The sequence below is a fragment of the Cyprinus carpio genome, chromosome B9 (assembly GCF_018340385.1).
Source record: "Cyprinus carpio isolate SPL01 chromosome B9, ASM1834038v1, whole genome shotgun sequence".
Taxonomy (NCBI): Eukaryota; Metazoa; Chordata; class Actinopteri; order Cypriniformes; family Cyprinidae; genus Cyprinus; species Cyprinus carpio.
The window spans coordinates 20002514-20146692 of record NC_056605.1 but is presented as its reverse complement, the minus strand read 5'-3'; the positions used below and the strand labels follow the sequence as shown (position 1 = coordinate 20146692).

The following is a 144179-nucleotide window of genomic DNA, read 5'->3' as shown; positions in this document are numbered from 1 at the left end:
AGGGAAGCATGGAGTGTGTCTCTCTGCAAGGCTGGGGGATTCCTGCACGCTGTCATATCTGTGTCACCCAGAATCCCCACTGCGTCTCTCTCACACACTCTTGCTCTGACCGACCTGTTCTGACTAAACAGATGACATGTTTAATACCATCTCACTCCTAGAGGTTTGCACACTAATTACAGTTATAAAAACCCTTGGAAAATGCACAGACTACGCTGTATTTTCAGATAGGATGTAATAAAACCAATTAAAATAATGCAGTGCAATTAATTATAAAAAAACAAGTGTGTACATAGTCCAAAAAATGGCAAAAACTGATCCTGTGTGTATGAATAATTGTAAAATAAATTGCTATGGACTGTAGGCTAATGATGTTCAATGATATGGAAATAAAAAAAATAAATAAAAAAAAAAATATATATATATATATATATATATTAAATTGCTACTTTGGAAGACTTGATTCTGACTAGTCATTCATGACATTTTGAGGTGTCATTCCTTTTATTCCATGGTAATATCGTTGAAGTGTTCGTCTTGTTGCAGAACAATTGTTTTGTTCACTGTAATGGATTTAAAATAAAAGATGTTAAAAGGCTTTCTTCTCAAATAGCATTTTACGTCCTTTTTATTTATGTGGTGAAAAGCTACACAATTACTGATACAAATGTACACTATGCCTTAAATATCCATCTTGTTTGATCTTTGTCTAGGCTAGGAACTGTTTTTCTTTGGCAAAGCTTTCTGTTTCCACATTGTGGTCCTGATCACCATGTCGGGGTTTATTCTGTGGCTGCATTTACATTATCACTTACTTATCAACTTCTTACATTGACTTTTTGTGAAGTCTAATCAAAGATTTACTTGCCTGGCACAATAATGTAATAACTTTGAATTATCTTAATTCTGAGGATGTTCTCGGCTATTTGATTACAATTTGATAAATTAATTGCATATGTAATTAATTTGATTAAAATGTAATTGATGCAATAGATATTTCTTTATAATGTTGTTCTTTAAAAAGTAATTTTATGTGAATCATCATTAGGGGCTTGATGCCTCTGCTGCAAACTGCTGCATTTGCTGGTCCTCTTACAGCAATGACACTGAAGTGCTGACCAATCACAGAGTAGCATCATGATAATTGTGCTGAGAGAGGAGAAGTCAGGGTCGTAGCTATATATCAACCTGTTTCATCATCCTCTGTATTGAATTACACCCATGTTTCTTTGTTTAAGAATGAGGAAAGATTGAGTTTACTTGAATTGATTACAGGCTACTAAACAGCAGGTGCATTAAAACCATTTCCAATTTCATATCATGAAAAATCTATTTTTGTTCTTGATCTTTTATTTTTAAAGAGTTTGTTGTAATATAAAAACACACTGTAACTTTCTGACCTCAAAAGGTATTCCCCTGTCCAAAAAGACCACAAAAATTAAGCAATCAGAAATGACCATGTCAATGATTCTGATTTACTGCTTAGCAACTTCATTCGAAGGAAGTGGTATAGTAACTTGTAAACATTGGTACTTGTTTTACATGTGCAGTACATTTACACAGAAGATTTAAAGTAAAAGGCTTTTTTGATTAGAGATGACCTCAGGAAATATTAAATAATGTGATAAAAACAAAAATCATATGCCTTGTTCCCTTTAAAGCATGAGCATTGATTATTTCCCAAAAATGTAAAGAATAAAAATTCTAAATGTGACATGCTACACCTCTGCTAAACAAGATGCGACATGCTACGCCTCTACCAAACATGATGTAACTACATGTAATGTCAATGTTGCTGAGGAGGAAAACCAAGGTTTTCCAACAACAGTTAAAAACCGTACTGCCACAAAATGTTAATATTTAAAAAATGTACAGCTGAGACTTTTTTTTTATCCTAATACAATCCAAATGTTGGTATTAGTGGAAAATACCTTGTGTGATAAAAAGGTTTTATTTTATGGTTACTTTATGATTAAATGACTCTAAATATGAACAATCATATTAACAATCTCAATATTCTGTTTACATGAGACCAATCACAATAATAGTAAAGCATTAATCACATTATAACGGTGAAAGTCAATGTCGACTAATGGGTGTTTAAAAATTTTTAGTTTCCTCAAAGTGTAAACAGTGGAAAAATAAAAGGTTCTAAAAAAGGTTTCAATATCAGTAACGTTCATGATGTCTGCATCGCATCAGAACACATCAAAAAAATCATCAGACTGAATATTACTGAAAAGCCATCTGCTTTAAAATATCACAACATGCTCACATTTCAAGCAAATGTTCGCTTTAGTGTAATTAACATTTTGAGTTATTACAAAAAAGTTTAAATGAAACCTACAAGGCTGCATTGACCACTTCTCCCTTGCCTTTTTTTATCCCTTATTTCTGGTCTTTCTTTCACTCAGCAAGTCAGAGCTATTCAGGAGAAGAAACGACCAAAATCTCAAAATTAACAGCATATTGAAAGATTTATTGACTAGTATATCTCAGCTGCTCATGAACAGTTTGGAAGAAAATGAAACCACAGGGTTTGAAATTCACAAGAATATGTCAAGGAACAATGACATGTACTTGTCAAATTGCAATGACAGACTAGAATAAGGCAAACTGTGATCATTGCCATGGTTACAGGGCAAAGTGGGTGTAAGAGATATGCTTTGTGCACTATTGTAGTTTTTGAGAGCAACAACTGTGAAGGTTTTTAAAATGGTAATTGAATGGATCATTAAAATGAGGACAATTTTTTTTTACACATTTGAAACACATTTTACCTTCCTTCTTAGTGATGCTAATGTGGAGCCTAAATCTGTTTTGATCTTGCCAAGCCTTGGTAATTGAATTGATGATTATTATGAAAATTGTTAAATTGTTATTGATTGATTTATTTATTTAGATATAGAGATGAATATGTATAGGTTAAGTTTGTTTTGGTTCCAAACCCAGCAGCCAGAGTTAAAAAATCTGACTATGTGTTCTGTATTGACTTCCACATTAAGTTCAAAGTAATCTAGCTCCTCAGTACTCTCAATCTCAGGATTTTAAATTAATTACAGAAAGCTTTAAATGGAAATCTCTGTCGCTCCACATAGACTGTTACTGCAGGAAACCCATTGTGAGGTTCACTAGATCCTCATGAGAGGTGCTAGATCCAGCTCCATATCCCATCTCATCTCATCTGTGCTGTGAAGCCATCCCTACTGCCAGCTACAGTCTATAAGAGACACAAAAGAACCCTTCACCGACCACTGACATGAATTTACTTCTGCCATCGAAGTTTGTTTTCACTTTGGTTGACAATAAAACCTATGCTCCTGTTTCCTTGAGAGCAAATAAATCCAGAAATGTGTAAACAAGTCAAAACAGTTAAATATTTTACCAGTTTAAGACAGAATATTTTTTTAAACAATCAATAAAACTCTGAAAAAAGGGTTTTGAAAGGGTATTGCTTATCATTTTATATTCTTAGTTTGAAAGTGGTACCTTACAGTATTTCAACTAGCTTTAAATTTTTCCAGCAGCATAACACTAGTTTTGCTGTTTTCAAAACAGTGTTTTTAGAATAGAAAAGCTACTTTATTTATAAAGTAGCAGTGCAATGTGTCAAAAATTACAGTTTTTTTTTTACACAGCCAAAAACTCTACAGTATAAATCAATAATTATTTTATTTCTTATTATGTCCTCGTTCTCCCTCTCTCATATTTAGTGCTAGAATGCCTGAGTCTGCTGACTGAGTTCATTCAGACAGTTTGAGTAAATTAACCAGTTCAAACCACAATTCAGTATTGTTTTCCCTTCACATAATTTTCTTTGGAGCACTGTAGGCCTTTTTGAAACTATCTATTGTGCTGATTGCCAATTCATTTTTTTTTACTTGCATATATAAAAGAATTGACTTGTATTAATCATATTTAATTGTATTGGTGCATCTACACTACCATTCAAAATTTTGGGGTTGGCAAGATGTTTTTAATGATTTTGAAAGATGACTCATGTCTGTTTATGCTGCATTTATTTGATAAAAATAAGAAAAAATCAGAAAATAATAATCTGTGAAATATTATTACAATTTAAAACAACTATTTTCTATTTTATTATATATTTATTATTTTTCTATTTTATAAATTGCAATTTATTCCTTAATGGAAAGCTGAATTTTCAACATGCATTACTCCAGTCTTCCGGTGTCACATGATCCTTCAGAAATCATTCTAATATGCTGATTTGGTGCGCAGGAAAGATTTATTATTATCACAGTTGAAAGCAGTTGTGCTGGCTAATGTTTTGGCAGAAACAGCAATACATTTTTCAAGAAGTTTTATGGAAAGGTTAAAAAATACTGTACACAAACTTTTAAAATGTAGACAACATTTGTAATATACTAAAAATAATTAATAAAACAGATATATACTGATCTGATTGTTAAAATAAATATCACAATTACAGAGTAGAGGAATAGGGCCCAGTTTAATAGCCTCAATATTGTTAGCTTCTTTGGATAGCTTTTTCAAAGCGTCTCTTTGCTGTAGTGTAACTACATTCAATTACTCCAATTCAAGTAACCTGAAAATAGCTTCCACAAAAGCCGAATATCATAAACCAGATGTACATGATCTCTCTGCATCATGTCTTTCTGTACACTTTCCTAGAGCAAGTTGGACATTCCTCTGGCAGAACAAGAGAGACTGAGAAAAGGAGAGGAAGAGAGGGCTGGGGAGAGGTCAGGCTTACCAACCCTGCAGGCATGGCGCTGGTCCAAACCCTACACTGCTTAAGTGTGAACCCGGGGGAGGCTGCTGGGGGTGCAGAAACCCACATTTCCAGCCATCCCTTTACGTGCCAAAGCTATCTCACAAATATGATTACATATTTCCTCTTCCAACCACCATTATGATTACATTAGATCTTAAATGGGCCAAATGCACACTACACTTGAAACATACTGAAATACACAGGCGCACACACATTCAGGGCACTTTAGCGTCCCCTGCTGTGCCCCTCCCCTTCAAAGCTAGAGGGGATTCACATGAACAAAAATGCTGATCCTTCACAAAAGCACTGGACAGAGGGAAAGGTCATCCACAACAGGCCGGGAAAATGCATGCCATCCTGGCTTTTCCTCTAATACCTTAAAACCCCCTCACATTCCGGCCTAACCTACCTTTCCTCTAATGTACAGATTCTTCTGTGTGAGATTGCTGGTTTTCTGGACATCAACCAATAGAAGCGCAGAATGCGTGTTATCAGTGCCCTTCAGGCGATGCCACTTTGAGGAGTGTGTGACCAAGCGCTTGGGATGACGAGCTAAGCCGTTAACCACACCTTTGACCACTGCCGCTCCCCGCGTGTCAACGGAACAGGCGAGATCGCTGATAATGTTTTCACAGGGAAAATCTAAACACAAAATACAACAAAAGACCACGTTCAGAGAGTATTCATACATGTCACAGCTTTTGGCCTATCACTGCCCTCAAGGATATCTGGTACAAACAACACACAGACTAATATATATATATATATATATATATATATATATATATATATATATATATATATAAATATATATATATATACCAGTCTAGTTTGCAGAGTATTGCTTGGCCTTAATCTTATTGTCTTATTGCATATTTTTCACAATCCATGAAGTATGTATCTGAAGCCAAATTAAACTTTCATTCAAAATATAAATGGTGTGGTTATAACAATAAAGTGATATCTCAATACAGTCATTATGCTAAGACCCTAATGAGGATCATCATGAGGACCATGCTAAGATGAACGGATAGATAGCAAATCTACATTAACAATGATGCTGTAAAGAAATGCAAAGTCTATGGCATAAACATAAATAAATATAAATAACATTACAAATTGACATAAGCTGCATGCAAATTCAAACAAATACAAAGATGAAAAAATCAATAAAAAAGTCAAGTTAGTGATGATATCATGTGTTACTTTGATGTAGCCTAGACCACACTGAATGACTACAGAATATACGATTACATGCTCCAAGTGTAGGTCTAGAAAACATTATAATACCATGGAGGTTTTAAACATTTAGAATTTGTTGTGTTTACCTGCAGTAGTGGCTCAGACGCAGCACGTGCACCTGTGGTGTACTTAAAGGGTTAGTTCACCCAAAAATCAAAATTATGTCATTAATGACTCGCCTTCATGTCGTTCCTAACCCGTAAGACCTCCGTTCATCTTCGGAACACAGTTTAAGATATTTTAGATTTAGTCCGAGAGCTTTCTGTCCCTCCATTGAAAATGTCTGTATGGTATACTGTTCATGTCCAGAAAGGTAATAAAAACATCATCAAAGTAGTCCATGTGACATCAGTGGGTCAGTTAGAATTTGTTGAAGCTTCAAAAATACATTTTGGTCCAAAAATAACAAAAATTATGACTTTATTCAGCATTGTCTTCTCTTTCGGGTCTGTTGTGAATCCGCGTTCATGGCACTGCGATTAGGACATCCGCGAAATATATATTATATATATTAAAAAATATAGCAATACCAGAATACAAACAATGTAGAATAGCTTGAATACAGCATGCATCTCCCTCAGACTGCAAATGAAACTCGGGCGCACCAGATAACATGTCAGCAGCGGTGTACGTCAGGCGTCACTGTAGTGCTGTGAACACGGATTCACAACAGACCCGGAAGAGAAGACAATGCTGAATAAAGTCATAATTTTTTTTTTTTTTTTTTGGACCAAAATGTATTTTCCATGCTTCAATAAATTCTAACTGACCCTCTGATGTCACATGGACCTACTTTGATGATGTTTTTATTACCTTTCTGGACATGGACAGTATACCGTACATACGTTTTCAATGGAGGAACAGAAAGCTCTCGGACTAAATCTAAAATATCTTGATGAACGGAGGTCTTACGGGTTTGGAATGACATGAGGTTGAGTCATTAATGACATAATTTAGATTTTTGGGTGAACTAACCCTTTAAGACCCCCATATGCCAAACAACACAGGTTTGTTTTCCATTGTTACATTAAATATTCCGTTTTCTCAAGCTCTCTTTCGTTTTTTGTGTCCTAAAGTGCTGCATTTTTGTTTTATGTGATGAGCACACGCTTAAAAAAATTCAGCACATAAATGTGTTGTGAACGAATTCAGACTGTAGCCTACTGCTAACCATTTGATTGATTATTTAAAAATAGAACCGACTCAAAAGAATGAATCATTTAGGAATCGACATTGCTTCGAATTCTAAACAGCCGACGTAAAATGAGACACACGACCAGTGTTGCCAAGTGTGCGTTTTTCCCACAGAAATAGACTACTAACACTGTTGCTGCGGGTTGTTTTTCATTTATTTATTTAGTAATTAGCCATGTACAAACAATGTGGCAATATCAGTACATTTTACAATAGAATATACAGTAGAATATACATATAACGTGCATGAAGAAACACAAATTTATATGCTAGGGTTTTTCCTGTAAATCATATTCTTCTATGAAGGACAAAAGATGTATTGCATTTTTCTTTTTCATCATTTTGAGGGCTTTTCAGAACTCATATTAAAATGCACAAAATGTTGGTTTCACTTTCAAGTAGCCTACTGTATATAAAATTTCCCAGCAGAAGTATCCAAGGAAGTCATTTGTTATTGTTCATTGCGAACCATTTATATCTTTATGCTAACACGGTTGACCAATTCCTTGAAAAGAACCGACTACAGTGACTATGTTTACATATGGACATCAGTAATCTTATTATTTACCCTATTCTGAATAAGTCAATATTATGATTAAGGTGTTAACATGAGTTGCTTTTAGAATATTCCTTGTACATAGATCGATTAATGGTACGTCATTACGTCACCAAGCGCCACCATCCAAAGTCCACTCCAGAATTTCACATATAGTTCCTGTTCCTTATGATGCCATATACAGTTTGGGTGTTTAATTTTTAATTTACTGAAAGCTTCAATTGCAGTTTATTGCTGTGCTTATAGAGTGCTGTGTTGATGGAGGAATGTTTTTTTGTTTACATTCTCTTTTGTTTTCGGTCAGTGGGTTGTGTAGTGCGTTGTGTTGTAGGCAAAATGCGGCAAAAAGTCATACACAACGAAATAATGTGATAAGCTGTGTACATGTGTGTCTATACTGCACTTCCATAATGCGACTAGGAATACTCCACGTCTTAATTCGATTTCTGTTTACGTCAAATATGACTTTAGCCAGATTAAGGTAATTAACAATCTCTGTTTACATGGTAGATTCTTAATAATAAGAGTACTGTCTTAAGCCCGAGACACACTGCACGATTTTCGGCTGTCCCAGACAAAAGATTGTCATCGTGAAACAATCGTGGCGATTTCTGTGATCGTGGCTCCTAATCGGTGGTCATATGTCGTATAGTGGGAGAGGTTCAAAGACAGCTGTTGTAACAGTCTTGCGACCAAAGATAGCCTACGATAATTTTCTGGCAGTGTCAGAAATTCAGCATGTTCATTGCACAGTGTGTTTGCAGTTACGACCCACGTTTACTGACCAACCAGTAAAAATGCGACATGAAATCAACACGACATGGCGCTAAAACATAAAACTGGTTACCTCAAGCTCTTATTCCTTCCTTTTTCGCTGTTTCCACTACTACTGTGTAGTAGAAGAGTAGGCAAGCTTTGGGACATACTATCACATCACACAATTGCGTCTATAACGGACCGCTCTGTCGCACCTGTTAAGGCCGGGACACACCAAGCCGACTTCAAAGAACTAGCGGCGACGAATGCCGACGGTGTTGTCGCCTCGCGTCGGCACTGTCAGACTCAGACCAAAAAGCTGCGCTGGAACACACCGCACAGACTACAGCCGGTATTTGTAGTTGTAGTTCTGGACCAAATCCTTCACCAAAGCGCAATAGATTGTGTGAAATTTTAGCCATTAGAGTGTGCATGGATCCGCACTTCAGAAATCAACCTGAAATAGTAGACCATCCGGGGACTTTTGGCATACTCTTTTCAACATACTATGCTTTGGGACACACTTATTCTAATCTCACATACTATTTAGGATGGATAGCGTGAACATTGAGACGCAGGGTCTATGTTCTTTTTGTTTACCACTAGCGCATGCTAATGACGTTTTATTCTTCCATAGAAACGTGCGTGTAGTCAATAGGTGTCATCATCGTACAGTCTACATGCATGTCATACCCAAGTATATTAGATCCATGTCGCACAGTCTGATCAGCGATGATCTTATAGGATTGCTAAAATCGTGCAGTGTGTAGAAGGCTTTAATCGTGTTAAAATCAAATTATTCTTGTCCATGTAAACATAGTCAATTCATCTGTGAATAACACAGTTTATATTTTAAACAGGAAATACTGGGCCACACGTGTTCAGTGCGGTATTGTCAGAGGAAATGTTTCTCAGGTCCATATAACTTTATTTCCAGAGTCGTTTTTAAAGTTTATGGGGTTCAGGTGTACAGTTTGTTCCACACATACTGAAACTGGATTGGTAAAATGCTTCTGTTACACTAGCCGGACTAGCTGATGTATTGTTTGGTCTTGATGGTGAATAATATTACATTTAAATGTTTTCATTTAAGGATATTTCTATTCACTTTTGAATAATAACTTAGTTTTTTTGTTTTACACACATACGGATATAAAATACAGAGGCATGCAATTTTATCCCACCCTCTAACAGATCCAGCCCAAAGAAAAGACTTTACAAACGTGTGTTAATAATCTCTGCAGAAACAACATTTCACATCATGTGTGAAAGCCACATCATCCCAGGCTGGGGCTTTGGAAAAATAAATCAATAAAAAACAAAATAAAGAAGGAAAAGAGGGTAGAGAATGAGAAAGTGAGAAAGAGAGAGGTGTAGAAGAAAGAGAGAAAATGGACGGACCGCTGTTCTACAAATATTTGGAGATGTGGTGCTGTTTTCATTGCTGACATCAACATAAATTTGTGCAACGGAGCCCAAGATGCTCAGCAGGTGTCACTTTCTGTGAAAGGAGTAGAAAGAGAAGTAGAAGGTGGTAGGAAAGGTTTTGAGGGTGGGAATGGAATGAGAGAGGTGGAAGACAATGACCTTTGCCCTTCTGAACTGTGCTTTCTCTCCCTCAGAGAAGTGTAGGTCTTCAGCGCTCAACCCTCGGCCTTTACCATCTCACACCGCAGTGCTTTCCTTCTGTAACCATCTCATCTGCCAAACCTAGAAACTCCACTTCACTCCACAATTGATCTCACACCGCAGTGCTTTCCTTCTGTAACCATCTCATCTGCCAAACCTAGAAACTCCACTTCACTCCACAATTATGGCAACACATTCAAATCACCAAAAAAATAAAAAAGAGAACATTTAAAGAGAACATTTCTTTACCTGGTGAACAGACGTGGCACATATTAGTTAGTGAGAAACGTTGAGCAGTAGTCAGTTTTAATAGAGTATATATTGTATATGTGTGTGTGTGTGTGTGTGTGTGTGTGTGTGTGTGTGTGTGTGTGTGTGTGTGTGTGTGTGTGTGTGTGTGTGTGTGTGTGTAAGACGTGGCACATTTTAATTTGTGAAAAACACATTAATGTAGCCTACTGAGATACAGTAATCAGTTATAATATGCTGCTGTACTGTGTGTGGGTGTGTGTGTGTATGTATGTGTGTGTATATATATTTATATATATATATATATATATATATATATATATAGATATTATATATATATATACTGTATAGATAGACCTTATACTGTAGATCACAAATCATTCTAATATGCAATTTTGCTGACCAAGAGACATTTCTTATTATTAATCCATGATACATTATTTTCAGGATTCTTTGATGAATGAAAAGTTAAAAAGAACAGCATTTCTATTTGAAACACAAACTCTTTTGTCATATTATAAATATATTATTTAATGCATCCTTGCTGAATAAAAATATTAATTTCTTTAAATAAATAAAATATTTTTTCTCAAATCATGCTGTTTATTGGTAATATAACAATCGAAAATTTATGAAACACTTTTTGTACGGAAAAAAATGTGGCACAGGGGTGACTTTTGATATTTCGTAACGTTTTTTAATGTAACACCATGATAAAACCGGCAGCATGTATGGCAGTCTGGTTAGGTTTGTTTCCCATCATAAACTAAGACCAGATACAGAATATCTCCCACCATTCGGAGTATTGACCAGACCTGTTGATTCATTGTTTCTAACATTGCTTCCACACACATTATTTATTCAGCCATCTTGTCCAAGTCCCTGGACACTTCTTGGGTCAGGACTTCCTGGGCAGCAGTAGCTGAGTCAGCGGCCAATCAGACAGCCCCACTGGGGCTCGCCGTGTCCAGAGGTATGCTTCCTGTTTTTGTCAGCGTTTGTCAGGAGCCACCTGGCCAGTGCCGACCAAAGAGGGTAAGTTTGCTCGGGGGTCCGTCCCTGAAGGGAGTTCAAGGGGTCAGGGAGCGGGAAAAAGTGACCCAGAATGACACAGCGTAGCCACGATGCCACACATGAAGCGTGACCTGTTTAGCTACAGCATAGCGAAGGCAGCGAGGCTTAATCCAGTTAGTTCCAACAATCCCCAGGTCACCTATACAATGACAATTGATGTACTCAATTGAGGCCAACTGGATCTTTAGTAAACCATGCACATGTTCAAAATAGCCCTGCAACAGTCAAAATGGAAACAAATCTGGCCTCCATTCACAGCTGCATCAGTCAATCACTCACAAAGCCACGATTTCACCACATAAAAGATCATTGTGCAAAAGTGCAGGAGCAATGGTGCAGTAAATAACAGCAATTAGCACAGGTTGCAGCAGTGGTTAATAACCGTTCTGGCTCTGGGTCATGCCTGCCCCTCTGTGCAAGCGCAGAATGGAGGTTCGGGTTCCTGCTGCCCACAGCAGTCTGGACCTTTCCACTTCACCTCCTCCTAAAAGATGCCCCACAATGGCCTTCGGCTCTAATGAGTTGGCTTTTTGCTTGGACTCTAGCATGGCGAACAGGTGCGACTGGGACTGGAGGTGTAGGGAGAATGGGAAGAGGTCTCTGTTTGTCCCTCCAGTGTCTGCCAGATAAACAGACCGACCAGCAGAGCAACCTTAAATTCTTTCAGGGAATAGGTGAAAGACTCTGCAGCTGGAGGGCTTGAATGGACCCTGCCACACTCCACCAAACTCTCTAATGAGCAAAAGCTTGGCACAGGCTATTCGAAAGGACAAAACAAAAAGCCACTGTGGAGCTAAAATGAGAAAGAAAGGAAGAAAGACATACCACACGGGTCATTATTGGGACATTCTGAAGGACGAAGACATTGGGATGGATAGTTCAGGATGTATGGGTGCCAACACGGCTTGGCGTAATTAAAAAGCTTTTCTGGGAGAAAAGACTGTTCCTGCTCACTCAACCACTGAGAAGCATCATGTGAGTCTGAACCAAGTCAAGAGACAATGGACATTAGTCAATAGATAGGGTGCTTATTTTTGATGAACACTAATGCAATTTAAATGAGTGTGTGTTGGAGTAGCAGACATGAAAGGGTGCTCATTGTGTCTCTTTAGTAGTAGTGGGTGGCGGAGGCTTTAAAATAATGCAATTAAACACTGACCTCTTGGATGCGCTAACACACCCATCTGGGTAGGCCTTGTCAATCAAGTGTGACAAGAGAGCATTCATAGCTTCCTTCTGACTTTTAAATGGAATTTCATTTAAAGAAAACCACCAAAGTATCCATAGTACTCAGGCACTACATTCCATGTCTTCTCCCACATGACAAATAAATAAATGAAAACTTAAATAATATATTTATACTACCTCTCAAAAGTTTAGGACTGATGTTCTAATGCCACTTATGCTCACCAATGCTGTATTTCTTTGATAAAAAATTCAACAAAAACAGTAATATTGTGAAATGTTATTGCATTTTAAAATAAATGTTTCTGTTTTATATTTTAAAATGTAACTTATTCTTGTGATGGCAAAGCTGAATTTTCAGCAGCCATTACTCCAGTCTTCACACAAGGTCCTCCACATGATCTTTTAGAAATCATATATGCTGATTTGGTGCTTAAATAATCTTGATTCTTATTATCAAAGTTAAAAAAAAAAAAAAAGTCTTTACTGTCACTCTAATTGAATGCATCCTTGTTGAATACAAGTATTCATTTCTTAAAAAAATAATCTTGATGACCACCAACATGTCAATGTTAGTGTATATTTCATATATTTTTAAACATAATACAGATTTAAACATATATTAGTTTGTTTTTTTATTTCTCTCTATTGTCAAAAACATTGTAAAATACATTTTGAAATATATTATCTTGCTCCTTGAAATACATTTTGAAATATATTTCGACCTTTGAATTTAATGATTTAAACTAAAACAAAAAATATTTTCATCTAGCAAAATAAATTTCCTAGCTGCACGGTTTCAGTTCTACATGTATCAAAATACAGGAAATAAACTTTCTTTTTAAATTGATTTATTTTGTTTAACTCACAAAACCAGTGTTTTATTAAACATCAGTTGGAAAAAAAGTCTTCCAAAAAATATATATTTTTATATTTTTATCCATTGTTGCGGCCAGGTGCAGGTGGAACTGATGGAATATTTCTTTCCACAAAGACCTCCAGAGCATAAAGACTATTAAGACTAAACACTGCATTAGCATTATGCTAACATAGCCCAGGATTAAGGAACATGAAAGGCAGCAAAGCCTGGGTAAGATGGTCTTCAGCAGTTGGCAGCTGGAGAAATTGATGTGAGAAGCACATGCATGCAAGTCTACTTGAGTCACTCCAGCAGGAAGAAGAACAGCTCTGGGCCACACAGAAAGAGAACGTCCCTCTTCTTAAAACACTGTATTGCAACACCAACAGACATAACCACTGCCTTGGAAGAAACTCCAAAAAAGAAATACCTCCAAAAAGTGCTAATAGTCCTTCCTCTGATAAATCAAAACAAAGAATCACATTCCAGTGATTAGCTACCATTCAGCGTTTATCACCTGTGAAGTATTTCTTAATTTTTGGATGCTCTCAATACTTTCTTCACTCCTCTTTAAATCAATCCTCTGCAGGAGATTCCTGCTCAGCTTTTGTAGAGAAAGAACTGAAAACTACCACTTATTTCTGCATACATTTATTTTTATTCAATTGTGTTTGTTTTCATACTGAAATATTTTTTTTTTATTTCAGTGATGCGAAAGTGTCTTCTCACATTTATTTTTCCCAAAAAAAAAAAAAAAAGACGAGTGTGTTTTCTGACACAACTGCATGGCCTGCATGGCTGCACTATTGAGACAAGTGCACGGCATATGAATGCGGATCACCCACTGACATGCCTACAGCACCAAACATTCCTGCACTTCCATGCCCATCTAAACAAAATAAATCAATCACATTAAAAACCCACACAGAAAAAGCCATGTCAACACTAGGCCTGATATAGGATGGATTGTAATTTTTAAGTAGATTTTCATGTTACATCCTTGGCCATTACAATAGAACACAAATACAGTGGTGAGCTTTGATCACAGCGTGGTGAAAAATTTATGAAGAACAAGATGGCTGAGGGAGACCAGATCAAGGTATCAGTAGGCAGGACAGAAGGTTCTTGGATGAATGCAAAAACGTGCCGTCACACTCGTCTGCTGCCCAACAAACCTTCAAATCACAACCTGTAGAAATAAGACATTTGAAACAATAAATACCTTAACACAATTTTTAGACATTAGAAACCTGGCTCACTTCACATCTAAATCAACTCCATGTGGAGATCATCTGAAATGAAGAGGAAGAGTAGTTAGGTTATTGCATTTCAGAAAATTCATACATTCAGGTTTCATTTGATGTAAACTCGTGTTTCTGGATTAAGGTCATCATTTACATATAGAATTCCAAATGTATCCAAAAATAAAATAAGGAATATAAGTAACATTTGATATTTTAAAACCTTTATCAGAAAAATATTTTCTAAAAATTTTTTTAGACATAAATATACAGTAACATTTAAAAAAAAAATTAAAGTAAGATTTTTTAAATATTGTATATATGTATATATTTATATTGTGCATTAAAATTAAGAACGCATCAGAGTGATTTGATTTTTATTTTATTTATGATGTTATATATATGTGTGTGTGTATATATATATATATATATATATATATATATATATATATATATATATATATATATATATATATATATATATATATATATAATTGTTTATTTTATATATGCATTATTTATTTATTATTATTTGCTTATCTATTTTGCATTCCTTGGAAATAAAAATTTAAATCAGGAATGAAAGTGTTATACACTTACGATAAAGTTTGTGATTTGGGTTGGACTAAAACAAACAAGAAAAAAAGAAATTGGAGGTTATTGGAGATTTTGAGTTGATGAGCAGCCCTCATGCATTCAGTTCCACTTGGTTCCACACAGATAAGACAGGGATTTTAACACACTCAAGCGTGGGCTAATTAAAACCCCACACTCTGTGTTGCCAGAACAGGAATCAATATGCTTATTTAATTAATCTATACATCACACAAGTGCACACAAGATCAGCCCCAAACCAGCTCACGAAAAGGCTGGCTCAAGAAAAAAAAAAAAAAAAAAAAAACAGAAACAGAAAAAAGACATATTTGGCTCTCCTTTTGTGCTTGACGATAACATTGAATGTTTGAACGCACTAAAAGTTTGCTCCTCGAGGGCTTCCAAAGTCAATTACATACAGAAACACACTGTATGCTGCGCATGCAATAGTCACAAACATGGGCCCTTTTCACTAATTGAATCGAGTTCAATGGCATTAACAAAAGAATTTCATTATCTAGACTTCTCCAAATGCTCTGCCCTCTGGAACTCTTTCACACTTTCAGGGTGCTCCGAAAACTCGGCTTCATAAAGCAGGTCCCAGGCCTGTGAGAAGTGCTAATTTGTAAACGTGTCTGTGAAAGAGAACAGAAGGTTATTAATAATTCCCTTGACCTTGTTCAAATCAGATATCACAATGAAGGGTAATGTTCAATAATTGATTTACTCAGGCTCAGTTGTCTCTTTAAGAATGATGATTTTTAAATGTGCTGACACTTTTTCTCTAGCCGAACGAAACTGTATTATTATGAGATACTGGCAAAGACTGGTTGAGATTTAAAACTGAATGTGGGCTTACTTTTCTCGAGGCCTGGATTTTATATTCAAAAGTGCCATTTCTGGCAAATTGCGTTGAAATCCCTGGAGGGGTCTTGAGGGGGTGTTCTAAATTTTGTGTCATTTAAAATTCAAAATGTTTCAGTTATATATAAAACATAGAGAACATCACAAGCTGATGTGCTTATGAACTTTAGACAAAACTGCAGCAATGATTTAGACTGGATCTCTTCATCTGCCATAGAGGGTTCCTTGGCAAAGGACGAGATTCTCATGTTTTGTCCTTAAAATAAAATGTAAAAAAAATGTCCAGATACAACTGTCCTGATATAATGAAGAAAAAGGCCAATTAAAGGATAGAAATTCTTGAAAAGAAAAGCTTACTTATTAAAAATAATAATAATAATAAAAATAAGTTATATTAAAATATTAAAATGGTAATATACAGTAAGATCAGATGTAGAATGTCATGCGGAGTGACTCTCCAAAATTTTTTGAATTTTATTAAAAATACTTTTTATATTAATAAAGAAAATATACTAAGATGATATTTTTGATTTTTATTAGATATATATTTTTTTTTAATTATGTATATATATATATATATATATATATATATATATAATATAAATATAATATATATATAATAATATTTGTTATAATAAATAATGATTAAGATTACACATACATTTGTTTGTGAAAAGATGTTTTTGCACGTCAAGATTGTGGTCTATTGTTTTTATTTATATATGTGTATATTTATAATAGAGTACATTTCTAAATGTTTCCAAAAAAAAATTTCATTCTGTTAAAAGATTTTTCCTCGTATGTCATTGACCCTCCTACATCGGTTTTGACCTCAAACGAGGATCTCGACTGCATCTTTTCTCTCTCCTCAGCTGTGACTATACAGTTCACTCCCCTTTCACTTTATCAATTCAATCTTTCTCTGTTATCTAACCCTCGTTTCTTTTATTTCTCCTTTTGTTTTTGGCCTCAAAATCCAATTAGGCTTCATCTGAAACACCAGTGTGGGAACTTTATCCATTCATGAGGGGAGATAACTAAACTAATTAAGCCTAGGTTCCTCTCTGAAGCTCGCTTGAATGTGCAAATTAAAAATGCAGACACAGCCTAGATTGGATTAGATAGGCCATGTAAATAGGGGGAGGACTTTATCTTTAAATGCCACTAAATTGTTTTCTGCTCCCACTCTCGGCACCCGTTTTTTTACACCTCCCGCTCACAGACACTTTTAATGACGCCACAGTGCAGGGAGGGAGGGGAGAGAGGGCAGAAACAGTGAGAGATCTGGAAAGCGGGGCCATCTGGGCACACTGGCTGGGTGTTAGTAGTGCCAAACAGGAGTGAATGAAGGTTGGGGTGATTTTCAGCAACATGTGAAGAAACGCTGGCTGTTTGCTCTAATGGCCTCCTCTCCAGCAGAGTAAACACAAACACTAAGCCTGCTGAGTCTTGTTTACTCCAGTTAGCTGCCCTCTCTGGCCCACAGGACCACCCTGTGCTCCCTAACACACCCACATGCTGCAGCCAGGCCCAAATAAGCTCCCTCTTGGGGCTCACGACGCAGACAATCAATGGACGGGGGTCTGGACAGAATGTCCGAGCCATTGTACCATCATGCTTCAGATCCAGCATTGTGTTTATCAGTCAGTGTGGTAACTTGGTCCATTATAATACATGACACAATGTGTATTTGAATATTTGAAAGATGAAACACGTCCGGCATCACCTCCGTTTTTCAGAGCAAAGCCCACACTGCCAAGGACAACTGTAGTCTGATTAATATGTATACACTGCTGTTTAAAACTTTGTGGTTGGTAAGATTCACCAAGGCTGCATTTTTTTTCTTTAAACATACAGCAAAAAACTGCAACAGTCAAATATTATTACAATTTAAAATAACTGGTTTTTATTTTAATATATTTAAAATATAATTTATTCCGGTATCTTTAGTAGCTATTGCTCCTGTCTTCAGTGTCTTCAGAAATCATTACAATATGCAGGTTTGCTGCTCAAGAAATATTCCTTATTAATATCAATTTTGAAAACAGTTGTGCTGCTTAATATTTTTGTGGAAGCCATGATCATTTTTTTTTTTTATTATTCTTTGAAAAAAAATTAAAGCATTTATTTAAAAAAGTTTTTTCCCTCTACATTATAAATGTCTTTACCATCCGTTTATATCAATTTAATGCATACTTGCTGAATAAAATTATATATATATTATATATATATAAATATATATATATATATATTTTTAATTTTTTTTTACTTGAACCCAAACTTTTAAAATGCAGGATGATTTATTATTATTATTTTTTTTAAGAAATACTGAGTATGAAAAGACACACATTGTACAAACTGAGTCACAGTGTGAAAATATGAATGTGAGTTCAATAAATTTTAACATCTTTAGAACTACATATAGGCTATAGTCTTGTTTTTCTGTTTGCTAGAGAATTCTGGGAAAATTCTAATTAATGGCTTCGGAAATGTTCCTTTCACACATTATCACAACACATTCTGAAAGCACAGCCTACCAGCAGAGAGCAACTTAATTTGAAGCTTTGATCAAGTAAAATTAAGAGTATGACAACTGACCATGTTTAAAATTACGTGGGGTACATACCACAGTGTCTAAAAAAGTTCATTTAAAGCTCTCAAGCATGATCAGATGAACACAAAAGTAACATGAAGACTCTGTAGGCTGTCAAACACGGGAATAGTGCGTTTCAGAGGCGGATGATTGAGTTCACCGGGACTTGATGACAAGGTGATTACAGTTATTATGTTGGCACGCTGAAACATTTCTAACAGGAGATTGAATTAAGCAAGCATCAGTACAAGTTAATTTAACCCACAAACGTAGAGCTACACAGCTGAAGCGCAGCACCTGCATCCATAGGAAAAGGCCTCCCAGATGGGTTTCCGTCTTGCCACTAGCCTAACAGGCCTCCTTGATAGACCTCATGTCAGCCACTGCCAAACGGGTACCATCCTGACTGCTTCACTGCAGAGAGAGAGAGAGAGAAATGGGGATAAAAGGAGAGGAAATGTGAAGGGTGATGTGTGCCATTGGAAGAGGTGAGGGAAGAGGAAGTTGTAGCGTGAGACAGGCAGCAGGGGGAGCAGCTCTTCTATTGATTTGAGGCAAAGATAGAAGAGGCTTCAAACCTGCTGTGGGGCGGCCGGGCGAGACCAGCCAACATACCCAACTACGGCTTCACTTCAGCGGGCTCTGAAGGGGCCGTCTACCCAAGTCTCCCCACTGCTCTTATGTGGAAATCATCGGCTTTGTTGCTATGCAGGGAACAGATGACAGCGGTGTAAATAAACTTCATCCTGTATCGCCGTCTTCTAAAATGACTAAGCAAACAGATTGCAGTTTTAGTTGCGAATGGACACTGAGACTGTGAACAGTAATCATTCGAGGACAATTATTCAATATATTAGCAACTCAAAAGCTGTAATGATAAAAAATGAGGTTCATGAAAGTGAAATTAAAACTTACATTCCAGTATCAGACACCTCAGAAACCTTAAAGTCGGCAATAAGTCTTGGAAACCAGGTCAAGCAAGATATAGATGTGGCCATCTGACTGCAGTTAATACCTGACTCATGCGCTTCCCAGAAATAATAAAACATTGGAAAGATTTATCAGTTTTTTTTTTTTGTACAAAATAAAAGTATCTGTCATTTTAAATTGTGACATAAAAAAGCACCTGAATGGAAGGGGGAAATTGGCAGAAAAGGTCATTTCCTTTCATTAACTCGTCTGCTCTGGTAAGCGCTTGTTAAATTTAGGGTTCACCAGATCACACTGAGGTGTGTGTGTGTGTTGTGGCCAAAAACATCTGCTAATGAGAGATTCCTGATGGAAAATTGGCTGGCGGACAGAACTAGGCGCAGCTAAAATCTCAAAATTTCTCGGTGGGAAATTTTCTCTTGGCATGTTTCATTCGGTCACTATGGATTTTTAATATATTTGCATGCTTGTGTGTGTGTGTGTGTGTGTGTGTGTGTGTGTGTGTGTGTGTGTGTGTGTGTGTGTGTTTGTTCTGCATCTAGGCCTTTCTTTTGTCCCCAAAAGCTATGCAAAGACATTCAAGTGAGGCCACTCAAGTCAGGAAGTGTTAAACTTGCCAAATGCAGACAATTAAGTGCTCTCGAGACAAAATGGAGAACTGAGAACTCGCAGAGCTGCTATTGAAGGAGCTTTAATACTCTTTACTTTAAAAACACACGCATGCGGCAGGGTCCTTCACCTCCTCATCTTTGTGTTAGCCTCTAACCCCAATATTTTAACAACAGGAACGCAAGAATTAAATTGGGTGAAACAATTTTTCCACAGCCTCAAACCATCTTAAATCACAGCCCCCGGAAGAGGCTTTACTCTTGGAGCAGCATCATTAGGGCTTTAAATGTTTTCAAAACATCCCTCATTAGCAACGGCCCTTCCAACCACACGCACACATTTCCATCCACAAACAACGAGTTCCTGGATCGCATTCCAAGGGAGGTAAGAATTTGCCACAGTGGCAACGCATCAAAAAAGGCCTAATCTGTTATTCCCAGAGCTGACAGCTAACTGACAACACCTAGTCTTTATAAACACACACATCAGTCCTGATGCCCTCATGACAGTACGACAGACGTGAGATGAGTCATTTGAGGTGGCTGAAAGAATAGACGTGTGTCTGCTGCTCACCTTGACCAGCCCACGCGTATGGGGGCACGACACTGACCTTGGCATCTTGGCGATTAATTTGCCCCTGATCTTGTCTCCCATGGTTTGAGTAGCATGTGTGTCAGGTCCGATGAAGGTGACACCTTCTGCTGCCTGCCGAGATAATAAAGGCTTTACCTTTACAGCTCAGGCATATCAGGTAGAAGCAGAGCACGCTCACTCTTGTGTAAATAAGCGTGTTTGAGAGACAGACTGTGTAGGTGGCAAAAAAGCAGCTATATATGCTCATTCCTACCCATTTTCTTCAGAGTAGCTCATCGTCATGTGATTTGCTGGAAACAGTGCGGTGGGTATTGTGGCAGATCTCTGGGTCCGTCTAGCTCAGAGCACAGCTCAGGTTAGACCGCGGTAACAAAGGGAATGTTTAATTACAGCCTGACATCTCGAAGAGATCCAGAGATTAGCGGGAAAGCAAGAGCGGAACAAGACGCAGGTCTGGTGGAAACACGATCTGTACACTGCAGATGAAATTGTAGGGAATATAATATCTGTCTGCTGATTTCTGCTTGGTTGATCCTGCACTTGGACATTCCCACTACGTTTCAGAAGTCATGCTGACTGAGAGAAAGTTATACTGTAGATATAAAGACAACCATTAAAATAATACCAAATCACAAATTGAAATACAAGGAATAGCAGGTTTATTTTCGTTGTCGAGTGAAGTGATTTCAGAACATATATTATTACACATTCTCTTGAAAAGATTACTCACAGTAGGAAATTAATACAATAAGTGTTTATATTTAAATTCATGGGAATCTCAGCTATATATTTATTTCTCAAATGAATAAATCACATTATATTATTTTAAAATATTATCAATATCTAACCATTATTAATATTATTATTTAAAAATATTAATTTATATAAATATTAATTTAATATTTTAATTAATTAATATGTGACCCTGGACCACAAAACCAGTCTATAGCCAACAATACATTGATCAGTAAATCACAAAACAAATAAATCATTGATCAATAATCAAAACACAATACAATAAATCGCATAATACTATTTAAAAATATTATCAATATTTAAGCATTATTATTATTTAAAAATATAAATTAATTTAATATTTCATTTAATAATTTATTAATATATAACGTGATATTTATATATTTGATATAATATATGAACATATATAAAGTAATATTTTTAAACAATAAATAAAAAAAATTATGAAGAAAATAATAACAAATAAATAATAAGGTAGAGATAAAAAAACAGATAATTATTTAGTGTGCTTCTCTGAAAGTCTCCCAGGTTAACACTGCAGATATAAGCCAACTGTGATCTCTGTTGTGACATCTTACAAATTAAGCACAATTAAAAGTTCAAGCTCTCCCAAATGTCACTCACTTTCCCTTCACAGGTCTCTATTTACCAAAAACAAACCGAGGGCTAGAGGGGATGACAGGAGATGTTCTTCCACTGAAAACAGGTGTTTCACCACCAATTGCCGTGAACAACCTCATTGCAGCACACTCTGACATTTGTGTGTGTGTGTGTGTGTGTGTGTGTGTGTGTGTGTGTGTGTGTGTGTGTGTGTGTGTGTGTGTGTGTGTGTGTGTGTGTGTGTGTTTTTGTGTGTGTGTAAACTTGTGTGTGTGTTACTGTTATCATGCCATTGAGGCCCTGCAGAGGAGGATATGTGCCCCCTCCCAACACACAACCTTTACTTTACCTCATTTTCCCCTCCATCACCATTTACTACAGACTCTTAACATAATAAAGGGAACCTGGAGAACTAATCCTCAGAAATCTGCTTTCCTCTCTCGCCTGTTCCTTCAGGCAATACAGCACAAGAAAACACTTCATTTGAATTCTTAAACTGTACAAACTGTGAATGAGCTCCTTTTAACTGCAAATGTCATTACATCTCCATTTCCAGGGGAGAGCAGTAGGGGAAAAGAGGCTCTCTCACATTTATGACAAACCCTTTTAAACAGGGCACAATGGGGCAAGGGGCCTGATGAACCCCCACCCCCCACCCCCCCAAAAGGCAGGGGCCATAATATCAAATGCATTTACCTGGCACTTATGTTTTGAATGGGGGTCTTTGCTCTTATTCCACAAAACAAATACACACACACTTGACAGGCGGTGACCCTTGAGAGCACAATTGTATCACTGTTCCTTAAAGGATTTAAAGGGATAGTTCACCTAAATATAAAAATTCTGACATAATTTACTCACAATCATGTCTCTTTCTGAAAATGTATGACTTACTTTCTTCTATGGAACATAAAAAAGATATATTGGTTTTTTTTTTCTTCCAAATGATTAAATATATTCATTTGTGTTTCACAGAAGAACTACAGTAAGTCCTACAGGTTTGGAATGACAGGAGAGTGATTAAATGATCACAGAGTTTTCATTTTGGGATGAACTATCCCATTAACGTATGAATTGTGTCATGTTTAAAATAAATAACAATAGTGGAAACTCTCTGAAATGTACATGTCATTTTGTTTCACTGCTGAAAGTCTTTATTCTTAAGAAATGGCCCTTCTTAAGACTGGCGTATTGTCAAAATGACTTGCGAGGTGTCCGTCCGCATTCACAAACAGCAGTGAGAAACATTAAACATGACATGAGAGAAATCTTGACAATCCTAAAAGCCGCAAAACACAAGCACAACATCTTGCGGGAAACCAGCCAAACCAAACATGGCATATGGCAGCCATTAAAGTGATCCGGCATCAGAGCCGACTTCAGCCATTAAAAAAGCCACACACAGTATTTCTGCTTGATCATGTCACTTTAGCAGATCTAATTGGCTGCATTCTGTCCATGTTTCACAGCAACAGTAAACCACACTACCCAGCCGTTCCCTTTCATCTCAGCAGAATTACATTAGCGCAGCTGTGTTCGACAGAGGCCGCAACACATCACGACAGCTACAACACTCGGAATGATTAGAAAAGCAATAAATCCCAGCTTTCACGAGCCGTGCATTAGCATGTTATGATATTTAAAATCACAGCCTCATCACTGTCAGCGGTCAGAAAGCATTTGAATATAAAGGTGAGGATTCTGAAAAGGATGAAATGTGAAATTTGAGGCTCAGATTTTCAGACAGCCCATTTTCTGAGCTACGTTGTGAATTAGCAGGTGCTAGCAGGCAGCCAGAAGCAGAGATGACTAGCGCTTCATTGATATTCCCTGAGTGTGCGTCCATTCACGACTTCACTCTGTTCACCCTGGTAGCGTTCGGATCAAAGGAAACTTTCCTCGAAGCACATCTGATCAAACTCAGCCGTTCTTCACTCAAATACATGGCCACATTTGTATTCCCACAGTGCATTCTGCTCAAAGTTGCTATTTACAGTACTACAAGAAGCAGTCCACTGCTACATGTGGACTGAAGTAAACCAACACAATTGTATGACTTAAAATCACAAGAATTGTTTGTATTTTGACCCGTTTTTAGATCTAAATTGCCATATAGCCAGTCATTAAGTATCCGCAGCATAATCCCACTTTGGTTATACCTCTTTTTCCTGTTCACAGAACCATCTACATTGACTTGTGACGAAACTACTGACGTGGGGTGGGGGGGACAAGCCCTCTGAATAGTGCAAACACACACACACACACACACACACATATTTGACTACCACTGAGTCGGGCACAAAAAAAGGAGAAAAAATGGCAAAGATTAACTTATTGAGGTCTCCATTGCCATAGCAACACAGAATAGTTTTGATGCGTCTCCCTTCACAGTCAATGAGGTTTGAACGTATCACGGAGCAGATAGCTTTTCTGTGGCTTGTTACTAAGGGGGCTATTTAATGCAGATACTGCTGTGCGTCTGAGCACAGATGGCTGAATACTCGAGCATGGCCACTTTGAAGAGAGCTCCCGTCCACATTTTCAGGGGGCCGCTTTGCAACATTGATCTGAAAGGGGGGAACGGTTGTTAATAATGAATAAATCAACAATGGGGAGAATAGCCCAGGCAGAAGCAGTTAAAATGGAATAGTGTATGACTCTGGAGTGATGCAGCGGATTAAAACATGATAGTTGTCATCGCTCGCCGTACGATCAGGCCGTCGTGATATGACACACCAGAATCAAGTAAATATGGGTTTGGGAGAGATTCTAATCAAGCGGACGTCATCTTAATTGAGCTGTCAGTCAAACTGAATACTGCTGTTCTGTTTTCGTCTTGGCATATTATTGTATTACTCATGGATGTGTGCTTGTACTGGACAGCGTAACAGCTTCGTTTAGTCACTCTGGCATGGAAGAACACGCTGCTGGTTTGGGCCATTCAAAATCCTCGCTGTCACAAAATCATAGTTGAATTTTTTATTTCCTTTTTTTGCAGTTTATTTTTGAATATTTTATGAGGAGAGAGAAATACAGGAAAAATCTCCCTCACATTTTTGAGTAAACAACGTGCTAATTAACATGCCAATTTTCTCAGCAGGAATATGAAAAGTTGTGCAAAATACACTCCATTTGCAAAAACACTTCCGTCCTCACAAAAATTTAATTACGCTGTAGGACACGAGCCATTCAGTGCCCACCGGCCACACCGAGACGAAACAGACACACTCCAAGCATATATACTAAACACAGCAAACACCTGCCCTTGCAGAAAATCCCCACACCTGTGAATGTTGCTGTGTGAACATCCATGTTTGACACGTTTGCCGCAGTTGTTCATACACGCACCTGAAGATAACGTTGACCCTGTGGCAGTGCCGCCACCCCTTTCCCGTCGCCCAGGCCTATCCCCTCGACGCTGAAGGACGTGGCAGACAGGTGAGTGTAAACAATTCATCACTGCTGTGACACCTCCACATCTGCCAGGCACAACAGGGCCAGGGAAGCTGTCAGTCACCTCCGCCAGCCTAACTCCCCTCAGCCTCGCTGGAGCAGGACCACTATTACAAGCAGATGTTTCCTTTTATGAAAGCCGCATGCAAGACTTTCGGACACCTTGGAGACCTGCGAGATAATACCAAATATCATTGCATAGATTTACACAATTAAAACATCCACAAAAAATAATAAAGGAATTATAATGCATAACATGTTTTGTTTGAATATATTGTTTCTGATAGCAAATAAATTATCTTGAGTTAGTGTGGTGTCATTTATGTGTATGTTTATTGAAAAGAAAAAAGCCTGGTAGCTTTAAATCATGTATATTAAAAGGGACCAGAAAAAAAAGCACTACTACTACTACTAATGATAATGATAAAAATAATAATGATAATAATACATTTGTCAAAAAATATATAATAATAATTATTATTATTATCAATGTTATTGTAAAACTGACTTTTTTTTTTTTAATTTGTCATTGTTAAACTTGTTAAAAATAATCATAATAATGCAATTAATATTATGACATTTTGTAAGTACAGTATTTCAAATAATTTTTATAGCATTAATAAAATAAATCAACACACACACACACACACACACACACACACACACACACACACACACACACACACACACACACACATATATATATATATATATATATATATATATATAAAATTGTATTTATTTTATTAATGTTATTGTGTATTTTTGGCTGAACTATACCTACACAATGATATTCTATAATATTCTAAAATATTAAACAATAAGTGGAACTCATCAAGTAACATTCAGTTTGTCTAGAACTTCAGTAGATCAGTGGGCGGTTGTACCTCTGAAAGACATCCACCTCTGCTTGATATGAAAAGCTCTCAATTACAAGTGTCACTTAGTGATGGCCACCATTGTCTAAATAAACATACAGGCCTGGAGGGAAAAACACCTACAGTGCTAGAACTGTGACAGGGTGGTTTTTTCATACAAATGGGGCTGACTAAAAGGTGATGAGTGTCAGACCCACAAGTGGCCCATTGTCACAAAGAACAAGGACAATATGAAGCCGAGTTGTTCTGTGCCCTCTCCAGCAGGGGCTAGGATCATGTGTGACCACAGCCATCCATCACCCAAGCTTTAACAATACCGCAGGACTTTGTCTCCCCATGTACATGTACTGACCCCAAACCCCTTAAATACACACTGATATATAATAAGCAAACTAATACAATTACAGGACATTACAGATACACACCATCCAGCTGAAACATATGCCAACTTCATTAATTCAGCATATTTTACTGTGGCTTTTTATCAATTTTGATGTAAATCAACCCCACATGGTGGCACAACTCAAAGTAGATCACCTACTTAAGTGCTATACCTCAGATTAACAAAACCATCAGCATCAAGGTCTTACAGGTTGAGAAGCAGGCTCAAGAGCAAATACTCACAGGGGACTCAATAACAATGCTGGGGTCCTGGTGGGCCACAAAGCCCATCGAGGCCTTTTGTTTCTAGAGGGGGCCTTGCATGACAATCGCAGACTGGCAGGCAGCGCAGGGGGTCAGAGGAACCTGGGACAAGGCCGTATTGTTCCTCTCCCTGTGCACAAGGTGCACCTCCTTCATACCGACAGGAAACAGAGACCCGACTAAGAATAATCTGGGCAGGCCAGAGGGTTTTCAAACCAAATTACAACTGAAAAAAGGCTCTCATTTAACAGTAGAGCTTACCTGTTGTGGTTTGGGGTGGAGAGTGGAGGAAGGAGAGAATGAGGCAGGGAGTAAGGGAGAAAGAAACAAAAAGATAGAGAAAGCCACTGTGTGAATTAACCCGCCATTTTCCTACTCTTTAAAAGGTAATAATTATGGAAGCAGCTGGAAACTTTTGGGGCTAGAATTAAAAGCTAAAAGCATAGCTCCCATTTGATTTCTGCTTGTTCTGCCGTGAACGGCCATTGGCTGGCCAGCGGAGGGGTTTTAGTGGTTGCAGGGGGACTGCTCTTCTGTTAGGTTTTTTTTTTTTTTCCATGCCTCAATTTTTTCCTTATCTAACACATACAAATTGAAGCAAAAGGAAAGACATGTAAATGTTGTGACATATGGAGAGGACTGCGAGTAAACAGAGGTAGGTGAAAATTGGGCAGGGTGGGGTAAAATCCCCTCAGGTAACAGGGGCAAAGATACCCCTCCGCTTTTTTGGGAGATTCACCCCCTTTTCAACAAGCTCGACAAAATAGCGATTGCGCATACAAAAAGGTAGCCCACGCAGTTGGCATAGATGGTGACTGTCTGATTATTAACATAAAAGCCAGAGATAACAAGGTAACAACCATGGCCAGAATACACAAAAGAGCCTCTATTACCTGGATGTTTACAGTTATTTACAGCTACAGAGAGTCCTTTCCTCCTGCTTTTCTCTGGACAATAGATGAAAATGGCCTTTTTAACATGTCAAGAGCAGCGGTGAGGATTTCCACTACTAAACTGCTAAGGGCTTGACCTGAGTCCAGGTTTTCTTTAGACTGCTGGGAGGTTGGATGGCACACTTGGTTAAGACGTGGGAAGCCAGACCAAATTAACCTACAAGTCGGGCCATCGGCCAAACACTGCAGCTGCAGAAGTACAGGTGTCTCCATCAGGGTTGTGCACCATTCGGAATTAAATTCAGAATGCCTTGAATTTGGTAGCAAATAGGATGAAGAATTGCAATTTTAACTAGAAAAGCTTCCACACATCAAAGTTTAGGTTGTTCAGACAGAGACAGCAATGAAAATTTTGCACAATCCTAGATAAGATTTGTTTCACAGCAAACTTACACTTGACAGAACAATCTAAAGTATGCAGTAACCAAGAAAGACAAAAGCAAGCATTCTAATACGAACACAATAAAGAGTACTTACATAAACATAATTAATGGATCAGACTCAATAACATGGTATTTTGGGGCAGACAATATCTGGCAGTCGTTTTGTAACTGCCAGACCTTTGGGGAAATTTCTTTCATATGAATAATTTGTTTAAGCCAGAGGCTTTCCATATTGAAATACTTTCCATTGTACTCACAGTTTGACAAATCCACTTTCAAAAGCTGTGCTTGCCTCATTTCATAGGTTTGCCACAATGCTAATCTCAAACTTGTGGAACTGGGCAAAAGCAGAGCCAAGTAAGGTTATTGGCTTGGCGTTAAGACCCTGATTATTCCAACATTTATGCTGTTTTATGCTCCACAAATGTTATTTGATCCAAAGGAACTGTTTCTTCAGGGAGCTAATATCTCTCCAGAACGGAGATATAACTTAGATAGTGCAAATGCCTTCATGGGCTACTAAGATTGCTATTTCTAAATTAAGAGCAGAATCCTATCTGTTAAATCTTCATCTGCGGAGGGTAGCATATAGTAAAGAGTAGTAACAGACCCACCTGTTAATAATTTTCCACAAAATAATTATCCTTTTTTTTAATGTTCTGAATCAGAGCTGGTGATGCCAGTCGTTAAAGAATCACTCTTTTGAGTTGAATTGCGAATAGCATTTAATGCATTATCTGAATAGGTTCACGATTCAGTCTGTATTTTTGAAATTGCTCGCTGACGCACTGAAAGCTTTAGTTTCTATACAATGTGATCATTTTGGAGACACAGAAGACAAAGTGAACTGGATTTTTACTTACAACTCATGAAATAAACGTACAGAGCGACGAAGAAGGCTCAACACCTGCACGTTAACGCCCCTGTAGGCTACTGCAGGTAAATACATTTTCCTACCAAGTACGTTAACTTTGTTTATGTTTGTTTATTTATTTTTTATGGTTTTGGCTACCTATGAATTCTACAGCATATCTTTCGAGGATTTGGTGTGGATACATTAGCTGATTAATGAAAAAGACCTGTGGCAGCACTGTCATAGGTTAAAATCCAGGTCAATCAGATATTGCATCAGGAGTTGTCTCTCACATTCTGTTGCTCCCAAATATACTTACATTTTCATCTCACCACAAATGTAAAGTTTTGGTTGGAATACTCATTGTTATTTTAATCTAACAGCTCAGTTCAGTTCAATGTCATTTAGCAAGTGTTTTTATCCAAAGCTAATGATCTCTACATGTAGATGCCAGACATAACCAGAATCTTCCATGAAGTTTTCCAAATGTTGTGGTCAAAAAATTATTATTATTATGATTATTATCCTTCTTAGTACAGTGGATGGTTGATACATGAGTAGGTGGTCCTTCACTCTGATTACGAATATTTTGGACCCCATTTACAACTGTAGTAAGCACTGACAACTTGAGATTGGATCACTCAAGATGGATGTTAATACTAGATGTAAATTGGCATAAACCTCTAGTTTGTTGTTCCCAACCTGTTTGAAAGCAAGCTTTGGGCAGTTTTACCACCATGTAGTACTTGTATTTTTGTATGTTTAACAAACATTTGACCTTGTATTTGATTAGGACAATTGCCATTACAATCAAGCTGTTGACTTTGTTAACATAAGAACTGAGTGGACATTCTCATTTTGCAAGTGCATTTATTTATTTATTTTTGGACTGTACTTGTCTCTCTCTTTCCAGAATAATCCTCAAAAAAGCTTCCTAGATTGAATATGCAGTTTATTGGGTATAGCCACAGCTAAACGTTAAACAGAATGACTCATGGGAAAGAATAAAAATACGTCTGCTATTCTAGAGAGGGATGGCACATCTGCAGGTCATCGGAAGAAAGAAGCACCGGTGAGCTCTGAGATAAAAGATAAAGATGACAGAGCTCTTTAGTGCCCTGTTAAAAAAGAAAAGAGAACAAGACGCCACTCATCCTCACCAGGCCAGCTTCATTTGCTTAATGGCACACAGCTTGAGTAGGGCCAGCTCCCCTAATAATGATCTAACAGTGCAACAAGGCGAGAACTAAGATATGGAAATATTGAAATTCATATAGGCAGGCTGAAAGCATCTCAGCATTGATCTAGCCTCAGCATGGGTAAAAAGCAGCGCTCCTTTAATCAGGGCAGGCCAGGAGCCTTTGGCTACACAGAGGTCCCTCTCAAGATAAGCCTGTCCTACAGCACAGCTAGCTGAGATGAGGGGGAGAGAGAGTGAAGCCTGGGGGCCTGAGCAGAGAGGAGAACCAGGACTGAATCTCAAATCAACTCATTATTCCCTACCTGCTGCACCTTTGTCGTGCATGGAGAGTGCTTCTTAATTCAAGCACCACTGCAGGACCAGGGTTACTGTTTTTTTTTTGTTTGTTTTTTTTTCTAACAAGAGACCAAATTTGATGTTCTTTGTGTTCTGGGTCAGTGGCGTGACACTAATATTCTTTTTGTCTTACCTATTCATTAATTCAAAATGCATTTTCGTAATGGCTTAAATACACCTCTTCTGCGATGATCATTGTAAAATTTTCTTAAATAAAAATCATTTTGAATATAAAGTTCAAATGTCAGGGTGATACAACTATCCTGCTATCATAATATAGAAAAAAAAAGCTTCATTAAAGGAGTTCTGGATATAAGATGTCATGTGGTCCAACTCCCCAATGAGGGAAGAAATTTAAACATATATTATTAATTGATGATATACAATTTGTTATTTACATTACATTTCGCTAATTTTTTACATAATATTTTTAAATGATGAAATGTTCCTTTTAAAATGATGCTGTTTTTAAGTAGTCGTTAAATTGATTTTTTTCTTGCACCGAAAAAAAAAAAAAAAAAAAAAAATGAAACCTAAATGAATATAAAGAATTGGGCTACATTTCTATGAACTTGACACACATTTTAAACTATATTTCCTCCATTTTATATGGCTCTTGTTTGTCACTGACCTCTGTGCCCTTGCAAATCTTTGTTAGTTTGCACTAGGCCTAATTGTTCTTTCTTTTCTCCATATGACCCATCCTGTTTCTTTTTACCCTCTGCATGTGTGCAAATGAAGTTTTCACCCTGGCAATCGCACCTTTAATTAAATCAAAACAAAAGGTGCTAAGGCTGTTGATCGTCAAGACTGAGGAGGAAAGAGGGGAGAAGAGGGTTACAGAATGCAGTGAATATCAATGTGTGATGAATGACTGGTCTCCCCCAGCTGTCATCCAAATGAACGTGAATATTCAACTCTTTCCCCTCCACTTAGCTTCCATTTAGCTCTGATGATATTTCATTAGCTTGTCCCATGGTGCTGCGAAACAATAACTGATCCGCGGAAAGCTGTTTCGCCTTCATGTTTATTCTAAAACAATACTTACTTCATTATGCCATGCATTTCCATTTCTTTCTCATTTTTGGCATACATCCCCACAACCAGCACGGATCAAAGTGTGTGTCATTTTGGTGAGTGTTTTAATTTGTATCGAACTGATTAGCCGACCAGGCCTGCTCCACTGGGACAGAGGGTTTTGCGTTCCTACATTGCAACATTGAATTGTAATATGTGTGGTGTTCTGGTATCCAAAGTTTCACTACGCATGGAAAACGTAGTTTCATCAGATATTAACTTTTGCACCAGTGTTTGCACACAAAAGTAAACATTTTTTTGTTTTTTTTTACGAGTCAGTGAAAAAGATTTGAACTTGTGAGTTAGCGATTTAAATCAGTGTCATATATCTATATCTATATCTGTATATTTTGTCTAGATCTATGAGTTATATAGACATCTATCATTCACAGATGCGATGTCTGCTTGAAAGAGCAGCAAACCATCTTCTTTCTCTCACCAATGCCTTCACCTGCTCTTAGACTATCCGCTCCACCACACCAATGTCAACACATCCTCTTCATGTCAAGACAGATTGGTGTGTTAGCCCGATGCTAAGCCCTGCATTTCAATCATTGCTTTCCCATTCGTGCGCCACGTATTGATTTGGATGAAAACAACTTGCTAATCCAAATAAACAACATGTCAGTGAGCCATTCAAGCTAACAGAAATATTAGCACAGCATGATCCCTTGGCTGGGCAAGCCCAGGGTCTACCAGAGCTCCTGACCTGGCAGGGGGTTGCAGTGGAGGGTGGGGGCAGTTGTGTGTGAGTGTGGGTGAGGGGGATGCTTTTGCATGAACATCAAACCAGCAGCAGCGGTACATTCCACTTCATTTATGCACTACGATTCAGTGACTGTCAAATTTGCACATACATTTCTCGGAAATTCAATTCAAATCAAGCTGTGAATTCAATTCACAGCCACCTGAAATAAAAGGATAGTTCACCCAAAAATGAAAATTCTGTCATCATCATACTCACCTTCCCAATATCATTCCAGACTTTTGTTCCTCTGTGGAAAAGAAAAAAAAAAGAAAAAAAAGATATTCTGAGGAATGTCTCATTGGTTTTTGCCATTACAATAAGAGTTAATAAGGTAAAAAAAAAAATTGGACTATTCACTTTTATTGTATGGGCACAGAATATTTCTTTGTTTTCCACAATAGAACTCAGTCAAGTCATACAGGTTTAAAACAACATGAGGGTAAGTAAATGATGAAAGAATGTTAATTTCTTAAATAAATTCATCCTTTACTACACTCCTACACTGAAGTAAAGCTGAGCTTTAAGACTCTTAAGACAACATTTATCAACTGTGATAGACCTACTCACTGCTAGATTTACCTCACAGATGAATTCAAGTGGTGTTAATTTTAAGTCTAGAAATTGAGGGCCTCCCAGAGCTGCCCTAGTGACCCCTGGGCTGGTTTCACTCACTGCTGCAGGGGAGCATGTCAGCTTGGGGGCCATCCCGATCGCCCCAGCATGCCACGGGGCAGGCAAGGCTCTGCACAGCATGGGCAAGAGAGCGTCCGTGCCGGTTTTAAGGTCATGCTAATTGCCACACTCCTCCGTCATGCCGTCACTTAGCGGCAGAGACTGCATTCAGAGCATGATGCAGGTGTTGGGTGCCCTTTAAACCTTTAATTAAATATTACTGTAAAAGGTTAATGCAGAGAGCCAGGTATTACAGCCTGCAATGAGCGTGCAACCATAAAACTCTATTTATGTGAAGGATTGACCTGATGGTTATTTTATCAAAGGAAACGGTGAGACGAGTCAGGATATTTCTGCTATTGTGTGATATTCAACAGCATTATTTAAAATGTCAGTTTTAATCTATTACGCAAAACCCTGTTTGAATAAACTATCGGCTGCACAATTAGTTAAAACATTCCCAGCGCAAACGTGTCAACTGGAGAATCTGAATGATTTAGACTAAATATTTTTGTCACTATATAAAGAACAATTGTCACCTTTTGATAATCTAATCAGGATTTTGAGCGACCCTTGATAATGAGACCCATCTGCCGGAGGCTTATAATGATGCAAGCAAGGGAAAAAAAGTATACAAATGCAATGCAACTTCTTTCATTTTAGGCTGAAAAGAGACTACCAATTTAGTACATAATTAAAACATGACAAAAAGTAATGTCAAGCAATTTAGATTTACCAAACCTTCAAAAGGAGCATAAATTGCAGACTAAGCATAGAGAGAAGAGACAAAAATGTAGTATGTGAGTAAGGAATGATTTGGAAATGTGGCCAACAATTCTTACATTTTTAGATTCCATCCAGCCACAAATCAATAGACTTGATGTTGCTCACTGTGGAAATATTTGGATATATTAGGAAAATATGTCTCCGCCCGAATTCTCAGCTGTGATATGAGACTTTATAAATATTTGCAGAGGGAATTTTTCAGTGTCTGTTATAGGAGAACACAGCTGTGATGGAAGAGCATGTATGATTGGTATGACATTAGGTTTCAACACACAATTAACATAAATGACCCTAATTAACAACCTTTTTCAGAGACATGGTAATGTGCCCCCCCAAAAAAATAATAATAATAATTTCTGGCTTACCTGAGTCCTTTTGTCAAATCAGCTGATAAACCTCAGTACTTTCAGTAAAACATGTTTCTAATAAATTCAAGGTATAGGTCATTATTTAGTCATCCTTAGTTGTTGTTTCAAACTTGTATGACTTTAATTTTTCTGGGGGACATAAAAAAAAATATTTAAAAAAAGTCAATTGAGTCAAATGTTGTTTGTGAGTTTTATAATATGAAACACTCTTCAAAATATTTTAATTTGTCAGTGGCATGAAGGTAAGCAAATAATTACAGAATTTTCGTTTTTTGGATGAATTAAACGGCGGCTTTTCAAATTCACAATGTTAGGATTAAGATTTAAATTATGTTAATTATCTTATTAAGCAATTAAATTAAATTCATAAGAAGTATTAACATGCTCAGATTTTCTAAAACGCTTTTATTCTCTCTCTTTGGTAAGGTATATCATCAGCATCTTAGCACAGTGTATTCAGTATGCATCAAGCATCTGGAAGCGTCAGCCATTTTCATATGGTATTTTCATATTATATTTCAGCAAGGCAGAATAATCTCACTTAACATAAGAACGGTCCTTCTCTCTGGTGCACTGCATTGCCCCCTGCTGTGGTTTTGTTGTTTCTAGTTTTGTTAAATAATTAATTCTTCCCCACAATTCCTTCCATAATCTATAGCTCACCATAACCAGGAGAAATTGTGCCAGAGTCTTATCTGTGACAATAAAAATATAGACGTTGTGTAGTAGTATAAAGTGTTGAATAGCACAAAGTATAAAAATGTTAGCACCTTCATCTTAATTTTTGAGTTCTCCTTTGTGGCTCCTGGTTTTTCGGGGTTCTTTTGTGGCCCAGCAGATCAGGGCATGAGGAGCCCAGTAATTTAATTCTCTTACTATCCACCTCCCAGCCCAACCTCCAGACCACAGCTTCTCTCAATCTCTTGTTTTCTTTTCAAGCCTGTATTTGCCTTCTTCCTCGTTCTCTTTCTCTATCTCTCTCTGGGCTGAGGCTGGGCTGAGCTGCCTCCCTGTGGTGAGGGTTGAATCCAGGGGCCACCTGCAGCAGCCGCCACTAGCGCAGCCAGACGCCGTCGGCCCCCTTTGATATCTGTGTGGCAGCCACCCCAGCCACATTTACGCCCGCGCACCAGCCGCAGAAACCACCAGCTAATGTAGGATATCAAACAACAGTCGCCTTCTCTTTCTCGCCCGCTTTTTTGTCTCTCTCTCTCTCTCTCTTCAGCCTTCATTCTCTCTTTCTCCCTCTCTTTTTCCGGGGGTTTGAATTTGGAGTATGTTTAAGCCGCCACACCAGCCAGGCTCAGGCCCTTTCAGAGGCACAGCTTGGGCTCCCCGTCTGGCCCATGGCCTCTGTGGCCGCCTCTATATTACACTGGCTTTTGTTAGCGGCGGCCCAGCCAAACAGGACCAGCCATAGGCCGCCATTTTCACCACCACCTGAGAGGAGATGAGAAACGAGGGAAACGCACACTCGCACACAATGAAATGAGCCGCATTTTTCAAGTGAGCTCCTCAGGGAAGCCAAAGCGAAGATGAAAAGAGAGTAAGGAGGGACGAAAAATAAAACAGAAAAAACTACTTTTATAAATACAAGTCTGACCAATTGCCAACAATTGTACAAAAAATTAAAAAGAAATGAAAATGCATTCTACCTATTGCAACATGTAACCCATATGTGACTGTATGAGGCTTTTATTTTCGCTGTACATATATATTAACTATAAGTGACTGAATTGAGAAGCTTGGAAATATGGTTTGGTCACGTCTGACAACGTTTATATTTTTCAGAGCGAGGAAGCTACATTCATGCAGGGATTCTAGCAGGCACCCCAGGAAGACTGCGATAATTAAATGAATTGACTAAAAGGATGCAATGAATATCCCTGCACAGCATCAGGTTAAAGTCGACAAAATTGAAGTCCAATCTAAAGAGTTTCAAATCAATTTACTTGAACAGTAGAACGTACATCAACTGACACTCTGGTTAATTTCTGTTTGCGATGTATATGTACGCATGGTTATCTAACCATTAGCAGCAATGCATTCTCTATAAAGGCCGCCTGATGCTGATTAAAAAAATAGTTTTTATGTTCTTAAATAAATACAAAAAGCAACAATAACAGCACAGCGTTTAGTTTAAGGTGCTATTCATTCCACCGACAACAGAATAAAAACACTATCAGGGTCCTCGACAATACACAAACGTGTGGGTACGCTCCTCGGCCTATTACACATGAACAAAAACATCCACATGCTAAAAAATAAACAATGAACAAGTGCTGTGTGTACAAACACCTACTTACAAAGACTCTTACACACCAGAACAAATGCACACACACACACACACACCTGAGGAACATGTGGTGCTAAACTTAAGCTAATTAAGTGACAGACAATTGCACTCAGGGGAGACATTCCTAGGAATCACTATCAACAACTGGATCAACATGGCAGAGAAGAGAAGGTGTTTATTAGCCAGTTGTTCATACTTTGCTTCGCACTAAAGTGTTAAAATGGTCTTTTTTGGAGAGGTGTCATCGCAAACTGTCATGAGGAATATTTGTCAGCTTATTAGATTCAAGAATGGTTTAAGTGGAATAATAATTATATTAAAGGTACAGTTTACCCAAACAATACAAATTCTGTTATTCCAAACCTTTATGGCTTTCTTTCTTTTTTTTTTTTTTTTTTTTTTCAGAGGTATACAAAAGAAGATACTTTAAAGAATTTTGGTAACAAAACAGTTTTGGTTACTATTGCATGCTTTCGTTGTATGGTTAAAAAACACTGAGACATTTAACAAAATATCTTCTTTCATGTTTCACAGTAGAAAAATATTCATAAAGGGTTGGAACTTCGAGTAAATGAAGACTGGATTAAAATTTTGGGGTGAAAAAACTCTTTCAACTCTTGCAAATCTAGAAATAGATGAAAATGCATTTTGTATTTGCAAACAGTTTGATTTGAATGTTTTTGGATATGTATAACTACAGTATTAACAAAATTTGGATTTGTGCCCTTTTTAAATAGGTTTATATTATAAATATACATTTTATGATTTATCTCCTGTCTGATTGTAAGAGTATATTTTTCTACAAAAAGATGCAGTTACTATTGACATTAGTCAGTCTGTTACCTAGTGAATTTTAGGTTATAGATTGAACAATCATGCCAAACATGTTTATTTTTTAAATGTTGTAACTGAAAAAAAGGATGCTAGATATTAAACGAAGGGTATCTGATGCATGAAAGTAGAATATAATTCTGTCAAAGAGGGAAAAGTAAATATACACTGACGCCATCAAACATTATCACCAGAGATTTAAGGAGACATCCAGATATCAAATGCCTGTCAAATCTGTTAAGATCTGCAAACGTCTGATAAAAGCACACTATTCTGTTGCTAAAAAGTCTATCGAAAACAATAAATGTTAATTCTGCCGCTATCTCCCGGATAGATCCCAGATAGATGCAGATCCATTGTGCTACACAGGAGGAGTTTGGAACGCTCTGTGGTTATAGCTCTAATGGCTAGTCGTTAGTAATGCTCAATGATTATCATTAGGAAAACTGGTGGCTGAGTGTGGAAAAGCATATTACAATACACACCAGGCTGGGTGAAATACAGAATAAGGCACGAATGTCTCACAAAGGAACTTTATGTTTTATAGACGTAATGATAAAGTCTTTGATGGATATATATGGAAGGTGTTTTACATTTTCTGTGGCCCACAATGGGTTGTTAGAGAGCGAACAATGAAGAGTCCTCTCTGAGTGCTGTGTTCCAGTCACTTCACCTTGAACAAGAATGTGAATGTTCTGTCTATTGTTGTAGACTGTCTTCAAATGCTGTGAAAACCCTAAACTATCCCACTAAAAGGCCATTACTAAGACATGACCATGGCAAAATGGATGCAATTGTAAGATAATGTGTAAAGGTTGTAGATTATAGCACAGGAAGTGTTTAAGCCTGGCATTCTACATATATAACAGTCGTGTTTTGGTAATAGAAGTTATCAGTGTCATTGTAGAATGTTTCAAATCCCCATTCGAAGTACAATGAGATGATTTATCTGCTATGTTTTTGATTCGATTCTTTCACGGGTTCCCAAAACTGAGATGCACGTGTGGCTTTTCATGTCAATGCTTAACAAAATAGTGCTAGCATAACTAAACAAAGTAGGTTTAAACTAGAAAGAGCATGCAGCAGTTTAGAGCATGTCAATTTTTCCTAGGGTCTGGAAAGGTTAAACTCAAGTGGCTGGTAACAACTCTATTGTGTGGTGAGTCTCTGGTTGGCAGACAGAAGCGTTGCATGTAAAACTGCAGTGGAGGCCTGTCCCTGGAGACCCCTGTGCACAGCAGGTTAACCTGTCAGTGCTTTTTTAAGGCCTGATTGCTAAGCCCCCTGTAGCTTGAGGTAAACTGACAATTTTCCATCAGCAGGGAGGTTGGCTTTATTAGTGATAGGGTGGAAAAAAAAGTAAATTTGAGCGCAAAGGGTATTGTTCCCTCCAATGGAGGATTAACATATGAGAGGCTCAATCAATTAGCTTGACGCTAAGAAACACATGAGCCTGGTTAATGAAGAGACATTCAAAAAACTGAATGCACAGACACTGAAGAACAAAACATGTTAAACATGTTTGCAACTGATATATTCCGGTTATTTCCACTGAAAAGATAATTCAGGGATAATGAAATCCACCGAATTGCACGGAAATAATAACTGAATAACTGGTTAGCATAGCTCAGCTTATTATAATGCTTGTATTGACAAAAAATTGACAGGCACAGCAGAAACCTGTTTCCACATATTTGTAACTTTTATTTATCTCTTCCTTGTTTCTCCAGGAAAAGATGCCATTAAGATTGATACCAGTCAAGCCCTGTAAGTATTTGATTTACAGATTAAACAATCAAACTAAATGACAGTTTATGAACGTTGTAAATGCAGAAATGAAAGAGAGACATTGAATAAGGGCTATCTGATGAAAAAAAAGAAAAATGAATAAGTTAAAAGTGTTTTCAGTTGCAAAAATGTATATTTATAGAAATCATTGTTGACTGATTAGCATAGCACAACTTATATTATCATATATAACGAAGGCTCTATAAAACTGTCAACAAATTACATAAAATTACAGAAATACACAACCTAAAGCTAAACACTCTCTTCAGGTAAAAAGCATGACCTAATCAGAGCATGACAGGGCATAAAACTAGTCATGAGGGGTTAAGCTGGTCCCTATAGTTCTACAAAATTTGGAAGAACTGAAGAACAGCACATACAGTACATGGTGTAAAGTGTAAAGTGAAGATATGACCAACAATAATCAAAAGTACTAGTGTGATTCACACTTAAAGGGATAGTTGTGCCATATATTCACCCTCATGTTTAAACACAAAAGCAGAAGAATTTTTAAAAATGTTTTTTGTTCATACAAAGATTGAGACGTTTTTCTTTTTGTGTGTGTATTCTGCAGATTAAAGAAAGTCATGCAGATTTGGAATGACATAAGGCTAAGTAAATAATGACACAGTTTTAATTTTTGTCTGAACTATGCCTTTGACTCAATGTCACTGTTTTGCACATGGAGAAGTGTTAGCATATGATGGATGTGAATTGGTGATGAGGCACTAAGCAATAAATAATTCAAGCACACACACACACACACACACACGCACACACACACACACACATATATATATATATATATATATATATATAACACGCACTATATATATATATATATATATATATATATATATATATATATATATATATGTACGTATGTGTGTGTGTGTGTGTGTGTATATATATATATATATATATATATATATATATATATATATACACGTCCATAAGTCATTAAGGTAGATGGTGACCCTAATAAGAAGACGTTGACACGGAAGGCTGGGGGTAGCTTGCTGACAGCATGGGAGCCATTTAATCTAGCCCTTGATTAACTCATCGTCTGTCCACTTGTCCTACAGACATGTGCTAACATGTCATAATCGTCATAATTCTCATCAGCCTTCACTCACTCCCCAGCTTCCTGATTAGGGCCCTTTTCCCAGAAGGCCCCTGGTTAAAGCTTAATAATTCCCCTTAGCCTCACCCCAGTGTACCGTGGGCCCTTCAATTAAATACAGAATATCTAACACACGCATACTGACTCAGGATGGACCCTACCTCCAGCTATACGCCATGCTGACAAGCTGCACTGTTCTTCGGTTTGCAGCAATTAGTCCCCTCTTATCAAACCCCTGGCACAGAGTGTGCTCTCCAAATGTGCTTGCTTGTTTTATTTTGTGAAGTGCCACCACAGCGCTTTGTGGACGGGGAGGAGGGATTTGTGCGGTGCCGAATTCGGCATTAAAAACACAGCTTGTTGCTCACTGCACCTTCAAATAGCTTTCCTCCCCTTTGTTTTATGTGCTTTTTTTGTACGACAGGGCAATATCTGTCAGGAGTGCCACTCTTTTAATGCAATTCCCTCTCTTCGGCATCATTGTGAACAGTTGTCAACAGTGTTTCCCATTTATTTGTCGAGTGCTAGAAGGATGGGGGCCTAGCAGAATCCCCCAGTTCGTCAGCAAGCCCACTGGGGACTGTCTTCGCTCAGACTTCCCACGCGAGCTATGCGCGAGGTGGGAAGTAAATGCACTCGTTTCCCTTCCAGCAAGGCGCTGTTTATTTTTCAACACCTCCTTTGAGGGCCGCATCCCAGAGACCAGACAGCCAATAGATGGGAGGGATGTCGCTACACAACACCAATTTGTGGAGTAGTGGGTTCGGCTCTCCATGTTTATGAAGTTGTCCTCTGCCTCAGGAGCGCCCGTGTGATGATGAGATGTGCCGCCTCAAATAAGAACACCTCTGTCAGGATGAGTAAGCCGACCATGTCCTTCTCACCATAAATATGACTGTCAGGAGTTTGGGGATGAGCAGCGTTTCTCATTGTTTTCGCCACTTGTGATTTGTCAAGAAATCAATATACTCATTATCACCATAGCTGCCTGAGAGTAGCGAAAGAATGTATGTCAGATACAGAGAGGGAGATGCATGTGGATGACGCGTAGAAAAAGCAGGAGTGTTAAGATGACACCCGTGTATAAGATCAGGAATGACATCACCTATGCGTGTGAGTGTAGATGACTGTCAACCCAGTCTCTACTGATGTTAAATGGTGACAATTAAAGGGACAGTTCACCCAAAAATGAAAATTCTGTCATTATTTTCTCACCCTCATGTCTAAACCACATTGAGTTTCACTTAATTTAACTGTATGGACAAACAACACCGTGGACCAATTATTGGGTCGTTTTGTGAATATGTTATTGGAAGGCTTTGTAAATATGTTTGAATTGTTAATCATTTTGATCTTTTATTTTTTTTAAAAAAATCACAAATATCTAACCTTTCATTGAACTAAAACATTTCAAAATGGGGGAAAATCTCATGAAATAAATGTTTTTCTCAAATACATGTTGAACACAATTATTGGTACCCCTAGAAATTCTTATGATTAAAATATCTGTGAAGTATATTTCCATTCATATTTACAATTTTGAGCATACCAGGGTGATTATGAACATGAAATTATCCAGCCATGGCTTCCTGTTTCACAGGAATATAAATAGGAAGCAAAACAAAGGCCAAATTCCCTTAATCATCCATCACAATGAGAAAAAACAAAGAATATATTTCTGATGTGCTGCAAAAGATAATTGAGCTTCAAAAATTAGAAAGTGACTTTAAGAAAAGAGCTAGAGCAGTGAAAATTCCCGTTTACACCATCAGAGCAATAATTAAGAATTTCCAATCAACAGAAAATGTTACAAATCTGCCTGGAAGAGGAAGTGTGTCGATATCGTCCTAATGCACGGTGAGGAGGAGAGTTTGAGTGGCTAAAGACTCTGCAAGAACCACAGCTGGAGAATTGCAGAAAATATTTGTGTCTCAAGGTCAGAAAACCTTCTGTTGTCATACACAACTGGGACTTCAAATGGGACTGGCTTCTATGGTCAGATGTAACTAAAAATTTGCTCTTTAGCAACAAACACTCAATATGGGTTTGGTGCACACAGGGATAAAAAGTACCCCATGTGTACAATGAAATATACTGCTGTATTTTTAATGTTGTGGGCCTATATTTCTGCTGGAAGTCCTGGACATCTTGTTTAGATACATGGCATCTTTGATTCTATCAAATACCAACAGATACAGAAATCAAAAAGTAACTGACTGACTGTTAGAAATCTTATAATGGCCCATGTTTGGATCTTCTAACCGGAAAAAAAAAAAAAAATCCTTAAAAACAACACAAAAAATGGGTCACTGTGCACAAAACCAAATTTCTGCTATGGCCATTCCAGTTCCCTGACCTGCACCCTGTAGAAAATGAGAGTGGTGAACTGAAGAGGAGAAGCACCATCATGGAGCTGGGAATCTGAAGGGTCTGGATAGATTCTGGATGAAGGAATTGTCTCTGATCTCTTGTCAGGTGCATTCTAACCTCATCAGGCATTATAGGAGAAAACTCAGAGCTGTTATTATGCCAAATGGAGGTTTCAAAAAGCATTGAAAAAAAAGAGTACCGTTAATTATGTCCAATGTGTATTGAAGAGAAACATTTGTCATAATGATATTTTCCCCCATTTTAAATTCTTATTCTCCAATGAAAGGTTATATTTATGTGAATTTTTAAAATAAAAGATCAAAATGATTAACAATGCAGATTTATTTTCACAGCCTTCTTTGATCATATTTACCAGGGGTGCCAATAATTCTGACCATGACTGTATATTCTTTTGTGTTTCAAAGAATAAAGAAATTCATTCTGGTTTGGAATGATGGGGAGGTTGAGTAAATGATGACAGAATTTAAATTTTGAATGCATTAATATGAATGCTTTTAGATAAACCTACATTCATTAGATTCATTGCAAGTATTAAAACATAATTACATGTATTATGCAATAAAACATTTAACAAGGTAAATGCAAATAGATACAAACATATGCATTTAATAAGAATGTTATTGTATTTTCTATCTGTTCTAGCTGAAAACATTTCATATTATTTTTGCTGTTTTTTATTTAAAAAACACGTAAATATTAAATATATTACGTTTTTAATATATAAATACCTTGCATATTATAGAATTTGATATATACAATTTATATTTTAAATAAATAATTATACTTATAATTAAATATTACATATTTAATTTAATGAATATAAATAAATTGTTTTTATTTATGTTTTTATTTAACTTGTTTATTTAATAAAATTTATTTAATGGACAGTAAAGAGCAACAGAGAATTAAAGTAGGAAAGAAGGCTGTGACATGACCTGTGCCAGACTTGAACCTGGTCCCCCATGATTATAACAGCTCTTTATATAGGCCATTGTGAGCAACAGCTACAATACATATTGGCTAAGTTTAAGGAGACTGTTTTAAGATTTGTCGGGGAAAAAAATAAAAAAATAAAAAAATAAAAACTTCTACGGAGTAAAAAAGTCCGATTAAATTTATTTAAGTCAGATCGACAATTATAGAGAATATAATTTCTGTTCTGTTTAAAATGTAAATTAGATGCGTGGGGGATTAGCTTCAGGTTTTTATCACATTATGCTGCCAATTTAGCAATGAGATGACTGTTATGAACATAATGTTCTTTCTAGTGAATAGCAACATAATTTATTTTCTTCTGAAATAACACGTCCAAATACATTGACTTTGTTTGAGCTGAGGTCACGAGGGAATCATTAGGATCAGAACTGTCATTACGATACATATTTGCACACATAAATTCAAATCTGCTCCATTCATTCAAATCACCATCACTTTGGGCATTAGCTAACGTTAGCGTGTATTGTTGTTCTAGACATTGACATATGTCAGGTGCTACCTGACTAGCCTCTGATGAGCTCACTGACCATGATCGTCGAGACTGTCAGGGGACCCTGGACCTCCAGCATGGAAACTTGACGTTCAGAGTCAATCAAATGAACTCCTTCCAGTCCACTAGCCTGAGCAATGAACAAGCTACCCAAAACCAATAGCTTGGAGCTGACGACATCGATGGAGCGATCCCACATGCACCTCATGGGGTAAGACATAGGCCCTACATTGATAAATATGAACAATGGCACTGAAAGAATAAAAGTCAGTTCAGCATAATGACGATAAATCAGAGATATGCTTTCTTTCTCAGTGCCTTGAGAACTGTTTTGAAGCGAAGGTATCAAATTGGACTAATATTTGCAAGAGACAGAGATGTTTTTGTAGTATTCAGAGAGCTCCACGGGCGCACGGCCTCCTCATGTGACGACCAGACAGTGAAAATAAAAAAAAGGATCAGTTCTACAACTTACGGCACAGGAATCCATTCCGCACAGACTGCTACTGTATTGATGTTCATCTTCAACCGTTCCTGGTGTTTTAATAACCTGTGGAGGGCCACTTGTAAACTCTTGATGTGGGCAAAGTCAAAAACTTGTAAGATATTAGATATGCGCAGTAATATCAAACCAAATCCTTGGAGCACCAGGCTTTTTTTGCTTTCACATTTGCTTTTAAGATTTAGTCAAAGGTGCTCAATGAGAAAAGTACGAAAGAGACATCTGGGAAGAAGCTTATCTGCGACGTTAAAGGGGGTATCTGTACGCAACTTGATATTTTGAAAAGAGCCATCAACATTCATTTCTGTCAGCTCATGTGAATTCTTCTGAATGGCGTTTGCCTGTTCTAAGTATCGTTATACGCAAGAATAACAGCAGGAGAGAGATGTGGGGAGTCTCAGATACAGTTTACCGAAAGTACGAGTTTTTAGAAGACGTTGACTGTCTCCATTAACCGATTGAAATAAGCGCTAAAACAAAATCAGTTTGGCATAAAATGCATACTTTTCCTCCTCTATGTTTTACTATCTCACATGTTTTTGAGTTTGGCGGAGTTGATGATTTTTTATTTGGTGAGAGCAGCTAGTCAAGTCAAATTACCTTCTCCTCTTGCTGCAGTCAGTAACTTTTTTTGGTTGAAAATGATCCGAAATCAATATTTAAGCAAGTACATAACCAGCCAGTGTTCAAAAATATCGCCTTACTTTAGCCCGATTCACAACTTTAGCTTACAATAATGTTTGCTAATTTAAATTTGAGTGGTACTGGTGGGTTTTCTCGGGAAATTCGTTACGTCATTACGTCACATCTGTAAACATAAAGAAGTCCTGGCTACTAGGCTATCGCATGTGAGGATCCTGCAGGTGGCAGATCGTTTATAAGTTTTTCTCACAGCATCTAGAATAATTAAATTTACCATTTTGATGGCGGGTTGTAATCCCGACAGGATTACGTGTTTATGAAACACATGTGAATGAAATTAAATTGTATTCCAGTTTTAAATGTGCATCTGATGACAGAAAGCCTGGGATTAAACAAGATCTGTATTTTAAAGACAAAGGGTTGGAAGGTAGCATTATTTGCTTTTTGGGTTAGGGTTAGAATTTTGTAGCATGAAATTTGAATGGTATGACAATTAGAGATTAGACTGTACATTATTGTTTCTCCTCTATGCCCCGCCTTCTGAAACGTGTAGATATTTACAAGGCTTATTGGTCTGAAAAGCAAGGTGTGTTCTGATTGGCCAGCTATCCAGTGCGTTGTAATTGGCTGAAGACCTCAAGTGTGTGATGCAAATGTTACGCCCCTTAACATATTATGATGCCCTGTCCGGAGACATAAAAATACAACCCATTGTAAACATGATATAAACATGATTTCTAGTCGTGTCTTCTTTTGGAAGGCCAAACAAAGTAGTTTCGCTTTCTCAACGAAACAGCATCACACACCTGGAGGCCTAGATTGAGCGGAGGCCGGCTTGAGTGAGCAGAGTCGGGCAGCTTGAGAACGGCATGGGCGGCAGATTCTACGAAGGAGCATCCGTTGGGCTTGCGGCTACCACATGTGACGACCCCAGGCTGGACTCCGCTTCGTCCATGGTGAAAGCCAATCTGGCGATCCACAGTGCAAAGTTGATGTAGTGCCTCAATGATCAGCTCCAGGCATGATGAAGCAGATATCGTACACTTTTGGAAGGCTAAACAAAGTAGTTTCGCTTTCACAGTGAAACACAGTGTCTATACGACATGGCGGCGGCGGCAACAACAATACTACAACGAGAATAAAAGGTACACCTTCTTCTTTGTGTGAACATCTGGGCAGCGTTATGCAAATCTTCCCACATAGTGATGTAGAGATGTGGGGGCGTGTTAGAACGAGGTGTTTTAGGGGGATGTGGACGAGTGTTAACTTTTATAAAGAATATCTCTTTGGATTTGAGACTTTAGTCTTTGCAACTTTACAGATCTTCTTTATGCACCAAGAGCTTGTAACAATCCAAAGAGAAAGGAAAAATTTAAATCGCATCATATGACCCCTTTAATAATTTGAGAATAAAGTATAACAACAATAATAATTTGCACCGTTTGATATGATATGAGCTAACCGATTTTATTATTAAATCACCATTGGTAGCGCGATTTATAGCAATGCTTTTTTCCTCAGTTGGTCAGAAAAATCATGGCAGACATGTTACTTGACTGACTGCCACACATACACACATACAAACATCAAAACATTAGATTCATCTGCCCTGGAGCCTTGCCGTTGCACAACCCACTCAAGGAAAATTATTCCGCAAACAGCTGCAATTGCAGGTTTTCAAACAGAGATGGTGCCAAAGAGGCAAAACTTATGGACTGCAGCTTTAAGTCTGATAAAAATACTGAAATAAACAGGTAACTCCAAACCTTATGCTGGTTTCCTTGACAAATACAACATAAAGGTGGAGAACAAGAGGGGTTCTGTCCCATTAAGTCAGTAAGTCCTTATAAAACCAAACTCTGAGAGCATCTTTAGCCCTGCTGCTGCCCTCCGGCAGAGAACCGCTATGTTTGAAGATCAAAGTTGTAGAGGTGTGACTCTAGGTTTATATGTGCAGAGAAATTGAAAATTTCCCTAAACTGGAGTGGTCTGTATAAAAAATAGTAATGTTTTTCAAAACAGGAGCTGTACCTTTTTTAGCAGCGTTCTCAGGGCTGAATAATACAAAGTGCACCTTCTGAACTGAGTTTTAGTGAGTAACTGACTTGCGTCATTAGACTTCAATTAGTGGCTCAAATCTGAAATCCATCTGTAGGTAGGTGTGTGTGTGTGTGTGTGTGTGTGTGTGTGTGTGTGTGTGTGTGTGTGTGTGTGTGTGTGTGTGTGTGTGTGTGTGTGTGTGTGTGTGTGTGTGTGTGTGTGTGTGTGTGTGTGTGTGTGTGTGTGAAATCCACCTACCACCAATGAACCATTATAGAAAATAGAAGAACAAAAAAACTACCCGTAAGTGGCGTATTTTTCTATTCATAACCTTTTATACAATAATTACTGAAATAATTTAACTGAATACTCTTAATATGTACTTTGAAGAGAGATTTAACCAGCCATTTCCCAGAAACTCATAATAGTGTATTGCTGGAATGTCAAAATTATTTAGATCTAGCAAAACATCATGTGGCTCATGTGTTTGCAGTAGCATGACTGTACTTCGTAATTCACACTCAACTCCACTTGTGTGACTCACACTCAAAATGACTCCCATGAGTGAAAAACACTCATTCAAAGTGATCGTATATAAAAGGTAAAGTGTTTAGCAGGGGAGGTTTTCAATGGCTTGGTCATGTTTGTCCTAAATAGGCGGTGCCAAGTTGGATTTCCTCCAGGAATTAGGCTTTTTGTTTGTGTCTTTAGGCCAGAAGTGAGAGCTATTCCTGCTTGCTCAAAGTAAGCTTATACATTTCTCATGAGAAAGGCTGTGTACGTCCACTCCTCATGACATGAAAGTCTCGGTTTTGTAACAGGAAGCTTAACTGTACATAGACTTCCACATAAACATACTATAAGAGAGGGGTGGTCTGAACAGCCAGGCAGACAGAGAAAGGAAGAGAGAAAAGGCCTGAGCTCTGCTTTAAGAAGAATTATATACAGTGTGATGCTCCTGAAGAAAAGTCTCAATTAAATAACATTTATTTTGTGTTGTTCATTTGTTTTTCGATTGCTTACAAACCTATTTAGAAATATGATAAATTTGGCACACTGTCAAACTTAATACCTCTCTGTAACAAATTTTTAACATAAAGCAGAATGTCAAAATCTATTATATGAAATTGCTAAAGGATCAGTGAATGTCTCGGTTTATTTAAATAATTACCGTCACTACTGCCTGGTTTCTCGACACTTAAAGTTAAAAGTGAATCTATATGGCACATTTCTCCAAACCGTTTTTTTTTTTTCCTTGTGCGTAAAACGTCAGTAAATTAACGTGAACCTTGAACCACTAGCTAATTAGTTATGTGTAACCGTTTCTTGTTTTCCCCCACTTTATCAGAGACAAATGTACACAAAAGTATCGATATTAATACATTTTCATCATTAACAACAACAACAACAAAAAAGTATTTGTTAAAATAATCGTTTTAAAACTATATTCCGCCCTCAGTGCATGGCGCGTGACAGGCCTGAATGACAGACAAGTTAAAACATTAAATTAGCCAACATTTATAAGCTAATGGAAATTATTTTAATCGAGGTATGATATGTAACTATTTGTTCTTAATAGAGATATTAAAACAACAGTTTTCGCGTTTAAATAAATATTGTTAACACATGAGATTTAAGTGAGCGTTTTCTAAATGAGCGCCTGCCACTTTTTCTTCATCCTTTCCATCCTCTTCTTTCTCCAGTGGCGAGTTGAAATGTATACATTGCAAACATGTTTACAAATAACGTTACATAACATGTTACATAATGACATGTTACATATAGCTATAGCACTCTTCAAACCATGATCTATGAACATGACAAGTGTCTATCTAGCAGTGGCAGTCAGTAATTCAAGTTTATTTTCTATAGCGCTTTTTATGTCAAAGAGTAAACATACAATTGATGTATGTTTGAAGCTATCTTTCGAAAGACATAATTTATTTATATTGATACATTCAGCTAAGTTAGTCGGGATTTTGTCAGCTTTATGTGCTTTTATTATTATTATTATTTATTTATTTTAGTCGCTATATTAATGTTATAGGCCTAATATTAGTAATAGTATATATATATATATATATATATTTTTTTTTTATATTATGTTGTGTGTGTGTGTGTGTGTGTGTGTGTGTGTGTGTGTGTGTGTGTGTTTGTGGCCTGTGTGTGTGTTAAAGTTAGTTATTTTGCATTTTATTTATTCATTGGACAGAAATATTTACTTAAATTTTAAAATATTTTATATTTTCAAAAAAATCGCTTTTTCTCACAATAAAAACGTTTTATATTATTTTACTCTTGTATCAGCTGTCAATGTAAATGTACTCAGTTATAACATTTGCTCTCTTTTTGGCGTCAGGTACACTTGAACATGAGCCCCAGGAAAACTATTCGTTTATTTGTCTGTAAATTCGTTATGTTTAATTACATAATTTTCAGATGGTTCAAATTTCATCAACATTTAATTACAATTATTATAAAAAAAAAATAAAAAAAATACTGAAAATGCTGAATAAACCGTTGCTTTGGCCGTCTTAGTGAGGATCTCAATTAGCAAGAGCGGTGTAGCGTTACGGCAGGTCACATAAGGTTACATGGACTCTCCGTGTTACACAGGCCATTTTGTTTACAATTTGTCTTCATTTCACTCTTTAACCCAGCGCAAAACAGATTGATATACATTTGAACATTTGAAATGTAGAAATTGTAACGTTAAATGTGTATTTTGTTTTTATGTGTCATCTCCTGTTATCAGTCAAAGCACTTTCATTCACGTTTTTCTGTTCTCCACTTTGGCAATAACTTATTAATATTTACATAAGTCATATCATTAATACCATAGTTAGGTGGAATACACTGGCAAATCATTTTCGCTTAGCTAGACATGGTTACTCAGAGGACAGCCACTAGGTTTTTACAAGCCCGTATAGGTTTGATTTGATGCAAGATGATGCACTGATTTTTAACAAAGGCAATGATTATAATATTAACAATATAAATAAAACCCTTTCTATAAAACATATAACCTGCATTGATCATTTAATTTTACTGATTTGATCTGTGATCTGCGGACACGTTATTAACTAAAACGTCCGACCTGATTATCACCTGTCTTTCCTGACTTAAAGAGGTAGCTGCTTTGATTGTAATGTTTTTGAAACATTATTCTAGTTGTATAACGAGACTATAACACAAGGCACATTTGGCACATAGCCTACGTCTGATACATTTTTGTCTGATACATAATCAGATATATTTTATGTATTTGTACAAATGCGTACATACGAAGTTGAATACGAATAAAATAATTTAGAATTCATTTTACAAAAGAAACTATAATTAAAACTGATTAAGACAGGGGTACAATAAGGCGAAATAATATGATCCCAAAACGTCTCTCGAATTGGTGATCTCTCTTCTTGGGGAAAAAATGTTCCAAATTAATTATAACAAAAAGAGAAGCAATAGAAAAAGGGGGGGGGGGGGGGTCTGCCATAGTTCACTGTTATTTCATTCTGTGTGTGAGAAAACCAGTGGGACTACTGTGTGTGTGTGTGTGTGTGTGTGTGTGTGTGTGTGTGTGTGTTTGGGAGAGAGAGAAAGAAACTGCGCCTATATGTCTGCGCATATTCTGCAGGTGTGGATGAAATCGGCTGGAAAATTAAGGCAGCCATTGGTCTAATCATTGATAGTGAGGTTATTTCCACCGCCTGTGAACAATTACAGCTCTTGGTTAACATTTTGGTGTTATTTAGTAACATTTTCTAACATTATAAAATCTAACATAAAATATATTTATGTATTTATTTTCCTGAAATGTAAATGGTGAAATTTAGAAAGAGAAAGAAAAAAACAATAGTGTTAGCCAGTGTTTTGTTTGTAGGTGGCCCCATCCTATCCCTCTGGTCTGTTAAATGGTAAGATCCGCTGTATGAGCTCTACGAGCGGGAGTTGGCAGACCTCACCAGTCTCATAAAAAAATAAAAAATAAAAAAATAAAAACTTCTGAAACATAACGTAAATACATTTTCAAGCACACAGTGAAAATATTCATTATTATTATTATTATTATTATTATTATTATTATTATTATTAGCCTATTATTTTTGTTTGGTATCGTACATTTGTTTCGTTTATACATTTAATTGTTAAAATATTTTAAAAAATGATTTGAATCAAAACGCATTTTGAATTTTCAGTATAAGAAATTCAGAAACATTGCGTGTTAAAAAAAATAATAAAGTCTGTTTGAAAGTGGAATGTACAGTCTTGAACAGTAGGCCTACTTTTTTTCTGTGGGCAGGTTTTTCTTCACGGATCAATATCAGAGCAGCATGCGCTGCGAAGGAAACGCCATCCAAGCTCCGCAGGACGCTGACCTTTCACTCTCCCTACAGGTCACACCATCCTCCCCTAAACAGGTCAACACACCAACACACAACTACGTCAAAGTATGCTTTAACAGAGAATAGTTATATCCGGCGGATAACCAACACAACCCAATGAGTGGGCGACTTAATCAACAGCCAATAACGCAAGAAAAGATTGTACCCTGGAGCCCGTAGGCAACTGCACATTAATAATCAGTTTTCTGGTGATTTCTGAACGGACCAACTGGCTTCTTGTGGGTGGCTCCAAGTTGTATTTTCCTTGAATAAAATATGCAGGGTATACATTATGTTCATGTAGTGGTGATTTTACAGTGAACAAAAATAAGAAAAGCTTATAACAGCCTATCCCTTCCCCCAGGATTTACACATATGAATAATAATCTGATCCTTCACTATCTAAAGTTTTAACACAGATAGTGACACGGATACGATCGCTCTCAAGTACCTAGAGTCTAATTACTCATGCTGGAGGATTGTTTTCGTGCTGTCTGTCAGAGATATCATCATACACGAAAAAATAGCCTGCGACAATATTCCTTGATGTTTTTGCATACTATCAAATGCCCCTGTTTAATGTATTTTATTCCGCTTTTTTATTCTCGCATCTGAAGGTGTTTATGCATCCTCTGAGCGCCGAGAAAAGCACACGAAATTAAATAGAAAATCCGGGTTACAATCGAGCGAACAAAGTCGCACGGACTGCCAGTCCCCTCTTAATTCTGCAGGAAAAAAGTTTTCCCCCCCTAGAGCTTAACAAGAGTGCCAGAGTCAAGTTCAAGTTCACGGCCACTTGATTTCAAACTCTATTTTATCCCAAGTGTGGAAGGAAGGGCGACTGCGGCATTATCCAAAATTAAACACATGCGTCTTAAAAAAAATGGAGCACTCGAAAAGCGGAAATGTTTATATTAATAGTAGCCTACTGATTATAAAAGTCAAATCAGTTTTCCCCTGTATACATTTTCTGCATACTGCTTTCAGTATTCCTGTGTGTTGTTGCGAATGTTCTATTTAAATGTTTCTGTTTTTTTAATGTTGAATATGTCCTTCAGTGCTTGAAATCATTAGTGTTTCAAGCGTCGAATTGTGTGTGGAAATATATTTCAACACTATCTACCCAAACAGCTGAATGCCTTTTGCTTTCAGACCACTTTGTAAATTTTGTTTTAAAGTCTGTTTAGCCTATACAAAAAAAAGGTCTAAAATTTGTCAAAGTTTATCTATATAATGAGTAGACAGCATGGAAAGAACACGACGCGTTGTAAAGATTGTACACTTGCACCACGTTTTATTATATCTGTATGCAGTAAATTTTTTATCACAATAATGGAGAAAACACTTCTCAAACTTTGAACAAAAACACATAGGCTATAACAAAACAACTGCCCCTGTTCAGCCCATAATTGTACATATTTATAGTAAAGAAACATTCTTTATAAATATTGTTTCATCTGTAGCAAGTAAATACCATAATTTAATTACAAATGGATAAATATGGCAGTCGATATTTACAAAAAGAAGGGTGTAGTTACAGATATTTAACGGCACGACATTAATTTGCCCCACAATCTTCCAAATATATTTCACAATTCAAACTTGCAAAGCACAAAACATCACAAGTTAAGCCCAGCAAACTAAGATATACATTCACAAGCAAATATTGTGTCTGTCTTCGTTAAATGTTGACTTTGGCACTCTTTCCAGTTAATAGTTGTTTAGTTTACAATCAGTTTGCCCTAATGGGATCACAATATTCATTATGATAATACAACTTTATGGTAATATGTGCACTAAAAAGTCCAGTTAGAGAAATAGCTACCACTGAAGGAACATCTATACACCAAAAACCCGACAAAATCTATCACAACCATTGGGAAAGAGAGCGCGTAGTATGTACAAAAAGAGGAACGTTTAGTGCTTTTGCGCACGGTTCTCCTGTCGACGTGGGAATGTTAATCCTGCTGGACAAGCGCATAATATAGGTGCGTTCGTTTTGTACAAGCTGTATATGGATCTCCTGGTTTTCTGAAACGATTCCTCCATGGATGGCACAGTCTTAAACATACCATTCACTGAAATTGGACGATAAACTGCTGTGGTTGTTGGAACTGTGGACCGCTGAGGAAGGCGACAGATTGTTGTTGCTTTGGGTCTCAGTGGAGGGGGACACCAGACCAGGGGGTGTTGAGGACTCATAACCAGAACTTGCCGCTGGCGACGAGTCAGATGCAGGTGGGGATGACTCGTGAACCTAAAACACACACACATACACAAAATAAATAATTAATGATCTTTGGAATGAATCATGAATAGCATGTAGCCTATTACTAAAACTGTTCATTAGTAAATTTTAGACAAATCAGTAGTTCGTTTCAATATGACAATAGGCTATATACGTCAGTTCTAACTTTCTCAATATGCATTAGCTAATGATCTGTTATGCATTCTAGAATGTTTGCAATTGTTATTTTAATTGTGATTAAATCGATTACTGTTATAAACATAAAGTGGCACGAAGTAAACATTTTGTGACAAAAATGTGTAATGTATTTCACATTCTGTGTTCTAGAGGAATCTGGAGGAATTACCTTCATATGCTTTCGAAGAGAGCTGGGATGAGTGTAGGACTTGTCACACATTTTGCAAAGATACGGTTTGTCTGACGTGTGAACGTGCATGTGCTTCTTTCGGTCACTGCTGTTCGCGAAGCGCCGATCACATCCTTCAAACTCACACTGAAATGGTTTCTCCCCTGAGAAGAAAAACCGTATAAACATTCACACGATTAGTGTTTAAAGTTTAATTCCGCTTTTAAAAAAACACAACAAAAACAGCCCACATCACAATATAGACGAAATCTGCCATCCTAGTACACTCCAAAAAAACATAATATATATAGTCGACTAAATACAAAAAAAAAAAAAAAAAAAAAATGCGAAGCATTCTAAATACAGTGAAATGAAATCCCTCAAGAGGTTATAATATGCACGTAGTTGTAAAACAGAGCTGCCTTACAACGACACAGGGGTCACACAACCACATCTACAAATATGACCAGTGTAAAGGTTACAACAATATAAATACATAAAAACTAATTTTGCTGATAATTACGTTTGCGATAATTTACTTTATTTAGCAATCTGTACAAACAAAACCAAATATTAAAATAAGGGGTAAATCAGTCACATAACACCATTTTCTCTTTTCAACGTTCAACTTTTTGTCAGCCCCACACAAAACTTCGCCATTTGCTTAGAAATAATCAAAATGCAATTAACACTTTGACAAACAGAAGGCTCAATACCTCCGTGTATTCTAAAGAGGAAATTGCTTAAATGTGCAACCCTGGTAATGGCCTGTCTAACACATAGACTGTCAATGCAATGGAAAGAATAACAATAGGCCCACATATCGCCCATTCCTAAAGTAGGAAATACATTCTTATTTTTATGTCGTCCTTTTTGTGTTGGTAATGATCTGTATTCATTTTGTAATTCCTATGTAGCCTACGTTCGTGTATATACGTCTAGCTGTATGGTCTTGTAGCTAATCGTTGTTTTTTAATGGCTTCATGAATATAAAGTGTATCGCTGTTAGTGTGAAAATAGGCTATACATTGTTTCTAATTTTAACAACAATTAAAATACCCCGTAACGTGGCCAACAACATGCACAAACTGGAGTAATTTCAAAATCCTGACGTAGTCACCCGAGTGCTCGAGCATTGGTCCACGCAAACGTTAAACCGGTTGGAGAGATTTACGGCTGCTCTGCGCACGCGATGAGCCCTCGAGTCGCCTTTGACCCGTTTAAAGTTTATGAACCACAAACCCTCGACAGTCTCTTACATAATTCAGCACATTGTTGTAAAACATCGCATTTACTCGGTATTTACCAGCCATAATCGTTTTCAGCCGCGTTCACTTACACGAACTGTATGTGCTTACGGCATCCGTTTTCTTTTAAAGATCTAAATCTACTTTAAGCGTCGATCTAAGTATGCGCTCTCAACGTCTAAAAATACACCAACCTAACATAATCAGCTTATTTTTGTAAGAAAGACTGTTTGCCATACTATTTTGGAGGGCTATAAATAAGACCATCGTAGTTCCAAAGCAAACGGACTTACATATAGGCTATTAATGTGGCAAGCGCGAGCAGAAATACATATCATAATTACCTGTGTGTGTTCTCTTGTGAATCTTCAGGTTTTCTGATCTCGCGAAGACTTTGCCACATCCAGGGAACGGGCAGGGGAAAGGCTTTTCTCCCGTGTGCACGCGTATGTGATTGACCAGCTTATATTTGGCTTTAAAAGGCTTGCTTTCCCGGGGACACTCTTCCCAAAAGCAGATGTGGTTGCTCTGCTCGGGTCCTCCAACGTGCTCGACTGAGACGTGTGTGACCAGCTCATGCATGGTGCTGAAAGTTTTATTGCAACTCTTCTTCGGATTGCTGAGCTGCTCCGGATCGATCCACTTACAGATGAGTTCTTGCTTAATACACTGCTGCCTCATGTAGCGAAAGAAGGCACCGGGGTGATGGTGATGCGCTGCCATATTCATCCCCATGTTCATATTCATGGAGCCGTACTGGTTGTGCAGCTGAGCGGCTGAGTAAGGGTCGGTCCTCGGGCTGGAGACCTGGTGGTACTGGTCTGATCGCCCGAAAACCTCCCCCGGTAGTCCGAGTCGCATCTGCCCGTTGAGCACGTTTGGGGAGCCGTGAGATCCATGCTGCTCGTGGATGCCAGGGAACAGAATGTGGCCTTGGCTGTCTGTAGAGTGATGGAGCGAGCCGGCAGTGGGGCCGAAGAGTGCGTGCTGGCCTCCCGCCGGTGACGATTCCCCGAATCCACGGCTGCGAAAGAGAAAGTCCCGCGTGGAGTTAAACGGCGAGCTTGCGTATGGTGTGACATGAGCCGCGTGCGCGCCCAGAGCCGCGGCGGGGTAACCGGGCGCTTGGCTTGTGAATGCAGAACTCTGTCCGGGCGAGAGATCGTGGTTCAGTTTAAAGGCGCCCATGTGCGCCGAGTCGACGAAGCTGTTCTGCGCTAAACTCAAGTCTCTGTCCTGCATCTCACTGGAGGAGTGATGATGCCTGGCAAAGGTGCCCACTCCCAAACCAGGGAACTGATGCCCAGTGTCCAGTAACATGCTTTCGTTGAGCAAAACCAATTCTCTTTCAAGCAGTCTATGCGCGGCGCTTCAACAAAACATGTAACAAAATAAAATCGAATGAGCTACAGGAATATTAACTTCCAGATTTGAGAACACGACATGAGGCGATGTAGTTCGATCCGCTCATAGGAGGAAAAAAAAGCTTTGCGTGTTAAGTTAGACTATATTTTTGGTGGATAACTTGTTACTCAAAATCCCCAATGCAGCGAAATGAAAAGATTCCTTTGCGCGTTTCCTTTCAAACTGAGTCGATGTCGTAATTTTCGGATTACACGAAAATACGAGTTACTATTTTACAGAGTCTTCCTTGTTCTTGAAGCATCACGAATTGGAATGTTTATTTCTTTCGCTTGTCTGTTTATCTCGGAGGGTCCCTCTTTCTCAGTGGACTGACACTACCTCCTCTTACGCCCCCTTTAACTGGAGCCCGGTCATTCATTTGACGCACTCTCATTGGCCGCCGCTCCTCATCAATCCCAGGTGCCCCTCCAATCGAACGCACTCCTTTGGCAACTAATCGCTGATCGCCATCTTCCACCGACAATTACCGCCTACTTTTCGGAGAGCCTTTCGGGGAATAGGTAGAAGGGGAGCAAAAATACTCGCGTTCAATCAGACCGCTTAAAAAACCTAATCACTTTCCACGCGGGCTCATAATAGTAAGTGTAACCCAAAATTCTTTGATGAACTTCGCCACTACAGTTTGCATAATTACTAAATGGCTTAAAATATGCAGGATATTTTGGTTATAGCGAAATCTAGTTAGTTACTTTCGCATAGTGCGGGCTAATCCAACAAACAGACAGGGTTAACGTGAATGAAAAACACACTCACAAACCTCGCTCGAGGTGCCTTGACTCAGTCTGCACGTGAGTATGACAACACATTATAATGAATTAAAACACTAGATCGCATCCAGTTTTAAGCCTATGTGGTGCTCAGCATTTGAATAAAGGACGTGATCATGTCTCCCTGAGTGTTGATGGACACATCAAAAACAAACAGGTGTATTAATATATAGCTACAAATAACATTATCCTATTGAGATATTAAGTAGCCTACTAAAAATTGAATAATTTACATGAAAAATAAGAGGAGAGTTGTCGGCAATGTATATCGTCATTGCCATCAACATCATCTTTACATTTAATAAGCTACTTTAATTAATTTACTGCATTAAAAACGCATAAATTCGTAGCTAACACCAAAACGCCGTTAGACCGACTCTGAACCATACTGTGTTTCGTATACAGAACCATTAACTCCACATAGCTAAGGTTTGAAACACAGCAAATACAACAACAGTATAAATGAGAGAATTCTTGTAAGCTAGGGTACCATCTACATTTTTCCTATCACCAAGCCTTATTTTTAGGCACATCTAATGCGCACAAAGAATATTCTAAATATTTTAGCACATACAAGAACAAAATGTCATTTGAATGTATTTAGATGAGATTACATTCCCATGTAAAAAAAAAAAAAAAAACACAATATGATATACCTTTACTTTAAAAAAATAAAAATAAAATAAATAGTGACGTCACGGACCGAGAGCCTGGTCTTTCTGCGTGAATAAATCAGGGAATTTGCATGATTTAAAATCAAGTTTAGCGGCATTTTGTGGTTGCGGAACAGGCCTTTGCGAGCTTTTCCTTGCCTTTGTAGACTACACTGTATACTCCCTGACAAAAACCAAACCGTCCACCTGAAGTTATACTAGCACATGTGATGGGGTTACTGCATTACGGATTCCAGGCCAATGTCCATAAACCAATCCAGGGACCATTTCTGATCTAAGGAACCGTCCTACGTGCAGCATTCGAGCGTTTATTTAAATGTTAACATGCAGTTAAAGGAGGTTTACTTACAATTTCATTGAACCTAAGTCCCATGAAGTCCAGTTCCAACGCACAACACACTTTGTCTTGTCTTTCCTCTCCTCCGAACGCTTTAAGCTGTAAATAATAGGGCGGAGGATGTATAAAACTTTGGGAATTCTGTGCCTCAGCTCAAAGCCATGCTGTTTGAACGTTATGTACCATTCTTCTAAGACTATTTCTACCCTCTCCACAGGAAACACAGGATCTGATCCAAGTTCAAAGTCACGTCTGCCGACCTCTCTAAGAAGTTCTTTATTTCTCCAGAAAACCACAAAAACCTTTCCCCTTTTCAATGGGCAGGGAGAAGAAGAAAGAGAAATTAGACTGAGAGTGCAGTCGGCCTGGAACACATAGCCGCAGTTTTTGTTCTTCTTTTCTCATGTAGCAAGGAAGGGAAAAAGTTCGAAAAAGCTAAAACCAAACACACAGGGGAAAACAAATTTCGATATATATAGGCCTATATATATGAAAGCAAAAAAATTCCAAATAACCTTTGAATTACAATACATGAAGGACCATACCCCTATAGTTACATGAATTATGGCTTTTCATTAATGTGTGAGGCTTTTAGACAAAGCAACAAGACATTTCTTTTAACTTTGACATTATCAATATGGTAACGCATTGTTGGTTACTTTTAGTGACCTTGGGTACTTCAGGGGTGTTCGACCTTCGACCCGTGGAGACCACATAATGCTACCCTTTGAACTTATTAAGAAATCCTCACTGTTCAAAGGTTGTAATAAAACAACTTGGCCTTCTCCCTCTGTTACATCGTTTCATAAATAACAGGCGAGAAAAATTCACATTCAGTCACAAGCTTGTTTTTAACATTTAATATTTATGACATTCTCATTTTTAAAGACACTCTTGAATACGGTCTGTTCGTCCAACACAATTCAGAGGTAAACGTTGGGATGTCGTAAATCTCAATTAGAATGCATAGATTGTAATGCTTCCGTCACATTAACCGGCATACATCGTGGTTTCATTCATTCCAAATTAAGACCCTTGACAAAGCTGACAGGCATGATAGCTTATGCAGGAAATCACAACACTTTCAGTTACTACAGGTGCAGGATAGATACGCGAGGAGAGATACACATGCTTTATATACATAAAAATAAGAACATCTTATGAATGTTTTTTTTTCTTCATCTTCGATGTTTGATAAATGTGGGTATGCAGTTTTACCAGAAATGTCTGACCACTGACTATGATAAATTTCAAATGTATTTAGGATGTTTTAATCTGTATATTTTAGCATTGTTAGAGAAACTTGTGACTTCAAATTTGTAAGCAGAATTGTGTATTTTTATTTTTTTTTTAGGTTTAAGGGTGGGGATGTTTAACCTTCTGCTGTACTTTGGTAATTAGTTTTTGAAATAATTATTTGGAATATGGTAACAACTGCCCTGAAGCATTTTAAAAGATGTCTTTGAATTAAGACATATTAAATCAATGGCATACACTTCCTGCTGAGTTCAACATGGACTCTTAAAGGGCGTGGACGTGCTTCATGACACACGTAAAACACACACAAACAAACATGAGATAACATTTCAAATAATGTGAAAATTAATGTTTCTTATACATTATTCTTAAAAAAATATATATATATCTTGGAGAAAAATTTGGATTATGTCACAGAGTCACGAATCATGTCACAGAACGCTTTTTGGAAAGACTATTGACAGAATTTTTTCTAAAATATGTCAAGAGTCGCTTCTTCTCTTCTGTACTTTCTGCACAGGAATCTATCAGTTTGTGACAGCGCCCATTGGACCGAAAATTTAATGTTCAAAATTGCGTTTTCACAGATAACCTGTAAAAAAAATAAAATAATTGCATTTAAATATAATTGTAAATTAAAAAAAAAAAAAAAAAAAAAAAAAAAAAAAAAAAAACATGATACTGTTGATTATGTGAGATTATATTACTATAAACCCATCTGGATAAAGCAGGTTACTAGAAAGAATTCCATGAACGTAGGCCCTTGCAACTTCTGTTTATTAGTGCGTAAATCCTAATCGTTTGATTGGTTGAATAAAAACCATATGTAAGATTTTGTTTTATGTATCTAATAATTTAGTTTTGCCTATATGCATGCATTGCAACAATTAGAAACAAATAAGTTTGGTATAGCATGCGTTTGTTTGTACTTGTAATTTTATTTCCATTGTCACAATTTTATCCTTAGTCTGTTTTATCTGTCAGCATAATGAAACGATTTATTTGACCGAAGATAATTCAATTTATTTTTGCTGAATTCATGCTCGACAACGTTTTATTTCTTTATTTAATTATATAAGTTGAATTTAATTTATAAGTATATTTCAAACGGTGTGTGGGGGTGTTGCACAATATGCTCCGTGTGTGTAGTGTCACTGTTTGGTGCAAAGAGAAAAACAACATCCTTCCACGTGTGTGTGTGTGTGCGTGCGTGCGTGCGTGTGTCTCGGTAAACAGATTTGCCTGTAACTTTGTGAGCACAACTTTCTGGAGTGAACAGTGATGAAGAGAGTGAGGGGGCGGAACCCCGCTGAGCCTCTGCGCTGAAAGACAGCCAATCGCTTCGTTCTCTTAACTGCCAGTCACCGAAATCTGTCCAATACCCGCAGTGCCATTTCTAAACTCTATTCCCCACTGTGTCCTCCAACTGTTGTATGTTCTGCCAATCGCTTGAGGACAGAGTGGGAAAAGGAGCAAGCAGAGTTAGAGGCAGGACAAAAGAAGTTCTATAGACGGCCATATACATATATTTTAATAGTTTCAGAAGGCCCGTAGTTTGCGAAAACAGTAGCGGTGAGCGTGGACATGACAGCGTAGTGATGGAGCCCCCTTTAAGCAAGAGGAATTCGGCGATAAGATTAGCGGATTTGGCATCGACTCAAGCCCTTCCTCATCAGAATATGACAGGCTTCCCGGGATAGGGGGGCATCACCCGCACTCCCACCATGCCCACCTCCACCCTGGGGAGATGGGCAACGACCCCGGAGTGGCTCTCACTCCATTTGGACCCGAGCACATGGCACAGACCAATGCTCTCAAACTTAGTCCCTCTCAGCCTGTTCAAAGCCATCCCGAAGCCCAGACCGCGGCATCTTTCACGTCTTCTCAGACCACAGTTGGTTTCCCCGTGGCTCACCCCCACACAGGCTACACCACCAGCAGGGACTTCATCCTCAGGAGAGAGCTCTCAGCCTCTGCTATGCATGCACTTGGCGACCAGCATAGTTCCGCCTCCTCCCCTCATCACCATGGCATGTTCATTTCCCCAACAGGTGCTTATGGGCACGCGGAAGGTGGTGCCCATCCACTTTTCTCTGGACTGCACGAGCAAGCGGCCCCAGGTGCCCACCACCACCACCATGCCCTCAACGGGCAGATGCGTCTGGGTCTACCGGGGGACATCTACGGCAGGCCAGAGCACTTCGGCCACAGGCCCGAGCACTATGGATCTTCTTCTCTGCACAGCTACAACTCCATGAACTTAAATGTGAACCTCGCCACGGCTCCACACGGAGCCACGGGGGCGTTTTTGCGATACATGCGGCAGCCCATCAAGCAAGAGCTCATCTGCAAGTGGGTTGACCAGGAGCAGACGTCCAAGAAGCCCTGCTCCAAAACTTTCAGCACCATGCACGAGCTCGTCAACCATGTCACGGTGGAGCACGTCGGGGGACCGGAGCAGAGCAGTCACGTTTGCTTCTGGGAAGAGTGTCCGCGCGAGGGAAAGGCGTTTAAAGCCAAGTACAAACTAATCAATCACATCCGCGTGCACACGGGCGAGAAGCCGTTCCCGTGCCCCTTTCCCGGTTGTGGCAAAGTATTCGCGCGCTCGGAAAATCTCAAGATTCACAAGAGGACGCACACAGGTTAGTGAAAAGTCGACCAATTCTTTGAAAAAACTTTAGTGGTCTGTTATGGAACGTGTTTGCGCAACTTGGCAGGTAATCGAATTCTCTTGATATGTAGACTACCAAACGTTAGTTAGCCTATTACGGGGGAACAAGATCACGTTTTGTCCCCCGCCTCATGCACAAATATCGCCCATTCATACAGAAACAAGGTTAAGGAGGTTGTTTGTTCACAGTGCCTATTTGCTAAGCAAAATACCATTGGTGTCGCTAAGCGTCATAAACTTAGGCTACTTTGAAAATTCAGCGATAGATCAACGTTCATGTTGTTGCTGCTTGTACATAGCCTATGGGAAAAGCACTTCCGACACTACGCTGTTATGAGCAGACCCGTGTTTGTGCGTCTTTTTTCTTTGATGCATGAAATTTTATATCAAAAAGAGATGCAAAAACGTTAGGGTGAAGACGTCAGGCTATAGTTGCATTTGAATGCTACGTGTTTAATGTAAAAAATAACTAGCAAAACAGGGAAAGTACGAATTGTTTTATAGACTGCAGGTAAAATAGTAACATGAAGTTTTATGCACGCGTTTGTCTCCTTTAAAGCAACAGGGAATTACAAACAGTGTCTGAATAGATCCATACTAATGTAAATATGGAGAATGGGTCAGCCATGGGGCATTTACTACATTGTGATTAACCAAACTATGGTGAAGGCCTCTACTTCTGATGTTCTTCTAATGTATTTTAAAAAACGATATGCGTGTGTGCTGTGCATGATATGAAACTAGATATTAAATATTATGGTAGGCCTATTTAATAGATATAAAGCTCTTCCTCCAGGTACTAAAATATGCACTCACTTGACAGTTTGTTATTTCAGGTTGTTAAAAAGTTGCAGGTATTGTTTAGGTTCTTTTACTTTATAACTATATCATGTTATGCTCTCAACACGTGCTGACGTAAATTGCTCCCTGAATATGTAGGCTAACGTGTCAAACCCACCTGGAGTACATTTATAAGGGTCGTAGCATGGTGGTATCTTAAATAATCATTGAATATATGTAAACGTCACCTATGTTTTTGTAACAAGTCCTGGAATGACACAGTGAACCAGTGCAACGTGTAATTTAATTTTGATCTGATTTGGATATCTTGTAAAGCCGGGTCAGTTCTTTTACTCCAAGCAATCTGATGCATATGGCGGCCGACATGTTTTCAGTAGTTGACTAAGTTCTATATTCAGTAAAAATAATAATAAAAAAAGAGTTTTGGCAAGCTTCAGTCAGAGAAAATGAGAGCGTTTACAGAGTGGTTGCATAAGTCATGTGGTGCGCCTGAACATTCCATATGTAACTAATAGCAGAAAATAAGTACTGTGGGGTTACAGTGATAGTGTTGTGATTTTCAAAACGAAACCATCCATTACTAGTGCTTGCTGAGAATGAATCATCCATTAGCTATTATTTTCACGTAAACAAGAAAATTTTAAATATTTATGGGTGATCTTTTTTTTTTTTTTTTTTTTTTTTTTCTAATTGCTTGTTCTGCTTTGCCAGGTGAGAAGCCGTTCAAATGTGAGTTTGATGGCTGTGACAGGAAATTCGCCAACAGCAGTGACAGGAAGAAGCACTCTCACGTCCACACGAGCGATAAGCCTTACTTCTGTAAAGTGAGGGGTTGTGACAAGTCGTACACACACCCGAGCTCCCTGCGTAAACACATGAAGGTTCACTGCAAGTCTCCTCCGCCCCCTTCCGCCAACACGGGCTCCTCTTACCATCCCTCGTCCACGACCATCGGTGATGCCCTCTCACCAAACCTGGAGCCCCACAGGAACCGTTCATCGAACCTTTCGCCTCAGGTGACCAACCTAAACGAATGGTACGTGTGCCAAGGGAGTGCTGGACCAAACAATCTACACACCCCCTCCAGCGATGTGCCAACGTCGGAATCTGACGACGAGGACTCTTTTAGACACACAGATCCGAGGGCAATGCTCTGATGTGAACAGAAAGGAATACATTCATTTTAAATGGTCCACATGAAAAAAAAAAGAAAAAAAAAAAAGAAAGAAAAAAAAACATCAAATTCAAGGGTTGCAATTCGAAGAAGTGGAACACCTATGGATGTCAGTGGGTGAAGAGTTTTTGCCCCCCGTTTTGCCCATAAAACATGCTCAGAGCACTGATGCAATTTATGTTTCATATGATAAGCAGTTGTAACTTGCCACATGAAAAATCGACTTGTACATTTTTTAAGATTTTACCTGACTTGTCGAGATCAAATAACATGAGGTCAAAAGATTTATCAATTATGTTTAGGCTGTTTTTTAATATTACATCCCTTTTGTTGCACAGAAATCTTTTTTATAGAGAATCGTTTTACACGTTAAATGTCTGAGGGGCAAAAATTGCAGTGACAATTTTAAGTTTTTACTTATATATTGTGAGTGTCAAAAAAATGAATGGGTGGAGTCTTTGTTAAAGTTTATACACTAACTATGGTCAGGACGGTTTTTGTGATATTTAAAATATTTAAACCTATATTTTATGCAAAATCAATGTAACTCTGATTAAAGAGTACAAAATATGTCCACTGAGACCCTAAATAATGTATCGTTGACAGGCCTATCCCTGACTGATTTGTAAATAGTATGTGGTATTGATGCTTGTGAATGTTTTCGTAGCGTCTCAACAAGTTTTGTACATTGTAATTTATTTGCTGGTATTATTGTTGGTCTGGAAGTACAGATACACCAAAGAATAATATAATTTTGGTGAAAAGAAGTGATGCTTTTTATCGTGTTCTGTAAAAAGGTCTTACTTGAATAGGCTGTATATTGTGAAGAATCTTTCGCATGAACCGTGTAGTAACTCTTTCTGTTGATGTGCATGATGGTGTTGATGGAAAAAAAACGTAAGAAGGTCGTGAAGAAATGTGATGTTTGTGTATAGATATATGGAAAACTTGAATAAAAGGCAGGACGTGTAAATATGGTCTTTTCAGTAAAAAAGGCCTTGATTCGTTTTTTGATTAGTGTGCATATTTCTTATAAAAGTCTGCAGATTTCCAAGTTATGATTTATACTAATCATCAAATGAATATCACTGTTGCTGTAAGAAGTAATGCTTAATTTTCTGTAAAAGTGGGACAGTAAAGCTAACCAAACGAAACAGCAAAGTTCTACAAAACACTTTTTTCTTTAACAGTTTTTCTTGCTTTTCTCCTGAATGAAAATATTCCTCGGCAATTCATTGTCATTTCAAAATGGAACCATCACCTAATAGTGCACGTTATGAAAAGTAGAATAGCACAAAACCTTCAATGCATGAATCATTCATGGGAAAATAAAACATAAAAGCTGCCCGCCAATAAGAAGAAAGTTGTATGGAGAATATGAAACAAAGTCCCCCGTCTTATTTCCTTCATTAAAACGCACAATAACAGTTTCAAAGTGCCCCCGTCCCAGACTAAAGACTCAGAATTGACCAGCGCAAGTCCTGCACCACTTCAAAGAGCTCCACAACAGAACGGAAGACTGCACGGCGCGTTAGAATTTCTATGGGTCCCATTTGAATATTTATGGTAGAAAACTACTAACTGCCGCTAAATGGTCAATCATCAAAGCAGAAACCTCTCCCACGAACCGTCTTGTGCCTTAAAATCGGCATGTTCGAAATTTTATATCAGCGCAGATACAGGCATCCTGGACATTTCATATGGCGGGTGGAAAATTTCTGTGAAGAAAGTTCTAAAACGTCTCCTAAGAAAGTGTTGTTGTTTTTTTTTCATGCTAATGAATATCACTCTAAACCCTATGGAATAAAGCACACAAGTTGGTGACTCGTTGGAGATTGTAAATCTAGCGTTTTGTGTCAGTGAAACGCCCCATAAATAGTGTGACGTTCATGGGCGCTTCATAAAGCGCGTGTGTGTTTACCGGGCACTGGAAAAAAGCCCACTTCAATTGGAAACACTCTATTAAGATACAGTCGCACTGACCTTTAGTTTCATGCTACGTTAGAGCAGCCAATTCGCTCTTCATCGGAATCTCTCATATTTTTGTTCCCAAATCTTTGAAATCCCTCGCGCGCATTAGGCTAACGTTTAATTCGGAAATAAGCGCGCGCTCTGCCCATCTTTTGTCCACGAGCTATTATTTGCTCAAGGAAAGAATGATCTTCTATTTATTTAAAACAAGTGCCCTTTGAATAGTGCAAAATAAACACGGTGAAAAATAACCAAAGAGATAGTACCCTCGGACTGAAAAGGGGGGACTTCATAAAAGCTGCAGCAGTCACAGCTGAATGGGAGACGCTTTGAAGTAGAACTTATTATCTGAGGAATACTTTTCGGTAGTCCTAACGACGCTATTGAATCGAAAAGCTACCCCCTTTGTCAGCGATTTGTTCTCCTTTAGTGCAATGCCCGTGGAAATCACTTACATGGTCTACCTTAACATGCAGCCTGCAAATCAGTAACTCCAAGAGTCAGACTCTCAGACGCCACTTTTCAAAAGACAAAGAAGAAGTCAGTGTGAAAACGCAGCGAGTTCTCTCCCGTTTTGCCTTTATTGGACAGAATGATCACATCAGAGGAGGCTGTTTACTACAGTCTAGTCAGATTTCACACCGTCAGCTTCTCATTATGCGTTTGACGAGGGTTCAAAGTACCCGAGTCATTGTGCACCCTGTTAAAAGCGATGCACCAAGAGTATATGTGAAGCACTTGCAATGCAAAGAAAACATTACATTTTGCCATACTTTCTCCATCTGCAAAAGTGCGCTTCACTCTTTATCTGTTTGAACGTCGCACATACACTCTTAAAAATAAATGTCTTGCCATAGAAGAAACTTTTTGTCTAAATGGTTCCATAAAGAACCTTTAACATCTGAAGAACCTTTCTGTTTCACAAAAGATTCTTGTAGTGAAAGAAGGTTCTTCAGATTACAAAAAGGTAAGAAAGAGATGGTTCTTTAAAGGAACTTTGACTGAATGGTTCTTTGTGGAACCAAAAATGGTTCTTCTATGGCATCGTTTGAAGAACCTTTTGAAGCACCTTTATTTTCAAGTGTGTATGTTTAACTCACACTGCCAGATTTCATCTGCGAGCTTGCAAAGTCTCAGAGGTAAATTACGGCACTAATGGAATATTTGCCATGGCGTTTGAGTGTCTGTAGGGAGGGGGAGAGAGACAAGTGCAATTAGTATTAAATGACACAAATATAAATCCAAAATCGTATTAATTGAATTGCGCGTGGTTTAGTTTGGTCAACCTCCAAGCTAAGGATATTTAAAATTGTACACTTGTCAACCAGGTGTAAGATTGAATCTTTTTTTCTTTCCTTTTTTATCAGGGTAAAAAAAAGGATCTGATGTTTTCTTGTTTAAACTATCCTAAAATATTGTGAAATACAATTATAATCCATTTTTAAGTTAATTAAATAAACCATAACTGAGCATAACATTTTATTCATAAAACGCTATTTAAACTTAACTTTAAGTCACATTATTAAATCAAAATTGAGACATTGTTAAAGTATTAGTCTAATATTAGTCTTTCGGACTCTGTAAAGAGAAAAAAACGGTGCAGGAACAAACATTTTAAAAGAACCCAACTAAACTCTTCTCCTCCAAACCATTTCAAAATAATAACAACTTGAAGTATGCGAGGTATTATAAACATCCGTTGAGTGTTTTACCACAGTATGCTTTGAAGACCAAGAAAACTGGGCACATATTCATTCTCCAGGCACTCTGCCAAACTCTTCCAAGCACCCTACCTGCCTACTATCTTAAGTTTCCCGAATAAGTGAGAAAACACAATCCAGTTGCAGCTGCAGGGCTGCATGTTTCTTCCCTGCACTCCGAGACTGAACTCTAAAACACGGACAAGAAAACTTTTGACGCATGGGAGAAAACTGATGGGGTGTTTATACAGTGCAACGTGAGTACATGTTTTATAAGCTCAACTCTGAAGAAAAATGCTTGCTGCATGCTTTTATCGTTGTAACTAAGAGTCGTTTAGCGCACTTATTGATTAGGTGTTGTGCTTGTCCATCGTGCATGCGTCTAAAGAAGAGGCTGTTGAGAAACTTTGCCGTCCCATTAAGTTAGAGGCCGGATGAGTAGTTGTTTGCTATTTGCTCTGAAAGCTCGAGCCCGACTCAGACAGCTGTGAGTTCACCTATTAGCCCCGATGTCTTTCCCAAAAGATTGCTTGAGTTAAACATCTGACATGTGCGCTCAGGGGTGCCGCTCGCCTGACCTCCACTCGCTTTTAATAGTTTCATAGGAACTTCATTAAATCAATTACTCCACGAGCACATCATCATTTATTTGTACTTATCGCTCAAAACATTCTTTGCTAACACTTTCACGAAGAAGTCATTAACAAACATTATCACAAAACTCTTTACAGGTCAGCTAGCTAAATACAAATTTAAAAATACATTAATCAAAGTTGGAGACATTTTTAATGATTTGTTTGGCAGTAGCACGATGTTTGTTAATATTATATTCATATAATAAAAATTATTATAACGAGTTACACATTTTTTGCGACAGCATATTTAGCCTACATACAAAGCCTACATATTATTTTCTAGAGTTTGTAAGCTCTATAAGTCAGGATTTGTTTGCTACATTCAGGACATTTACTTTCACGGTTAAGATTTAATTTTGTGTAGCTCTCGTAACATTGTTTTTGAATTAGTGAGATATGCATGCCCGGTTTTACTAGGAACATGTCTTGATATTCCGGTATATTTAGAGAGAGAAAAAATTAAATAAATAACAAAAAGTATATTTTTAGATTAACCAGCAGGAAAGTATCAATGTGAACTGACTGCAAAGGATTGTTTTAAAAATACATATGTAAGAATTAGTCAATACTTGTATCTTAGTGTTGTTAAAATAACAAAAAATATGTCTCAGTAAACTGACAGCCATTTATAGTAAAGAAAATAGTTATCTGGTGATTGCATTACCTCTGGTAGTGATATTAGGGACATTACTGCTCATGCAATTTATTTATTTTATTTTATTTATTTATTTATTTTATTTACAGTGTTTACTGTTTATCTTGTGGGCACATCATGTGTAAAGGAAAAATTAAAAGATAAAAAAATCTTGATAAAATAAAAGATAAAATTTGAATTTAAACCTCAGCATATGCACCACAGAAATGAACCCTTTCATCCTGAACACATATGAATAATCTTGCCTGTCTGCATGAGACAACTGTCATAATATCTGGCCTCTCCTCAACATCTGTGGGCCTCCAAACTTGGTGCTGGTCCAAATATGGATCCCCAGGATTGGGAGGCTTTCCAAGGCACTTGGTGATGAGAGCAAGGTCGTCCACGGACATGTCCAGGAGCCAAAGCTCTACACCTGGTCCATTCAGCCTATACAGCACATGAACCAAACCTCAGAGCCACGCGACCACTTCTCTGCTTGCCTTGTATTTGACAGGTCCTGTTTAAATGGCTCTAAACGCAGGTCTGGACTTCTAATAGAAAACACTCCATCCGTGTGGCAAATGTTCAGAAGCATTTGCAGGTTGGGCTTTGACATGAAAGGATGTCAGTGTCTTATATAATAGCAGTTTGATCTAAAAAAAAAAAAAAAAAAAAAAAAAAACGTCTTCTTCAGTCTTCTTTAACGAGGAGAGTAGACACAGTTAATGTACAGACGGTATGCATGTTCTGTTAACCAGTGTTGTTGGTAGATGTACAAGACCTTGTAAATAAACTGAAAAATTATGAGTAATACAAAAGTTATTTTACTTTATTTTATGTAATATTAAGTATTTTAGAATAATTTGATATACACTGCAGCAACATGAGCAAAATAAACAAAAAAAATAAAAAAAAATAAATAGCTTTTAGGGTAGTGGGATATCACAGGTCAAATGTACAATAGAATAAATATATTCATATATATATATATATATATATATATATATATATATATATTCATATATATATACTTTTATATTATTGTATTAATATCTGGCAGTAAAAAATTATCTAACATGTAACAATCTTTACAGCGTTGGCTTCCCATTTTGATTTTACGTCCTGTAGATGCTGATCCATTCCACATCTGACGAACTACCATGAGCAACACATCAGAGTCGTGCCTCATCTTTCATAGAGGAAAAGGTCACCATTCAGTAAGAGGAAATCATCCTGCACAGCTGGACAACCACAGTGCTGGATCATCTCAGTAAGAAAAAAGAAGAGAGAGCGAGTACAAATATACAACTCTCAAGTATAAGGGGTAGGAAAGGATGAGGAAAAAGAAGAGAAGAACTGTCAAAGCCCTCAAAAAGCCAGTCCACTTCTACATTACTGTGCTTTACAACTCCAATGGTTAGATTAAAAGTCTCCTACCTTAAGTATAGTCTATTTTTTTCAGTAAAGGCCTAAGCCATGCTTAATAAACCTGTAAGCTCACCTATAGAATCCCCTGCACTACCCCTAGTGCGTCACCAGCCACCAGAACCCCCGCTGGACTGACAAGGGTGGTAGATGTTCTTAAACATCACAAGCCACTTTCTCTGTTTCAAGCTGACCTTGGAATGGCTATTAGATGTGGCTTTGAACTACTGGAACTATCTCTATAGACCAGTGTCAAGGGTCCCCCTGAGTTGATAATGACTTGCTTTCATAACTGCTGTGACATTTTGTGAAGGTACGCTAGGCGTGCTCACAGGCCATATCTCCAGAATGCAATGCTTCCTTTCCCCCTCAGCAGGTGCGAATCCGAGCTGCATAGTCTGCGATTTACAGTGCTGTGTTCGCGCATCCCGGAATAAGTATAGGCCCGGGCCCACGCATATGTCCAGCCTTGATAAGCATTTCAGCTCACTACAGTGTTGACACAAACTCAGAATTGCCACAAAAGATTAGTGACTGTACAGTGGTGACGTTTGCTTTAAATATCACTGCCAGAGTTCCTTGATGAAGCTAATTACCATATGCCATGCCATTATTGTTTTCTGCCTTGGATCAGTTGCTTCTGCTTATATTATTATAATTATTAATTTTTTAAATCATAAAAGTGCCTGGTAAATTAATAAATGTATTGCAATGAATAATGGCAATTAAATTGAAAAAAAAAAAGCTATAAAATTCACTAGAACTATGTACTTTGATAGGATTTAAAGAGTCTAATAAAATTGATTTTTAAAAGACTTTTCAGTCCACTTCTGCACTTGGTGGTTCAAATATCATCGCTCCATCTCATAGAAAGCTCACAACACTGCCAGGTCACCGTATATGTCTGTTGTTAAAATCTGAATCTTGTAGGCTGCTGAATGTCTAGTTCCTGTGGATGGAAAAAGAGATAAATGAACTCACTCGCTGTGCCCTTACATAAATGAGGGTTGATGAAACTGATGATAGGCTCAGGCTGCTGAAGAAGTGATCCCAGTGGAGACCATACAGTGGTCTGTCCCACTCACAAGACAAATTATATAATTAGGCGCATGTCTTCGGGGATGGCCACCTTTGCCCCTTTCTTGACATCTTCAATGGTAAATGACAGCATATCTTGCTAAAATAACTGAGCAAATTCATCTTGGTGACACACGCAGAATTCTCTTTACAGTTGCATTAATTGTCTGGTTTTGAGAAATCCCATGAAAATGCCAATATGGGCTCAAGGGAAACATTACATTTGATTATAAAGACGATCATGATTCTTGGGCAGGCCTGTCTGAGAGATTTACATGAATCATAAGCAAATTATTTAAAGAGTACAGTAATTTACATTAATAATACTGAAAGAATCTATGAATAAAATGCAGTGTCTTATGCTTGAATACACTGAATGGATTAATTTTAGGAGGTTTAAGACAGAGTTGTCCTTTTTTTAATGTAAAGCACTTCGCTTGCGTTAATTTTAGCATTGTTTTAAAGTTTTTGAGAATCACTTGAGAATCGTCGCACTAAAATATGGGCGCTTTTGTCTTGTTTTGAAACCCACAATTCTTTATTCACGTATGAAAAATTATCACGCAACTAAACAGAAACGCCCTCGCGGACAGCTTCCTTTCATCACCTCTTGCTTATCACCGGCATTGTCAAAATTTTCACGTGCCCCGCAAGGGGCTCCGATTGAAAAAGCAGAGCCCGGGCTCCTGCCTCGTCCAGGCAGGGTTAAGCCACCTCTCCAACCAGGCGGCCCCCAGCGGAACCCTCATTACTTTGGCTCCTGGAGCAGTCAGCTGTGCTGTGGTTCAGAGAAGAGAGGCTCCTTACCTGGGCATCACTGCTTCCACATGCCAACAACATACGCGCCTTCACCAACCAGATTTGACAGCTCACGCTCAACTACAGCCTGCTGGAACACAGACATGATAAAAATACATTCCCTTTGGTTCCCCGTGAAATGTCGCTTTCTCACGTTTGCTAGGAGTATATGACAGCACTTAGTTTGACTTGAGACACCTTTTGGTGTCAGGTTTTGTTTGTTTAAATCTACTTCGAGTTATAATTTGGAGTGTTTATACTGTCTGTATATTCAAATAAAGCTGCCATTTCAGTGTGTAGGGCTTTGAGGTGTGAGGTTTCATCCTTCTATGTGGTTCCCACATTTTATATTATGCGTAAGGTGATCTGACGACTACGCAGTTATACGTTATTTTTTGTTTGTTTATCTAATATTTGTAGTTTATATAAAGCTGATAAAATAATTATTTCCACAAAAGCTTTCTAAAGGCTACAAATAGAAAAGCAATAAATAGCTTAGACAAAAAGGAGGGCCAACATCATTAGCATTTATAGGCAATGTTGAACTGAAAACTCACAATTCATCTTGAAGTGAGAAATAAAGGTTGTCATACTGTGCAAAGAAAACGGGCAAGATAAAATGATTCATGAGCCCCTATTCTGCTTTACCGTGCCAAGTGTTCCTTACATGCTGGTCGGATTCAATTCACTGTTCTCAAGAATTTATTCATTATTATTTAAAACATGAATTATCATGTATTTATTTAAGAGTCGAAATGATCAAATAAACTCCGATATTTTTATCTTTAAATAAGACCAGTGAACAGATCGGTGCATAAATCAAGCAAGTGACTTAAGTAATCAAAAGTGTGGTGGAGATGTCACATTTTGAGCCGGAAATGTGTTGATTATATAGGATATATTGGGTAAAACCAGACTGTCAGCTGAGGCTCCTTTATTAAACAAATTTCGAAAGAAACAATATTTCAGATGGAACTCATCTGGGTAGAAGTATTACAATTGCAGGACTTTCTTTCCACAGTAAAAGCTCTTTCGAAGATATCAAATAGATACTTTTTTTTTTTTATTTAAACCAAAATTTCCATATAGTTAGGAGAACATTTTCGTTTATATAAAAACATTCTTTTCGAAATACGGATTTAGATTAATTAAAAATTGTCAAATCTAAAGTCTCTGAACGAACTCAAAGAAGAAAAAAAAAATTGCAGTCGAGTTAAAAATTAGCCTTTTCTGGCAGGCAAAACTTGTCAGAAACGACAAAAACGTTCAAGAAATTTTATATAAAAATGTTGAGAAACCTGTGCTTTTTCTTTGCGGAATTATGGCTTATAAATTTCGGTTATGCCTTTATTCAAATTACCATTCCAACAGGTTTGGAAGATTCTTCTCACCCTGCTGTATTTCTTGTAGTAGTTATCTAGGAAATAGTTAGCTCACTCAGGGTTTTTTTTTTCTTTCTTTCTAGTAAGATGTGATTCAAAAATTCGATAACTCTAATTTCAATAGGGATCTTTCAAACGCATTTTTAGCTAAATTAAAAAGTTTTTCTTGCGATGGATATTTATAAAGCAATTCATACATTCATGCATGTTTACTAAATACAAAAGAGCATTAAAGAATCCCCCCTTCCAATCAAGTTCAACCAATTAAATGCATTTATCTAATTCAAAGCCAGAAAGTTGTCGACTGGCCTGCCTTAAACAGCGGTATTCACTCTTCACAAAGTTCTGGGTCTATAGGACAAACATGTTTAATTGGATTAGCAGAGATGATGTCATAAACTACAATTAAGAGCTTGACTGTGCAAACACAGGCACGAGCTGAACGTGTTAGGAACTTAGGAATATGAAAGTTACTGTAAATCATCTTATACGATACGATTACGAACAAGTTTAAGTTCAAGCTTTGATTTAATTTTCAATTAAAGTTAGAATTTACAAAAGAACAGATCAGAGCCAAGTACTTATATATATATATAATTAACATTTAACAAAAGGTTAAAAAAGGTTAAAAAAATCTATCAAATGAATTAAGTTTGAAGAGAGTAATTCATTGACTGCAAACCATTAGAGAAACTAAACACAGATCATGTTTATATGTCCCATCGGACTAAGTCATCCTCCACAGTGTTTATAATATAATTCATAATCTGACTTTGTTAATGTTGTGATGTGACGCTTTTTCTTTATAATTTTGATAACACGGGTTTATTTATATTATTTGTGACTATTTTTAAGAGATAAAGTTAGAAATATCGCATTCATAATTAGCTGAATGTACATTCATGACCTATTCAGCACCATATAGCCTATATAATGTTTGTAATTGTTATTATCCTAAAAAGGTTCCCGCCGAGGGAAGAAACAATCTAATAAGTAATTTAAAGGTTTGTGTGTTTCTTATGGCTTGTTTAATACCAGACACAGGGTGGACAGGGTAAGAGCACTCACGGAGAACCTGTGTGAAGGGAAAGTGATAAACCAGCCGCTCGTGCTCCCATGACTCAATACCTGACAATTAAGTGAGCTGGAAAAGATGCAAGATTGTGTAGGTGGTTATAGGGTCACTCCGTGATATAGCCAAAGTGTAGAGGCCTCTAGAACAACATAATATCAACTTAAAATTTTAATACTAGGATTTCACTTGCCGCCCCGGAAATTATGAGACAATGAAGAACTTGTTTAGCTGAATTGAACTCTTTTCAAAATTATTAAAATTCACACCATTATTTAACTGAACTGCACTAACACAGAACTGACTGGAGCTAAATAATGACACTGTTGTCTTTTGGAGCTGTTTTTCAGCAGAATTTGAATCGTTTCCAGTTCCATATAATTTTCTATAATTGACTTTGCTATAGGCTATATTTTCCTGTTAAGCACCGCGAAGCTGCTTTGCTATAGGCTATATTTTCCCTTAATCTGTGATTTAAAGACTATAGAAATAAATGTGATTTGACTGACACACTAACAACGCAGATGCATTAAGTCTTTAATCAGTATTTTACTTTTTTACACTCTGCAAAGCTTCATTTATCTTTAAAGCTATAGGCTATATTTTCCTGTTAAGCACCGCGAAGCTGCTTTGAAACAACCTGTACTGTGTAAAGAGTTATAGAAATAAATGTGATTTGTTTTACTTTTTTAAAGTATGTGAATTTTGTTTTATCTTTAACGGATTGCAGTTGTAAATGAGCATCGACTTTAATTCCCAATGCACCTCTTACTCATTATAACTTCATGCAAGTACAGATATGAGCAGACAGCGAACTATAAGAGCGGATAGATCATATATTTCTCTCGACTGCTCTGTCTGGATGCATCTGTACCGTTCTAGGGGGTTCAACTGCAAAAGTCCTAACAGCCAAGAAGCAATAAATGTCGCCTTTATGAACAGCCATTCTCTTCCTGCCCCCAATTTTGACAGCATCCGGCGGCACACTTCTTAAAGTTCTGTTCTTCTTTCATCAGAAAGCCAGTGGGTGAGATGGTACAAGCTGCGCCAAGCAGTCAAGTCACACAGCAAGCTCACCAGTACTCAAAAGCGTATCTTTTTTCTTCTTCTTCTTCTTTTTTTTTATCGCATCCATGAAAGATATAGCGGAATTGTTTTAATTTCTCTCTAATTCATGAGCAGTTGTGTGATAATGAGCCAGCCGCCGTAATATACATAAAACCATGATGCTCTGATTATCCTGGAGGCTACGCGACAATTGCACCATTTTGTCACAACAGAAGGAAAAGTCATTTTGAAGGGGGGCTGCCATGGGCTTATAATTGGGGAATCCACCCATAGGCTGTTCCTAAGATACTAACAGCGAGGTGGAAGTTACATCTGCTCATAGTTCTCTATAACCCTGACGAAGATGATGTTATTACAATAATATATATTAAAAAAAAAAGTATCCTATCTTAAAAAAAAAAGTATATATATATATATATATAGGCTATATATATATATAGCTTAAAAACGGCAATCCTTTTTAAATTGTCTCCTTTATAATGAATGGAGTCATTCATCTCTATTAAAAACGAGTACACTTCATGGTAAATTATTATTATTATTATTATTACCACCTCCATAACAAATATTATGCATTTTATTCGATTACATGAATAATTCAAATAACAGACAACAATGCACAAATAAACATTTTTCCACATTGTATTCCTTTTCTTAAGATGATCTTTCATGAATAAAGATACATGGGGTCAAGTCAGTTAAAAACAAAAAAAGTTTTGAAGACTTTTCTGCCGCACTGTAACGAGTCTGATTTACGTGGCCCCTCGACTCGAAGCCATAGCAACCGCAGACAAAGACCGGAGGAGGTTTACTGGGGTTTGTCCTTTGATCTGTCTCCATTTCAAATAAAGAGTCAGCTCAAAGTCTCCTGTTATTCAGAGAAAACTATCCTTCACTCAAACACACATTCAGTATTCTGGCCAAACATTAAGCTTACAATACCACACATGATCAAATCATCTTTTTAACAGCTTATGAAAGGAAAATGGAAAAATGAGTATTAGGAAATATAGAACATGACTGAAAATAATTTTTTTTTTGAAAATTCATGTAAATGCATTTATATTACAATAAACAAACTAACGCTGGATTGGGACATCAAGGTGTGCACTATAAGAGAGAGAGAGAGAAAACAAACAAACAAACAAACAAACAAACAAACAAACAAACAAACAAACAAACAGTTCTGATTGTCTCTGGTTCATAGCCTATATAAAAGCAAAAACTAAAAGAATTTAATTAAATAGCCAATTGTGTTTTTATACGCTGCATTGCACCTACAATAAAGAAAAACAAATAAAAAGCAGAGATGAAGGGGGAAATAATAGGCTACATTACTCTTACATACTAGCCTATATATATATACACACACACACACACATATATATATTTGAAGTGTCTATCTTGAGTCATGTATTTTTAAAGGAATAAATGTTTGCACAGATATTTCTAAAGACTTGTTTAAAATGATAAAATGCAGACATGAGAGCAACACAACAAAAACGTGGGCATTACAGCATAATTTACGCATGTTATAAAGTGTAGTGTTCAGTAAATTAATATCCCAAATGCAATAATAATTTGTATTTTTGTGTTTTGTTAATTCTTTCTCAAAAGAGCTAAAGGTATCAATTCTTTTTTCGCTCTTAAATCTCAGCGAAAGCTAGGCATCTGCGTCGCATCTGCACCTGCACAGCGCTACATACATTAAGTTATTCTCTGTTAATGATATTCCAGCAAATTCAAAAGTCAAGTTAGCCTACGTGCACAAAACGCCAGACATTTTACAACATTACTAGAGTTCAATTTTCACTCATTACACCCAATGCCAATAAATTCAATTTCATTTCAATTACACATTATTTCCAAAATGGTTCCTGCCTGCTCTTGTTGTAAACGATTCGTTTTATTGCAGGGGAATTATCTTTGTTGAAATGAGTTTGTCATATATTGTCTAGTAAAAGAATGAAGTCATTATTAGGAGATCCCTTGGCGAGAAATTAGGCGAGCAAAATCCTCCCTGCCACACGGGTCCCATTGAGATTAATGAAAAATATGTAAAACGTTTCCTTTTAATTTTCCTCTGAAAGCACTTTGCATACATGCATTTTCTCTGCTGGGTTGATATCAGATAATTTATGAGAGCAATCTCAGCACATAACCATCAGGACTGTGTTTCAAGCCTAATTGAGTGCTGTCAAGATTAGGTAAGGTCCTATTCGTGTTAATTGTATTGTACTCTCTTTGGGAATACTAGTAAATGTATTTAAATAATTCTGCCTTGTGAGCTGAAAAGATTATGTCAATTTACAGGCATAATAGAAATGTCATGAAAAATTACAAAGAAGTGGGAGGAAGTAGCATTTCGCTGATCTATGTCGCGGAGTCCGTAAATCCTTTAAAGCATGAATCTTTGGCTACACAGATCAGTTTCGACATAATTAATAAAATTAATGGTGCCTTTAGTGCATGGATCAGGGTTAATTGCGTTGCTAAAAATAATGTAACTTCACAAAAATTGATCACACACCATAAAGGCTCAAAACCCACGAAGTAATGGACAGTCAAAAAAGCTTCAGTTTCATATCAATCGACAATCAAATATCTAATCTCACTAATTTTCTGCAAAGGCTGAAGTGACTGAAGTTCAGAGGTTATCATCTGAGCTCTTTTGTGTGCATGGGGTGTGTTAAAGGGACAGTTCACCCAAAAATGAAAGTTTTGTCACATACTCAGCCTCCAAACTTTTATGACTTTATTACTTTTGCAAAACAAAAAAGAAAAAACTTTGAAGAATGTTCCAGCAGTTTTTGTCCTACAATTCAAGTCAATGGGTTCCAAAAAAAAAGAATAAAAAAAAAACACCTGAAAGGTTATAATTTCTTTTCATTGAAATTTTCCATAATAGCCCAATATTTCTGTTCCTATAAATTGTTTGAACAAAATATAAGCAAATGTAACAATTTCGCTAACTAAATGCAGGACAGCTCTAGATGAAACTCATGTCATTGGCCTGTTGACCTACAGTCTCAAGCTCTGACTGAGAGTCTTGAAGACATGCTTAAAGAGTGCTTAAAGCAAAAGGGCTTGTCTGACATGAGTCCAAAAAGACGATTCCAAAGAAATTGAAAAATAAATGAGTGCAAAAGGCAGAGAGCATGGAAGTTGGGGTGGGGGTGGGTGGGGGGGGCATAGAGGTGTGGGCTGGGTGCCAGGCCGTCAGCTTACTGTTGGGCCCTTTGGGCCGCTCACAGCAGTGGCCTCCATCTTTCTGTCTGCGTCCCGAGGCTGGCACAGAGCTCGGGCAGAGTCGCTCGCTACAGACACTATTGATCACGCCATATTCAATCCCATTTTATGCAGAGGCCTATATTACCATAGTGACCAACTGAACCATCAACCATTCCCCCCACCCCCATCCCAGACAATTCTGCCAAATATGTCATCAGCTCGTGGGAGACTAGCAGCAAGGAGCGGGAACATAGCATACTGTAGAATGTATTCATGACAAACACAACATAAAAAAACAACAACAATGCCCTCAAGGGTGGAAAGGATGGTCATTCATTGGGAATGCCATCCTGGAGTTTTATTTCAAAAGAGGCATTCTTGACAAAGTGTGTGTGAGGAACACTGGTGAAATGGACAACGGCGGCACATCTTTTGAGCACTTAGCCATGTTCACGGTGACTTCGAAGCTGGATGGAGATGGGAACCACTGACCGGGAAACAAAGCCTTGGAAAAATGCTGATATTTACATAGAGCGAGCCCTCGTGGAGCCCTTTGTGTATGTGTTTGCGAGTGAGCGTGTGGCACGCCGCGTAGAGCTTACGCCAGGCTGCAGACGCATTCAAGCCTTGTCTTGAAGAACAAACTGGCTTGCTGAGTCTTGTGAAACAAAGGCCTACAATTTAGAGTGGGCTCACAGGCTCATTCTCTCAATGTTGGTTTTAGTAAATTCACGGCTGCTTCTTGGCAAATAGCGCTTTGATGTTCCGGGGCCTGGAGGAGCCTTCAGGCTGAATGGAAGCTTGACGGCAGGGCAGCTCTGTTTGTTTGCCCTTTCGTTGGGCGCGCACAACCTTTACCATGGCCAATCGTCTGCCCTGACACAGAGAGGCAGGGGGCGGGCATGACACACACACAAATGCAAACTAATGCAGAAAATGGTAATGCATCAGGAATTTCAGAAGAGAAAATAATCAGTCAATTAATCTGAAATCAACACATCAACTAAAACATCATCTATGTTGCTAGTTAAACAAATGCACAGGTCGTTTTTAGCTCTTGACTTGAAGTGCACGGCACAGCCAGCATGGTGCGGATTTTGATGTCTGAGGAACTCAGGTTTGGCTCACTTTCCCTGAACAGTTGAAGCCATCGTGACAATGTTCTGAGCTTGCTTCAGAGATGGCATGTCAATCATACTGCCATGAAAGGTGAAAGCCCCCTGAGGAGAAGAGAACAGAACTATGGTTGAATAAAAATAAAGGCAGATATTGTCTAGAAAGAACATACCCTACTACATAGCAGCAATGCATATATGACACTACAAAGAAGGATAGGATGGCTATTCATAAATTCCCTAGAGAAAACCAAGAAAAGCACCAAAGAGAGAGCCCATGTATATAATACATATAATGACATATTTTATATCTATCTATCTATCTATCTATCTATCTATCTATCTATCTATCTATCTATCTATCTATCTATCTATATATATATACATATATATAAATTCCTTTTGTAAGGGAAGTATTTATGTAAATGCTTTTGTTACTGGTGTCTAAAGTAGTGAATCAATAACATCCTGTTAGTGTGTGTTTTCATTCAAGTTGGTTGCAAATTCGTAAAAAAGAATCATGAAAATGAAAATTGAAATATTCTTGAAACATGCTGGAATTAAGAGCTGGAAGTCATTTATTTGCATGCTAAATATTCCTATTTATTGTGCCACTGTACTGAGCCGGATATTTCAATCAGCATACCCAGTCCAGACCTCTTAAGAAGAAAGAGTTTCAATAATTAAATGACATATGCATAAAAGAAACTAAATATGCAGCTAAGCTGCATCTTAAATGTAATATAATGGTGGTAGAGTGTCTAAAAATGACATGTTGAGAGGCAGAAAACCTCAGGTGGGTACTTTGCAAACATTTTCTGTAACAAATCGGCAAGGAGATTGAAGAAGGCATAGAAATATACAGGAAAACGCAAAATAAATTGAGCAACTGTGTCCCGGAATCTCAGTTTGTGAGCAAAGAGCCGAATGGGGAGAGTGTCGCTGACGCACCCCCAGGCCATCCTTAGCGTAAGAATTACTGGCAGATTGTACATTACTAGCACATCTCAGACACGCACAGCCCTACCGAGCAGAAAACACAGGACTCAATGATGCACTAAATTAGGAACTATAATATTCAACACCTCATTTGATTTTCTTCGACAAAAGCTACAGTGCAGCATGCCTCATGGATGCTATATCAGGCTGGAAAATAATACAGATCTCCATGTGGAAACTCAGGAACTACTGAATGTGCACCTTTCCCAACTTCTGATGCTCCTCAAATGCTGCGATCAGCTCCGTGGCCCACTTGATTCTCTCTGGACTGGGGGCAAATTCCTCTTGAACAACCTTGATCTGACTGGGGTGAATCACTTGTTTTCCTAGAAAGAACAATTTAACAAAAAAAAAAAATTAATATTCCAAAGAGAAAAACATATTCAATGGCCATGTCTCAGAAAATAAATAAAGGCATAAAATATTTGTAAATAGTTAAACATCCTTACTTCAGTAACTTTTTTTTTTTTAAATCACCAATCATAGCATGTACAGGCCAAAAATTCTACAAACAAAAGTCTCCAATAATAAGAGTTAGTAGTATTCAAGTGATCTTTAAAGGTCAGCCCACATGTAAGATAAAAATACATTTATTTAGGTATCAACCTTTTTATTTCTATTTTTAGTGCACCATTAACAGTGTAGCCCACTCACATACAAAACGCTGTAAAAATATATATATAAAAAATCATCTAGGATATTCCTCCATGTTTAAAGGGCTTTGCTCCAGAGAAGCAAAGGCACTGGCAGGTATTTGCTCCTCTTTCTCCAGTACAGCTCCCTGACCAAGAATGAATTTAAGGGACACAGCAGGGACAGAGGATGCTATGAATTATGGGTGTCATCCCGATTTTCGCCTTGTGTCCCGCTGAACTCTAAAACTTTACTGCACGCTTAGTTACACTCCAATCTGAGGCAGCCTCTGCGAGACTTGACTTGCTGCTTTTATTACAGGCCCATGTGAGAGCCACACACACGCAGTCACCTCAACACACTTGATACACACACACTACACACAGATATAGATGTCATGGACAGCAGCAACTGATACCTCTCATAAGCTGAACTATGTGTGTTAATGACCCAACACTGGGGTGAAAAATTAGAGGTGACTACAACAGATGACCCTAAAATGATCCATGATCTGAAGTCAGGAATCCATGAACTTACTAACTACTTTAACCATAAAATTTTTTTAAAAATGCTTAAAGATAATCTGATGAACTAAAATGGTTTCTTTCTCATTGGTTTAAACTTGATTTTAATTTTTCAATTATTATTATTATTTATGTAAGGTCTTTCTAAAACAATGTGGATGCCATTTTCAAATATACATTTCCCTTTCCTCCCTGCTTTGCAGCATTGGCTAAGAAGCTAAAACGGATTACAGTCATGACGGCAGAAACCTTATTCTCAAAAACAACATCTGTCAAGCACTGCACCATAATAATCAAGAACATGTTCCCAGATCAAACCTCTGGGTGATGAGGCTTAATTTGAGAAATATCTGTTACGTTTTGCTTCAGTGCGTCTCTTAAAACAAATACGGAAAGGTAGCTAGCTGACAGCCGTAGAATTTAATACATGAGAAAACCATTAGCTCCATCTGTGGCTCTTACCCCAGTTAACCCCTCTGAAACAGCCTCTGCCATGTGTTATCCATTGAGTTCCCACATAATTTAGCACACAATGTTACATATTGCAGCGTAATGTCAGTCATATGTTAACACAGTCTTGCAACGGCACAGGTGTTACTTTCTGCATCTTTTACACATTGCCGAAGCCAAATGCTGCAAGATACGACACAATCTGATGATGCAGCTGGGAGTGAATGAGGCATCAGGTTACCCAATGACAGCTAAGCATGCACTTCAATGTAAATAAAGCAAACCAGCTTGGTGACTGCGTTTTCTTTTTGAGCCAACAGCGCTGCAGACGGAAAAATCACCAGTGTGTGTGTGTGTGTACTGTCCCTCTGCTGCTCTGGAGGAGACGGCCTGTTGGATCAACACCCTAAAGCTGTGGCTCAAGGTCCATGTTTGTGACGCCCATCCCAGAAAAGACTGGCAGGGGGTCGTTCCCTCACATCAACAAAATATGCCCCTTCCCCAGACTGCCACCTGTTCAGGAGCTGTCTGTTCTGAGCCAGCTAGTGACATAGTGAGCAAAGTGGGCGTGGCGAGCCCTTACACAGCTACGCTATTGGACGGTTGCTGTGCATCATTATCGCTCCCCACTGCCATCCAGCCAATCACGAGGTGCCAGCTGGTTTGGGTACGTCTGGTTGGCTCACTACCATTTAGCAGAGTGCCACTGTCAGATGATTCTCAAAATCTCACATAAACAGACAGAATCTATCAAAAAGGCTTAAAATTAAGAAGAAAATGTTCTGACGTCTAAACAAATATACTGGAGAAAAAAACCTAACCTTTATATATATTTTAATTTTAGGAGAACAACAACAAAAAAAATCTTATTTTCTTATTTCTTCAATTTTCTTATTCATTATACAACAGCAAATCTATGTAGTTATGACTAAAAGTCCTCATAAAGAAATAAACATGGGCCAAGGTCAAATCACAGGTGAGGGATTTCAGGGAAATAATGCTTAGAACACAATGTGTGCAGTGATACATACAAGAAGAGAGGATGAAATTAATGGTAGATGTGTAACTTTTTGGCCTTTCTGTTTTGATTTAATTGTTTGTCTGTTGATAAAGACGTACCCGCTGTAGTATTTTGCCCAATTATTATTTTAACAGGAATATAATTACTTTAAGAAAAAAAAGTATTTTATGGTAAATAAAATGGCTAAAAAATTAAAGCATTTTAAATTAGTCTGCCACGCTTTAAGAGCTCACTGAATTAAATTTCCTAATTTAAATTCTAAAACATTAAAAGCAGAAACATTTCCTAAACATAAAGATACAATTACCTGATTAAAACTAATAATAAATACATTTTCAAAATACAAAAAGTGTTATTTCAACTAACCCTTATATGTATAAAAAGCATTCTGACACCCCAATTGCTGTATTTGCATTAATAGTGATAGATCTGCTCATGCAAGTCTAGTGCAAAAGAAAAAAAAATACATTAGCAAAACTACATTTATCTGCATGCAATTTCAATTGCCTACAGACAAACACACACTCACTTGCTCACTCGCTCACACACACACACACACACACACACACACACACACACACACACACACACACACACACACACACACACACACACACACACACACACACACACTTCACACTGAGCGTGTAAACAGTAAACAGTGTTTCTGTAGGCCTCCCGACACAGGGACCTCAGACTAGCAGTGGCAAACAGAACGGCGGTGAGCTCAGCGCATGCTACACGAGGAGCCGCTCCAATTCAGACTCGCACGAGAGGCAGAAGAGAGTCATCAAACCCGACCCCACCTGCCTAATGACAGGCTGCTGAACAGAGCGCCCGGCTGATGGGCTGCAACATGGCATGATCAACCCGCAGGCTGGCTGCTGAGGAAATAAAAACAAACAACCTTGCAGCGGCAACCCCAGAGATATCCTGGGATGCCACAAACCGTAAAATAATTATAAAAAGTAAATCATTTAGTTGGCTCACATACATTTGTGCATTTCCTTATAGAATTTTAGCATGGTAGCCACAGCTACAAAATACAAACTTACTTAAGTAAATGTGTTAATTTACCGCACTGTAGTAGCCATTACAATCTTCAAAGAAAAAAAAAATAGTTTAAAGGTGATCCAATAATAATTTATTATGATTTTACAGTAGTAATAATATTATGGTAATTTGGAGAGACTATGGTTATCATGGTAATTTATTTTATTATAGTTGTTATTACCCTTCAATTAGTCAAATAAATGCTACTAAAATAGTTTCCGTATGAAAAGCCTTTTTAAATGATACTAAAATGCTGTTTTAAAATAAAACCAGTGATTAAATGTGTTAGATGGAATTAGAGATAAATTCTGATTTAAAAAAAGTAAAAAATAATCTAAAATTGGCATGAGGAAAACAAGACGGAAGAAAAGCGAGTGATCTTTAGCATTGGAGCGCTGTGTTCTAGAGGAATGGTAGTGCTAGTGTATACAGAGATGTGCAGGGAGAACAGTGTGTATTCTGCAAACAGCAATTACATATTCATTAGCGGAGGCTCAGAGGAGGGCTGTGTCTGGCCTCCCGTGGCCAGTTACCCGCTCACCAGGACTCCACTCCCAAACACACACACACACACACACACACAAACACACACACACACACACACACACACACACACACACACACACACACACACACACACACACACACACACACACACACACAAACACACGTTGCCTGGCTACAAACCCACACAGTGCTGAGCTGCAAACATACGTCTATCTCCCACAAACACACTCGTAAGTAATGGATTCACATACACACAGGAAAATAAAGAGACATGCATGCATGCATGCACTGATAAACACATGCATGCTGGTAACTTTCTTTGAAGTTTTATATATGTAGTAAGTCATGAACAGCTCAGATATTAAATGAAATCATCTATGCAATATAGACAGCATAATAAAAATTAACACAAATATAAAAAAAGAAGCCACAAAGTTTTGCAAATTTCACATCAAGATTCTTAAATATAGCCACTATGTCAGCACTAAAAAAAAAGTTAAACATGAGATGCAGAGGAACTCAAAGTTGTAGGGAGAGAATACTTAAAAATACACAAAAACCTGTTGTCAAACTCTTCAGCCAATAATATGTTCTCTTACATATTTTGCTCGTGCAACAATTTTTCCCCCCATCTATGCCAGTATATACTCTAGGATTTAAATGAAAATACATGCACTTGCATATAATCAAGTGAGTCCAAAATAGCATTTTGTTGGAAGATCAGGCCAGTATGTCATACAGGAAGTGAACAGAAAAAATTGATGTGATTTAGCAGTCAGCGTACCAGTGAAGCCCATAAGCGCACCCTCTCTGGCCTGCTGCCTCAGTCCTTCCACATCCTGATAGTCGATGTAAACAAGGTCGATCGCCTGGAGACCGAATGCTTTGGTGGTGACCACCACTTTCTGTCGGGCATACAGGAGTTCTTTAGCATCTTTAGTGCGTGTGGCTCCTGCAGGTTAAAAAAGATCCAACACCGTTTAAAAAAAAAAATGAAATGACGATGTGTAGTCTGAAGGGATAATAATGATAGATTATCAGAAAAATAGATCATATTTATCAGTTAATCAAAAGAAATGGTATTATTTTCTTCTTCTTAAGAAAAAAGGTATTAAATAGTGAAATAAAAAAATAGCAGACCTATGCTGGCACAGAAATCATCTGACCCGAAGACAACTCCGTCATGATGAAGACCTGCCTTTGGCCCAAGATCTCGAAGTGCTTCACACACTGCTTCAAGAGAAAGAGAAAATGAAGAGCTGCGTGGGGTGTGTGTGTGTGCGTGTGTGTGTGTACTTTGGCACTTAATCAAGTCACCCAGTCAGTCGATGCTAATTTTCCCCAAAACTCCCTTAATCGCTGTCCATGCCTCTGTTCGTTATATTGTGTTTAGAAATGGAACTATATCAGATATTAAAAAAGACACACACACACAAACACAATTAATGGCCCATCTCTGTCCCCATGGATGGGGAAATCTAGAAATCTGTGAAGACCGTCCAAGGCTGTAACTAACCCCAGAACCAGGACTAGTGAGAGACAGTCTGGAATGTGATATGACCGTGTCAGGCACAGAGCAGATGGAATTTCTTGAATGCTTTTGTTGGGTTCCAAATTAATTTTACTTCTTGCTGTGACTCTGCAATATTTCCCTGTCTTGGCTCTGGGATTCCGTCTAGCCAGCACAACAGAGGGTTTGGGGGAAGGGGAAAGAAAAATAATCAAAGGAAAAAAGGAGCTGAATATTTAATAAGAGGCCAAAAAACATGACTGTGGCCATTTTCTCCCAGATGGGGGCAATTTTGTAATTTCTAATTCAAATGATAAAGTTGCTATTTACCTTAAAATTCAGCAGACCCAAAGCAGTTTCCACAAAGGTGACCAAGCGGATGGGTTCCTTGAGCTCTCTGCCTTTTAAGTATCGCTGAAACCAGTCAACAAACTGAAATGGACACACACACAGTCAAAAACAACACTTTAAATCTCTTTTAAAGAGACAACATAACTCAAACGCCATGCCTAATTACATTAAAAAACTTCTGACTCAAGGTTTTGGAGAAAGAAGAAGAAGAAGAAGAAAGGAATATTGCTTCAAAAACTTGACAGGATTCACACAGTCTTTGGACTTTCACAGGGGCCCTCGAGATATACTACAGGTTCCTGTCTGAATTTACAAAGAAAAGAGCACTGAATATGAAAAGGGAAAGGATGAGATTTGAGCTGTCTGGGAGTGCATTTCATTTCAGTTTTACACAGACCCTCGGCTTCCCCCGGCGGACAGACTCGTGAGACTTGCGACGTGTGATACGACACTTCTCCACGCTATTCATTTTCCCGCTAATATTTGAGCTTACCTAAGAAGGCTTTAAAATGAAGTTCGGTGCTTTGAAGACCAAAGCATTCTGATTTTTTCCAACAGACCAGTTCACAGCTAGCCATGGACTGCCAGTGGGGTTGCCCAAATTCCAAAATCTATCATCTGGAAACACACAAAAGCTCCCTCTGTCAGATATTTTCTTTTAAAGCCTGTACAAAAAAATAAAAGGAGGGGGGAAGGGAAGGGAAGGGAAGGGAAGGGAAGAGAAAAAAAAACTCAAAGCAGAAAAGTGTAATTCCCTGTCCCCCCATTCCATCTCTCTTTCACACATCGGGGACAGCAGATTAAAATAACCTCAGGTACGTCAAGGCTAGTTTTCCAAATAAAGGCTAAAATATCCCACACACACTTGTTTTATTAGCTCAAAGAATATGCCTTCATTGAGGGATTTTTTTCTAATGGGGGAATTTTAATCATCTCCCCATTCAATCTCAGTAGGATAAATCATATCTGAGAGATTTGCATAAATATAAACCATCAAAGACTTTTCATCTTCAAAGGGGTTTTCAAGACCCAATAAGCTTTGTACTGTAATCATCTGAGGTCACAACCCTGCAGGAGTAATGCTGCTATGGCAACATAAAAACGCCAACGGCTTAGCATAATATTCCCCTCGAACAGAGAAAAGGGAGGGAGAGGGAAGGGCTTGTTTGACGGCCCTTCCATTTCCTCACCTTTTATCAGACGCCACTCTCCGACGACCCTGGATTTTTGCACAAAAAATAGCCACTCGGCAGCAAAATTAAGCGTTTATGTAGCACAGAGGCACCATTAGGACGCTGACAAATGACAACAAATTACAGGTGTGCTTCTGCTGCGCTGAAGTTTCAATATTTACACAGTCTCGTAGGGGATCTTGACACTGAACCACACTTGCGCAAACGCTAATACCACTCTCAGGTGACAAGCTTTTCCGGTCCCTATAGGCCGCTTGCAAAAACCCACACTTCACGACAAAAGTGCCAAGGCGGCCCCATCAGCCATGATCCGGATGGGAACAAGGCAGGGATTTTGGGGCGAGGGAGCCGCTAGAGCGAAAAAGGCGGCAAGTGGATAAGTTTCAATTAATTCTCTTCAAAAGAGGGCCAGATTAAATGTTTCCGGCCTGCTGAAGTGCTCATTTCACCGTGTTGTGGTGAAGGGGGGTGGGGGGGAATTAGGAGCGGACGGGGAGGGACGGGACTCTAGCTGGTTCCTTTCAGGACTCAGTAGTGTGGCGGCCAAAGAATGCGCACGGCTCCGAATCTGTGGGAGAATTGTCTGCGGACAAAAGGAGGAGGGGGGGAAGAGTTACGCCTGTTATAGTCCAATAAGCCTTGTCAGTCAAACAAGCACACAGAGAGAGGAAAGAAAGGGAGAGTAGAAGATTTTCACACAAAAGGAAACAAGTAAGTCCATCTTTTAGCAACAAATCAGTCTGGAGGTTCCTCTGCTCATCTACGTGAAAAAGGGGAAGAAAATAAACAACAGAGGGATTTAGAGGCGGCCGCCGGGACGAGAAGAAGAGGAGGAGGAGAGAGAGATAATCAGGCTTGTAGTGGTACGACTTTGTGTTGTGTGTTGGATTAGACACTCACAGACTGCTCATCACAGACGCAAACACACAAGGGAAAAAGAGATATTTAATGCTACACAATAGCATTTGATAGATGGTGATTATTTTACGGTATAAAAATTTATTTTAAAGTACATCTCAGTTTTTACTATAAAACCCTCCATTATGTATTAATGCTCCTCCTTTCATTCCACAGTAAAACATGTAAGAACACCACTGGATTAGCTAGTAAATACAAAAATACTAACTTAGGCATCAAAACGCTGCTGTTTTAAATAGTTTATTTAGTATGTTGTTATTTAACTTAACTTGCAAATTACTTAATGTTCAGATTTCCCATAGTTACTATTAGTATCCACAGTCTCTGCACTAAAATTGGTTAAAGGTGACTGTATAACAGCAAATGGAATTACAAAAATAATAAATTCAGTTTTAATGAAACGGGTTTGTCTGCCATTGGTTTGCCAAACAGGTGGTCCTGCCCACAACTCATGTCATTGGTTGAGTCAGTGTTGCCATGTCAGGCCGCAACGTAACAGACCAATAGTGGCACAGAACCACACTCCTTTTGAGAATAAATAACATGTAAATGACTTAATTACAGATTTGTACTTTTTCAGGATAGTTGTCAAGAATACCAAGATACCAAAAATATATTGCAGTAACAAAAACTGCAGTAACTACAGCATTTTGACAGAAGCTAAATGACCATGGCCAGTTTTGGTGAGGATTCTGTATAACCAAGTGTGACAACATATCCAAATTGTGCAATAATCAGAGCGGTTAGAGACAGCAAAAAGGAGAAAAAGAGAAAGAGAAACACCCTCTCCATTCATGTTTGTATCACGCCACTTTCAAAGCAGTGGGCCCATGTCAGGTCAGTACTACATGACGACTTCTCTGCTCACAATCTCCCGTATCCTGCTGCGGCTATGAGCTTGACCGTGTGCAAAGCATGCGGAGAGCATGTTCTAACCCCCACCACATATGTGTGCACTTTTTAATGCATTCACACACACTGTATTACCCAATGTGACATATGTGTAGAGGTTGTATTGATTTTTGAGTGGCTAAGTGTTTAGTGAATGGCTGATGGTGTAGGTAATTTTACCCTGAAAATGGGTTTATTTTTATTTGAGGGCGAGAGAGGATTCCTGAAACCAGCAGTATGAAACAATTTCTAATTAAAAAAAATTTGATTTTATATATATATATATCTCTTTTTTAATTTTTTTACATATACTATGTTGTTTATGGACTACGCTCAAGAGACGGCAAATATTTCTGAGAAAACCAATTCAGAAGAAAGCAAAAGACAAAATGGAAGTGAACAGGAATTAGAGACAAAAATATGAACACCTGTCAGCAATTAAAAAGGGAAGAAACATCGAGCAGCCCGGGAAATATATGAGCACTAATTAAAACCACTAGTTAAAAACTTCCTGCTTCTAGTCTAAACTAACTGTGAGCAACAGACTAGGGGCCCCCTCCATCTCTCAGCTTCCCTCCCTCCCTTCATCTACCTAGTTAAGACATTGTGGCTTCTTTCAGGTCTTTTCAGTGGTCATGCAGAGTAGCTGAATACTGCAGATTTGGGCTGGGTTGGCTGGTTGGGGGAAATGAGCTGGAGGGATTTGGGGGCTGGTGTATTGGATATGCTGGGGGCCACCAGGGGCCTCCTGGGGCCGCCTGGCAGAGGAAGCCCTGCTTTGATGGACGAACAGACGTCTAGAAGAATCCTCAACACCTCTTGTAACACACACACACACATGGAGGTGATCAGGAGAAAACCGTGTTTGAGACCATCTTTAATGTCACTGACTGATTGACCAACCATTTGATAATGAGATCTATATGAGTGTCCACCTACTTTGATTTTAAAATCTGAACAATGCCAAACCTCAATAAACCCAAGTATAGGTCTATTGAAGAGGCCCTGTGTTTCCAGGATAGTACTTTGTGACATCTGCCTTGTGAAGCTAGCTTCAAAATGTCATGGCTTTCTTGAGCTGATGCCAAGATATACAGCCCCATTTCTCCCCGGGCCTGACACCAGGGATCAAGTCCTCTGTACAGACTAATAGAAAAGATTGTTATTATTGCTTTGAAAAGACCTGTGGTTTCATCTTACCCTTTGAGTTCAGAGGGTGTTGTGTTCTTTACAAATGATGGAAAATTCAAAATACACGAGGTATTTTTAGTTTCTCATTTTTCACATTAAACAGGGCATAGACTTCAATTTTTGGGATGAAATTATCATGAATGACGCATTACCCATAATCTGACTATAATCATATCTAAACAAGAGTCCTCAATGCACAATTCAATATTTGCTTATGTAATGATAAAATTTGGGGAAAAACACAACTGTTCAAGTCTGAAAGTCTGAAATTAAAAGTCTGAAAGAAGTCTCTTATGCTCACCAAGGCTGCATATGTTTGATCAAAAATACTGTAAAAACAGGATTATTATGAAAGTTTGGAAACACTTAACTTAAAGCCTTTATGTATAATGCATTATAAAGGGTTATTAAAGGGTATAATGCATTAGAATTATTCATTATGAGCATTGTAATACATTATATCTTGTCGTAAATAATTATAATTAAATTTAAAATGCATAGTGTAACAGTGAATTAATAAGTGTTATAATGTAACTTGTGCATTACTAGGCATAATTTATGCATTAAAACTACTTTTATGATGCATTATACATAAAGGCTTTCAGTAAAGTGTTACCGAAAATGTATTACAATTTAACATTAGTTTTTAAATTAGTTAAAAGTAATTTATTTCTGTGATGGCAATGCTGAATTTTCTAATAGGTTAAAATCATTATAATAGGCTAATTAGCTGCTCAAAAACACTTCTAATTATATCAGTGTTGGAAACGGTAATATATATATTTTTTATTTTCAGAATTTGTTTTATAAAGTTCAAAAGAACTTGCAAGATTATAAATGTCTTTACTGTCACTTCTGATCAATTTAAAGCATCCTTGCGGAATAAAATTATTAATTTATTTGCTAAAAAAGACCTACTGACCCCACACTTTTGAATAGTTGTGTACAACATATTGAAAATTTATGGTTTTCAGAAAATTTCGACTAAAATGTTGCACTGTCATGGCTGGCATAGTTAAGAAAGACGTAGAAAAAAATGGTTCGATGGACTACTTTTATGGTTTCTTTTAAATATTTTTTAGTCATGGCTGCTCACTGTATAATTTCTATGTATGGAAAAGTGCATTTTTTCAAAGTATCTTCTTTTGTATTCCATAGAAGAAATTGTAAATAATGACATAATCCGCTTTTTTTAATGGCTAATGCTTTTTTTAAGGTGAACTACTCATTTAAAAAGCAAAAAGACTCACCCACTGCACCTCTCCTGTGTCCTCCACCTTTGGCAGCATGAGAGCTGTGGGAAGCACGTCTGCCTGCAGAATAACCTCCATGTCAGCCTCAGCCAGGCCGCTGGACACCGAGTTCACCCGCACACACTTCTCCGTACGCCCCAGATCCAGCTCGGCCAGCATCTTTGGGATAGTTTTCCGTGCTGCATCCTGTCAAAAAGGAAAAAAAGAAATTTCATGTGCCATTGTGTCAAAAAGTACTTTCTTCACCACAGCTGCTATTAAAGAATGGAAATGTCCCAATGCATGCTCGACCACAAAATGAAAGACTGACCCAACTGTTTATGCAGCATTCAGTGATGTAATAAACACATAACGTGCTTGCAAAAGAACACTGAATGGCTATGTTACACAATTCAGACTCTGTTTGACCATGAACACAGGCTTGTGGCTATGAAATGTGGAAAAAAGCGAATGAAAGTAGGTTAGACAGGGTTTATTATATGTTATTCTGCTACTGCACCATGAGTTGTGTTTACCTGATAAAAGGGAGGTTATGTGAATTTATAGGGGAAGTGGTGGTTGGCGCCTGGGATTAAAGTGCGGAGAAACATCTTACGAGAGGGATCAACCACACTACAGCGGATTCACCAAAGGCCATAAAGTGAAAAGCCTTGCACACAAGTCTTCCACACAAACACCACAGACACATGACCAAAGGAAGTGGAGGGAGGAAGAATCAAAGTTAAAGCCAAGTTCCAGGGCCTAACTGTGACAACAGCAGCACACGCCAGGAGATTCAAACCAGATGCAGCTCAATGCAGAGGTTTCCACTGGTCTGAACACAGCACTCCATCCGAAGGGAAATGTGGTCTCAGTTAAGCAGGAGGAGGAAACAGTAGCTCAGGAGTTGTCAGGTTAGATCAGAGGAGGGATGAGAAAGGCCAAGAGAAAAAAAGGAGGGGGCCAAGGCTCAGGGGTTAATTTAACTTGAATGAGGAACTCCTTGGCCTAGGTCATCTTCACACCATCCACCGGCACCTCTACCCAAAAACTGTTGAACCTTAGCCCAGACCATAATGGCCATAACTTTAGAGACAATGAATAGAAGGAAATAATGACTGAATAAATTAATAAATAAATAAAATAATAGCTGAGTATAATAATAATAATAATAATAATAATAATAATAATAATAATAACAATAACAATAACAATAACAACAACAACAAGTTATATTCGTTATTATTATTATTTGTATTATTACTACTACTACTACTACTACTACTACAACTACTACTATTATCAGTAGCAGGAGGATGAGGAGTATTAGATGTAATGGTTTTGTATTAGTTTTTTCAGGTTTTTTTATTTTATTAATATATTTATTTAATAATAATAATAATAATAATAATAATAATAGTTAATGTTTTTATAACTACTAAACTATTTTTTTTTTATTATTATTAAAAATATATTAATACAATTTATAATATTATAAAGCATTCTACATTTTCAGGTTCTGCATGTCAGGTAACAGAAACTTAAAAATAACCATCCGTATTGCTCACGAAAAGTCAAAGATGGTAAATCTCTAGTCTAAATCTTTAACCTTCTTTTAAGTTAAGTCTGGACTATAAAACCTTCCTTTTGAACTGGTAATTACAACTGGTCTGGATTCAGATTCCCTCAACCTAGAGCTAAAATAACAATGTTGTCAACCTTTTTTATAACAAAACTGAATGTGTACACAAGCCCAAAGCTGTGAAATCTTCTATAAAACATCCGAAGCGCTGCAGATATACTAGCAAAACAGATTAAAACCAACACACAGTCTAGACACTCGTGTCTAAACTAACATTGTGGTCCTCAACTTACAGTTTATGGTAAGAGTTGCTGAATTGCAAAGTGAACACAAGGGATCCTCAAAAGGAAGTCATGCATTCGCTTAGCCTATAATATATTTGGAGATCACAGTGGTAATATTAGGAGGGCCGACAGGTTTATGAAGCCATAACTCAGTATTCGTAAAGCTGTTCCATGGATCTAGTTTAAGTCCTCCTGTTTAATCCAAGACTGATTTAGTGTCTTAAACAATGTGCTTTGTGTGGCTGATATCTTGTTCACTCTCGAACAAAAACATGAGGCTTTAAGTAACAAATCACAATCAAAAGGCTCCTATATCAAGCCAAAAGTCAACGGCCTAGCTAGAAATTAACCAATCAGAATGAAATAATGGCTGTATTGTGTAATGTTATAGCAAACCTCATGCCACACGATTCTCTGCTTTTTATCACTACATTTTGCTTTGAACTGATATTCCCGACATCAAAAAATGTGAATTTCTATCAGTGGGAAGGGCTCACTAACTCATCTCCCCTTACAGTAAATTGACAGAAAGAACATTCTCGAGAAGATCTCGGGCTCCTGAGGAGACCCAGCCATTCTGAGCAGGAATAAAAGCACAAAATGAAAGCTTAAATGTTTTACATTAATGGAAACCCGTCCAACTAGTTGCTTCAAAAGACCCTTCCCCAATCACCCAGCATCCCACAGAGTGACCAGGAGAATCGCAGGTTTGAGGGATCTTTGATTCTTTCCATCAAGCCCATCATTAAAGCTCAACACAGTATCATGACAGCACGTCCACAAAACACTCAATACAAAGGACAGACTTGTAGACGCTGACTTCTCATTTAAAAAAAGCCAGATCCTTCGCATTTTTAGAGGATTTGGACTCCAACTGTGCGATACGCCAAAAAATGGATCCGCGTTTGGATTATTCAGTGTCTAATCAAAGCGCAGAAAAAAAGGGTGGTTTGTATGTCATGTATAATGACATGTATAAATGTATATATAAATGTAAATGTATAATGATTTCTTATACATTTGCATTATTAGAAATACGAGAGAGAGGGACAAAAAGAAACTAAATTTGATACGTTCCCATTTAACATTTCTGTTTTAATGTTTATTTTTCATCCCAGCTTCTTGCAACAGACTGTGATATTTTATAAAATATTTCAAAAATGAGCTGTACCTAAATGAGAGATGGTGCCTTTGATTCCCTAGATGTGTAATCTAAGCAAACAATGTCTCATGGACAGGGTCTGACAGGTGACACACTGGGCATCTGGAGCTCTATTCCAGATGAATGACTAACAGATCCAGCATCTGATTCTGCATTTGTCCGGTTCCGCATGAGAGGGAAGCCTGTCCCTCAAGGCTCGCCGCTAGATTCTCTCAGCCTCTCGAAAACCACCACTTCTCCTCACACTGTGAGGCTGAACAATGATCTGTTACTACTTCTGAGTGCTGCTCGGGCAGTTCACATTTTACTGACCGCCTCTGCCAATCAAAACAGACGGCTGTAATTCGATAATGAAAGAGGGACAATATGTGCTTTTCTTCAAAACTCAGCGTTTTGTGATACATTGGGCTGTATTGGACTCCCAGAATTAAGATGATAGAGAGGTTACGGTAATGGAGCATTCAGATGGGACCTCAAGCCACATTCAACATCTGCCGTCCACAGTTTCTGTTCGTGAGCACTATTTATTTCAGTTCTCAAAGTTCTTGAAATGTCTGTCATCATAACCGGCCCTTTAAGCAAGTCTACACATTTGATAGCTGTGGCAGTGAAAACTTCAACCTAAACAAATAATTCTTAACAATGTGCCAACAGTGTAGCCTTGTGATGCAGGCTGCATGTGAGAGTCTCTTCTGCTACTGAAGTGCTGAAGGAAAAACATCGAAGCCTGTGATGCGAGTGGGAACAGAAGGATCTCCGTGCCTCTAGGGAAATGACTGAGCTCAGTTTTTCTCAGGGTTTTGTACTGTATCAAAGTTTTATAGGTAGCGACTCTTTAGAGAATTGTTTTATTCAAAGATAAACAGAAAACACTAAACATTGCAAAGTAAAGATCTTTGTAACTTTTCCAAACGGATTACGACTGTATAAGTGTTTTTAGTTGTGTTGTGATAATAACGGTAGACCAAATATGACAGTTTCCACAAAGAGGGTACCAAATAGATTTTTTGCCCCCAGCACATTTCTGTGAACTAATTTCTGTGCTTAAAATGTTGGCTAACTGAATGAGGTCAAACTAAATATTATGTAAGTGGTTTTATTTTCCTTTTAAAATTATATTATATTGGAATTTTCAGAAACTTATTACCAAAGTTTTACATATAATCTTAAAGCAATCTACATGAAATGAACAACAAAATTAAATGTAATAAAATGATAAACAACAACAACAAAAGTTTGACGAAGGCAGTCAACACTATATACAGGGTTGGACTTGTTTTTGAAAATAGCAAAAATAGTAACATATATTAAAATATATAAATAGTAAAAAAAATATTCTTAAAGGGGTCATAAGATGCGCATTTTCCACAAGTTGATATGATTCATTATGGTCTTAATGAAAATTCTGTAACATAGTTTGGTTACAAAACACACAGGTAAGAGTAACATGAAACATTTTCTTATTCATCAAAAATGTGGTACAATCTGGATTTTTTTAAACATTAACCCAGATGTCTATCTGGCCATGTTCTATAGATTTCAGACACGAAGGTGTTTTTTTTTAACCCAGTTTCTTCTTGCAAGGGAGCAGATTATTTGCTAGGATTTAAAAAGTGGCATTACATGGAGTACATGGGGTACAAGGAGTGTTGGAAGTAACTGACTTTCAATTTTCTGGCCATTAGAGCTGTTCACACTTGCTGCCAGAGTGTTATAAAGTCACCTTTCCATGTCAAGTGTACCATGTGAAGCAAGGGAGAACTTATAATAATAATAATAATAATAATAATAATAATAATAATAATAATAATAATAATAATAATAATAATAATAATAAAATAATAACAATAATGATTACAACAACATGCTATTGGACACAATGAATCACAGAGGGGTTATTATAGCTAACTACAAACTATAACTATAATGTACTTCAGATAGTTGCCAATACATTTATTTCTTTTCATTTAGTTTAACTTTATGTATTAAATAACTGGGGAAAAATAAGTTTTATATTTATATATATATATATATATATATATATATATATATATATATATATATATATATATATATATATATAAATAAATAAACCACAACTAAAATTAAAATGAAAATTAAAGTAATACAAACTATAATAGTATTTAAATGGTTAACAGTCTTTATCTACAGCATATGTGTAAATCCAGTGAATGTCGTAATGCAATAAACCATGATTAAAAAGCTGGAACATTTTATCAGCTGGACAATTTGTCAGTTATGATGTATACAATTTAAAATTAATCAAACACAAACCATAAGAGTGTTACCAAATCACATTACCTCAAGCGCAAAAAAAAAAATAAAAAAAAAAATTTCAAAAAAAGACACTACTAAATTGCTGATTTGCACTATTAGATTAAAATAAGATAACATAATATGTATTAATGTGTTAGATAAAGGACTTAAATGAACTCTTTGCATTATAAAAGGCAGTGTTTGATGCTGTATAAAAGATGCTACATAAATCAAGTTGATGCACAGTCTTTGTCATATGTAATTTTGTTGAATCAAATTTAATGGAGCCTATCGCCAATCATGTGTTATTATTCTGTTTAGAGCACATGTATCCATTCATTCTGAATGAAGCCATTACAAATCAACACCTCTCATAAACATTCATCATACTGTGAGACAGAGAAATCCCCCCAGATCAAGTAGATATCACTAACACACAGCAAACTCTTTACACACATCTCATGACTTATCTTAGTTATATGCATCAGGCATAACGTACGAGTGTCTGGTTGCATATAATGCAGCAGATATGTTTGGCATGCATCCCTTTCTCAGTGACAACATGAAGACATATCTCCATGTTATGGCTGCAAATTATGAGAGATACAATGAGATATTATGGCTTATGCTGGCCTACTCGGATTCCTTCCGCAGGATTCACAGAAGACAGATGTGTGTCATTAGTCTTTACACATCATGAACATTAAAATTACAGGAAGAGTTTACCCTCTGTGGTTCTCATTTCTCATTTGTGCTTGTACTTATTCACTCCTGGGACCTCAAGACACGGCAATGACATAAAACTGCATTGGTTGTCACATCTTGTGGCAATAAATTACATTTTGTTCCTCACACAAAACTGAAGTATGTTTTTTTATGATACTTTTATAGCGCTGATTTAACCTTTCTGAAATTTGACAATTCTTTTGTCTCCTTTTATTGTATGCCAAAATACAACTTCAGTACCACTGAAGAAAATTACTCACACAGTTTATAACACAAGAGTGAGTAAATAATGAGAAAAATCTAATCTGTGGGGGAATTACCTCTTTAAAGTGAACTAGAAAAAAACAAAAACAAAAAAACAAGTGCTCACTAGATCTCAGATTTCACACACAAGATCTTAAAAAAAACACATACAGATGTCCAATCTATCATGTCATAATATTTAATTTACAATAAAAAGCAAAGATGATGTCAGAACTGTGATGGTTGAAGAAATCTTTCAATCTCCTCCTCAATCATCATCTCTCTCATTCAGTTCCAAGCAATCGGGACCACCCTTCTTCACTGACCCCTCAATAAACTTTACCCTAGTATGACTACACCGTGCACACAGCTCCTATGACAAATGTATGACATACACTCATGCCACAGGGTTGACTGGCAGGCAGTTTCTGGCAGCACACAGAGTTCACTAATGCTGGGGATCCATTTTCTGTGTGAACGCCTCAGATCGCCGTTTGTTTCTCTTGGCAGTAGAGCACCCTGTGTTCCTCTGGAACGTTCTTCAGCTGCACTTTGATGAGAGCCCACTCTACTTGAAGGGATAGTTCATCCAAAAATAAGCATTCTGTAATCATTTACAAAATCTGCACGATGTTCCTTCGTACGTGGAACACAAAGAGAGACGTTTAGCAGAATGTACAAGCTATTCCTTTTCATATAACAAAAGGTCCAAAAACAACACAATAACATACAGGAACTTTTGTTTTAGTGAACATTTTAATATGCACATTTTCAAACTTGACACATTAAGTGATTAAATTTCTGCCTTTGCCTCACATAAAGCATTGCTGTATGTGGTCATCATTTACTGTCACTGTGTGGAAAATAATCATTTTGCTAAACTTCTGCTTTTGTGTTTCACAGAAGAAAGGAAGTTTTACAGATTTGTACGACATGAGGATAAGTAAATGCTGACATTTGATCATATCAAAAGTCGCCCATGAGCACCAGGACAGCTTTCTTAAGCAACCTCCCAGCTCAAATGAGCTCAAAGGCTAAATTGTATTATTTTGCAGTATTTGAGATGTGGACTACAGTAACGCTCACTAAATCTACACTATTGCAATACATTGTGGCACTCCCTCTTTGAACTGACCCAGTGAGAGTGTGACGGAGGAAATCTTATATTACTTCAAAATGCCAGCATTGCTTTTTAAGCTTCTATATCAGATAACAGTTGGTTGCATAGATTATGGTAAATTGGGAATGTTGACAGGAAGCCAAAGTATTACACTTTCAAATGAGCTCAGACTGAAATTCAAGACTACAATAGTGTATTATTAAGCCAGTCCTGACAAACAGAAAACGCACGCTGTACTTGTGAATGTATACTAGAGAAAAATATAACAGAAACGTTCTCACACAGGGAGCCACTGCTATGGAACTTCACTGCAAGTCACAGCTGATATATGAACTGCTGATCGCATATGTTAAAATATAAGCCATGTGAGACTTTTCTTTTTCCCAAATCATTTCATCTACTGCCACCACCAGGGCTGATAAAGAAAAGAACAAATTGCACAACATAGACATGACAGTCTGCTGTAACACAGTCAAAACATTTGAGCTCTTAGAAATCACACACTTACAGTCAATTCATATTTTTGTGTTATTAACTTTCTTTTGAGCTTGATTTACACTACTGTTTAAAGGTTTGGGGTTCGTACTATTTAAGGCTTTTGAAAGTCTCTTACGTGCACCGATGCTGCAATTATAATATATTGTGAAATATTATTACAATTTAATGTACCGTTTTCTTTTTGGATACATTCTTAATGTAATTTATTTATGTGATGGCAAAGCTAAATTTTCAGCAGCCATTAATCTTCAGTGTAACACAGAATCTTCAGAAATCATCCTAATATGCTGGTCTGATGCTTGGTAAACACATTGTTGTTATCATTATTATTATTATCAGTGTTGAAAAAAGTTTGCTGTCTCCTGGCAGGATTTGTTGATGAACAGAAAGTAAAAAAAAAAAAAAAATAGAAATAGAAAACTTCTGTCACATTATAAATGCTTTTACTGTCACTTCTGATCCAAAAATAATTTTACTGATCTCAAAGTTTTTAACAGTTTATCTGTTCACATTTAATATTCACTTTAATCAAGATTTAAAAATTTTGTTTTTCAGTCAAATTCCATTCCTTCAAAGAACTCAAAATTATATAATTGGTTAACCATTTAAAATGTTATACTTATAAAATCATATTCATAAATAGCTATAAATTGGTTAACAACTTTTTAGTAGCAGCTTGTAATGTAGCAATTTTTTTTCAAATGTAGCTTGCCTGTAGGTTAAATAATGGAAACCAAGCCATTATTTTAAGCAGCTTCCCCAAAAACTTGAGATCTGGATCTTACAAAGCATCGAAATCAGTTTTGAGAAGCAAACACATCTCCATCAGACTGTGCAGAACCAGCGAACCTGTTGCTTAGCAAGATGTTTTGCACTAGCTCTGCTGACTAAAGGAGAAAGGGGTTGGAGTGTAGAGACAGTAAGAACAAGAGGGAGAGAAAGGTATAAAAAAAGAGCAGGGATAACTGTCATGATTCCAAGCATCAGCCACCACCACCCGGTGAGTGCATCAGATAATACAAGTGCCAATGCCGGTGACACTGCACCTCAGCAAAAGCAACAAGGGCACACACACAAACATACAGACAGCCATCACAGCTCGAGTGTGCCCGTTAGCAGGGGGATTTATTCTCTACATACGGTGCCGGGTGGTTTGAGGGAGCTCGGAGCTGATCACAGAGGATCCGAAAACAACATCCGTCCACTTTCACACTTCAGTGGAAGAGGTGGCCCCTCCCGGCAGGGCTGCGTAGTCTTGCCATCTGGAGAATAAATCGAGTGTGAAGTACAGTATAGTTTGGGACCAAGCTCCGTGGCGGCAGCTCAGCAGTCAGTTCATTAGTTCCAAACTTCCAGGGATTGGAGCTGGGAGGGGGGCAGTGCGGAGCGAGGCTGCCGCAGAGAGAAAGGGGAGGTGGGCAGGGAAGAAGAGGGGGGAAAGGAGCCGTTGAGTGGAATGCCCCAAACTGAGCCGCAGTCTATAGGGCATCTCTGCCACAAAACACACAAATAAACAAACTCGCCCCCGGAGCGAAAAAAAGACAGGTGTAGCCATCAGCCCCTGCTGGAGGAGAGAAAAGGACGACTTCCTACCCCTCCTAATCAGTAAGGAGAGATATTTTTAAATACTAAGTGTGAGTTAAGCCTTGGTCCTGAGTGGCAGTGGCAATCACTGAGAAGTCTGAACCGTCTGTCACATGGCACCTAGTGGGCAGGACAGGGGAAGGACTGGCACTGTTTGCTGTTTGCAACAATGATGCTTATGGCACATAGACAAGATCCAATCATCAATTCAATATACAGAGACAATTCTCATTCATCAATTTCCTCATTTATAATAGTGTACAACATGCCAACTTGCCATGTTTTGTGATTCTAACACAAATTTTTTATAAAAGGACAACAATAACAATATAAAAAGAACTAAAATGACCCTAAAATGTCCCAAAATCTAAGGAAACTCATATGGGACTAATTCAGAATGCTTAACATAGGCAGCAACTCTTTGTGGCACACAAGTAGTGCTGTGCATGGAAAACTCAACTGACAATTTCAGTAGAGTCTGACATTAGCATGTTGCTAAGCTAACAGCACAATACTCAAAAAAGCATATAATACATACAACACAAATATTGGTTAAAAAACACATCCAAAGAAATTTTAGTATTGAGTTAAATATTTTTTTTTTTGTAGGTTCTAAAACAGAGCATGTGTATTCAATAAATAATTAGTTAATTTAAGTTCAAATTTCATGAAAAGAATCAGAATGATCAATTCTTCCATCAGTTAAAGGGATAGTTTAATCAAAATTAAAACTTAAGTTACCATTAACTTACCCTAACATCGTTCCAAACTTGTATGACTGACTTTCTTACGTATTTCTCTGTATTACGACTCACATTATGAATAATTAAAATGCAGTATACCCTTTAATAACCCTTTATAATGCATTGTACATTAAGGCTTTAAGTAAAGTGTCACCAATATTTCTTTTATACATTAAAAAACAAAGCCTTACAGTTTTAGGACAACATGAAGGTGAGCAAACAACTTTTCATTTTTGGATGAGCTATCCCTTTAACTTAGTTCACTATCTAACCTGTAGGCTCTCAGCATATTAATTTAGAATTAAAATGGTTTGATGTTGGAACAGTGGCCTAGTGGCTAATGAATATGATCTGACACATTAAACTATGGTGCTTTCCTATTCCATCTCCTTGCCCTTTCTAATAAAATTTACCACGTAATATTCAGAATTTTACAGCAAAGATTCTACCAATGATCAGCTATACACAACTGAATCATTTTGAATAATGACACAATCTGAATGCATTTGAGCACTGAAGTATTACAGGAACACCTGGTTAAATCAGTGTTTCGATAGAAAAAAAGGCCTCAGAACCTGTGTATGTGTACGGTATGCGTTCCTTTTCCATCCTCCTCAACGGCCCATAAAAGAGTAACTGAGCTGCGGGAGTAGTTTCCTTTAGTAGCACGAAAAATAAAACATCTATCTATCTATAGGTATACACAAACCCCCATGGATTTCCAATTGCCAGGATGGGGAAAACAGCCAAGAGTGTGGGAAGTGAAAGTGCGGGTGCAGAGGAGAGAAGTGTGTTTTATTATTGAGTTAATAACTCATTTTTACATTACGCAGTTGCATGCTAGCAAATAAATAATGGATCACAGCTTTCCCCATACCATGCCAGGCTCTTTAAAGTTAACATATGGTCTTTAAAATTGACTGCGTCTTGTACGAAGGATTGTAAGTGCTTGTAGTCTTGACAGATTTACACCATCAAACAGCTGAGGAGCAATGGGATTATTTTTCAGGCTCTTCGCGAAGTACATTGTTATTTTTCCAGAGTGGGTTATTAGCATTTTTATCTGGGAGACTACAGAGAGCGTTAATTCTATCAGCTCTGACAGGAACATGAGCTAGCGAAAAGAAAGCCACTCAGCTCAGAGAGGGGATCCGAGACCCTTCTCTAATGCCATTTTCTCCCCTCTCAGATCACCTAGCTTTAATATTCCTCAACAAAATAATCCTATCCGGGCAAAACCTGACAGAAGAGCTGAATTTTGGCTCAGCAATCTTATCTTTTATACTTCTCATTTTAGAACAACATTAAAATTGATATATGTCATTATGCTGAGGTCTTACATGGTAACAATGCCATAATGTTGTTATCCTTTGAGCCCAGTTTTGACACTTAAAAACCATCAAAGATAGATCAAGTTGTAACTAAAGCTCTGAAATGACACAAAAGACCTGAAAGCATTAAGCTAGCTTTAGTGGATACCTTCTTATAGTTAAAGTTGTAATCTTTCTTTTTCTTTTTTTTTTTTTTTCCTTCTCTTTTTTTTTTTTTTTTTTTTTTTTTTTTCCTTGACCTGAAAGCATTAAGCTAGCTTTAGTGGATACCAGAAATTAGTGGGTGTTGGAAAACATTGGGATCCATCACCTTTTTTCAGGGGTCACCGTTTAGGCTGCCTCTCAAACTTTTTCCCACTCGAGCAGGAATAGCCTCTGGCCATATCAATCATCTTTATTAACATGACTTAAAAACCTTTGTTAGCTGACTCCTTTCTGCCGGTTCTCCTTTTAGCTCCTGCTCCAATCACGATTTCATGGAGAGGTAAACAGGGCCAATTGGCTGGCTGTGTGGGTGGGTCGAGAATGCTTTTAACCTGCAGCATCTGCTGAAGTCCTGCTGTTTGCTCAGTGTGAAGTGGGCACCTTGTTTCAAGGGAATGTGATAGGGGGGCATTTTTGCCTTTATTGGCACATAATGGGACGGAAATGTGCTTGTTTTAACCATTGCGCTTAGGTAGCTTTCTTTGGAGTGATTAAGGATCAGCACCTGGCTAAAAGAGAGCTTTAAATGATGAGGATTTTGTGATTATGTCTCACAGAGTCAGGTGCTGGGTGAAGAATGAGAGGTTAGGGCGGTCAGTACCTTCTTGTTGAGGGCGACTCCATCCTCACAGTCGAGAACAGCACAGTCCACGTCCAGAGAAGTCAGTTTCCGCAGTTTTCTCTCATCATTGCCAGGAACGTACAGGACGGCGCGGCGTGGTATGTACTTCAGAGAGGTGCCAGGAATATGGTGGGAACGCTGGCTCGACTGACACCAGGGAACCGCAGATAAAAGTAGACGATTTATCCCCCTGAGAAAATGTAAACATTTATGATGAGTATTTTAACATGGGTCAATGACATGACATTTTCTATCCCATCTATTAATTGACATTAAAAATGCAATTCATACATACAATTACACTTACAACACACCTTGCCTACGAGAGGCACGTTTTTAATTTGTGTAATTTTGATATCATTCATTAAATTTTCCATTTACTCTCCTAATATCAAAAAAAAAAAAAAAATAAATAATAATTAATTAAAAGAATGAAATTCTTGAAACAAAAAACAACAACAACAACAACAACAAAAAACCTTTGGTATAATATGTTATTTCTTTAAAAAAAGTTGTGTATTATTTGAAAACTGTCTGCCACCCTATTAAAAAATAAAACAGGAAATGATATCATAGTCTACGTCCACATGAAGCCAGAGCTTTCTCTATCCAATCTTATTTTTTAATCTCGTCTCAAGAAATATCTGCGTCCACACGAAACTACAAAACCGACACAAAACCATGTAGTATACATGCCAGACCAGTATGTGGCATTGTAATTTGCCACAGAGATAAACTAAAAATGGAGAAGACATGGACTATGTGCATAAACCTTGTGCGTGGTATACATACGAACATGGAACAATACATTAGGTAATCTGTGTTAATGTTAGTTAATAAAAAGACAATCGTTCAGTGTTTGTTCATGTTTTTGTTGTGGTTACATGACGTAACGGTGTCTGACTAGGGGCAAGGTCAGTAAGCATATTAAAATATCAGATAATTTGATGTTTTATGACATGGCAATGTTAGTTGTAAAATCATTTGGTGATACTGCACAAAAACAATGACATTTATGAATAAATAATTAATGATTTAAAAATATATTTTACCTCTTTTTTTTTTTTTTTATAAAAAATATTATTTTTTTGTATTATTAGTATTATTAAAAAAAAACTTTTTGAAAATAATGCTTGTGTTGCATGTATTTCAGTTGTAAGGACAATTTGTCATTATACTTTTTGCTTGATAGTTAAACCACATGACAGTTTAGAGTCAATAAGCTTAAATCTTTCTTGAAAACAGCATTTCAAAACCAACATACAAAGAGTAACATTTCAAAGAACATGCGTTTAAACAAGATGATGTGTTTTAAACTTAAAATACTGTGATTTGTGAAGTGTCGGCTTCTAGAGATCTGTTGTAGCCATTCATTTGTTTGCTGATCTTTCTTTATGCCTGCACACATGTAACAAACCTCTGGCTAATCTCAAGCACTTATCCTGAACTTCAATTTCCCTTCCAAATCTTTACAAACTGAAGAAACACGGTTTGTTTTCCTTTCAGTCCTCTAATGGATAAGCACTGCTGACCTGAGGCTGTTATCTCCGACAACATCAGAGCAAACTCTACTTCTCTAATGCTAATTCACAATGGCTTAGCAAGCACAGCTGAATAAATCTATTTAGGGCCAAGCCAGTATGATGTGAAAGAGACTTGGGAGAGATTACATACCCCAACACAACAAAGTAAAGACAAGACCACAAATCTGTCTGGTAAATGAGATCTAGAAGCTGTCAGATTTCTGTTCCCCTGTGTCAGGGCTAATAGAGGTGTGTGTTTACGGCTTAATTTCCACATTTTATCACACACTAATAACCACTGTTATGGCTCAGACACGTTTTTATTGTTTTTTCGGTATGTCGGGGTGTTCAAACAATTAGCGTTAATAAATGCACCAAATAATTGGTATCACATACAACTAATTACAGCCGGGAACAGTCTTCGCCTGTCGGTTCCTTGCGATTGCACATGAAGGGACCGTATTAGTTGACTGTATTCCTTTCCGCCCTGACAAAAAGAAGGGGGTAGCATAGTGCTTTAAGGGGGGAGTGAAGGGGTGAAGTATTCTCTTTTGCTCTTTGTTGTCAAAAGAAGCTAAAGTCACTTCAATAGCCACTTAATCCAATCCTTCACGCTTACAATTGCCCTCAAGAACCAAGCAAGCATATTCTCGACTGAGATGATGCAGCTATACCAGGCAATTAAAAGCAATTCAGGTAGTTATGGCTGCAAGCACTTTGCAGGCCTAAGTACACAGAGTCTCGGCAGGGATTCGCAATACTATAGTGTTCGGATTTGGTCAGTGGCACTAGCTCAACAAGGGGAAGGAGGAGAAGGAGAAATGCAAAACCACTCTCAATGCAGACAGAGAGAGGGGAGGAACTTGCTATTACTCAAGACCCCCAAACCTTACAGTGCCCGGATTGGCAATAAAGAATACAAACAGCGAAATTGGATAGAACAATCGCAGAGGAGGTAGAGGGCATTATGCATGCACGTGTGTAGGGGGTTGGCGAAGAAATGGGTATGGCAAAAGGGGGAGGGAGGATCCAAATTAAATCTTCTACATTCAATGCATAATGCTGCAGGGTGAAAATGTTAAAAAGCCATTTTAAGTGAGCACTTGAAAAAGAAATAAATTATCTTGTAAGTAGGAGGCTTACAAAATGATGGCACTCGTAATTAAAGAATAGATTTCATAAAGAAGCAGAAAAAAAAATTAAAAAACCTCCATGGGGGAAGAGAGGGGTTTCCTTGATGGATCTTTATCAGAGAGAGAAAGAGAGCGGGAGCAGATCGCTTGACGGAGGTACAAGGGGTCTAATAGAGAAACGCCATTCAGCGCTGCTCTCCCTCTATGCCTTTTTAAACACAGTAGGGGTTTCACTTTGCTGCAACCTAGCTGCCACGGGGAAAGAGAGGAGTTTTCTTTGTTTAGTTGTTACTCTCTCTTTTATGTTTGAAGGAGATAGAGGAGGGAAAGACAAGTCGGTAAATTCTGGAAAGGTTTTTTGGGGTTCTCCGAGGGTGGCACTTTGAAAACCAAGCGGCTGGCCTCTCACGCGAGAGAGCGTGATGATGTGTGCAGCAGGGGAGGACGCTGGCTGTGTGTTCATGTGCTGTAGACACGCACGTGTCCATGTCATGATCATATTAATACATGCATAACCATCAGGCTTCTAATAAAAGATTTCATATGAGATGCACGACAATACACACACAAACGGATGATCATGTCTGAAGAACAAATGTTTTTTTGACAGCTGTTTTTTGGTCTTATTCTTCTTAGATGTTAAAGGAATAGTGCACCCAACAATAAAAAGTAGGTTACACTTCATTTTACGGTGTCCTTGTTACAGTACAATTATACATTTAACTACTGAGTAATATTAATTAACTACATGTACTCATATGGTTAGGGTTTGGCTTAGGGTTACTTGCATGTAATTATGCATAATTTATTGTTACTATAATATAAGAAGAAGTGCATATAACATGTAAAAAGGACACCTTAAGTCTGCCATCATTTACAAAACTAAAGTAATTCCAAACCTGTATGACTGACTTTCTTCTGTGAGGCACGATGTTTTTTTAAAAATGTGGTATTGTTTAACCATACAATGAAATAAAATGGCAACCAATGTTATTTTTTGGGCCCTAATATTCTGTTTTGCATAAGAAATACATCATACAGGTTTGGAATGACATGAATGAGTAAAATATGACAGAATGCACATTTTGCATGAACTATTTTCTTTATGGATTTTAATTTGAAAAAATAAACAATGAATTTCTAGAAAAAAATTCTCTGGAATCTGTGTTGCAAAAAATATATAATTTTTGGTGGCAAAAATTAAGATTAAAAAATCAAAAGTTCTTGTTTTGGGTTTTGGAGATGATTCCCCATGTTGTTGTTATTATTATTATTATTTTTTTTTTTAATACATAATTATGGTAAAAACGGAAAGTAATGGGTTTAATATAAATTGGATAATAGACATAGAAAACCCAATTTAAATTACTTCGGTCAGTGGTTCGAAGTCTACTTAGCACATTTCAAATCCATTTCATTTTAAGGGGTCTTTATTCAGCACAGAGTATTATAATTAATTCTGACTTGGGAATTTAATTCTCAGGTGGAGGAACTGATTGACAGAGACCAAGCAAAGGAAAAAAATATAAATGTCTGCGTTATTCAAATGAGGATCTTATTCACACAGACACTCTGAACCACATCACACAAAGAAATTACATCTGGTCTTTTCTTTAAATAAAATAAGTGCAGACTAAATGTTTTTCCACATGGCTTATAACCAGTGTACTGATGCTATATAATAACAATGCAAACACTGCAGATGTGATTAGTATTAGCTTATGCAGTAGTTTGCAATGTTGGCTTACTTAGCCATTAAAAGTAATAAAACTTTGTGGCATACCACTCTCACATTATAAACCAACCGGAATCCTGTTTAACAATGGCTAATGAGATTTTTATACAAACTTTTAACATACTAATTCATTCACGAAAATCACTGCAGGAAAATGAGCTTATCTCCCAGTAATTTATTTGATTACATGATTCGCCCACTTCTTATTTAAATCTGGACTTAGCTAAGAAAACGCTGAAATTAATATGTGCAAGAGTAACTCAAATGGCCAATATTAAGTGTACAATAATTCACATAAAACGCAACACAGACCATGGGCAATAAAAACAAGAAGCAATAAATGTTATTACGGAACTACGGCAGCTCTGGAACCAGAGCCTTCCTGGCCAGATCTGTACAGAGCTTCCGAGATACACAATCTGGACCATTTTATTGTTACATCTGTCCAGCATTTTTCCCTGTCATTAAACTATGATATACATTTTATAAGTTCAGCAATCCCTGATGTAGACAACATTTCTGCAGTCCTCACTTTTCTGGACTTGAAAGGCTAAGATAACAGGGTGGTTAGCTTAGCATTTAGTGGATTTACTGGTGAGAGTTCTGAACTTTTCTGCTCTTTGCTGCTTTTATATGCTTCTAGACAGGCCTGGTCCTCATTAAATGTAAGTCTGGCTTCCCTATATAAGAGGACCAAGAGAGAACACAAAAACCTCTGGTGGTTTCGTTGGACATCGATTCTGCTCCACTGTAGCTCCATTACTGTCCTACGAAACTGCACTGTTGCATTTAAAAAAAGAAATGTTGATCATTAGCATTTCTCAGATGTTCTTATTTCATCTCAGATGTTCCTTTTCCTCTTCTAAACTTGAGATTAGACCCCAAGTAGGAGGTCTGAGAATGTATGGGGTCATATACCATCACTTTCCAAATGCCAGCATACCAGGAGACATGATGTGAAGATTTACTGCACAACTCTAACATTGACATAAGTAGCTATTATATTTTTTTTATAATGATACTGTAAGCTAGCCACACAAACTAAGAATGCACTCGTTTAACCGCCCACTGTGTTCGCTCTGGCTAAAAAACACGTTGGTGACATTTTAAATAAGTGCATCAGTCCTATGATGCAACTTGCATCTGCATTTTATGATAAAACAAAAAGACCAGCATTTAATCTTTACTTGCACTGACAAAACAACCAATAGGCTAAATCTTCTTTAAAACCCCACTTTAAAGGGGCTGTGAAATCAAATGATGGAAACAAAAACAAAATAGACTTTTAGACAATGCTGTAAAAAAAAAAAACACAACAGTCATTTCCAGACAAAATAAACAAAGATTTCTCTTCTGTTTTGTCTGTTTCCAAAAGCATCGAATTTCAGCCTTTGAACCTGTGTTTCATGTATTCATAAACAGTCCTGGACACGGCACCATGGATAAATATGTTGTCCAATTTAACCCCCCCGCCACATCACATACAAGCACTGTCAACCACAGCTCTTTCAATATGCAGATTTCACAATTATTTCCAGCGTCTGGCAGCAACAGCAGTAGCTGTGTCTAAAATGCACAAAATTAAAGATTTGTGTTTCTACTCTGCGATAATCAGCATCTTTTTAATATGCAAACTATTTCCAGGAACTGTCGTGTTTAGGCTTTTAAATTAAATTTAGTATTGGGGTGGGAGGGAGTGGATGAAACAGAAGGTTAAAAAAAACAAACAAACAACAAAAAATAATTGATGTTGTGATTAATAATGATGTAATTTGTTAGGAAGGTGGTGGAGTAATAGGTGGTGGAGTAGTCAATATTTATCCCATTTCCAGGCCTTGTCTCGCCCTCCCACCTCCTCCTGGCACCAGGCTAAAACAATCCCAATAAAAGCTGCTTCTCAGCATGGGATCAGCCTTGTTTTCCAGTCAGAAGACACAAGGTGCTGGTGCTAAAATATGTGGCCAAATTAACTGTGGGGCACTGACGATAGTCAGAGAGGCAAAGTGAAACTTTCTTCTCTCTTTTGCCACCTTCCCTCCCTCCTTCCCTACCATTCCAGTCCATCTCTGAGCTGACAGACACATCTGATCCTCTCGTAACAGGATCAGCTGGTGGCTGGTGATGACCCTGGCAACAGTATCCCAGAAGTTGCATGTTCTCTGCTCCTCCATCGTTCCCCTTGCTGCTGCCTCATTAGAGTGGATTTTACGCCCTAATCTGCACAATGAGGGTGAAGTCATAGCAGTTATGTGCACTGGCCTACGCATCTACCTGTAATCCTTGTGGAAAAGGGTTGCTCGCTCTCTCTCTTTCACAAAGCTGCACACACACAATGGCTGACAAACCGCAAACTCTAAGCTCTAATTCTTCTCCACACAAAGGCTCAGACTACAGACGGCTCAGCTGTCAAGCATCAGAGTGTTTTTGTTTCCTGGACCAAAGACTCATGACTCCCTGCCTTCAGCACGAGGAATGTCTATATCCAATTTATCACACCAAAACAAAATAATAACAGAGACCTGTTGTCGAAAGTTACCCGGTCCCGAAAGAACTTCTGCAGATGTGTGGGCTAGTAACAGTCATAAAAATGAAAGTTTCAATTCGCGCCAATGCGCGAAACCGACCGTTCCATTCGATTGTTATCCACAGCGGGAATGACACTGAAAATTTTCCCATTAATTTTTCTATAGAAATAATTGAGAAGGGTCCATCAAAAGGAGGGAGCAAGCGATGGGTGTGGGGAGGGCAACGGGGTTAGCTTTTAACTTAGCATTTTTATTGACTCCGGGAAAACAAAATAAGGGATCCTTCTAAGAGTGTGCACTCGGCAATAGCCATTCAGGCCTTTGGAGCTCCATTGTAGCACTTTGAAGGGTTTGAAAGGAAACCCCAATGGTGAAAATCCAGTGGAACATCTCCACAACAGAGCACAACTGTTCCCTTCGGCTTGAATGGGAGGGACATAAAAGGGGAGATGGACTTCTGAGGTACAGCCAGAAACAAAGGCAACAAAAGTGCTGATCATGAGGGAAAGACACAACTCGTTGCGGCAGAGGGGCATGGAGAAAAGGAGCCTTAGACAATGGCACTCACAGCCAAATGACACACTGAAGAACCGAAAAATCTACACAAGAAGTGCTTCCCTCCCCACTTCACAAAAAAACCCACAAGGAACTGCTGGTCGGCTGAGGGGACAGATTGTTCCAGAGGGGAAAAGGACAAGTGAGAGAAACAACGCCAGACTGACAGCAAAGCCAGAAAAAGTGAAGAAAACAGCAACAGTCAGAGAATCTGACAGGAGGAGACGCAAAAAGATAGGGGGCTTGTTTTATTTAGGGAAAGATGGGAATAATCAGGAAGAAAGAGACAGAATAAGAGGGAGGAAGTCACTCCTGTCTCTCTAGGCACTTTAAAAGGTGAAGCTCGATCTCTGATGCATTCCCACAGTGCGAGCTCTGTCACAGCGCCACTATTCCTGATGCTCCACTCTGTTCTTTTTTCAGGACTTTTGAAGTGCCTCTTTGTGCATCAACACAATTAGCTTTTAACCCCCGGAGAAACATTCATCCCCACCCACTCACCTATTCAACATGTGGACGACTCTTAAAGAGCTGATCGCCTTCATCTCGTCCTGATAAAAAGGCCCTCGTGACTCCACACATAAATAAGTCTCATCTATAATTATCATGCCCTCCACTAACATTTCCCCTGCTTATTCCCGACACTTTGTTGGAACAGAAAAGACTCTTTTACCAGAACCAGCGTGCGTTGTCCATTTTAATGGGTGGCAGGGCTTCATTTACAGTTAAATCGTGTCACCTCCAAGACTGAGAGCATCTGAACACAAGCCGGCGAGGAGGAGCGGGGGGAGTGATTTGTTTGACATGTTTTTATAAAATCTCTCCAAACGATGGCCGCCTCCCCATCGCACCGGGTCATTTGCATGCTCTAACGCACAGCCCCAGCCTGAAAGATTAATGCTGATATGCATACAGAAAGAACAAATTTTGAGATATGCATAACGTGGTTTGAAATGTTCTGCACGTGCCTGTCCTTAGAACTTATGATATGCAAATAAATTATTTGAAACTTGTTAAGTAAAACTGAGTGATATTTTAGCTAAAAGTGAACATTCTGTCATCATTTACTCACCCTCATGTTAGTCCAAACCTGTATGACTGACTTTCTTCTGTGGAAGACAAAATAATATATTTTAAATCATGTCTTAATGTTCTGGTCTGTTAATATGAAAAGAGAGGCCCAAACCTGAAATGTCTAAGGGATGTTTTCCTGCCAGTTTTATTGTCTAATCACCGAGAAAAGTAATAGACAGCAACAAGCTGTTTAATACTTGTGATTAGAGTTTTGTTCAAAAACTACCACTACCACAAAACTTACCTAATAGTAAGACTTGCCTTAGCAAGCATCAGTAACTAGAAAATTAATCAAACTGTCACTTATGCTTACAGCAAAAAAAATAAAAATAAAAAAAAATAAAAATATGATCTACCATTTCCCCCCGGCTGTTGATGACATACAGCATCCCAACTTGCACATTCCCAGTCAAAAGGTCTTGGCGATCGAGGCATGTACTGCCCCATGCAACCACGTCTCTTTCTTTTCTTTTCACTTTAGCTGATTAATGGATCAACGCTGTAATTGATTAGTGGCAAGGTGTGAATTTAACCAGAGTTCAGCAGCAATAATGGTCTCTTGACAATAGCAGTCGGCGTAAAATGTAAAATGATAGCCTGCAGCCTGATGGCCATCAAAGGAGAGCAGCCCACATAAAGAGGCCGGCTATTCTCTGGAGCGCTGAATTTCTTTGGGCTCTTTTCTCTTGGTAATGCTGTCAGTTTAACTGACAGGAACCATTATGGACGGTGCTTGTCATAAAACAAGCTGTAAAACAGCAAATAACAGGCTTATATGGCTTCATTATCTGAGGCACTCTAAATCACAGTGGAGGCGCTGGATTCTCGTGTGTGTGGGTGCGTGTACCATCCCTTCAGTTCAACCCTCAGCTGAGAGGGCAGACAGGGCGTTTTCAGAGAGTAAAAAGAGGGACAGAGAAGTTGAGTGGGTCAGTCTCTTCTCCAAGCGCTAATAAACCTCATCCTTTTCATCAGCTACAACGGTGAGAGAAGCCCCTCGCCATGTTAACCAATCATTATCCAACACTTTATTAATTAGTCCACATCCACTCGCCTATAGTTCCAAACCAATGTGATCAGGGCCATCCAATGTTAAGATAAAATGTCCTCACAGTGGGACACAACTTAAGTGGAGAGGAAAAGAACAAGGAGAGAGAGAGAGAGAGAGAGAGAGAGAGAGAGAGAGAGAGAGAGAGAGAGAGAGAGAGAGAGAGAGATTGCGAAACAAAGAGAGAAAGGGAGAGAGAAAACATTGTGTTAATAAAAGTACTGCCCCAGTGAAATTATTTAAGAGGTAACGCGACAGAACGGGGTGGTCGAGGCACAGATGGAGACTGCATCTGGGAGTAGAAACCTTTTGCCACTGCAGCATGCTTGACGAGCAATCGGTTTTATTTATTTCATGCAAATAGATCCAGGCCTTTCACTAACCTGACAGCGGGGGCTGCGAGGTGTCGGCCCGTTTGAGCGTCTCTGACTGCTCGCTGAGGTGCTGCAGGGAAATACTGTGCGATAGGTGGAGGCAAGGCTGTCATGATATCAGATTTTCACTACATGATTATCACGGCCAAAAGAATTCAGAAAAATGGTATGAATCACAATATCAATAGAAATTTTATGGAAAAAAACAATACTGCTATCAGTGAAATTCATCTTTAACTCTTTTGGTCAATGTATAACACTTAAAATAGGAGGAGGCAGGGGCAGTTTTTTAATAAATGGCACAAAAATAGCTTAACTAATATAAAATAACTTTATTCAAGTGTGAGTAGACTGTTTGCGCTTTATTTAGCAGATGTCATCAGCTTTTACATACTATGTTGGAGTGTCAACCAGTTACTGATGCTGGATTCCTTATGATATTAATTTATGTGTAGTATTAACAATATCAATACTTTATTATTTTGAATAACATGATTATACTTCCTTCAGTTTGATCCTCTTTTGGGGGTTCCTGAAAATCTCTTGTGAAGTAATTTAGGGCGGTATTGAAAATGTGTTTGGATAAACATGGTTCTGGTGTTAAGCAGTTTTTTAGTAGTACAGCATTGATTGATTCATCAAATTGACTGAATCATTCCCTTTTGGAATTTATTCATTCTTTCATGAGTATTCATTCATTCATTCTTCCTTCATTGTTATTTTCTTTCTTGATTCATTCATTTGTTAGCCCTAATGTAGAATATATGTGAATCTGGACCACAAAACCAGTCATAATGGTCAATTTTTTGAAATTGAGATTTATACATCATATGAAAGCTGAATAAAATAAACTTTCCATTGATATATGGTTTGTAAGGATAGAACAATATTTGGCTGAGATACAACTATTTGAATATCTGGAATCTGAGGATGCAAAAAATTCTAAATATTGAGAAAAATCATCTTTAAAGTTGTCTAAATGAAGTCCTTAGCAATGCATATTACTAATCAAAAATGAAGTTTTGATATATTTACAGTAGGAAATTTACAAAATATCTTCATGGAACATGATCTTTACTTAGCATAAAAGAAAAATTTATAGTTTTTACCCATACAATGTATTGTTGGCTATTGCTACAACAAATATACCTGTGCTACTAATGACTTGGTTTTTGTGGTCCAGGGTCACATATATTAAAACAAAATGACTGAATTATTATGAATGCAAATAAACTGAGAAAATTGTTGGATGGGGTGAGCAAAATATTAGTAATTCTATTTAGTGGAGGACAGAGTAAGAGAGAGGAGAAACAAGAGCTCAGTGTGACTGTCTCTTTAAACACGGGGAGGGCTAGAGAGAGACTGTCACAGGTTGAGAGGGCTGACTGATTAGCGTTTGTTTTAAACAGCAGTGCTAAGATTGACGAGTCGCTGCCAGAAGCTCTGCGTGCCTGACACTCTCTTTTCTCACTCCCACACACTCAAATGAGCTACAAAAGACATAAGATGACATACATGACTTAGATGACCAAAAATGACTATGAAAAGTGACATTTTTAAATTTTCTTCAGAAAATGTGAGCGCAAGACTCACCATCATGATGCTAAGGCATTGTTGATGGTTGACAGGGTGTTTCTATGTTTTTGCTAAAGATGCTTATTAGGTTGTTTTAAGGTTGCTAGATGATTATTTCCTGTACCAAATAAACTATCACACCCTTGGTTTGTTCGAAATTGCATACTACATTTGTAGGTACAACATTTGAATTTAAGCTTGCTTCACAACTATTAGACAAGTACATTGTATATAATATGAATATGGGTAGTATGAACGAAATTGGGATGCATTACATCTGCCATGTTGTTACTGTCATGTGACCGACCAACGTCAGTTGCATCATTATTCACAGATCCTCTCCCATGGCCTCATGGGATAGTAAAGTGTCCATCAAACGCACACTTCAGAATCTCAGCGGATGTAGTAGGTCATCTGGGTACTTTTCGCCTACTCTTTTTCGAATACTATGTATTCAGACATACTACTGTACTATTGAAGTGTTCAATTTCAGACATATTTTCTGTCAGTATCTATGCTATTCCAGACTCTAGATATAACTCAGTTCCCTCCTTCAATGGAAGTCTATGATTTTCATAAATTATGCATAAAAATTTTGGTGACCAACATTCAGCCAATATTAATTAAAAAAATTACCCGTAAATGATGCTACGCTGTTAATCACCGTGACCAAAATTTGAAAATGTGTAATTTGAAAATGCGTATGCTAATTTTGTAAGGCAAAAACATTGAGAGACTGCTGAAGAACTTTATTACGACTGGTTAAATTTATCACCTGAGAATATGATTTCATTTTCGGTAAAAAATCATTTCGATGCCTCACCCATTTTTACTCATTCTATGGTTTAGCAAGCTGAGTCCAAGTCCAATAACTTAGTAATAGAACACTTCATCTCAATGAGTGTTTGAAGTACTCATGTCCTCAGCACAAAAGCTTCAAGACAAGTTACACTCTAAAGTGCCCATTCACAAATCCAGAGTGCATTATGAATATGCAGGTGTTTGCATTTAATCATGCAACCCACACCCACGCACTCTTGCATGCACCCACACACAGGTGGCTAAACAAATCTAACCTATATGCCACGTCAAAGGAAACAAACACACACAGACAGACTCTCACACACTCACTCAGCCCCAGACAGGCGTTGCTTTGTCATACCTCTACTCTCGACAGGCCCTGCCATCTTCACGCCACGCTCAGCTCTTCTGGCTGCACTCCAAAGCACCTCAAACGCACGCCTCGCTCAGTCCCTCCGCCATATGGACAGATCTGAGCCCTTTGTAGTCATCTCTCTATGGAGGGCCTACCTGACTAAAGCCCAGCGGACTATGACCTGCAGGGATGAGCACGCCGGCGCCAGAGATTGGCTCTTAAACACGGCGTAACACTTGTCATCTGACTGCTGTAACAATCTGCACAATTCACACACACATATATACACCAGACGGACATATGACTTCTGCAGAATAGAAACAATAGAAATAGCTAGTTTCCTTCATTTTATTTTTTTCCCAATTTTTCAACATATTTGTTTAAATTGAATATATTTTGAAACAAATGTCATTGAATATATGTTATAGAAAGGTGACATGAAAGCCCTGACTCGTGACTAAAACTATTTTTATAATATATATATATTTTATTAATTATTTACTCACCCTCTTCTCATTTTCTTTGGTAGAATACATACGAAGACATTTTAAAGAATGTTCAAGCTGCTCTTTTCCATAAAAGAAAGCATATAGAATCTACTGGATGTTTTGCAGCAAAAATGACAAAAAGCTCCATAAAAGTACCACAAATGTAGCCAATGCAACTCATACACCAGAAGATTACATGCCCTCTACTAGAAAAACTTGAAATTGTGATTCACCATATATGCATACACATTTAAACTTCCCATAATTGTTATAAGACTTCAATGGTTTTAAACCTTGATGTACCAGATTTGGAACATCAATATGAACAAAAGTGATTTGAGAGAGCTATAGTTCTTTAGCAAAAAGTGGCATAAAATCTAAACCATTCCTCACAAACTTACAGTATGGCTTAAGAAGTTTTGAGTTCAATGAAAGGACAAGGGCAGTGAAAAGATTTTTTTTCTACATTTGTTCCACGAAAGATAGAAAGTCATACAGTTTTGGAACGACATGAAGGTGAGTAAATTATGACAATTTTTATTTTTGAAAGACTATTCCTTTAACTCTTACATTAAGATGTCAGGATGCTTACTCAATGACTGCAGGGCACAGCCCATAGGAGCATGTGTGTGCGTGTGTGTGTGTGTGTGTGTGTGTGTGTGTGTGTGTGTGTGTGTGTGTGTGTGTGCGTGTGTGTGTAGGGGAAAGATGGATGGTCTAGCTGCACCACAGGTGGCTGAGGCCCAGCGCAGGGAGGATACGGGTCAGAAAGACTCTGTCTCCAGCTTTGTGGATATGAAGGCAGCCCATGTGTCTCTTTGAACAGAACAACTGAACACAGAACAAATAGTGAGAATTCATAGATGGAGAAAGACCCAGGTAAGATCTTCCCATACCACCCATCTGTCCAGCAGACTGAAGCTGCCATGATGAGCAGTTGCGTTTTGTACTTACCCAGAGTCTCAGACCAAACAAATGGCACTGGTATGACTCTGAATTCAGATGGAAGATCAAAAATAGCCTATAGATTTTTATTGTATATTATAATATTGACATTTATTGACAGATAATCTGCCCTTACAGTATATTCAACATAAGCAATTAATAACTATTATTAAACATTTAAAGGGTATCATGCTTCAAAGCAAATAATAAAAAAAATGTTTATGCAAATTTAAATGTAAATAATGCCTTTTTAATTACTCACTTTATCCACAGAAATCACAAAAAAAAAATTCCATGTATAAGTATCAGACTCAACATAAGCCTATTTAAAAAGTACTGGATCTAAATTAAAATAAGTGGAATTAGCCACCCAAACTATAGAATTGTTTACTCTGATGCAAGTCTATTTAATCCCAAACACTCTAAAGCTGCCCAACGCAAGCCTGATTAGTTTACCTCGCCCTCAAGTGGTAGGACCTGGTACTGCACCTGTTTCTGCAGCATCTCCTGTGTGTCCTTCTGAAAACTTGGGAAATCATGACTGATTTTGGTTAGGCTGATCTAACAAGATATTAAAAAAGAAATTATATGTGTTTATGCAACGGAAAAGGAGACAAATGTGTTGAATCACATTTCTCAGGGCACAAATTACCCTGATAAACTCACACATGCTTGAGTTGGTGGTTAGACACCGAACAAATGAGAGGTGCCTCTTTCACGGGTGCCCCCCTCTCCTCTAAAACACCCTGAACCCAGAAAAAGACACTGAAATGGGCACTGCCATTACTCAACAAAGAGACTGTGACACTTGTGCTGACCCTGGGTCAGTGAAACCTGTCATGAATCGTGTGCATTTACAGCACTATTAGACATTTAAACAGGATTCAGACTCTCAGGCATGAATGTTTCCACCAGACCTGCACTAATAGCATCTAAACAGCTAATATCAACAGCACGGCCATTCAAATGCCACACGCATGACTGACGTTTAGCTAGAGCTCTGTCTCTAGCCAGATAACAGTGCAAATGTGTAAGTGCTACCGGTGACGCGTCTTAAAATCATTGGATGAAATGGGAAAAAAGCATGAATTTCTTCCTTTCTAGTTCTTAATAAAATATGGTTCTTAGAGCGTTAATACAAAAATTTCTGCGTAAATAAAGAACACTCTGTTTTTGAGGCTGTTGTGGTCCGTGCATGTATGCGTGTGTGACCCAGAAGCCTATGTGACTGAATCCCCCCCACCCGCCCCCTCCCTTCAGCCCAGTCCAGATCCTTTAATTAATACTGGCTTAGACCCGATTGCTTCTGACACTACAGGGAGTTTCCTGAAGTCCAACCTACTTCTGCTCCACAACACAGTGACCAAATCCACCGAGGCCGCCCACCTCCACTCACACACAAGACCTTGTGAGGACAGTAATTAAAATCCAACCATATTCTAGTTAAGAATTCACTCAAATAACAGGCTTTGGTCCTTGCGGTCCATCTCAAGCAGCTAAAATAACAAGGTTCTGTCGTTAGGCTCTTAACGATACTCGACTCGTTCGGAACAAGTGTTACCCAACAATCAAATAACAAACCCCACAGAATAGACTACTGGGCCTGAATTATAATCTATGGTGATAACGCAAAGCTGAAAACTTGATTTCCTCGATCATTTAATTATCTTGCTTCCTGTAAAAACCATCTAAACGCTTACACTAGGAGAAGCAAATTCAGATAACCAACATTTATCGCTGCCACATTTTCTCCCAGCGCAGCGCAGAGCAGGAGGAGGAGTGCAGCATCTAAGTTCCAAAACCACAATATAGCACCCAACGTGGGGTTAGAAATTCCGCATTGCCCTGTTGGGAATCGCTCGGACAGATCTGCGGTCTGCACGGTATGCTAAGTATCAGACAGCTCCGGGACCATTCATTATAAGCACTGTAACTTCTCAAAACCGAGGGCTTATTTAAATGCATTTACGATACAAAATTTCAGCTCAGAATGCTAAAAAGACATGCTGCTGTGCTGTTTCTCGAAAGTAAATACCGGGTTTCGTTTAATTAGCGTGACAGTGGAAACATGACTGAAGGCTACGGCTATAATCCAACATTCCAAACCACTGAATACAGTATTAACATACAGAATCCAATGGAATCTGGAATACAAATGCAAAGCGGAGCGCAGCAGGGAATAAAAAGAGCGAACGTGGAAAGGCAGAGTGGAGGTGGGAGGGTGGAAAGGGCAGTGTGTTTGTTTTCTTGCCTCTGGCTAATGAATTTACTAAACTGCCAGGTGGATGCAAATGGCAGAGCAGGCGCCTCGACTCTGCAGACAGCAAACTTCACAGCATCTGTAGAAACGCTGCAGTAAATCCAGAAGGCCTACATCAATGTGTAAGCAAAGGGGGCAGGGGGATAAACAACCCTTCATCCTAAGGAGAAAGGCATACAGTTAAACAGCTCTTTTAAAGAGACGGTCAACAGATTAGCGCTAACACCAAACAGCTAAGTGGAGTGCCACAGATTGTCTCACTAAATGACAGTCCATCTTTTTCATTCAAAGTCACCAATTCCATTCATACAATAAAATGCTATCTCTCCTTAAAGATCCTCAATGTAGTTTGCTACTTTTTGTTAGCTTCACTAACAACCCTTTCCGAAGAGTGACTCGAATCTAGCTTTAAAAAGCTTGATGACAGTTTTGTGTCATCTATGTATCTATGAAACACAGCTACTTGTTGGGATTCATTGTTAGAGGATTTCAAAAACAGTTGCTGCAGGTTAAAGTTTATATAATTTAGTAACTGCTACTTTTAGTTTAATTAGTTATGCCTTGTTCCTGGCAGTCAGTTCCTACGCTGATAAGCTCAACAAAATTAATTCTCACATCTCGCTGAATAAAATCTGGATAATCAGTATGATGAAGGGAGGGAGGAAGGGAGGGAGGGAGGGTGGGAGGTGGTGGTGGAAAGGGAGGAATGGAAGCTGTTGTGCTTGGCCATGGGCCGCATCCAACCACCACCCATCCTTCCCTGCTCCACCTGGACAACATTTCTGCCACCTGATAAACATCAATACAGAATATACACGTCATGCATTTAGAGCAAATACATGAGCTGAGAAAGCATGGTGTCTTCGGATGAGATCGGACTTTATAAATTAGCATTGGCACGGGGATGATTTTGCAAAGCTCGAAGCATCTTTTACTTGAACTGGAGTCTAGATTTTTCACCTCCAGCTGATATAACCACTGACAGCACGGCTCATGACTCAGAGGAAATTATTTGAAAAGGTTCCATGTGATATTTCAGAAGCTTTCCTGTACAGGCGGCACATCGGTGTGCTAATGATGGAAACTTCAGCAGACTGACACAGAGGTCAGGCAGGACGGCACCAAACACACACTATTTTGTTTGGATAATGTTGGCATTTTCAAAACAGCTCGCCTAAGCGTGGCGTCAAAAGATAACATTTATCTTCTTGTTTGTGCTTTGACAGGACTCCAAAAATAGACACAACCGCATCACTCTGCACATTACATACACAAATCAAACTTAAAAAGTATTCACTGCCAGAGTTAGAGTCAGATTATAACTGAGCCCTTACTACTGAGCGACTCTAATGAAGTCCGTCTGCGCCTCCTTAACCCGAGTTAAAGGAGGAGTAGCGAACTGGTTTCAATTTAGACTTGTAAGGGACAGAAGCTTTCCAAAATCCCAGGCCTCATGACTTCCTTCCGTGGATGTAGAGGAATGCCGTCTGGCTTTATGCACTGCTGTAGGACTACAATAAAGCTAGAGGAAAGGAGGCGAGTCAGGGGCATGCTTTTACCCCTTCTATGCCCCACTTTACCTTCATCTCTGGGAGCTACATAAGCCTGGGAAAAATCAAACCAGACATTGAGTGGAGGTGAACCAAAAAAATTATATCACTAACTAAATAATTAGGTATTAAACCACTAACTAAATAATTAGTTAAATATTTTATTTTTTTTCTAGACAAATCTCTTATGATAAACAGATGGCAAGCATATGATAATGATAATGGTTTAATAATAATTAATAATAAATGGGTTAATTATGGTAAAATGTCATAAAAAAAAAACTTTTTCAGTTCTAATCTCAAAGTGCAACCCAACTAAAATCCGTTGAGGACATAAAAAATACAACTATTAATAAAATTAAAAAAAATAATTAAAATACAAACACATCTTAACAGCAAAAGCTGCATGCTATAGCAAAATTAACATTAACTAAAAAGTGACCTGCCTTTGAAAACAATGAAAAATCTTGCTCAAAGCAAGCTCGCCATAGCCTGTATCAAACACACAGTGGTTAAAGCAGTCGAACAAGAAGTCCCTTTTCTGACCACGGCTGTATCCTGTATTTTCCAATTATCACCTTTTAAAGGCCAGCTGGGTGCATTCCAAACCATCAGGGGGCAATTCCATTTGCATTGCTCTGAGACAAAGTCATGCTCAAGTACGCTCGTAGTAAAGTTCATTACGAGTGAAGAGACACCATCATTGCTTTCATTATTTTGGGAACAGGTTTCCTCATTTTCTGATCCCGGGTCCAGGTTATTGATCCAATCTTTCGCGCTCTCTCAGCTATGACACCAATCAGAATCTGCACAAAATCAGAGTGCACAACACGAACCACAGGGAAATACACTTCATTATAGAGAAGAAAATTGTCAGTAAGGATAAACTGGGCAGTTTGTTTTTATCTCCATGTCACTTTTTCCTCTGCCCTTTAGTCTTTATTATCTCCATAATAGCCTTTCTGGTCTGTATCAGCGATTATATTTGTATTTTGTACATTCAAACAGCTTTTCTTTTTCTGAGAGTCTTTTACTTGGAATCATCGGTGCGCATCACTATTCCTCCTTTATACAGCATCATTTATAAAAAAAAAAAAAAAACCTTACATTTTAAACTGTTGATAGAGTGCACCAGGCCCACAATATAAATATTAAGCCACATTTGGCCCGACAGCATTGTGGGTATTTTCACGGCTTAAAGTGCTGTGCCCATGCATATGGCATTAAAGACATAAAGACATTGAGACAGGAGTGTAGCGGGGAAAGAAAAGTCAACAGACACACAAAAACGGCATTATGATGAATCTAGGTCGACACAATGGTAGATCAAACACCCTGTAACAAGAAAAAGAAGCAAACAATGGGCACCTATTCTAACTGGTGGAGAAATATCTAAATCAGTAAGCTACTGTGCGAATGGAGGTGGGAGAATGGGGGGGACGAAGTACAAAGGCTCGCGTTGAGCTTTCTCAGTGTCGTGGCCCCTGATCTGTCCAGACACAGCAAAGGGAGCGAGGTGTGAAGGAGGAGAGAGACGAGGGCCTCTTGGGACACGCACCCACCTCCACACCAGCAGTCCCTTAATGTGCTGTGTCTAATGTGGCTATTTAGGTTTTGGGGTGCAACAGTGCACAGACTCAGGTTTTTGGGCGGCCTCGGGGTGAGGAGCATGGCTATCACCTATCCCAACAGCTGGGGCCCAGGAGGGTAAACAAAAGCCTGGAGGAAGTAGTGCATGGCTGCGGCTGGGTCTAAAAGGCATGGCGATGTGTCTGAGAGATGTTTACCGTGGCCTGACTACCAGCAGCACAGGATAGAAATCCAATGTCCTGGAAAACTGTCCCAAAACCCCCCCAAAAGGAAAACCAGAAATTCGACAGAATCAAAAAGACACCGCAACAGGTTTTCCCAGTAATTGTGAACACAAACAGTCCGTTCCAAACACAAGAAAGACCCCCAAATGTTATTTTGTTCCATTTCATATTTAGTGTCCAGTTGCCTTAATTTGCAATCTTGTGATGGGCTCATTGTCAAACGGACAGATCAAAGGCGTGCCAACTGGACTAAGGGGGGTTTGTGGGGACAAGCCAGCACAGGAATTAAAGGGAAAAGGCCTCAAAAGGCTGTTCCTCTAAAGGCTTTGGTGCCATTCCCAGGTCGTCACTTTCAAATGACCTGGTCTGTAATTCACACGTCTTCATAATCATGGCCCTTCGTGTCGACTGAATACAAACCCACGCGGATCAGACAAATAAAAGGGCTTTGGTTTTTTAAAAGGCCGGCCGTGCCACCACCAATTTCAGCCGATCTGTTTGTTGGGCCGCTCGGGAAGGTTAAACCGTTTAGAGGACCTTTTCAGCTAAACAAACTGTTCCCCCTCAAACCTTTCAGACATGAGCATACAAAAAAAATGCTGTGGGCAAATTCACGAGGCTGCATTTCTGTGTTTGGAAGTAACTACAAACAAAGAGATTGTGTCATAAGTTCTTAGCTACCGATAAACCAAACAAACAATTCCAGTCACAAACGTTTTTTTTTCCCTCTGGTAAAAAGAGTATTCCAAGCGCAGCAAAAAAAAACACAAATGTACCGAGATACCCTCACCTGTTAAAGCATTTAGCAGCTGGGGCAGATTCTGATAAAGAATGCTCTTATGGGGACATTTACAAAGGCGATAAAATAATTCACTTTGTGCTCTCACGGAAGCAAAATCAGAGAATAATTAGCCTAGTTGTTTGTTGGCACATCAGCTATTAAGTGATAATTAGTTCCGAAGCGAAGCGTTTGAAGAGGCCTGACTGATTTACGTACTAGTCCCAAATGAACCTTTACGTTTCGTGTAACAATTAAACCTTCACTTAGACATGCATCTCTCAAGTCACCAGAAGATTTAAATATTTTTGACCTAAAGCCCACCATTCAAGAGGTGAAGAAATGAAAGGATTTTGAACAGTATGTACTATGTTCTTTTCTTTTTTTTTTAGAAAACCTTTGCAGACTCCTTTCCTAACTCCTGATTTACAGCGATAACTAAGTGCAAAAATGGGGTATGCAACATATGGATCACATAAGGGGTGTCACAAATCACATACAGGTGTTGATTGATGGATATATTATGTGACATCCACAATAACCCCAAAGATATGACAGATTTCTACACCTCCACCAATGACAACATTAAAAAGTTCTTAAACAATACACACCACAAAAAAATAAAATTCGATTGGATTTTTACAGAGAACCTACATTCCTTTCCCAATGTTACATGATTACAGAGAAAAAAATTGTGTAAAAATACTCTTTTTAGACTTTCACCTCATACAACCTGTAAAAATAGGTAGTTGTGTGCTTTTATGATGTAAACACTCATAATCTGAGTCTAACATTTGCAAAAATGAAAACAAAAAAGGCCAGTCCCCAAGGACTTCCTGCATCACACCCTAGTGTCCCAGAAACAGGTTTGCATAAAGAACAGCATTTCATCAAAAAACAATCTAAGCAAAGACTCAACTACATGCATCAACTACAGTGTACTGAGTACTAGTTAAAAACACTATTACATTCCCATTGACAACCTGATTGTCCTTTAAGGTCCCTTCTTAAACACCTTAAATGCTTGAGTCTTCCTGCTATTTAAAGGAAAGTATTACATGATAACACAGTTCAGAAAAAGTGCAGCCAAGAGTTGTTGTCCTCTTCCTGACCCATGCCGCCGAACGGTCAGGGAAAAGATTAAACAGACAAGTTCTGGAGAAGGAGAAAAAAAAAACAGCTTATACGTCACGGTCACACCTCATCCCAGGGGTCAGCCTCAGGCCAGAGCGTGCTACAGTGTAACACACGATACTGTATCGCAGCTTTCTCAGCACCTTAACAACACGATGATCCCATGATTAAGACTGACATGAGCTAAGCCCTGCCTGACACAGTCATCGCGCAGTTACCATGACACCTCGGTGCTGACACCAGCTGCGTGCAACGGGAAACGGGTCTCCAGTCGCTTTAGCAATGTAAACATGCGGTCGCAACTAAACAAGCTGCAGTCGTTTAGATTCATGTAGTCATGTAGATTGTGGTTAAATCAGAATGACATGCAAGAGTAACCAGTCATCAGTGGAAATGAAGACTTATTCTGGTTCAAGCTCAATCATCAGCATTTATGGCATAATGTTATAAAATAAAAAATATATATTTATTTTTTCCACTTGTACTCACTTAAGTTACAGTGATGCATTTAGAGTGGAAGTGAATGGTGCCAATTTGTAAATATTACAGTGCTCACTGTTTGAACAGTAAAGCCACCAGTACAGTACAGTAATTGAAGTGCGGAAGAAAAAAAAAATTATTTACTTTGGCACTATGACAACGCAACTGCCATAAACTCCAAAACAATTTTAAAAATGATTTAAACAGCTTTTCAAATAACTCAAGTTTTAACAGAAGTTTTCCAAAGATTTGCGATTCACTTCCAGTGCAAGTACTGCAGTGTGACCTCGATTTTTGTTACAGGTTGCAATCAATTTAATCAACAACTGTGCTTTCGATTGTTGCAGCTCTACACCACAAATGCTGTTGATTGAGCTTGACATGTATCGAACCCTGAATATTCCTTTAAGCCGAGACTGACCTCCTGTATTCCTGTAAATAAGTGACGTGGCTTTAACAGTGCCCAGATTCAGCCATGGGAAAAGGTTTCCAGCCTCATCAGTCCTTCTCATAACAAAAGGACCACATTTCACTGCACCCATACGAACAAAGGGATTTGGCCGGTTCCCAATAAGGAGCTAAACTGCAGAGAATGGGATACTACCTTCACAAGTGACCCTTAAACTTAGGGTAAACCTTGTGGTGTCTCAAAAAAGCTACACTGCACCTTTTCACGTTAGAAAAGTACAGACAGCTTTTGACAGTTGCTCCCAGTATCAAGGAAAAAAAAAAGAAAAAGTGCCATCATAAAGCGAGGTCTAGGAAACAGGATAAGCACTCCAGCCAAGACTATAAAACGCTCACTGGGAACTTGAAAGCCGCGCAGGCAAAGTTGAGGGCTGCCATCTGGAAACAATAAACAAACAAAACCTAACCAAACAAATATTGTGCGTACTCAGGAGGCACTAACTGTAACCGAACCGAAGGCAGCTGAGCCTTAAGGGGGTCAGTGATGCGGACAGACGCGTCCTACGAGCACAGATTTTTCTCTGGAGTGTGATGAGGTGTGGGGGGGGGGGCAGTCTTTGGCTCAGTCCAGTTCCTGTTTGTGGCAGGATCTTGGCCTTGTTCTAATGAGCTGCAGCACTAGCAGGGCAGTGTCTGCCCTTATTCCCAGTGATGTGAACAGGCGCCCATCACGCTCCCCATTAAGAGGCATAAGTAAACGGTCTCGCTTGCCTGCGTGCTCCCACCTCCAAAGGCCGTACCAGTTCACCCCTCTGGGAATGGGACAGGATGCATGGAACAAGATTTTCAGGAGCAGGCATTCTACTTAGAGAGCATGCAGAAAGCAGGAGGGGTCAGAGTGGAGTAAACTCTAGTTATTATATTTAATAATCAAAAAGAGTACAAAGATCTTTTGCAAGCCCTAGGGATCGCTTATTATGCTTGGCTTATCATCCAAAAGTCTATTAGCCAATTAGTTACTATAGGTTGAATAGTTAAAATAAGAATAAATCTAATAAGCTGGTAAACCTAATTAATTCTGTAGGAGGATCATTGGAGTAGTTCCATCTATAGTACATACATTAATGTATTATAGATACATTTTTGATTGATTAATTTATTTATTTTGCATGCTGTACTTAAGCTTTAAAACACCCTTGGAAAAGTTGTATTTTTTAAAAAATGTATTCCCTTTCAAAACATGCAGCTATACATTTCCATAATTTTTTTTTTTTTGTGCACCACCATTCTGAAGATGCAGTTTCAATTTAAAAACAGTCAAATTTTTCTAAATGGGCCTTTAAGACCCATTCTGTTGCCCCCTAAAAAAAATGTGTCCAATATAGGTCAGGTGAACCTGACCTGGTTAATTATACAGGGTTTCCTTCCAACAGGTAAACAAGCTTTTTAGGCAACCCACTGACTACTCGATTTTAAAGATACACAATTTTGCACATTCCTAGCGGTTACAGATCCTCTGTGCTGAATACAAGCGTGTGAGGTACATAGTTGCTGACATCGGGACAAACTACTTTCTAGCCTAAAGGTGAAGCTAAAAGACACAAAAAGCAAAGAAGCAATAGGGAAGAGGAAGTAAGGCGTAATCATTGCAGAGGTGATATACATAATCAGTGGGTTTTTTCAGGTTCGATGTGCTTCTAACACATGTCTGTCGAAAGCAGAGAAAACTGATTAACTCCCTCCAAATCTCAAAGACGTGTGAATACCTGAAAAAATATCAAGTTCAGCCAAACCTTGAAAATCAAACTGGAGAGACAGTATTGCATTCATAGCAAAAAAAATAAATAAATACTGAAAATGTGATGACTTTAATTAGACATTTTGGAAGGTTGAATTTTGTCTGTAAGTGTGTTTGTTTTAAATTTACATCCCGGCAGAATAGCATTTCTGTGAATCTGACAACAGCTGTGCTACTTTCATATGATGAAACAGAGTTATAAACAGATAAGTTCCCTGAGGAAAAAAAAGAGAGAAATTCACAGGCAGGAGCTTTGTTCTCCACAAAACACAAATCCAGAGCATTAAAGGCCTATTATGAAAAGAGAAGTCCAATAACCTAAATTTGACATTTAACAGTTACTATAAAATTAACATCGAATCACTTATTCAAATCCATAAACATACTCCCAAAGCAACATGAGCCAAATGCTCAATTTGGGATTGCAACAGTTCATCCAACACAGTGGGAAAAGAGCCTTAAACCAATATGAAAATTACACAAGCATTTATAGAAACTACAACTGGTGTTTTAAAAGTCCAAAGCACTTTGAAACACTGTGAGAGTAGACGGCTTGCCCTGGTTGTAAATAAGCTACAGACATTATTCTAATATTAGAGCCATATAAGAACAGACAAGCAGGCAATATGCAGGATCCCCAGCGCCACCTATCTTCCAAACACCACTGAACACAGCGCTCCAACCTCCTGCTGCGTAGTCTGAACCACGACATGCTCATTTCCAAAGCTAATGAGAAACGGTGGAACGTTGGCTGGCTTGGTGGAGCCTCACAGACACGGAGAGAAGGAGCCCAGCCCAACCTCAGGGCTCCTATCTCCCCATTTCCATGTGCTGCACCATGGGAAATCTGCTCTTATTATTATTTCTCCTCTTATTGCTTATGTTCTTTTAATATTTCATTCAGTCATTAAAAAGGGATGGATATGATTTCATTGCACGCTTCATCGCCGGAGACTAATTTCACTGTAAGTGCTGTTTGCTCTGGCCTTTAAATTAGAACTTAAGATTCGTGTTTCTACATAAAATTAGCAGCCTCTAGTGATTTAGGAGTTGAAGAGACAGTATTTAGGGAGGTTGGCATATGTCAGCCACATGCACTTATTCAAATACATGAAGTATGTACTTAAAAAAAAAAAGAAAGAAAGAAAAATAATGGTTGGATGGTTGTACACTATACCAGATCATATCTGTACGACAAGACTAGAGTATAACTCTCAAAATAAATAGCAAATAAAATAAGCAATATTAAATAAAAGCCATAAAATAAATAACTGTGCAGCAAACCTATATGTTTTCTATTATTAATAGATCTTTTATATTATGTTTTTTATGATTTTATAATGTTATTTTTTATTGTTATAATTTAAATTATTATATTGTTTTTTAATGCTGTATTTCTAAGAATCTCTAATAATATACAATGCAATAGCTTATATTTAATTTATGTTTATATAAAATAATTTATCCAACAATGAACATATACTGAGAAACAAAAACAAGTAAGGAATACAACTGTATTCTTGTCAATAAAATGGTAAGTTGAAACCTTTCATTGAATTGCAGGCCCTGCACTGTCTACCTGGAGTGTGACCAAAGGGCAATAATCAAACGTTGCAAACACTGACACCATGGGGACTGAGAGAGAACTGCTGCCACAAACCTGAGCATCGAAATCACTATAAAAACTCCTTCAGCTGCCTGCTGTAAGCTCAGCACTAAAGTTAATAATTATGATGTATAAGACAGAAAATGCGTGTTGATTTCGGTTGATCTTGGCACAGCGTGGCCTTCCCAGTCCAGGTGTCTCTCCAGAGCTCTGCCTGGAGTATGATGAACTAAGCGTGGCAGACACTGTGGCAGGAGATCATACAAGCCAATGCACACACCCCACACTGCAACCAGTTCACCTGATGCAAGCAGTGACTCAGTGGTTTCTCTGTAAACATTTTCTCAGAATTGGTCCGTTCTGTTTAGTCACACACGCAACAAAGCGTGTTTATTAAAAACAGCCGCCCGATGGTTATTGTTTCACTGTAAATGTTACACTATTCTTGGAGCTGTGTAGCAGTTTTAAAAGAGAAAAAAAATGCTGCAAAGCATGCAGAAATTAAGATACAGTACCTTTTTAAAAGGTAATATAATATGTACAATTTAGATACTACATTTTAGGGGTATATAAGTACAAAAATTCACTTTCTAAAAAAAAAAAAATAGTGGAAGAAAAGGCATGAATATTATTATTAAATATGTATCTAAAAGTCAAACAAAGCCCATCATAATTTTGTGCCACTCTCACGTTTAAACTTGTGTGAATCAAAGGCAAGGTTTCAACATCCCATCGCTGTTATGTCTGAAAACAGCGAATATTCCCAAAACTGTTCATTCAATCCGAGCACAAGCTCGATCAGTGAACCGCACGAGTCCAGGGGTCTGGCTCTAGAACAAGATTCTATTGTTGCATTGTTCACACATTCCTGAAAGGCCATGTTTATACAGATGCGAGCCCATGGCCTATCTGAGGAGCCGCTCTCTGGCCGAGACCCTCCATTGATCAAAGCTTTTAATGCAAGAGCAGAGGCACTTGTTTGGGTCGGTGGGGACTCAGAGCACAAATCTCCATCTGTTGGCCGTGTGGACCTTCTCAGTTACCTCCGGGACAAGAACGCTTCGAACTGCCATCCCTCTAACATTCAGTTTACTCAGCTGGCTCCCAATCCTGTTACCTCCCCTTTGTTTTCCCCCCAGAACATGTGTTAAGTTAATGCTCTGTAACAAATTTCAAAGGCTCGATTTAAGGGGGTCAACAACAGGTAATAGACCGATATATTGACGCACTGATCTGAAATGTGAGAGCAAGACGGACACAAAACCGATATCTGTTTTTTTTTTTTTTTTTTTTTGGTTACATGAAGAGCAAAGACATATAAACACAACCTCACACACTTTATGAGGGCGCGCCATTGAATCCAGCTTACTCATTTCACACTAAAACAACCTCAGGCTTGCTTTGATCACACTGGGTCAGCCGGCTAACTCATATTTTGGTTACTCGGTTCAGGGCGTATTCTATAAGATGGTTGGTTACAGTGAGGCTCGGGTTCTGTTTCGTAATTGGATTAAGGCCACACACCTCTGCTCCTGTTACTGGCACCAATCAATGTGGAAATGAGTTGTCAACACATCACTATTTATTCAGCGCTCATTTATTTTTCTATGGGATGCCAAAGGCTGCACCTACACTAAAAGGCACCAGATGAGGGGAGATTGGCGGCTTTGAACATTTAAAATGATCTGTCCTGTCCTGTTGACTTTGTTCGCAAATGTCACAGTCCTTCCACACACATACACACAAGGAATATTAGAACAGAAACAACAACAACAACCCTAATTTATCCCTTCCATGTACTGCTGACGCAGTTGATATAAAAATAAAAAAACATACCATACATTTGATTCAGTAGTTTGTAACTTTTAGTAACTTGATGGCGACGGGCACAGTGGAATATTTTGGGGCACGCATTTAGCATTTAAAACAAGGTTCATCGTTACAAACAAGATGGACAGATACAAGCAAAAAATCCATCAGGATTGGATTCCAAAAAGAAGTTCATTAAAATGTTTCGTAAATGAAGGCATAAAGAACCCCAACTTTGATTTATGCCAACAAACCCCTCTAAAATTGCTTTCCATTGCTTCCAGGTATCCGAGGGCATTTGCACAGTTGCTCTTAATTGAAAAAGTTATAGTAGCACATTACACTTCATGGTTTTATAACCAGTACTATAAAGCCTTGGCAGGCCTTGAAAGGGGAAGCTGCCCATTAACTTATAGGGTCCAAGCCCGTGAAGTGTAATTGACAAGCTCTAGGCTACTTTCATCACTTGTCGAGTTCATAGCATCAGTCCATGTTTCCTCTGGGATGCTGTTGCATCTTTGACATGAGGGTGTTTGTGACATATCCCAGTCTGCTTCCAAGCCAGTGGCTCTCGGCTCTCCATTAAACACACACACACACCGCTCACCGGCCTCGGAATTGGGTCCAGCCTGTGCAGTTAGCCATGTGTTCAAATTTCCTTTCGAGCCACCTCAGTTTGCTTTGTGGCTTTTGTGGAATGAGGAGAAAAAAAAAAAAAAAAAACACTCACATCAGCTCAAACAGTTATTAAACAAATGGAAAGCTGATGATAATCCAGGATTTCTATATATGTGCCCGGGCAAACTAATTTAACAGTGAATGTGCGAGAAAAGCGTTCCTTTAGAGAAGCTGAACAAATGGATTTGTCTTCAAGGGATAACAAACATGAACTGCTGGTTTAATTAACAGAGTTAAACACATCCTCCTGGATGACCTCAGGCACCGAAGCTGTCATTAGACGCACTGCATATTCACATACTAACTGCAAATATGACAAACCCTGGCGTGACAGTCACAGTTCACACTGTACATTAGCTGGCCTATCAGTAAAGCGCCTCTGGAAATTCATCTGCTATGAATTACAGCCACCTGGCACCATGTCCTGATGACCAATGCCCAATATGGACAGATTACTGGGATCTTAAAACCATGCCTTCTTTGTAATTGACATTTAAACTGTTTGAAGTCCCTCGTTAAAGTCTCTCAAGAGGAATTAGACACAGATGTAGTATGTAGAAGTACAGTACTAATCTGCTTTAGCAATTTTGAGTGGTTTTTGAAATACCTCTGGAAAAGACTACATTTTTTAATTCTTAAGGATTCAGAATTCAATGTCTTTTAATAGTCATTCATTCATGTCAGAAGGACATACATGTTTAAAATGGGAAAATGTTGCACACAAACCATCAAAATAAAATTTAAACATGGTCTTAAGCATATCATGAACTACACCATATTTATGTATTTATTTATTAAGATTGGTCTAGTCAAAATCGGGACTTTACTCAAAAGCTGAAAACTGTCTCACAAAGATCAATAAATGCATTAATCCATATTAATTCTAAAATAATAATAAAAAATACATGCTGTGGCTACCTGCTCTTACTAAACTTTAGAATAAAGACAATTGCAAGAATTCTGTAGACAGAATAGATATATTCTAAATGAATATAATAATCATGGCTTAATTCAGTATTATATAAAGAATAATTTTAGCTCAAAACAATATTTAACTTGCTTTGGAAACTATTCAAAGCATCCATTAATATAAAATTCATAGTTTAATTCAGTATTATTTAATTATTATTATTAATCCAATCAAATTAATCCAATCTAAATATATTTGTATATATAAAGAGAGTGCTGTGAAATATCTTTATACACGTACACATACCATTGAAAAGTTTAGGGTCAGTGAGATTTTTTTAAAAGGTTTTTGAAAGAAGTCTCATGCTTACCCAGGTTGCATTTATTTAACCAAAAATATAGTAAAAAAAAAAGTGATATTGTGAAATAATATTAAAATATATGTTTTTATTTTAATATATTTTAGAAATTTATTCTTGTAATTTATTATTTATTATGTAATTTATTCCTGTGATGGCTAAGCTGAATTTCTCATCATCATCAATATTGAAAACAGTTCTGCTGCTTAATATTTATGTGGAAACGATGCTACATTTTTTCCCAAGGATTCTTGAAATTTTAAATCGAAATTTCAAAAGATTATTATTTATTCAAAATAATGAATATGAAATATGAATTTCTTAAAAAAATAAATAAATACTGACCCAAAACCTATATATATATATTTTATATCTTATTTATAAAACTCTCTCTCTCTCTCTATTATATATATATATATATAGACTACTAAGTAAAGGCTGCATTTATTTATTTACCTCTTGAAAGACTTGAGAGACTACAATGAAGGCATTTTTTATTTTTATTTTTTTTGACAGTCAACCTATTTTGCTGGCAAACAACCGACAGGTGTATCAGCACACCAAACGCTCCTTGACACCTTGCTGAATAATATACACAAATATCATACACACATATAGCTCAAACCAGTATTTCATTTGCTTTGGATACTAATCCAAACATCCATTCTGCATCTGACTAACGTTAGGCAACAGGGCTCAGGTTTGACCAATAGTTTTGGACATCAAACCACTGCTTTCTTGTTCAATCTTTTGACATCTCTGGTAAGACATATCAGCAAACGAGACATATGGAGAACTACAAACTTCGGCTACACTAGCGTTTTGTGACACAGAAACAATTCATTTAAATAAACAGACAACCAAACTGTTATTCTTCTAAAACAAAGCATACAAACATGTCAATGTCACACTCATAAAATAAGAGTTTTGTCAAATTCTCCCTTAATTCTCTCCGCTTGTTTTTATGGGATGTCCTTTTACTACACATGCACTTAAAAAACGATCAGCGTCATTAACACATGATGTATAATGTAAAGAGGAGAGAAATCTCTAGTAGGTTCAAACTTACAACACGGACTCTCTTCTGCAAGCACGTCCTATGCGCAGCGCCATGTCTTCGGCTTCCTCACATGAGATGCTCCTATTGGCTGCTACCGTCGCTATGTGTAAAAGTAAAGACATTTGATTGGCCAGAGGAAAATTAGGTGCCCCCACGAAGAATCGCCGCTTTCTGATTTAAAGTCGCAGGCAATTGCATATGTTCTGGACTAAGAAACTACTGCTACTAATACTAATAACTCTACAACTTATAAATAATTCCTTAGCCTTTTTATCTTTTAATGTGGACTATATTATCATACCTAGTATAGCTTACTTAAATGTTTGGAGGCTATGTTCAGAAAATACCACATTACTTCTTATTTCTGCAGTATGTAGTATATATTGTGCACATTTTTGTACATAAAATACCTATATGACCTACATTTGCCCAGAAAGGTGCAGCATACATCTACAACACATTTTGTGGAATTGTACCCCACAATGCACTGCATTAAATTAGACCTTGAATTATAATGTGGCACATGAAGTAAATTCAACCTTGGATTTTAAAATACGTTTGACTCATTTTTTAAACTCACTGAGTTACAACATTTTATTCACATAAAATTGGATTCTAAATGATTATTTTATTCCCATACTGACAATAGAATGCTACTGAAGTATAATAATGAGATCGACAATTTAGGAAACTGAAACATTTACAGTTACATACTAATCCACATATATTTAAAAAAAATAATAATAATAAACTTTAAGCATAAAGTGTATACCGAGCTAGTAAGCCAGTACTCCATTCCAAGCATAGCCTCAGTTTGGTGATGATCCTGGTTGTCATGTCTATGTGCTGACGAGCACGACACCATCACTGGAGTGCACTCCAGGAACCTGCGCACAGCGGTGGTGAATTACTACTACTACCATCAGCCAGGTCCATGCGTGGCAAACAAATGACATGCAATATTTGCCATGATTAAGTCAGCAGGGGACTCTGAGGAAATGTCAGGTTTCAAAAACCCTTTCTTTGGCTATGCGATGGTTGTGCACAGCATTGCTTGAAGGAGAGGAACTCTGTAAGAGCCACCAAAAAAACAAAAAACAAAAGAAACTACAACAACTACTACAACACATTCATTTGCATTAGAATATACAATAAGTGAGCAAACCATGTCACACTAGATTACTTACTACATTGTTTTGGAAAATTAAAAATATATTTGGACAAAATTTGTCTGTTAAAATTATATCTAAAATCTATTTTTAATGTCAGAGAAGATATATCTCTCATATTAGGGCATGAAATAAATATTAGGGCATGAAATAAATATTAGGGTATGAAATAAATTGCATATCAAAGACAGTAGAGAAATGCAATCTATGTTTTAATATATATATATATATATATATATATACTAAACTAAACCGAGACTATGTGGCCTGCAACAATATCACAACATGACAGGTGTAGAATGGGAACTCACATTTAACATATTGCATATAGTTTGAAATTCCATTCATGGGTTACTTGGAAACTCCCTTTTTCTTGCTCAGTGCCTTTCATCAACCTCAATTGTCGTCTGTTAATCCAGTTTTGATAGCATTTGGCACACTTTCTTTGGATCACAGCAAGATCCACGACTTCTATTCTGGTCTCCCCTAGGAACCACAGAGCCCCCGAAAGAAGCCAGAATTCGGTTGTCTTAGGTTGTGAGGCTAATGTGTGGGGTTTTGTGAAGTTTGTTGAGGTTTGTTCAGGTATAATCATGATTGGTCAATTTCACTCTTGATACCAAAACTGATACAGCACCAGCATTATTTAATGGCAGTGTAAATCATGGAAAGTGTTTAATGGCTATTGAAAGAAGCTGAATGTTAGGAATTGATGTTAGAATATATAGAATACATACAGGAGCTATTGACCGCCTTTGTTCTCTTTGGTCTACCCTGGTACAAATGGACAATGAATCAGCAGGGTTTGGTGTCTTGGATGTCTGGTTCATTGAAAATCTTGAAATAGTGCCAACCCTGAAGCAGGAGATTAAAGAACAAAAATGGATGGCAAAATGTATGGATGAAAAGTCACACTCTGGAATTTCAAGTAAAAAAAAAAAATGTTCTCTTTATTTATTAAATTTCATATTATACTGTGAATTCTGGTTGATTTGATTTATTAATATTACATGCAATTGTGTTTAATTGATAACAGTTCTGTCATTCATCTCTGGTGTCTTTGAAGAAACAAGAATAAGCTAATAATAGACAGTACATCAAACAAAAACAAGAAAAAAAATCCTGGATACATGATTAATATTGTTTTTGAGTATGTCTTTTATAGAGTCTATGTTAACAAATGCAAATCACAAAGATTCCTTACGAGTGCCATCAATGCTCTCCCAGTGTTGGCAATGTTCACCCAGGGGTACATCCCATCACAGAAATGTCACTGAATTTAGTATGAAACCATGACATTTAGACCTAAGATATCCATTGTGATTTTCACCAAGTTTTTTTTTTATTATTAGAATTTTCTCAGAGACACATGTAAGTTCATGCTAAAATAAATAAATAAATAATAATAATAATAATAATAATAATAATAATATATTTCTGAAATACCTGCATATGAATAAATGAAACATTCTTTCATTCATTACAAAAATAAAATGAAGAAATGTACTTAACCTATAACCTGTATGTATGTAGAGTTCAGATGAAAAAGCCTCTAAAGTGCTGTTTGAAATGTTCTTCTAAAATGAGCATTTTTCCCAGGCTCCTATGTGTAGGTCAGGTTCAGTAATTTTATTTTATTTTTTATTAATCTGGAATTTACCTTTTTTGATTTTTTGAGGTTTGGGGGTTCTGAAAACTGTCAAAACAGTGCTGCACGATGCTGCGGTGAAGACCTAACTCAAGACAGCAGCAATTTGTGACATTATCACTGTTCATTTATAATGAAGAGCCCAACCCAAATTTAAAGCAGGGCAACATGTCACAAACAACCCATGTCACGGTCACAACACCTACAACCTGTAAAACCACAATGCCAGTCTATTTATTCGTTGCCTTCTCGCATTAGTAGTAATCTCAGTTTTGATGGCGCTAGCAGAGGATGATTTACGTCGTTGCTAAACCACGTTCTTCCACAATTCACATTAAGTATTACAAATGATATCATGGCAATTTGTCACGCTCCTTAGTTCAGTGATGTTTTACCGACTCATTTACTATGATACCTTGTTACGGATCCAGCTGCGAATCAGAGGCTTGTCATGGGGCTTGAGGCAGACCCCCCTCTGCGGCTACCCAATGACCTGGAAGGCAATAGGGGATGCCAGTGCCTAGAGCATGTGCTGCACTGACAGAGCAGCAGGGCTCTGTCAAAAGGCCTCCCATACAAACTTTCCAGATCACTCTGTTTTTAACAGATGAGTAAGCAGCCACGGAGTGAATCACAGGTTTCCTGTTTGGTTCTAGTGGCCCTTTTTGACACACCCTGTATCACCTGCCTCCGAGGGGGATCGTGCGCTGGTGAATCTGGGCAGAGGGGGGGAGATTGCAAGTGGCAGGGTCACTGGTTGGGTTAAGCAACAATTCAGATGTGTGCTTTTAACAGACAAATGCCTGTGAAGGTATCTAGTGGGCTTTTCTGGGCACAAACGACGATATTGATCTGCGCCAGAGATACCAGTCACATCTGCTCTTTTTTAGGGCATAACGGTAGCTTCAAATCGATGGGTTCATCTTTTTAGGCTTATGCATACTAATAAATATCAGATATTGCACCAAATCTATCCAGGCATACTGTTTGAACTTCAGTGATTTGAGCATAACTGGCAATGTCACAAAACATTAGCCCCTAGAGGCCCATAGTAAATGGAGTAGAGTAAAGACTTTGAGCGAGACTGTGGTCGTTGACCCAGTAGCTGCTTGCAGTCAGGGTTGGTGGACCTGGTCTGCACATTAACGAATTCACAGGAAATGCTTTCAAGATTGCCCAACCCCCCATCCACCTCGAAAACAACTTTCTCACCTCATTTAACTAAATTAATGAGCAGGTTCAGGCCCATTTCAAACAGACAGAAAATAAAAGAGCCAATGAGAAAAATGGTCAGTTCTGCACCTGCCGTGTTTGAAGTGAACAAACGTGCTGCATTTGTAATGTCCATTCATTTTACTGCATATTTTGAGATAGCATTAATTGTCTTGCCTCTATTTATTTCTCTTGACCTCCTCTTTAGATAAATTCACATTTCTCATGTGTCGTCTCTCTCTCTTTTCTTTTTTTTTTCCTGTTCCTCCGGTGACCTTCCACTCTCATCAAATAGACAAGGACAATATGTTTGCTTATGCCACGGTCATGTGATCTATGAATTGATATGAGTTCATCCATTATTCATACTCCATTTTGCATAAGCATTTCCCTATCATGCCTGTCACTTACATAGTCAACATTATGAAAGCGGCTCGTCACTGGCACGGCCTCACAGTGGTCACAACTAGCTAGTTAGTACAGACATGACTTGCACAGGGGACATGCACCAAATGCCACTCCACTGACCCGTGAACTATAAAAACAAGCAAACAGCGACAGCAAGACATGCGGTGGCAGTATCTGATTATTAATATATTATTGGGGCGAGGAAACATGCCCCACTGCCAAGCTATGGGTAAGCGTGAATACATTGGCCCTCAAGTACACACCGGTGATGAGGGGAAAGCTGAAAACAGGTTTTACTTCACTCACCGGACACATAAAAGCAGGTCATGTGACAAATTGGGTCTAATTATTGTAGGCGCCATTGAGGGCTTATTCTGCTCCATATGTATTCCTTGAATTGATGCAACATCATGTCTTCAGATCAAGAATGGGGATTATTTAGCAGTAACTGCTTAAAAATAAAAGAGCACATACTGTAGTCACTGTAAAAAAAAAAAAAAAAAGAAAATCTTAATTAAATCTTTATAAAAAAAAGACTAAAACTGTTACGATAAAAACCTGTTGATTGGTTTTATTGGTAAGTTTTTATAGCATGTCAAACAGTGGAGGAAACATAGATATAAAATTTACATTATAAATATATTTATTAAATGTATATTTGGATTTAAAATGAACTTATTTTGTACATTTAATTAATGAGTTAAATAAAAAAGTTGCTTTCATTAAAAAGAGCTTTTTTTTACAGTCTACCAAAAAAACTAAACAAAAAAACAACAACACCAACAAACAAACAAACAAACAAACAAACAAACAAACAAAAAAAACCCACAACACCCCAAACTATTAACTATTTCAAACCAAGGGTACTATGTAAAGACAGGAGGAAAAAAAGCCTAAATTTGTTGCTTGTCAGCCTGTTAATATTAGCTTGGCAATATGAGAGAAAAGTCTGAAAGACCAATCAAACTGGTAAAAAAAAATAAAACTTTGTATGATGGTTGTATTCAAATGTGTAGTTTATTTCATGGATAAAGGTATTCATTCAGTTTTAGGTACTTTACATAAGTAAAACTAATGCTAAAATATTTTAAAGAAGTATGTATTAAATTAAAGACTGACTTTTTGTTATTGCCCCACCTAGAAGGTAAAGCACTTTACACCAGCTGGCCTATACATGTTACTGAAGCATTTCCTTTCCTCAAGCCAAACAAAGACCAATTCACACTATCCCAACATATTTTCATTGTGTCCATCCATCAGCTAATAAAATAACATAATTAACACTTTAAAGTGCTTAAGGTACCAAATTTGCTTGAGCCCCTCATACACCCTTAGCACTGACTAGCTGGTCTGTAAAGCTCTTTATGTTCGCACCTTTTTGATATAAATATCCTCCCACCCTGGGCATAGGAAAGCTGTCAGTAGAACATTTGTTTTCCATTTTTCACCACTGAGGGCTGTTCAGGAGGCAGAAGTTTGACAAGGCGTTAAAAATGTACACCAACACTTACTATTTGCCCTTCAGAAAATTTTAGCAGCTTAGCAGATGGGGTTTAATCTGGCACCATTTATTTTCTTCCCATTTTCTCTCATTCCAATTAATGCCACTGAGTGTCCACACACTGCAAAAAAAGTTAGCACTAGAGTCCACTAACAAACAGAAGTCTGGAATAGAATAGTAGCGTAATGCTAACTTCACAGTTAACTTGTATTATGGCTACATTTTTTAAAAGGCAAAAGTCAAGAAGCAGATTTTGGCTGGTATTATATTTAAAGTTCATCTGTTACAGTGAAAATGGAAGGTCAATTTGAGCACTGCATTTTGAGATACAATGTTTTTGTACATTGCATATACTGCACATTTTGGCAAATGCATAAAATTTGAATTCTGCACACAGAACAAATATCATATTGCAGTAATAATATGAGGAGTATGGTAGCGGTATGCTATCCCGAACACAGAAACAGCAAAGCAAACAACCTATAAAAGTCTCCTTACAAAAGATTTCACAATTTTACAAAAATTAGCACCGTTTATTTTAACACAAGGTACTGGTTAGTCTCATTCCAATATCAGCATATAGAAAAATGTTACATTTCAAAGTCTGTTTATAATATAAAACACAACACCATGTGGTTAAACCTCAGAAGATGTTACTTGGAAGGGCTTTAGTCAAGAGGAATAACAATGAAGTTGTTGCAATTTTTTCTCAAATCCACACTGAAAAAAAAAAAAACAACGCAACAAAACCACGGCCAATCAGAACAGATTTGATGTGTACTATGGGCCTGTCCCAATAACCACACTTGCAGTCTTGCAGTTGTATGTATGCACTCAACAGTAAGTGCGCAAGACTGTCCCAGGTCAGAAATATTCCAAAGCTTAGTGCCCTAAATTCATACTACTACTTAAAGTGTTGAACATTTTATATAGTGCAGAGAAAAGTATGTGTATTTTGTAAAATGTTTCCCAATAACCACACTTGCAGTCTTGGCCACTTCAGAATGTATGCACTCAACAGTAAGTGCGCAAGACTGTCCCAGGTCAGAAATATTCCAAAGCTTAGTGCCCTAAATTCATACTAAATTCATATGATCTTGAATACTGCTTTGGATCAGTATTTGAGGTTAAATGTATCTCATCATTGTGAGAATTTAAGGAAAACTTTCAAGTGAAATTAGATATTACATACAATTTGTGACCCTGGACAACAAAACCAGTCATAAGTGTCAATTTTTCAAAATGTCTATTTGTACATAATCTGAAAGCTGAATAAATAAGCTTTCCATTGATGTATGGTTTGTTAGGATCGGACAATATCTGGCCGAGATACAACTATTTGAAAATCTGGAATCTGGGAGTGAAAAAAATCAAAATACTGAGAAAATCGCCTTTAAAGTTGTCCAAATGAAGTTCTTAGCAATGCATGTTACTAA

At 37.9% G+C, this 144179-nt stretch overlaps 4 protein-coding genes and 1 long non-coding RNA gene across 18 annotated transcripts in view; 2 read left to right on the top strand and 3 right to left on the bottom strand.

Moving 5' to 3' along the window:
- The window catches only part of LOC109063761 (phospholipase D1-like), a 145244-nt gene extending 119049 nt beyond the window's left edge, over positions 1-26195 (bottom strand). For 2 of the 13 annotated variants that reach the window (XR_006155628.1, XM_042731417.1), the window contains exon 1: positions 19093-21760. The gene's annotated coding sequence lies outside the window, so the exon portion shown is untranslated. Of the gene's footprint in view, positions 1-5168; positions 5402-10094; positions 10221-19092; positions 21762-25632 lie in introns of those variants that run through there. The other 11 variants (XM_042731416.1, XM_042731418.1, XM_042731405.1 and 8 more) reach the window with 9 other exon arrangements.
- A 27194-nt stretch (positions 26196-53389) lies between these two features.
- LOC109097826 (zinc finger protein ZIC 2-like) lies at positions 53390-59332 on the bottom strand. 2 transcript variants are annotated; one of them, XM_042731428.1, is made up of 4 exons: positions 59178-59332; positions 56307-56986; positions 54716-54879; positions 53390-54378 (listed from the first exon to the last, which is right to left on the bottom strand). In XM_042731428.1, the coding sequence occupies exons 1-4, from the start codon at positions 59183-59185 to the stop codon at positions 54184-54186; spliced, it is 1047 nt and encodes a 348-aa protein (XP_042587362.1). In that variant the 5' UTR covers positions 59186-59332; the 3' UTR covers positions 53390-54183. The 2 variants fall into 2 exon arrangements, with proteins under 2 accessions (XP_042587362.1, XP_042587361.1); XM_042731427.1 differs by having other exon boundaries at positions 56307-57873; positions 59178-59327.
- A 2378-nt stretch (positions 59333-61710) lies between these two features.
- On the top strand, positions 61711-66901 carry LOC109097823 (zinc finger protein ZIC 5-like). The gene is given in 3 exon segments (XM_042731426.1): positions 61711-62117; positions 62120-63067; positions 64609-66901. Coding segments are annotated over 3 exon segments (1491 nt in total). The 5' UTR covers positions 61711-62020; the 3' UTR covers positions 65055-66901.
- Positions 66902-68004: 1103 nt separating this feature from the next.
- Positions 68005-73609, top strand: LOC109059205. The gene is made up of 2 exons (XR_006155627.1): positions 68005-68999; positions 71143-73609. It is a non-coding gene; the product is annotated as an uncharacterized LOC109059205 (long non-coding RNA).
- Positions 73610-80377: 6768 nt separating this feature from the next.
- LOC109097578 (citramalyl-CoA lyase, mitochondrial-like) lies at positions 80378-137596 on the bottom strand. The gene is made up of 9 exons (XM_042731397.1): positions 137578-137596; positions 136815-136905; positions 106011-106221; positions 93674-93862; positions 88210-88311; positions 87510-87603; positions 87154-87321; positions 82383-82507; positions 80378-81287 (listed from the first exon to the last, which is right to left on the bottom strand). The coding sequence occupies exons 2-9, from the start codon at positions 136856-136858 to the stop codon at positions 81192-81194; spliced, it is 1029 nt and encodes a 342-aa protein (XP_042587331.1). The 5' UTR covers positions 136859-136905; positions 137578-137596; the 3' UTR covers positions 80378-81191.
- Positions 137597-144179: the final 6583 nt, after the last annotated feature.

Excerpts from the sequence above, each read along its gene's own strand:
- LOC109097826 (XM_042731427.1), bottom strand. The coding sequence starts at position 57,282 with ATGTTACTGGACACTGGGCATCAGTTCCCTGGTTTGGGAGTGGGCACC. Across the intron at positions 54,880-56,306 it reads TCACAAGAGAACACACACAG|GGGAGAAACCATTTCAGTGT; the intron begins GTAATTATGATA and ends TTTTCTTCTCAG. Across the intron at positions 54,379-54,715 it reads CTCTTCGAAAGCATATGAAG|GTTCACGAGTCATCCCCACC; the intron begins GTAATTCCTCCA and ends TGTGTGTTTTAG.
- LOC109097578 (XM_042731397.1), bottom strand. The coding sequence starts at position 136,858 with ATGGCGCTGCGCATAGGACGTGCTTGCAGAAGAGAGTCCGTGTT. Across the intron at positions 88,312-93,673 it reads ACACAGGAGAGGTGCAGTGG|TTTGTTGACTGGTTTCAGCG; the intron begins GTGAGTCTTTTT and ends TGTCCATTTCAG. Across the intron at positions 82,508-87,153 it reads TGCGCTTATGGGCTTCACTG|GAAAACAAGTGATTCACCCC; the intron begins GTACGCTGACTG and ends TGTTCTTTCTAG.